The sequence below is a fragment of the Dermacentor variabilis genome, chromosome 6, assembly GCF_050947875.1.
Source record: "Dermacentor variabilis isolate Ectoservices chromosome 6, ASM5094787v1, whole genome shotgun sequence".
Lineage (NCBI taxonomy): Eukaryota > Metazoa > Arthropoda > Arachnida > Ixodida > Ixodidae > Dermacentor > Dermacentor variabilis.
Window position 1 is genome coordinate 106,086,985 of NC_134573.1, and position 144,179 is coordinate 106,231,163.

A 144,179-nucleotide genomic window follows, 5' to 3' on the forward strand; every position below is an offset into this window, starting at 1 on the left:
CAGCTGGAAGAAAGCTATATTGAAAAATAAAATATTGCCTTTTTGGGTAACATGGTATCCTTAAATGCTTTTTACCACACTTATCAAAAGACCCTCGTGAACATCATATTCGACAGTTTCCGACTAACTCGCTACATTATCCTTAGTGTTCTTTCCGCGTTTCAAAGTTGTGGAGCAAAACGCGAAACAGAATGCCAAGCAAAGGCGGGTTCGCGCATTCCATGCACTTCACAGCAGCACTCTCAAAAGCCGTTTCACAGAATCAATGCTACTAAATGGCTGACTTGACGACCGCGAACAAGTACAAGGCAATGTTGTAGCTCTTAGGTTACGGCTTCTATAGAGGCATCCGCGGCTTAATATTTAAGGCGAAAATCGTAGATGGTTCATGGGTCGAAAAATTGACCGTTATGGCACCAAAATTCAAGCGCATGCGCCAGTATTTCTTTGTCAATAAAAAAAGAGCTCGATTATCTTTGTTTGAAATGAACGGACACCCTTCTAAATGTCATCAAGTTAATGGAGCGAATGGTCTTGTTTTGCTTAGATATCAGGCTAGAGGAGCTGAATTTTTCCCCTGATGTCATGAGTGGCTTTCGTCGCCGCCGTTCAGCTCAGGACACCATATCAGACCTTGTCTCAGCACACGAATTTGCTAACGGAAACAAACATTCCGCCTACATGCTCTTGCTAGACATACAGCAAGCTTTCGATTCAGTTCCGCATAAGGCGATTATTTTCGCTCTTGCAACCGCGGGAATTTCGGGTCGTCTGCTCCCACTTTGTGCGTAATTTTCTATCGGAGCGCCGGATGAAAGTGCGTGTCGGAGGAGTAAATGGTTAATACCGAAAGGTGAAGTGCGGTGTTCCACAGGGCAGTGAATTATCACCGATTTTGTTTAGCATCGTACTCGCCGCGCTTCCAAGTCGTTTTCCTAGGGACAGTGACTTCCCTGTGAGCATAGCTGTCTACGCAGATGACATTGCTCTGTGGATAAGCGGCCCTTCGCACCTTGGTCCACGGCTTCGTGCAAGCTTGCAAAGAGCTCTAAACGCTACTTCGGAGAACTTGGGAGAAATTGGCCTGCTCATATCACCTGCTAAGTCGGCTACAATAGCATATTACCCTAAACAACGCACTCGTCGAACAATGAGCCGACTGTATGTTGACGAAACGCCTATAAACTGGGTGCGACAACACCGCTATTTGGGGTTAATTGTGGATGATCGCATCTCTTGGCGTCCTGCCATTAAATATGTACGACGCAAATCGCACTCCCTTCTTAAGTATGTGGCCGCCTTGACTGCTAGGGATGCTGGCTGCGACCAAACAACGGCTCTTCAGGTGTACCAGTCATCTGTACTCTCAGTCATGCTGTACGCATTACCAATTTTGAACATACCACCTAGTTTGATGACCCAACTGGAGCGAGATCATCGCGTTGCCCTTCGACTAATTCTTGGATTACCTCGTGAGGCGCAATCTATTGCATTGCTTACTGAAGCGCATCAGTTACCCCTGAGGCTGCAAGCAGATCAGAGAGCTCTGTATCATATTGAGCTTCTGCACCGCGCATCGAATGGTCAATCGCTCCTTGATCGTCTGATTCACCGCCCATTATCTCGCATGGGAAAAATGGCGGCATTATTTATGGATATCACTACCATTTCTGAACATGCTGCTTCAGATACGTTTCCGCCTCCAAAAGGTATCACGAAACACGTATTCCCCGTTTTCCTCACAATCCCTGACATGCACAAAAAGTCTGATATGGCTGTTTCGGCAATATTTCAATTGGCTCGGTCTCACTTGTTCGAAAAGTTTCCAGATTATTTTCAAGTTTTCACAGATGCATCTGTACACAACGACGATCAAGGCGCCTCTGCAGCTTTTTACTGCCCTTCAACTCAAGTACGACGTATCTTTAAAATACCTCATCCAACTTCGTCAACAACTGCGGAACTGGCAGCGATTAATGTTGCAATGAAATACGTGCAAGAGGTAATTACATCGAAGGTTGTCATCTTTACGGACTCCCGTGCTGCCCTTAGCAGGTTAAAACGCAGTGAGCTTGAGTGTCCACTTGTGCGCAGCATTATTGACTCTGCGAGCAAAATTACATCCCGTGGGGTATCTCTCGCTGCTCAGTGGTTACCTTCCCACGTAGGAATCGCCGGAAATGAAGAGGCTGATCGGCTCGCTTCAAGTTGCGTTCATAACAACTGTGACTGCCCAGAAATTATGTGCAAGCTTGGTGACGCTCGTCTGCTGATTCGTCGCCACCTACTCAAGCAGCATCCATATCGGCGCGTCGCAAATGGAACGTTGCCGCCCCGTGTTCGTGGTCGAGGCTTGCCTCGTCGCGCTAGAGCACGACTACTCAAGCTGAGGTTTAGCTGCGTGAACGTGCACGAACGTTTATACAGACAAAGGCGTGTGGAAAGTCCATTGTGTACGTTTTGTGACTGCTGCGACACACTTCAGCACCTTATATTTGAGTGTCCCACTTTCAGTGCGCAGCGCATGTCGCTAGTGAGAAACTATCTTCTCCTTGGCCTGCGGTGTGCGACAATCGAGGAATGTTTATATCCTAGTGGTTGTGCGTCTAAACGTGATCAGGCCCATCGCGCCCTAGTTACTTTTCTAGAGTTAACTAACTTAGGTTCACGTTTGTAGCGTCGACACTATTCTATTCAACATTCTGTAGTAGCGTGACCTTCAGTGACCGGCCCTACTGTGTGTGATCTGTACTGTGTTCTACTTTATTCTTTAGATTTGCCCTGTTGCACTTCCTTCTCTCTTTCCTCCCCTCCTTCCTATCTTCCATATCTCTGTTGCTGTCACCTCCCTTCTGAAGAGCAGGCAGGCGTTGTGCCCCTTCCGGTGGCAGTTGCCAGCCTGCTCCTCGCTTTCCCTTTCCTGTTAATGTGTATAAGTGTTCAGAACAAATAATAATAATAATAATAATAATAAATTATCAGTGTGACTGACCACAAAAGCTTCGGTGTGTAGCTTTCCCGGTTTCGTTCTTTGCCGAGCAATGTATACATGTCTTATGACGTTTCGAGGAGCATAAGTACACCTGCGAGAAATGTAAATAAATCTGTCGTTAAAAGTTAGCGCTGCGCGTTTGTCTAATTTGCCTTTCCATGTCCGTCCCATTCTGCCAGCGTTACAAGAAAGTAGAATGCACCATTTACACAGTGCCCAAACTATCATGCACCAAGATATAGAAACATGCAAATGCCACGTAGCTGGACCGAACCAAGGCAATATTCAATAGCCTGACAATAGTCTGAGTATCTGCGTCGCTCGGAGATGCTCAGAGTTTTTTTTTTTTTGAATTCGCCTAATTACATGATTATTCTTGATTAATTAATCAACTGCTAAAATATTATATTTGGATCAAAAGTGTCAATGAGAAAATTGTAGAGCAAGGTAAAAAGACTCCCGATACAGCTTTCTGTTTTCAATAAGTGCTGCATAAAAGTGCTTTTCCGAGCATGAAAGAAGCTCGCGAATACAGGCTAAATTGCCGCCCGACTAGCCGCAGCGGGCACTTCTACTAACCGTTTCATGTATTACCTCAGATCCTCACAAATAGTTATGCGTAATCTTTTTTTACTACGTCTGTCTACAGAAATAACATATAAGAAAGGTAGTTGGCGCTGAAGAGCTTAGCGGCGATAATGTAAGGATTCCTGCCTTAATACCTTCCGTCCCCTTTCCTCTTTTCGAAGTATGAAATAAAGCTTCATTCATTTATTATTTTTATTCCGATGCTATTGGTTTCCGCACTTGGTCATTAGTACCAGCGGCGCTTCGATTAAGTTATCACCCAGATCGGCCAGCCGGGAACGGTGTGTCATGAAAACGGACAAATTCGACCGAAAGGAATCCATACGTTCGTGCCTGCTCTTCTGTACAACGCTTACGGGCGCCGTGTGTGATAGCATTTCATTTTTTTTGCGTGACAGACACTAAGATTTTCGGGGAACGAGAACCTTAGTGACTTTCTTTCGCAATGTCCAGTTGAGCACTACCGAAAAAGTCCAATGAATTCCCAGCACGCAGGGAGGACGCACGACGCGTCGGCTTACCAAGGCGCTTGCAGCGTCCATAGCTGATTTGCACATGAGGAGAACAGCGTCGGCTTTGGTCATGCCATTGAACATGTTGAATGTCTTTTGGGCAGATATGCGGAACTGGAAAACGAGCCGAAAGAGAAGATTCTCTAAATATATCCAGCGAAATATTCATGAATGCAGAAGATAGGCTCGCAGCCCACACAGAAACAAAAACAAGCGTACATCTCTCTTAATATTCGCATAAATGATACATCAGCGTCACAACGTCCTTTCTCAACACGTAACGTGTCCATTCGTCTCTATTTTGATCGTCAGCAAGGATGGCTAGCTGGTACTAAAGTGTATATTAGGCGCCGAGGGACAGATTTTGATAACTCCCCCTGATGAACTAAGCAGGAGATGACATATAATGAATTCTACGACAAACTTTAGTGGTTAAAAGCCCGAACATGCTTCATTAAAAGCAGAAATAAAATTTTATTACTAAAAACAGGAAGCAGGGTTGAGTCGTGAAAAGGGCAGCAGACATTCTACTGTCAATTTTTATTAATGATATGTTTATCTTCATCAAACACGTGTTATCTCGCATCTGTGGGCCCCACAGTCTCCCAGAAGCCCCAGCTGTTCTAACACTGATTACAACATTCCGACTAGTGATTACATCAGTTTTTATGATTATCTAACACTGGCAAGTCTTAAATTTCACACAAACAAATGTTAAAATTAAACTCTTAAGTTGGCCTTGGCATGCACAATGCGCATGCTCAAAAAAAAGTTCTGAAGATTGAGTTTGAAGTTTATGGGAGCAAAGTTTTCAGCCGTACTGGCTCCTTTCTAAATGATTTCGCGAGCGTGACCCTTTAGGCTATATATCGGTGGTTAAAAGCAACCCTACACGCAATAGTAAAATCTTCTAGGCTATTGCAGCCGACACCCTAATTTGTCAGGAACGCCCTCCGTCCAATAGGCAAAATGACTTTTCTTTTTTTAATTCTAAAGTTCGCCTTGGTGGCATAAAATATCTGAACCAAGGATGTTATATGCACAAGTATATAATATTACGTTCGATTAATTCCGACAGACCTAATCGGTGCGGATTTGTGAAATCTTTTGAAAGGATAACTTGTCCATTTCACAAGCCTTGCTAAGGAAGCCGCATTGTAGTGAGCAAGCCAATGTTCTGTGTGACGCAGAATGTTGGCAAAAGAAAGCTGTCTCAGTTGCTCGAACGAAATTTAGCATTACTTGGAAAGGCTGGCCGAACACGCTATAGCAATTTGAAAGGTCCGACCCTTGTTTGCAAAGATATGCAGGACACCACTATCATCATCATCAGCTTATTTTATGTCCACTGCAGGACGAAGGCCTCTCCCTGCGATCTCCAATTACCCCTGTCAAGCGCCAACCAATTCCAACTTGTGCCTGCGGATTTTCTGATCTCATCACCGCACCTAGTTTTCTGCCGTCCTCGACTGCGCTTCCCTTCTCTTGGCACCCATTCTGTAACTCTAATGGCCCACCGGTCATCCATCCTGCGCATTACACGGCCTGGCTAGCTTCAATCTTTTGTCTTAATGTCAATTAGAATATAGATAATCCCCGTTTGCTCTCAGATCCACACCGCTCTCTTCCTGTCTCAACGTGACGCCTAACATATTTTGTTCCATCGCTCTTTGCACAGTTATCAACTTGTTCTCGGGCTTCCTTGTCAATCTACAACTTTCTGCCCCATATGTTAGCACCGGTAGATGCATTGATTGTACACCTTTATTTTCAATTATAGTGGCAAGCTCCTAGTCAGGATTTGCCAGTGCCTGCCGTATGCACTCCAACCCATTTTTATTCTTCTGTAAATTTCCTTCACACAATCAGGGTCCCTTGCGACTAAGTAACCTAGATAAGCGTACACCTTCGTGGACTCGAGAGGCTGACTGGCGATCTTGGATTGTTGTTCCCTTGTCAGGCTATTGGACATCTTTGTATTCTGCATAATAATCATTAACCCCACTCTTACACCTTCTCTGTTAAAGTACGATATGATACATTCATTTTGTATCTTAAGATAGCTCGATACATTCACAGATTTCTTATTATAGATCTATATAATGTAGCAGCAGACGCGTATGCACAAAGAATGTTTGCTTGGAACTTTATTAATTTTTGTCTTTCTTGCTCAAAGTATAATATTTTCATTCCTAAACATTTTATTGGGGTTGCTATAGCTGCTTAACATGAAAGCTCTTTATACGGTGTGCTGTCAGCGGTTTTTGTTTGTCGCTTTTTGTATTTGGTGAGGGCGGCTGCTCTGCTTGCTGACGAGCTAGCTGGTGGCCATCTAATTACAAGAACGTCATTAAGAAATTTCTGCGTGATGACGCAAATACCGCTGTGGAGTTTTAGTTTGTCTGTAAACGTATTACCGTTTACACAACACCGGATCACCGGACAGGTGTACAGTAGCTGCAACGCTGGTAGCGACATCTTTTTTTAGCTTTCCTGTATATAGAGAGCACATAACGCTGTAATCAATTTTCATATTCTGCTTATCTTCTGGCGTATACCGTTAGTTAGCGACATATTCATTAATGTGCAATCCTTTCATAATCTTTCTTCTACGAAAAAGCTTGTGCAGCCCAAAAACGTTTCATACGTATTACCGCCGCTGTTCCCACTACTACCTCTTATAGCGCATATTACCTGGTGACAGTAAGAATTTTAAGGGCGAGCTAAAAAAATAAAAATCTATCTAAGTAAAATAGAAAGGTGGTTCCGTACCCCAGAATTTCAGTGAATATGTATAAACAAGATACAGTCGGCACCATTAATAGATATGACATTTAAGCATGGAGTATTGTCAACTTACCTGTTAACGTCAGACAATGGAAAATTCAATGCCTGTGGAAATTTAGGTGGCTTAGAGGCAGCTGTATCAGCTTGAGAAACGCAGTTCAGCCAACGTTTATAGTCTCCCACCGTGATGTTACGAAAGCGGTATCTTGTATCCTGAGATACGCAATTCCTTGATCAAGCATCGGAAATGTAGATACTGATACACGTCTTGCTATACGTACCATGATACATATACAAGATACCCAAAGAGCATCTTAGATGCTATCTAAGATAACATCTTATCTGTTAGTATTTTCGATGTTTTCCAGCACTGGATAGGTAGAATACATACGACAATTAATACACATGTCGCACTAATTACAGAAATAAAGTCCCTTGATATGCTAAGGCGAAGCTGCTTGCTGCCTTTTGCGCGATACCTTGTACCTGGGGGGTGAATTTGCTGAGGGATTAAACGCTGATCGCCTAATCATGGATGCGAGAGCAGCATTACAGTGTCAGCATCATTTAAAAGAAAGGTGTACAATCAATGCATTCTACCGGTGCTCACATAGGAGGCAGACAATTGGAGGTTGATAAAGAAGCTCGAGAACAAGTTGAGAACCGCGCAAAAAGCGATGGAACGAAAAATGTTAGGCATATCTGTTAGTATCATTGATATTGTCCAGCACTGAATAGGCAGAACACATACGACAATTAATACACACATTGCACTAATTACAGAAATAAAATCCCTTGATATGCTAAAGCGGAACTACTTGCTTCCTTTTGCACAATACCTTTTACCCGAGGAGTGAATTTGCTCAGGAATTAAGTGCTGATCGATTCATCGCGGTTACGAGAGCAGCATCACAGTGTCGACATCAGTATTGCTTGTCGCTACACACGCTTCTATACTGAAAATAATTCATGCATATACGTATACATGTACCCATACCCTAGTGTGTGCAGTTCCAGTTATCAGTGATCTCTGTCCATCATCAGGAATGCAGAAAAGGGGCATTAAGTAGACGGCATTCTTAAGGTAATGCAAGAGACAAACATTTTGTAGAGGTTATAACGGGGATTTCATTCGTAGTGCTCGGCGATTAAGGAGCGGGCAGTAACACCATCAATCAGCACCAACATCTCAATCCCTAGCCTCGCGTACCAGTGACAGGGGATGGTAGTCCCCCTGAGCGTTTGTTCGTCTGCTTCACTACTATGGCCCCGGCGGCGAAGGGGGGCCATTCTGGTAACTCAGGGCGAGGATAGGTCGAGGGAGTCGATGCAGGGTTTGAGGCGGCTCCCGTGAACTGCCTCGCGACCACGAACACGCTAATCAGATAGCGACCCAGCCTCGTCGATATAGTTCCCTGCTGAAGAGCGTTCAACTAAGCTGCAAGGCCCTTCGAACTTGACCGGAATCTTGGAGGCAGATGGTACCCACAACCAGACGACGGTGTCGTCACCAAACATGGGATTGGATTTGGCGACCTCATGCAGCTCTTTTTGTCTGGCTTGGTAGTAAGCTGTGGAAGATCGCACAAGCTTACAGCGCTCTACAGTAAGCTGGGAGTCGGAAAGTGGAGTGGCCAATCCTCCATAGTGGGCATGAGCCACTGTTCGAGACAAACAAACGATCAGAGTCCGCCATGGACAGTTTCAAATAACTGTATAACTTTTTTATATAATGCAAATACAATGCTAGTACCACCGTAACTACCGCGGCCTTTTATTCTACAGCCAGCATGTCGTCGAGAGTACGACTGAAGCGCTCCGTGAGGTCATTTGTCTGAGGATGATACGCAATAGAGAGTACGGTGGACAGTACAACACGCAGCTAAAAGTTCTCGCACTACGGAAAGAAAGACGAAACTGCGGTCGCTGAGCAGTTTTCATGGTACACCATGATGGAGGGCAAAATTATACAAGACGAAATAAGTGACGTCACGAATGATGGCACCGGGTAGCGCTGTAGTTTCAGCGTACCGGGTAAAGCTGGATTCACACGACGGACTGAATTTTGTGGAGAAGCATGACGTGGCTGAGCCGAAACAAATTGCGCAGCCAGCAGCTTATCTCCTTCCTCCTCGTGTGCGGTGTGATTGGCCGGCACTGAGCCAAGTAAGGGTCGTCCGCGAAAAAGGGTCTGTCGTATGAATACAGCTTTAGATCATCCATGGAGACAATGATCCATCCATTGCAGTCCGCAATACATGGCAACGTACCGTAAGATCCATTCTGCAGAAGAGGAAACCTAATGACAGGGAACAATTGTCGTCCATTCAAAAATCGCACAAAGCCACACGGGAAAACCAATAGGAGTAAAAAGAAAGAAAGAAGTCGCAGTTTCGCCCGAAAGGCGAAGCATTTATTGCGAGAGCAAATTATTAGACAGCTATTCAAAGTAAAGTTAGTAGTTTTCTCGGCTGCATGTTTATGCAGCCGAGAAAACTGCCGAGAAGTTGTAAGCTGTTTATGCAGCCGAGAAGCTGTAAGCATTCGCATAATAATTAAATTTGTAAACATGGTGCCACACGTACAAAGACAAATATGAACACATCTCACTCGATGATCGTGCACACTTGCTATCAGAACGCAGGCGCGGTGAAGTGCGACAGTAGCAGCGACCGAATTCCCCTTCATGCTGCCTCTCTCTTCAACGCGAACTAGGCACGCCAGAACACAGCGCCCACGAATCCATCAGATATATCGATTTGCTTAATCTTTGCATCCAGATTACCTCCAAGATAAGGCGCGCGCGGCCACGCTCAGCGGCGCCACGCGCAGCCGTGGCTGGAGCAGAAGAGGAGGAGCAACTTAATCGGTCCCCTACCTCCTGCGCCGTCCTCTCACTGCGCGCGCGAGAAGACGGTGCGCTTACCTCACGCCCTCCTTCTTTCGCCGCGCGAGATCAAGCCACCATCCTTCTCAGTTCACCCTCAGACGCTTTCACTCGCACCCACAGCATACAGAACGCGGCCGCCATCTTTCGCACTTGCACTTTGCACGGAACCTCACGGCGACGGCGGCGACGGCGGCGACGACGACAATTCGTCCGGAGTGTCCATATAGTTGAATAAAATGCCCCGGCAGAACAAATTTTTTTTGACCGCGAAGCTTCCTTTCGGAGAAAGGGTGTTGCCTTGTGGTTTTGTGTTACTCTCGGGTGGATGACATCTATCTTTCATCGTAAAAGAGGGAGGTCATCCAGACAAATTACGGCAGAACTCATCTCACGATGACTGTCGATGGTATTTCCATTAGCATTCGAGAAATGTAGCGAGACACCGTGCTTCTGAAGTCACCTTTATAAGCACCTGTAGTGGTAGATCTGAGACTTTTATTGCTTCTGCTATATGCCATATAATTCGGTATTGTCCCATTTTTCGATGGCGTGGGCATGGTGGCTTGGTGACGGCTGTATGATGCCGATGTAGTGACGAGGATGGAATGATAAAGAAGCAACGACGTCCACGGAACAAAAAAGGTGGTATGACTACAATGGCAAGAAGACAAGACGATTCCTCAATGGAAACAACATGACGGCACGATGACAATGGTATAAGGATAGTGTATGACGACAATGGCATGACGACGACGGTATGACGACAACAGAATGACAAACAGAATGACGACGATGGCGCGACCACGACGACATGACGACAACGGTATCACAATGGAGGCATGACGGCGGCTGTCTGATTACGAGACAACGACGATCATGGCATGACAACGAGAGCATAATCCCAATTGAATGAGGATAGTATGATTACAATATAATTGTAAAGAAGGATTGGTGTAGGTGGATCGACGAAGGCGATCTAACGATGACAGTATGACGACACTGGCTACTGAGCGCGGGGCGAGATAGCCGCATTGCTGTCCACGATTCTCTGTACAAAAGAGGATACGTAAGAACTCGCTGGTTAGTGCGATATCGTCTCAGGTGTGTACCCACATAACAGACAGCTCGAGTTTAGTTGTGCACGTGCCTGCGCAGCATGCGTACTCGTCTGGTGATATTCATCCACTCAGATCGTTGACTCGTAAGTTGCAGGGGTGTGGTTATGGAGACGCGCGACCACTGTAGGCGACGGCAGGCGAACGACGATCTGCGTCACGGTCGTGCCGTAAACGCTGTCGCGCTAGCAGTCTTTTTTATGACGAAGTCCGACGCCACCGACTGCACCAAGCGTGAAGAGCGCGTGCATGGCACATTCTACACCACAGAGCGCGGGAAGGGTCTTTGTTATTCCCTGAGACTGTGGAAGCCAGCGTTGAGCACGGGGATCCGCTTGCAGTGGCAAGATGCAGCTGTGCCAACACCAGTAGGCACTGGGTGAAGGGACCGCTTCGCGACGCTGGAGTCGAGGCGTGGGCAGGAAGGTTTACACCAATTGGTTTTCTTTAACGTCCTTGGGCATGGGCGCGTGCCGCCTGGAACACGGTTCACGGGCGGTTGAGCACAGGAGCATGGCGCTAGGTGCGGCGAAGTCGCCGCCAAAGTGTCGCGTATGGTGGACGAGTTGCGGGGCGTTGAGTCGTTGCTGCGGACGTGACCGCCAGTGCTGCTGTGTGCAAGCTTGCCTGGCAGTGGTTCTCATGCACTGAGGGCTCGAGCAGGCGCACAGTGTAGACCCCAAGGGGGGTTCTCCGCTCTACAGGAGAAAGTGACACCACGTGTGTGGTCGTCAGATGCTGCAGCAGGAGAACGCGCTTCAAGAGCTGCATTCAAATTACCTGGGTGTATAGGCAGCGTGTCCTGGATGCTGGAGACTGTCGGTATATAAGGGGAGGTCGAGAAGATTACTTCCGATGCTGGTGGTATGCTGTGGCATCAGTGGATGCTGTAAGGCACGTCGCTGGGAAGCGCGCGACAGGCTAAAAAATGGGTGCTGCTGGAAAGCCGGGTGGTGGATTGCGGGCGGGAGCCGATGTCGGTTGCAGGGACCGAACAAGAGGTGCAATCGCCGTTGGAGGAGGAAAACTCGACGTGGCTGGCTATGTGGCGAATGAAAGTTCCCGGAGTTGTGGCTTGACGGCAATGAGAATGTGTCGCGGTACTACCTGCTCTGGTAGGGCCAGCAAGAAAGACCGCAGCGTGTGGTAAGCGTGTGACCCTGCAGGCAGGGTATCACGGCAAAGAGCGGGAGGTACAATAGCTACCGTTATTTAGTACTTGTCTTTTTCCGGTAGGTAGTGGCTTCCTCCTTTAGTTTGAGTACGCACACTGTCGTGCTTTCCGGACAGAACTCCGGGAATGGCGATGGCTTGAGGGTGCTGCTCACCGCTGTGTGTTCAGGCTGGAGCGCCATGCGACGGTCGTCCATGGTCACCCTTGTGGAGACGGTGAGGTAGGTCAGGCCGTCCTCAGTTTATTGAAGCGTTCTCTTGCAGGAGAAATGGGAGAAAAGATGGTGCCTCGAGTGCGGCAGCAGGGTTCCGGAGCTGGCTTCGTTTTATGCCGCGTGCCTCGCGATCTCACTCACCTGATGACAGTGGCGTCGCCACAAGTCTCCTTTACGTGAACTTGGGTCATTTCGCATCTGCCTTTCTTAAATGACAAAAATAAAGCCTCAAAGTTTATCTGATGCTGGGTGGAATCAAATCCGCGTCTTATATATTCAGACACGCGCAATGCACGGACTTCGCTGCGGCGCCACTAGATGGGGCAGCGTGTCCAGGAGGGCGAGTGAGGAGCCCGGTTCAAGTACATGCCTCGTATAGATACGCGTTTCAGCGTTGGCAATGGTGTGTATCGCTAAATTGGTATGTTGTGATTTAACGCTATACACATAACATCCCGAGTCATACTGAGATTGTTCAGGCCCTAATTTTGTATGATTATTTTTATTATTATTAACGCATATACATTAGACAGAGAGATATATAAGGGACGTAGAAGCTATGAAGGGTAGAGACTCGGACATGTTGGTAGTTCATGTTAAAATAATAATCAAATTTTTGGGACTAAGGAAATCGTGGGGTATTACGTGCCAGAACCACGCTCTGATTATGAGGCACACCGCAGCGGGGACTCCGGAATAATTTGGACCGCCTGGGGTTCCTTAACGTGCACCTAAATCTAAGTACACGGGTGCTTTCGCATTTCACCCCCATCGAAATTGGGTCGCCGTGACAGAGATTCGATCACGCGACATTGTGCTTAGCAGCCCAACCACATAGCCAGTAAATAAACCCGGCGAGTTTAGTTAAGAGTCAGCGCTGTGTGTGTTTTTCTTCGTTTATCCCTGTCTGTCGCACTTGCTTATTTTAAACAGACATAGAAAGCTGGAAACTGCCACCGGGAGGGTCACAACGCTTGTATACTGTTTAGGAAGAAGGGGATAGACAAATAAGTTGAAGATAGTAAAAAAAGTCGTAGAGCAGAAAGAAAGAAGGTGATGTTTCACAAAAACTAAAATTAAACAGCCGCAAGGATAGAGTACGGCAGTATGAACAGAAGAAAGAAATAGCCCTAGCGTTGAATTCTTTAGTAACTGTAGGGCTGTAAAGCTTGTACACTAAATAATAAGTAACGCCGAACGTTATGAATAAACAAGGATGTGCTGCGCAGTACGCACTTTTTCTGGTATTGAAACCATGATGCAGTCGAGGAATTTCGTCAGGGTTTCCTTCTCAACGTCTGCAGAAAAAAAATAAGAAGAAATAAATGTCGCAGTTAAGTCAGAAAGTCAAAGGATTGATAGCGTAGGCAAAGTTTCAGGCGTCAGGCATTTTCACATATTAAGGTTGGTAGTTTTATCAGCCTTTCTAAACAGCAGTAAACATTCCCTCGCCAACAAAACACTCATAATGTCAAGGCGCCCAGACAAACGTACGGATCTCGCTCGATGACCGCGAGCACTCGCAGTCCCAACGCTGGCGTGATGAGCGAGAAGCGAACCCTTCGTGCTACTGCTTGCTTCCGTACGCCTCCAACGCTTACATTATACGAACTCCGTTACTAAGTGCACGTGGGAAGACAGCGCGCATGAAGCCGCCGACCATCTCGGCTTGCCCTTACTCCCGACATGCTCCGCAATGAACTCCAACTTACGGAACACGTGCAGAGTATGCGCTCGGCCAAGCGGGCAGCTATACGCAGCCAGGCCCGCCTGGGCTGCGACTTTACAATTGCTAGTAAGTACAGCAGGGCGTGACATTTCCAGAGGCGCCGGACGTTTGTGCGCATGCGCGAGTAAGAGCGGGTGCTTGTGGGAGCTTTTTGTCCTTGAATACCTGACTCTGCCTAGGCACTATGGAGGAGAAGATTATTTGCTTGCGTTGTATGCGTTTGTCCCCTAGGCGTTCATCGCGCCGTGTTGTGCATTATATATGCATGCCGAGGGAGGTCCTAGAGTCACGAATCTGTAAGGTGACCCTCCCGCTAGTATTGTCCAGAAAGTCTAGATATACAGTAGGTATACGTAATTACAACAGCATACTTCTGGAGCCAGTAGCTACTAGAAAAATAGTGTTTGAATAGGAGAAAATAAATTATGGTCTAATACAATAACTAGTGTAATGATTAGATCAAGGTAAAAACTTATAAAAGGTTTACTTAAATGTCCAAAAGTCAGGCGATACATTAGCTTGAGATGGTAGCGAATTATATAGTAAGTAGGCAGAAAACATTAAAGAAAAGTTGCCACAAGTTCCAGCCTAGGCATTGGTAATGTGTCGTTGTTAAAAGATAATCGGGTGGAACTTTAGTAAAGAAACTGCCTGTTAATGATTAATGTTAATGTTAATGTTAATGAGCTGCCAAATTTATTGCGAGTTAGCACTTCTTCCGTATATTTCGTTATTATCTTCGCGCTCATATCGTGTCCAGCCTCAGCGAGGTGTCGGTACAACGAGCATGTGTACTACGCGGCGCAGCTTCTTAAGCCTCTTAAGGCCAGTGACATAACATTTCCTACTTTTCATTTTTTTGCGTTAACTGGGGGTCCCTTACACACACATTCGCCACCTTGGAAACAAAACCGAAACTACTTAGTGGAAAAGCTATCGGAGTAAATTATTTAAGGCGCTCTGAGGCTTGCCTGTATACTACTTCATGATGTCGAAGTACAGGACCTTCAGTTAGAGGAAAAAAAAGAAAGTAGAACAAATATGCAGGTCCAATGCACATTTTGGAATCTATATAACGCGAAGCCTTTGTGAAGTGCCGAATTACATGGTATAAATTTGCTAATTTCATTACTGGGTGTCTCATTCCTACCTGGCACGCGCTCATATGCTCTCGCGCACCTGCAGTACGCAATGTGACAAGGTTCGATCCCGGCACAGAGCACGAAATTGACTTCTTTTTTTAATTAAGAGCTATTCGGCAGGACAACAGTAGCAGCAGCCCCCAGCAAACAGCCACAGGCAAGAAATTCTGGGAGGGATCGCAAAGAAAACTTAGCTATAAAATTGTATATAGGCACAACTTCGAATTGAGGTCGGTCTTAAGCTTTTTGTGAAGCGTATTTCCGCAAACCGGCACATGCGCCATTGCGTGCTGCCTGTTGGCGGTAGTTGTTGCGTGGACAGTTAAATGGTGATGGTCATGTTTAACCTCTGTTTGGTTGGCGGTGACGGACACCGTACCTTATCTGAAAACCAGTGCAAGACATCACGTTTCTCGTCTTCTTAAATGAAGCCACGCTCGATTACTGAGGTAAAGGAAACAATTAAACTAATTAGCTCTACGAAGCTCCCACATTGTACATTGCTTTGTTTATCCAGTTTTCAAAGCTAGAGCACATTGCGTGATGGCATGCAAACTTCAGTTTCCTGGCATAACATTTCTGTAACAGTACTGCAGCTGATCCTACTTTTCGGAAAGATCAGTACCCACGTAGAGCGCCAAAGTAATCCGCTGCTAAGTATTTCTCCTCTCTAACTCAAAAAAAAATTATTTTCACACCCAGAGAGAGAAAGAGAGAGAAAGAGACTATACTGGAAATGTATAGCGGTGCATACTTACAGCACAACTCTGCTACGGCTTCTTCAAAAGTTAGCCCTATTACGGTCCCTCTACACATGATAATTGCCAACAGCAATCGGCTTAGTTTCATGATCAAAAGTTGAAAGATCGTAGCTCCGTTGCTGCCGAAGGCCCTGTGTCAATGAAAGTGCGAGGGTGGTCGGATCTCACTTAAATAAATTCACAGACAGCTGTGTTTGCCCTCCGCAAATACGCGAGGAAACTGGCAATGACAGAAGGGGTTCGCGATGGCCAGGCTGCATTAGCTAGAAATAAGGCATCTGAATTATTTTTTTTAATTGGCAGTTTCACCCGAACGCGAAGCCTTAGAAGCGACAGTATCATTGCGCTTGAGCTCCTCAGACGGGGTTGCGACAATGCGTGGAAGCGTCAGGGCGTGACGCAGCCCGTGAGACCACTTCTGCTGTGCAGCAGGAATAGTGCCCTGCAGGAACCAAGCGTGTCACAACGCTGGCGCGACAAGGAACGTCGGCAGTAGCATTACCAGCATTGCATTATATCGATGGTTTAGAAGATGGGAACGACGGAACACCGTCCGTGTTTGTTAGCGCCAAACGCAATGATTGGATATATTTAGCTTGAGGCTTATAGTGTGAAGCCCCTCAGGCCAGCGTGAGTCTACCGCAGTGCGGTATGCGCACAGCACCTTAGCAGGAATGTGAATGTGTGCGCGCACTAAGTTCATGGCAGTAGCGAAATGCAGAACGCTGCCCTGGCGCCAACACGGCCGATTGAGTCGAGCGGGAAAGTGAGCTCACTTGGCTCCGTCTGGAGAGCCTCCATTGGCACGCGTACGCACCGTTTCAACGTGGTTTTAAATTTTGAAACGGTGCTTGCCACCACCCGCTGAATACTGGGCTGCACATTCCGCTACATATGTGTAGCAGTTTTTCACACTCAAAATATTGGTCCGCCAAAAGGCCATCAAGACCATGACCCAGATAAGCAACGGTACCCGCGATCGTTTGCCCGTGCAGGTATAGTCATATTTCTTGAATAAGGTATGAACCCCCACCAAAAATATATGCCGTATATGAGTTGTACGCGTGACATGTCTCCCGTATAGTTAAACCGTCTAATAAGACGTTCCTTATTACCGAACACTTCAAAAAACACATTTGTATTTTATTGCGATAGCAATTATGGGGTCACTTCAGGTGCATTTTCGCCGTCGGCGTCGCCGTGATGTTCCGTAGTCCAAGTACGCTAACATCGTGGCCACGCGCCATATGCCGTGGGGGCGAGTGAAAAGCGTGTGAGGGTGAGTCGAGAATGGTGACTTGATCTTGTGCACGCAAGTGAGGAAGGCGGGGTGGAAGCACGCCGTCTTCCATGGCGCGCAGGGCACCAGGAGGGGGTATGGGCGATTTCTTCGCGGGCGGCGGCTGCGTATGGCGCGCCTGAGCGCGGATTGAAAGCGATCTGCGATGCGTACGGACTCTAGGCTTCCCGAGAGCTGGCTGATAGCTTCATGTGCGCTGTGTTCTCACCGCGTAGTTCGTGTTAAAGCGAGAGGCAGCACAAAGGTCGATTCGCTCGCTGCTGATGCCGCTCTTCCTCGCACCAGCGTTTAGCCAGCGAGAATCCGCAGTCAATGAGGGAGATGTGTTCATGTTTTCCTTTGCGCATGTTACACCGTGCTTATTAAATTAGTTATTAAGCAAATGTTTACCAGTTTATACGACCTATAAAACTACTATATGATCACTTACTATAGCTGTCTAATAGTTTGATATCGCCTGGTTAAGCTCCTTGCCATTCTCTTATGATTTCTCTTTATCTCTGTTATCGTTATCGTTGCTTCGCTTTTCTGGCGAAACTGCGACATTTTTACGTGCAAGTACGACAGAAAAAAGAGGGCATAATGCAGTTCACGTTTCTGATGTGAGGTAAAGCTATATAGCAAATCCGTGCCATCATGCTGCAGAACTTGTTCCTTTACCCCCCGTGGTTTCTTAGTGGCTATGGTGTTGGGCTGCTATGCACGAGGTCGCGGGATCGAATCCCGGCCACGGCGGTCGCATTTCGATGGGAGAAAAATACAAAAAACCCGTGTACTTGGATTTAGGTGCACGTTAAAGAACCCCAGGCGGTCCAAATTTCCTGAGTCCCCCATACCGCGTGCCTCATAATCAGAAAATGGTTTTGGCACATATAACCCCAAAATTTTAACTTGTTTCTTGCTTTGTTTCGTGCGGCATGCAAAATTCAAGAAATAAATTCCAGGTGTTAAAATAAAAGGCAAAGTCAACATACATATTGAAGGTGTATGTAACTTTCCTGCGCGTAATGCAACCTAATTAAAATAGACAAATTTTATTAATCGCACGTCAATATCGCCTGATCTTTGCGTGTAACGAAACAGGTGGCATTGCGACGCGCCTTCAAGATGAATTCACCCAAAAGGCGAAGCATCGCTTGCGATATGGCTTTTATAGATTGTGAAATGGCATTTGATTCAGTAGAGATACCAGCACTCAAAGAGGTATTGCGTTATCAAGGTGTGCAGAAAGCTTACGTGAATATCTTGAGAAACATCTAGAAAGATTCCACAGCTATACCTTGGTTGTCCATAAGAAATGTAGAAAGTTGCCTATCAAGAAAGGGGTCAGGCAAGGAGGCGCTATCTCTCCCATGCTATTCGCTCCATCCTTATAAGAGGTACTCAAGCTATTATACTGTATATACGTATGCGGATAGACATGTAAAATATATTTTTGCTAGCCATAAATTAATGTCAAAAAAAGTTTATGTACCGACTTAAGGTGCCCCTCACTATTTCATTTCCACGGTTTTTCCTTCGCGTTCGCCTGCGCATTACGCATCGATCCATTTGCGCACCTGTTCCGCCGTGTAATCCAGCTGTTGACAATCCCTTAGCAAATTAGCAGTACTTCTTTCTCTCGTTAATTTAGTGCGGCACTAGCGCTTTAATTACCTCCTCCTGACTTGGACCGCCACATTGCCAGGACACTATTTGAAGTGGAATAAGTTTGGAATAAGTAGTGACGCGCGACGTTAGTTGACGGAGAGAACTATTAGGCAGGTTAAGACACTGAACAATGTATGACCAACTGCATAAATAAAGCAAACGAAATGAAACATCACAGTACGAACTATCGCTAGAGGTTATGCACGTGGTTAAACGTTAGTCTAAATGGGGATAGAAACGTTCAAACACGGAGCTACTTAACGCCTTACAGCAAGGCTTCTTAGCGCTGTCCCTTTCCTCGTCTGACGTGTCCTGGTTAATTATCTAATTATTCTTCGCAGTCGGTCGCGCTTGGGTTTCCATGCTGGTTTTCTTTTCCTGTTCCCGTGCGCGTCGTTTCTTTCATTGTCCATCATCTTGTCGAGCAATTATTTAATTTGCCGATGCCGAGCTTCAACGGTACTTACATGTGTTGTAATGGTTTGTTTATTAGAGAGACGCTTTCGTTGCCCATCCTAGGCGATATGGCGGTGGCGCGCCGGCACCGCCGTCATAGTCGCGTAGTCGTCGCAGTCGTCGTCTCCGTCCACTGTCCGTTGCTTCGTCGGTCCGTATCTCGGCAGATATACTTATGGATACATGGTTATGTACGAAGGAGCACGATAAAACTCTGTATACGGATTTCATATAATACGAAAAGTCATTTGATACAGTACAGATACCAGCAATCATGGAGGCATTGCGAAGTCAAGAAACACAGGAAGCGTACGTGAATATCATAGCAAATGTTTATAAAGACTATACTAAAGACCATAATTTCCTAGAAATTTCAGATTTAAAAATGGATCTGGCAAGGCAATGCAATCAGTTTTTTGCTATTTACTGCATGCTTAGAACTATTCAAGCTATTAGACTTGGAAGGATTAGGAGTACGGAATTAATTTCGAATGTCTCAGCAGCCTCTCGTTTTCAGATGTCAGTGTCCTGATCAGCAACGCTAAAGATGACTTGCAACAGATGGTAGAGGACCTTAGCTGACAAAGTGTAAGAGCAGAATTGAAATTATTGTACCGAAGACGAAGGCATAATGTTCAGTAGCCCGGCAAAAATAGCGAGAAATAATGATAGCCAGCGTCAAGAACCTGTGCAAGAGTACGTTCATTTAAGCCAATTCCTGAGAATTAAAATTTACAGTGCCTTAATAGGATTGAATGGGAACGGGAACGTGAATGGGAAAGGGAACAAATTAAGGACTGCCCAACGTTAAAGAACGATTGAAACAAAAATGTTAGACACAACGGTAAGAGACAAAAAGACGGCCTTGTTGATTCGAGAGAAAAGGGGTTAGCCGACATTTAGTTGATATTGGGATTTTAAAAATTCGGCAAAGCAACTTGAGACTGCTTACGTGCGGGAATGCGAAAGCGTTACAGTCCTTTTGGGGAAGGCTTGCATGGGAGAGAGCGGACGCGTGTCGTGTCGAAATACTTTTGCAGCGAAAATCACTGGATACCCACAAGAATTTGGTGTACGCAGATTCAGCGCGTCACCAGAAGTCACCCGACACCAAGTTCAAGGTGGGGGCTCGATTTGTGACAACTTTACTGTCGTTTCCAAGTTGGACACACCAGCGGGAAAGCTAGGCCTAATACCTGCACGGCGTAGTTAGGCCCACCTGTGCGGAAACCAAGGAACGGCAGTCGGCGCGGTCCATACGCCCAACTTTCTGACAAGAATTGAGGCTTCTGTGGACGAATAACTCGTTTTTCACGAAGAAATTGAAGAAAGCGCAGGATGGAGAACCGTAGGATCAAGGAAGTTAGCCCGCGAGCAACCACTCGTCCTCGGCGTGGAGCCCCAATGAGGCAAGAGCAGCAAGAAACTACGTGAGCAACGCCTGCGAGAAATAGCAAGATCAAGCCGCGTGCCTCAACTGGCCCGAAGCGATTATAATATCACCATTCGACCAAGAGGCAGCCTCCGAGTCGCCGACCACGGGGCCGCCCGACTGGCGACTAACATTTACCACGCCGCCGAAATCCCAAGAGAAGTCCAAGACGAGGACACGATATGTCCCAATTTTCAACAGAACAACATCGTAGTGAGCACATCTACGGAGGCGCATGCCGATAAATACCAGAAGATGTCCCGCAGCCCTACCGCCAACCAAGCGTTCGAGACCAGCGCCTACGAAGCCAAAGGAGTAATCCGCGACACTGCCCGAGATATCACAGCTAACGTCAGTACGCCAAGCAATCCATTGGCCATCGTTGCAAAACGCCTCAGGAACACAATGACGGTTATCGTCCTGTTCGCCGGATTCTGAATACCAACACACGTCCGATACTGTGGAGCCCTGCTGCGGTGCTCCCTCTACCACGAGCAGACCGACACGTGTTATCAGTGCGGTCGCCTAGGGCACCGCGCATACGTATGCCCAAACCTGAACGACCACCTGTGCTGCGGCTGCGGATCGGCCAACCCTCCTCAAGATCACCAATGCATGCCCAAGTGGCAGCTTTGCGGCGGCAACCACCAGACGGCCGGAAAGGCGTGCAGAGGATGCTACAAGACGGAGTACTTGTGAAACGCCGCCAATGGGAGGGACTACAACAACCAGATGACTAGCCGACGAAGCCAACGCTCGTCAACAACGACCTAGAGCAGCGGCACCCTCCTGACACGTGTACCACGTGACACTCCTCTCTCCCAGGAAACTGGAGGAAGATGCCGGTCGAGGTCCCACAACCATTCCAAAGGAAGAGGCTGGTCGAGGTCTTGCTCCCGATCCCGGTCAAGATCCCGGAGCCGCCCGTCTGGACCTACTGGACCCTTCAAGGTGAGCTGGGCAGGCGCAGTCAAGGGGGGCGCTCGAGGTCCGTGGAGGCCCAAGGGAAATGGAATAAGTTAGAGGCCAAAATATTGCAGCTAAAATAGATGTTAACTCAATGCAACCAGAAAATTACAGCTTTATCCGAGCAAAACAGGACCCTGAAAGAGGAATTACACCGTTACAAACAAATGGAACAGGTTACAGCCGTAGCGCCACCCCCCTTAGCTGTTACACCCACGGACTAAATAGAGGAAGGGACTACACCCCCATCACTAAAATGCAGAGCCGAAACCCAGGCCAATGAAGATAAATTCACACGCACAACAACCGAGACCTAAACAGTCCTAACAGAAATTCAGTAATCAATAGAAGAATTAAACTCTTGCATGAGAAACTAATCCTATTGATCTCAGCCTTTGGTGAACACGTAGAGTATGCAGCCAAAATGATCCAACAACAAAATGAACACCTTCAACAGCGACACCTTGCAATGGATTCGTGGATAACTCCCCCGCCTCCTAGCGGACTGGAACCCACGTCGATAGTACAACAGCCTACCTCGTCGCCCTTCAGCGTGATACAGCTGGCGACATTCCTACTTCCCTCACCTCATCATAGCTAGAAATCCTACCTACATGATTTGGCAATGGAATTGTAGAAGCTACGCAAACAAGAACGCAACTTTACAGCAATACCTTACGGAGAAAGATAAACCCGATATCATTCTATTGCAAGAGGCGAACGGTCTCGCTCAATTGGCAGGCTATCACTCGATCGGTCATGTCGAAGGGGAGCCCACCTTAGGCGAAACGTCACATTCAAGCAACACGACACCAAAATTACAAATATAGACAATATCTTTATTGAACTCGTTCCGGAACGCAAGACACGAAAGTCTCTTTATACTCAACGTATACAGCAAGCCCAAACACAACAAGCACAGATTTCTCACACTCTTAAACTCGCCATGGACATCGCGACAGATATCTCATCATAGTCGGAGGGGACTTCGATGCGCCACACGCTGTCTAGATGTTTTTACGTGTTTCCCAAAGGCCCAGAACTGCGGCACGACTAGTAGCACGAGGGCTTAACTGTCATCACCAATCCTAGCACACCCACACGCGCGAGCACTAGCTCCAGTAAAAGCTCCACATCCGATCTAACGTTCACTAGAAACACATCCGCAGGCACCTGGCAGAACACATTAGAGGACCTAGGCAGCGATCCCTACATCATTCAGGTCAACCCACGTAAACAGACGGGAAAACAGCTCAAGCTAGTAGATTGGACCAAGTTACGCAAACCATGTGAGAACCACGTCCAACACTTCAACGACATAAGACACCGGACTCACACGCTTAAACAGGATATTAACAACGCCAGACAAATTGTACCTCCTGAGGCACACCTCGAAGAGATCGACAGCCGGCTCCTCCACCTGTGGAAGGTAAAGCAATCGCTCAAGATGAGGTGGATGACACAGAAACACAACAGAAACTTCAGGAAATAATATTTGGGAGCAAAAAGTTGTGTTTTCCGGTCACAAGAAATATGTACACACGGGATGTCCTGCCCTTGTGCAGTGAAAAGGCCAAGCTAGATGTGACGCTTCCCAGCGAGGAGAAGGACTTCGTGATCCGGGTGGCCGTCAAGCGGGTCACCCAATTTGTTCAGCTGCGAGTAGGCAAGGTCTCTTTAGAATTTAACTCGTCACTTGTCGTACCTTTAATTGCTCGTCATTGACGATTCAATATTTATTCAGCCGTCGCATTCCGCCTCTGCGAAATGAAAATTGGACTATCCGACCTATTTGCTCAAGCTTTCGTCAGCTACACTGGATTCCATGAAGCTGTAGCGTCCCTGCCCACTACTTACCGAGAAGCGTTCTAAATGGCTCAAGCCGCCGGAAGCACTGTGTTCTTAAGCAAACACCTAGAGGGTGCACAGCTAATGTAGTAGCAATCCATCCAGGGAATTGTCCCTCTACGACGCCTGTTTCGGCATAATGCTCCAGTGGTCCAAAGGCTAGAGCGAGTGTCTGAAGCGCTGTTACTGATCCCACCTTCTTTATATAAATTCAACAGAAACGAGGACAATTCGTGCAAGTGGAGCGCGCTGCCTTAAGTAATTCCCCAGAAATTTAATGAAACCAACCAAAGTCTTCCGAAAAAACATATATAGTAGACAACAGCTGCCGAGATAAAGCTACCTCCTAATGAGACTGAATAGCTTTCAGGGTGTCAAACCGAAAAGGTATTTAGTTTGGTTCAGGTTCAAGTTCAGGCTTGCGCTTCTGGTTCGGTTTAGGTCGAGCTCCCGAGCAAAAATATGACACCGGGAAACAGTTTTAATCGGTTCATACGGGTACGTTACGACTGGGGATATAAAAAGAATGAAAAGTTCTGGAAAACAACGTTTTACAGCCCCACCGACGAACCTAATCAAGCAAAAGATAAATTATTTCTACCCTTACGTGACTCGTACCGATGTATCTCTAGCGTCTCGTTATTACGCAAGCAATTGAAAACTTTCGGACCAGAGGCGTGCAGGCGTACTGTGATTTATTTTGGAAGGCTACAGTTCCCATCGTACCGATGTATCTCTGGTGTCTCATTATTACGCAAGCAATTGAAAACTTTCGGACAAGAGGCGTGCAGGCGTACTATGATTTATTTTGGAAGGCTACAGTTCCCAATGCGCTCCATTTAGCTGCGTCTGTAAACTGTCTTATAGTTGCCTGCCCCTCGCTCGTTGACGTTGAGGAACCAGTGTGGAAATAATATATTAAGGTTTGTCAGCGACACAGGCGTACTGTATAACAAGCGCTACCCTTACAAAGGATGTTCTTTTCTGTACAACCTGCCACCAAGTTCAAACGATGCACCCACGCATGTTCCGCTGTTTCAAAGGTTTAGAACTGAAACAGTGTCATATGCTTTTTACGTAAGTGTTTGAACTACACACCTACCACGTTCCGGGCTTCTGTGCCTTTTTGTAGATGGCTATATAATTTATAAAGATAAAGCATTTTATGGCTATGCGATACTGTACCCAAAAACCAGTCACCGAGGTTGTGTTTCTCCTAATTTTCTTATTTGGTAAAGTTACATCAAACTACAGCAAAGAACTGGTATCACTCCAAGTACCTGTACCAAGCAAAGAAAACCTACGTAACACTGAATATTCCTCGTAATTCTGTACAAATATATGTATTTCATGCATATATCATGACTTATATTTCAAATATATCATGTACGTACCTACATAGTGTGTAGATTTATTTCACCGTCATTGTCATATGGAGCATTGTCACGTCACAGGTGACACCAAGCAGAACCAGGAACAACGTTAGGAGTTTCAACGCTGTAAAATTCTGGAGAGTAGTTGAACTACTACTGCAGCCCAGCCGACTTTGTAGAGCATTAAAACACAACTAGGAGTTCACCAGAATTATTCCGGCCGCTTTCCTTCAGCAACATGCTCAAGCGCGCCGAGAAGGCCCTAAATATTTATTGCATAGAGTCTCTGTCATGTAAAAATTAACGACATAAAGAGCATCAGAGCTGAGTTGAGGGTACTTAAAGTTATACGAGCCTTGACTAGCATGGGAATCGTTGTAGATTACGCAAGGCTTCGAGCCTTCTTCCAACACTTTCCCTCTGACGTGCCCTATAATAAAGGTGTTTTAATCCTGGTTCGCGGTTTCAAATATTCGCAATAAAATTGTAGAGTATAATTCGAAATGGCACTTTTCCTCACCTCCAGCTACCCGCCTCCCCAGAACTTGTGGTGGGAGGTCCGAGGAGGTCCACTGGGACCTTCTGATTGAGAACCACGTTATGCAACTCTACTGCGCCAACGACAAGCAGTAAATATATATTTGGTACATGCAAAACATGAAGAATCGCCGGCCTATTTAATGACATTACATAAAGCCCAGGCGTCCGACAGCTCTGCTGCAGTAAGCAGTTTGTTTGTTTTTGTTTTTTCGTTGTAAACATCTGCCGCATAATGAAGGCTGAAATTACACGATTCTGTCAGTCATTCCCAGCAAAAGCCATCCGTTATACTAAAGAGCAATCATTGTCCACTCTCTATGCCAGAACGAACAGGAGAACGAAAAAATTATACCTGAGGTAATAAACTTTCGATAGCTTTGTTGGGAAAAGTAGGCGCCATTAGCATTTTGGAAAGTTTCCTTGACTTTTCAAGACACGGTTTTTCTTTTTTTTTTCTTGACAATGTGTACTACTCATACTTAATTAGTTGGTCGCCCGGCCTTGAGTGGTGTAGTTCTGCCGGTATAGGCCACAACAATGACTCTCGATGTTTTTAAAACAATGAAATGCCTAAGCATGGCCATCAGGAAAAATTATTTTTCATCACTTAGGAAGAGTAATAGAAGAAAGCAATGAAGTGTTGTTCCAGCTGGAAACATTGCGTTCATCAAAGTCCCTACTGCAAACTACAAATCCGGGCTATCGACGCTTGGAAAGACATCTCTCACAATGGAAGTTTTTTATCTATTTATGGTGCAGAACAGGCAGACCGGTCTTGTGCATGCTAGGTTATATATATTGTATTATGAAAGACCAGCTCCAAGCTATTTTAAGTGGGAGGTTGTGTTGCCAATCCATCGTTATTATGCACCAGAGGAAGTCTTAAAACCGTGCCCGCGTTATCCTTGTTCGCTCTTTTAGCAAGGTATAAGAATGCGGGGATAGACAAAAGTGCTGTTTCTTGAGCGGGTGGCCGCCAATTACAATACACGTGGCCAACAAAGGAAGTGTGACAGAAATGGTGGCAAGACCAAACAAAAAAATAAATGTATATAACAGAAAATTACATGCCACACTATGCCAAGGAATGACGCTGTAGCAGTGTTTGTTCATGTCTCGAGCTTTGTTTTCTTTTTTCCTTCTTTGTGAATTCACAAGTGCACCTTTACCGAAGCTTGATGCTGTTCGCAGGCACTTCAAAAAAACTTCGACAGCATGTTACACTCCTGTAACACGTGAAGGTGAAAGCCTGCTGCACACTTGGTAACGCGCCGTTTCACATCGTCGCGTTGCTGCTTTCGCAGTTCGGCTTCTTCGGCTCGTTTTCGAGGCTCGCGAAAACGAGCCTCGAAAAGGTCAGATTCACGCCAACGACGTTTCCCTTCGGCTTTACGTTGCATCATCTCAGCAAGGGGTTGAAACGTATCCTGTTCTGTGTCTTGTATGGGTAATTTCGATTAATGTATGCACTGTTCGCTTCACGTTGCTGAGCGCTTGTAGCCTCAGCCTTAAGAAAGTATGAGCCATTGCTTACAGGGCTATGAACCATTGAGAACGTCACGTGGTTTTTTTTCTTCTTTTTGTACGACTCCACTAGACGCCGCGTTTCTGTACGTTGTATGCGTGATTCCAATGAAGGCATACGCTGTACACTTCACTGTCGTGATTGCTTGTAGCCTCTGCATTACGAGAAGGATGAGTCATTGCATTTTTTGCTTGCTTATGGAGGTATGAGACATTTCTGATGATTAAATATTTTGTACCACTGGACGGGTGATGTGTTTTTTTTTCAAAGCCATCGGGGTTATGAGTCACTTAACATTTTCGCCTTAATAAAGGAATTGAATTGAATGACAGTTCTTTTTGGAGGAACTGAAAGCTGGCTAATACCGCCATCCCTGGCTATGGTTGCTGCTTCTATAATACATCTGGTGCAATCATTGTTATCTTTGTCGATAACTCCGTTGTTGTATTGCATTTATTAACACTGTACTCACTCCCATCTTTAATTTCATAAGGGCACTGAGGGCAACTACCTAAATTATTCAAACTTTCTTATCTTCAAACTGCGCCACGTAATCTCGTTCAGTGCAATACTGGGCAAGAACTTTTAAAACAGGAACAATTAGTGTTATTAGGTTTCCGTCCGACGATGCTCTAGAGTATTATGCTGTCTAGATGACAAAAAAAACTAATTTGTTCCGGCGCCGAGCCAGGAGGCTCGTATTGTTGGGAGCAAAAGCTTCTTTGCGATGCACACTGCCTGCTCTTTGTCCACTGCGGTATTGTGTGTACTGTGGCCTTCGAAATACGAACACAGATTACGCCATTCTGAGAGTCTATGTGGGCGTAATGTCCCGCACGATCATCGAGTGCTAATGGCGGTTGTCCAGCCCCTCGCTGCACATTTTCGCATACGCACAAGTTCGAATCCCAATGGCACTGGTGGGCAAATTTCTGTTTTTTCTTCGCCCTATGACAAGAGAGACGCTCCCAATCGAGGAGCTGGCCGGACGGCTACAACAACAATAACTGCGACCACCGCCGCAATCGGTACGGTTACCAATTCGAGCTACATTTGTCGTTTCTCTTGCAGAAAGGCTCTGACCTCTGGCCTACGCAGGCAAAGAGGAATATGGCTAGAGGGGCCATACATAGGTTGGTCAGCGAAGAGCATGCGCCAGATATGTGCAGAATGTTCGGGATAAATTTAGCACTAGTCGGTCAAAAACAGTAAAGTGGCCATAACTTCGGTGGAACGAAATTAATTTCAAAGATGAAAAACGGGTACAAAGCTGAAAAGATGCCAAATAAAAATCACTCGATGAAGCCACCCTTAGCATCCACAACTGTCCTGAGGCGGCTCCGGAATCTGGCACATGCGATCTACACGGTGTCCGGAGAAAGATCCGCAAAAGCAGCTCCAATCTTCTCGATCAGCGGGGTCTTCGTGTTACTGGCATTGCGATTGGTTACTTGCTCAGCCTCGCCCCCCACATTCTAATTCATAGGATTGCAATCAGCGTAATCAGAGGGCCAGATGTTTGGCCCGTTGAAATTGCAAAAATTTTCGGAAAGCCACTTGTCCGTTTTCCCAGAGTTATGGCAGGGAACCGAGCCTTGCTGCCACGTGTAGTGTCATCCAGCAGCCGCCGTCTCCACCCAAGGCTTCACAACAGTGTACAACAGCTCCACATACCAATATGAATGTAGCCTAAGTCCCTGTGGAAAGACGTTTGGGTTATCTATCTCATCACCCTCACTGGACATAAATCCAAACCCCGTCACACTTAGGGAAAATTTGGTCTTGATGACACGCTGAACATAGGATATAACCTTCAGCCACGGCTTCATGGTCTCTATTGCACCTATGCATACTATGTCGTGATGCTTCTACGGTGTTCAAAGAGCACTGACAAGCTGCCTCTATTGCGGAATTCGTCTCTCCAAAACACGTCGTCATGATACAGGTAACTCTTTATTAATATTTCGGTGGCTTCCGCGCGTCCAGTGCAGTTAATTCCGTTTCATTTTGTGAATTTATCACTCACTAAAGATAAAAAAGCACATGTAAATTAAAGCAATGTGTGTTGACAACGAATATATATATCTAAATATACAAACTTTCACCGACCAGCGCCCGTGTGTTGGTCGATGACGAAAATGCACCGGCCGTAGATCTTGAACATAGAGCTTTCCGTGCAGTAACATTCTTTATAAGTATACAGACATGTGCTCAAAATACTCTAGGGTTGATTTTATGCAGTGACTTGGGTTCATCTTTCATGTTTAATTTCTTGTGTGTGTTAACATTTTTTGTTATTATCATTACTTCTTTCTCATTTTTTTATACCTTTTAGGGCAAATTCATTTTTATGCATGCAAGTGAAACAGAGTGGCCGGAGCGTGCTGCTTTCAACCTCTCCACTTAAAGCTAATTAACCCGACCTACATGCACTGACAATACTATACAGCAACTGAATAGGGGGCCATTTAGGCATCTATATTCTCTTGCACACAAATTCACAGTCGCGTTATTACGCAACTGTGAAATTAAAAATTATATTCTTGGGTTCCCGTGCCACGATCTGATTATGAGGCACAACGTAGTGCGGGACTCCGTACTCATTATGACCACCTGGATTTTCTTAAACTTGCACCCAATGCGCGTTACAGCAGCGTTTTTGCATCGGGGTCATAATTATACGGAGCCCCCAACTACGGCATGCCGACGGGGGGGGGGGGGGGGGACGAAATGCAGCAGCGCTGCAGGAGAGGATAATCTAAGGCGTACAATGCTGCACTGCAGAAGCGAGAGTGTACAGGAATCGAACCTGCCACCTTGTGCTTAGCAGCACAGACTCATAGCCGCTAAGCTATACCACGGCGGATGACGGCGAAATAACGCACCAATACTAGTTCGATTTATGCTCAGGACAGCGGCGCTCAGGTGGAGCAATCGCCGCAATGACTACCATGTTGTAAAGCCGCCTATAATAAACACTACCACCGCCGCCTTGGCTACTAAATATTGATGAGAAATCACAAATGGCCGTATGCGGCTCTAAACAAATAGATTGTGTTCAGAAGAAAAACTGAAGCCAGAGAAAGTAACTATGATTATACGCCGTTTGCTACCTTACAGCAGGGAAGGAGTAGGAATTGACATAAACATGAAGGTAAGAGAAAGCGACAGAATTTGAATTGAATTCTGCGTTTTTTTAATGCCGAAGCCACGATTTGATAATGAAGCACGCCGTAGTGGGAGACTCCGAATTAATTTTGACCGCCTGGGGATCTTTAATGTCCCCCCTCCCCCAATACACGTGACACGGGCTTTTTTTGCGTTTCACCCGTCATCAACATGCGGCCACCGCGGCCGGGATGCGATCCCGCGAGCTCGTTCTTAGCAGCGCAACACCATAGCCGCTAAGCCACCACAGTGGGTGAGGTAGTGACAGAGCGTGAACGTGCGAGTTATATACATTCCTTAACTAAAACTAGTAAGCAATTGACTGTCGGGCTTGCGTACCGATATCAAGCATATAGGACAGGAAATGCGTTTCAATATATAAGGACCACTCATACACTACTTCGAATGCCAGCCTAAAATGTTCGCTTCATTTAGCATACGCAATAAAGCACGCCTTCTTATTACGCACACGCGTTGTGCAGAGGTCGACTTTTCTATACCTAGAACCCCTTTCCCCCCTCCCCCTCTGTATAGAACCAATAAACATGTATTGTGAAAGAGCTCAAAAGACACAGCTGCGCCGTTGGCTGATGCACAATTGCGTCCTCCGAGCTTTAGCGGTTGCGCCGCGTGGCCAGATGTGTTTACATTGCGTCCGTGACGCTGCAGCCTGCGGCGTGCGGCGCCAGCAAGGACGTTACAGAAAGCAGTACTCTTGGCGCCTCATCGGCGATACTGCCAGCCACGAATGAACATGCTAGCGCTAATCGCCTTGGCAATGGTGTACGGCGCCACGGCGTTGCTCGCGTCACCGCGGCCACGCAGGGTCGCGACTGCGACAGGCGCGAGGCCGACGTCAAGTCCGTGTCCGACTTCCACGTCTCCGAGCTCGCTAGGGGACGCGAGCTGAGTCTATAGCGCAGTTCCGAGGCCACGTTCTACTACTGGTCAACGTGGCCACATACTGAAGGCTCACCTACACCTACAAGGAAGTGAATGCACTGCAGAAGAATTTCGGGGCCATGAACTTCACCGTGATTGGCTTTCCCTGCAACCAGTTTGGCGAGGTGAGTGGAGACTAGCAGTGCGCTGTCTTCACCCGTAAACGGCGAGGATAATTGCAGGCGTGCAATGCTGCAATGCAGAAGCGAGGCTGTACAGCGTTGTGGAAGTTATTGAGTTGGTTCGGACAAAGCGAGTCTGTGTTGCACCGTACACTTGCCAATCTCTCGTGGAGCGTAATTCGTGTTAGCGCGGTAGGAGTTCACAGTAGACGCTGAAAGTAGAAAAAGGTATAAACAGTCTGCTTACGTCTCTAGGCTAGACAGAGTAATTGTGCGTGTACATGGTTTCACGAGCCCGTTTCGCCATTTCGTCTGTGTGGTTATTCCTAGAAAAGCCAACACGACTGGGCGCCAAACGGAATACATGATGTCCACGAGGTGCTTGGCTGTATACAGGTTCCGCGACTGAAGCAATGATTGCTTTTCTGTGAAGCCTTGCATGAATGTTGCACAGAAGCTCTAGCGGCTGACCTTGAGTTTGGTTCCGGCCAGAGCACGCGTTTTCCCCGCATTTCCTTCGTGCACCAATGAACTTCGTTGCTTTCAGCATAGCACCTATCGCTGCTGTAAAGCTCATGGTTTTGATCGAGATATGTCGCACAGACGTTATCCACTTAAGGCTGGAACAACAATGCCGCACCGCTGCGCTATCTTGAAAGAAGTAACTGAACCATCTGCGAAAATTTGTTTTTTGCCGCCATGATTAAGTAGTCATAATAACTTACGGAAACACCCTAGCACTTTCAGCAAAGACTGCACTATCCACGCCTGGTGGGCATTTACCCCCTGTTTTGTTTTGTATTTTGCTTCTTTTAGTTACATTTTTTTTCATGTCGCCTGTGAAAGAAAGGAACACCCCATCTTTAAAGGTTTATCTATTTATTGATTTCAGGTATATTTCTGAATATGAAATCAGAATGTCCAGGTAACTAACTCAAAAAGATTCATTCATTATCTTTTTTAATTATTCACTTTGGTGCACGTGTTGCAAATGCGAGATTGAAGCCGAGCAGTAGTGAAGTCTCATCAACTTAGCGCAAATGCTAAACTAGCACAGCTTTCGAGATACCCGGCCTTAAAGTGTGCTACGAAATACATTAGCGTTCCAGCTAGCAGTTTCGCAAAAGCTTGCATGAAGCAGTGCGGATCGATCCTAACTGTAACGCAAATGCATTCTTCAGTACATTTCAGGGAGAGATATCTTCCAAGTGGCGCTAGCCATAGGATTGTTGCTAAGCAGACGAAACTTTACTTCTGTTTGGCTACAATATTGCATTTGGAACATATGTTATAAAGTTAATCGTCAGAAAGTCATATAGTGAATATTTTTACTCAGCCAGCTGAACTTTGCAATTTGTTGCGCAAGTGACTCGCTTCTTCAGATGTATAATATGTATAATTCACTTGAACAGGCCGAATTGTGCTATACTCCTAGAGATATTAAACAAATTTAAATCGATTTAAGTAAAACACGGTAAATTGATTCTCCAAGAAATGTTCTTGTTACCATGACGCAGGAAGAGCTGGGAAAGAATTCAGAGATTCTGAACGGCATACGTTATGCGCGGCCGGGTAATAACTTCACCCCTAATTTTCCTATGATGGAGAAGGTGGCAGTGAACGGAATCACAGAACATCCGCTGTTCACATTCCTGAAGGCAAGTATACGTGACCTATTCGGGTCAAAAATGTTTACCCTCCACTAACAATAAATGGTGCCTTATTTCACGTTGATTATTTATTTATTTATTTATTTATTTATTTATTTATTTATTTATTTATTTATTTATTTATTTATTTTTGTGTTTATGGCGCCCCTAGGACATTTTAGGGGGACGGGAGGGGTAGAATTTAACGGATTTCTATAGACATATGAGGAAAGCATACAAAGACAAGTGCGTCAGTAACTTCTCTCCTCAGCGGCAACTCACCAACAACAGGGAAATCACACACACACACACGCATACACACGCATACACACGCATGCACACAAAAAGAAATCTAGACAGTGTCAATTAACCTTGCACTCCAGTCACACCTGAAATATCGTCAGAATCAGAATCGGTTTTTATTGAGATGATTAGAAAGATTACAAAATGTCAGTATGCAGAAGGATGTCCCGAAGTCAAACACTACAATGGGGACCTGCTATACAAAGTAAACGTAATAAAACATCATCATCATCTATTATATGTAGGAGGAAGTTTCGCAAAGCAATAGAAAAAGAGAGGTGAAAGACGCGAAAACATTGTGCGGCAGGCTCTTCCAATAGTGTATAATGGGCGGGGAAAAAAATGCCATGTTTGAAAAAAAAATGAAAAAATATTAAACTCTGGTGTTTATGCGCCGAAAGAACGATTACTACTGAATAATTTTGACTACCTGGAATTCTTTAAAGTGCGTCTAAAAATGAGCACACGAACACTTTTCGCATATCTTCACCATCGAAAAGCGGCCGTTGACGCCGGGGTCAAACTCGCCACCTCGTTCTCAGCAGCGCAATGCCTATAGCCACTAAGCTACCGCTGTGATTGCATGCTTTAAAACGTTGACTGTAGGAGCATATTGGCGCACATTTAAGGGTCGTTCTTTGCGAGGAGACACGCAACTGGGTTATCTTATCGCGTGTTTTTGGCACCATTGCCACACTGTTATGTATGTTATGTTTAAACAAGGTGGACGGTTTGCTGGGCAAGCCGATATTCTATTCTTGAGGCGAGCAGCGCGAGAAGACTCAATACTAAGGCAATAAATCGCCGGCGTGGTTCAGTAGCTATAAGACGTTCTGCTGCTGAACACGAGGTCGCGGGTACGATTCCCGACTGCGACTGCCACATTACAGCGGCTAGCGCGCGGATTGCAAAGAAGCTCTTACACTTCATGTTGGTGCACATTAAAGAACCCCGAGGGATCAAAAATTATTCCGGAGCCCTGTGTTGCGATTTCTCTTTATTGTATTCGTGTGAGCTGTCCTTACATTGTTATGTGTGACCCGTTTTGCGAGTTGTATTTTCTACATGAATGTAAAATGACTTCACGTTTCAATGTGTTTTGTGTGATTCTTGTGGCCAATTGCCTTAGTGCATTTGCGTCACCTTACTCGGACTTTGTTGTTGCTGTTGTCTTTCTTTTTTTCAGCCGGCAATTTGTTTATTTCAATTTTTCGCATGTATTTGTTCTACGTAAAAAGGTGTAGACGGCGCCGCCAAAAAGGCGTCAACATCTACTAAACATCCTGTATAAACAAAATCCTAAACCCTCCTCTACGGCGAACCTCGTAGCCCCAGTGATGCTTTCGGATGCCAATCTCGTGAAGCAGCCAATTAACTACCAGTTAACAAGTTTCTGCACAGTGGAAGAGTGCGAAACAGAAATAAAAATAATAACTGCAACACCAATAGAATTTACGGAATATTTTGAGTAGGCATTTTTCGAAACTGGTGCTGGGTAAGAAGTTTCTAGCCGTTGCCATATGACCTCTGGAGTCAATAAATAAAAGGCAATTAGATGATTTTGGTCAAATATTTATCGTACTAGGGAGAAATACTCAGATGTTGTGTTATTTCCTATTATAAATCTAGGCCTGCAAAAATATGCACATAATGGTTAAAAAATAAGTCCGAATCTTAACTTTATAATTACTAGTGTGAGGCACTGGCCCCGGCAACACGCGGCATCTGGAATACCGAGTTTTTTTCTACATTCTCTCTCTCTCTTTCTTTCTTTCACGTACAATTAGAGCATGCTTTCTGTTTTTACCCTGAAGGGAATATGTTGTAGACGCACCAATAGCGTAATGCGTTAATTAACTTGCACTTGTCCTCCTAGTAATAAATTACCATGGTTATATGCCCTAAAAAGAAAACCTTACAAGCATCACTTTTTTCAAGAATGGTGGCGTTTTCAGCTTTCCAATGTGCATTTCTGGAAAATAGATTGTGTATGTTTACGCATCATTGTAACGGGTGATAAGAAAGCCTCGTAGTCGTTCTACAAAAGACCCACCGTCAAATAGAGATTAAATTGGTTAGTCAGCGCCATGTATGTGCAGACGTGGACCCGTCTCCACACCGTTGTGGATCCCGGCAAGTCATTGTTAAACTAGCCCGACAATTTATTTTTTTTGTTGTTGTTGTGCCAAACATCGATGATGGCGCAAAAAGAAGCCTAATTTGTGCTAGCGAATTCGGCATGTTGTCGTCGCCATTTCGTGTTGAACGGCTTCAACGAAGAAACCTGAACGCAACAAAAAAAAAACAAGGAAGACCTTTTTGAATGTTCTTTTTCTATCTCTGTATTTACGCAGAGTCGCTGCCCGTCACCAGTCTCTGGGTTTCAGCCGAAGGAGATGCTCTTCTACGCACCCCAGGACAGCAGTGATATCCGCTGGAACTTCGAGAAATTCCTAATCGGTCGCAACGGAACTCCACTTCGCCGACATGAGTCGGACTTCCTGCCCCTCAGCATGGCCCCTGACATTGCCGAAGTAATCGCGCGCAAAAACGTACCACCGACGCCGCAGCAATCTCAGCACTAACGCATTCGTGCATGCCAGGAATACGCTTTGCATAAATGCTAACAACGTGCAAACGCACCGATCAAGTGTAACGAGAAAGAAAAAAAAATAAACTATAGGCGAGCAAGATTAACGAACAGGTATCACCTGCCATATTGCGGCAAGAAGATAGCTCTTACGACGTATGCATCAGGGAGCGAAAATGGTGTAGGAACCGAGGGTTCCACGGAGAACCCAAATATCTTCGCAGTTTAAAGCACGTTGCCTGTAACTGAGTAGTTTGCTAGGGTTGTGGCGTGGGTTATATAGCTGGATCATGGTGCAAAAGGGGGGAACAGAGCAAAATTTACGGAACACAAGATGACGAAAGGACGATTCTGGATGACCTCGATGTGCACCTCCAGATTAAACGGCATCCTCAGTCTTCTCCTTCCCTTTACTCTTTTTACCTCTTGACTCCCTTTTCCCTGTGTAGGGTAGCAAACCGGACGCGCGTATGGCTGACCTCCCTGCATCGTCTTTCTACCTTTTCTGTTTCTCTCTCTCTCTCTCTCTCTCTCTCTCTCTCAGTATGGATTGATAACGGGGTAATAGGCAGTTTTCGAATAGGCAACCCGAACGTTTTGCGGCCTCAAAGAAATAGCGTCAGCGCCGCTGCGCCTGTGCGAGACGCAAAGAGAGTTTAGCGCTTGTGTCGGCGATGCTATTTCACGAAAATAGCTCCCCGATCTAAACGCAACGCAAAAGCTTTACGTCAACGAACGTGGCGGCATCCACCGAAGCGACGGCTCTCGCCTTCTACCACGTTCGACCCCAGCCTTCGTTAACCTGCAGCCATCAAAAGCAATGGACGATGTCGTAGGGACTCGCTTTCACTAATTTCATGCAAAAGACCAAAGGTTAAGCGAGATGTCATTGTTATTCTTTAGATCGGTAGCCCAACTTGAAGGCCATCAGGCCTGACACGTACAAATCTCGTTGCTTGGGGGAGACCCGCCTCGTTTCTAGGTAGGCCAGACCATACCTCCTTAGGACAAAACGAATCCATTATTGTACACTGTAAGTTACAAGGAGTGTATAGTAGCACTCACACTTGTTATTATTGATGAAACACATATCGTATCGAAAGCGAAATTGGCTTCCTGTGCTTTATAATATTTTGTGTTAAAGCTCCCGCTTTGGCTCGTGGATGCGCTGCAAGCGCATGACGCAAAGAGCGACCGCTAATCCCAATTCGGAAACTCTCTAATGGGGAATAAAATTCCTTGTGCAAGCGACATGACCTCCAGCGTGGATTAATAAAACGAGCACACGAGAACAACGTATTGCTGTAGTTTCGCTAGACCAATTCGGGCAACGCGTACAGACAATTGAATTTAGAGATCGCTACGAGCACCTAAAGAAACATCTAGGTGTTGTTCTTATTAGGTGTGCTTTCACCGCCACGCCTGAAACGGCATGGCGGACCTTTGCTAGAAACCATACATTTGGCTCAATTCTGCGAAGCATAAACATATTCACTAGTGAGGGCGAGTCTGCAGTGGCACTGCGTTTCGCTTATGCAAAATCCGGGTTTTCCCGCCTAAATTATTCCAAACTCCAGTCGAATTACTTCCGGCGTGAGTGGCTTTAATCGACGCAGAACGTCTTTCAAGAACCTTCGAATTCCGAGGCAAGCAAAATGTTGTGAAAATGTTACGAGTTAAATCGAGAACACTGAAGTCAACATAATCGCTAGTGTTTACCAGCATTTCGACCCTGTTTGCTATATATTCAAAAAAATAAGTTTAATGAAACTGATTCATAGAAATGACAGTTAATAATTGAAGACTACCACTGTCATACTAAAAGAAATATTTCCAATCACTAGTGACTCAACCTTACTATCTCTTAGTTGTGATATTTGAATTACAATTTTGATGACTTTTCTTTTGATATCCATTACGCTCACATAGCGTAAAATACGAGAACATCATACTGAGCGTATCACTAGTTATCACTCATAACCGGGCGGGTTCGGTCAGCAGCGGTAACCAAAGAAATAGGAAGTTAATGACTTTTGGAGTGATATAAATTGCGTCGTATGTGAATAAATGCTACCACTGTCATATTAAACAAAGTTATTCGTGGTCACTAGTAACTCAGTGCTACCACTCCTAGATATCATAAATGAGTCACTGCTGGAATGTCTTGTCATTTGATATCCATGACGCAATGGTGTATGAAAACTAGACTCAGCGTTATCACTTAGGAATGATACTTTAAAAAGCTCATTTATTGACAGTGCGAGCGACACCAGTGACGGCATGCACGAACCAAAAGTACCATTGTATCTGTTAAATCAATGATTCATTATAGCTATTGGCTTCTTCATGACAGTTCCCAGCGGTTCTCATTGTTAAATCACTGCTTTTATGACATTTCATTTTATATGCGCGAAATTAATGGTGTGTAAAACCAAGGGAATTTAGCATGGTATGTTAGTGACTAGTTATCACTAATGAATATATAACTATTAGTTAGCTCTAGTGTAAAACTCCATACTTAATTGCTCATTAATACGGAGTAACTACTGATTGGTGTTTATGAGTTAAGCTGGAACATAATGCTTACCTTTCAGAATATCAAATAAAACACTTTACCATGCGCAGAAACTTAAGAAATAAGATGACGCACGCTGCTGGCTTTAATGCATCGATGTCACTCTATAAAGCCATTTGGTCCGCTGTTTGTTGCAGAATCTGACAGTGTCACCTTTTCTTGCCTGTCACGCATGGCGCTATTGGGCATCAAAGCCGCGCATTCGCGTTTATGAGTTTTAACACGATCTACGAGCCCTTTTCTATCAATTCAATGACGGTCGAATCTTTTGCCCGTGTAATGCTCTTTCGCCGCATAGTACCTGAACAAAAACGCCCCAGGAAAAAATATCAGCCAACGGAATAAAACCAAACTGTATCTACATATAGACGGAGCCATATAGTATATGCCACTAGAATGCAATTAGCGGATGAGTTATCGCTGCGCTGCAATCTGCGTTTTAAATATCACCCGTGCATTTCACATGGGTCTAGAAAAGCGCCCCAGGGAAAAAATGCCGGCGGCCGAATTAAACTAGACGCGACATGTAGCGTGAGACCGTTGTCGAGATTAAGTGCCTAAAGTGCAATTTGCGAAAAACAACGCATTGTTCAGCGATCAATTTTGAAATAGGCGCTTCCCATAGAGTTTCGCGGACGGCATCGCCCCAGGGCCTAATTCGCCGCAGAAGTGAATGTCCCGGTTTCTTGGACTTAGGCTAAAATATATAAATATTACAATCAAAATTATTTAAGCACGATAAGTGAAAAGAAAAACAATTTTAGCATGCTATTTTTTTTTCTCGCGCCGAAAGTTGCAGAGTGCATGCTCAGGCGTCATTTCGTTCCCTCCGCTTCTTTCTCCACACGAGGCTGCTTCATTTGCCGACTTCTTCACTTCTCCGCAACCAAACTCTTCAATTTTCTATTGCCGAGATCTTTACTCCTTGCCTCTTGTTCTGCTTGCCTATTCAGGCACGCACTGAGTGGCAAACACCCTTTCCGGAAAATTGGCCAAGAATGTTCCAATACGCAGTAGCACACGCCCAGGTGCACATACGCAGCGACCCAGGTTGCCAATTCGGGCATATACCTACCGGTATATGCCAAAGTACCTAAATTGCATACTCCGCAACACATCAGCCGCAAGACACGGGGGGGGGGGGGGGGGGGGGGGGTAAAGAATGGTTTGCTCAAAAATAAGCAAGCAAGTGTTTGTGCTACAAAGATTTCTTGAACGCCTCAATACACTCAGTGGCGAAGAACTAGTGCGAAAAACATAGCAGGCGGCCCAAGCTTTTCCGCTGACAGGTTTTTCAAAGCTGCTCATGCAGTAACGCTATTCCAGTCACCTGTTCAGACGTGGTGCCTCATGCAAGCCGTTTTCCATGTGAGCACCATGTAAGCAGTTTTCACACAAAAAGTGCAAAAGAATCTGCGTATCCGAGCTTCAACAGGCACCTGGCCCTGCCCGTTAAGGTTGCACGTGTAGCTGCTTCCAAAAAATACGCCGTAACTGGTAGACAGCAACAATAAATAGAAAGAGCATCAAGCAACATTGCGAGTTTCCTGAACGATATATTGCAATAAATGATGTTCTTCTGCGAAAAGCCGAGGCATTTCACGAAAAATGATGCTTTCTTTGAGTTGACCGTGCAAAACAGACTTTGAACAATCTTGACCAAACATAAGCCTAGGTGACTATAGAGTATCATGTCCAAGAGCCAATAGTGCGCTACTTTAATCTACAGAGAAAAAAAAATAACAGCGTTCTCAAAGTTGTGCATGTTCATTAGATATCGCTGTTGCTTGGGCAGAAGCAATATTACTAGAGTGTGTGAAAACATTACATATATTACACCTTGGTCCTAAGCAAACATACGAAATTGAGTCACAAAACAACTCGAGTTGCAATTTTAGAACGATAGTTATTAATAATACTAGGTATACTCATCGCTGTTGAGAGCGAGCAAAGCGCACTAACAACCATGTAAAAGGTGCATCATGATGCACCACCCTGAGGACGGGCCTTCCTATAGGTCTAATGCATCTCTCTCTTCACTGAGAAATCATTTTAACGGGTGTCAACTACGTCAAGTGTTTTATGCAATTGACTTGTTGGCATCTCGCAATGTACTGTATTGACGCTAACTGTGCCTTACGATAAACTTGAAGAACTTAAAGTTGGCATCTGCTGCAATAGCTGCGAAAAGTGCATGGCAACACAAAAAACTAGTGCATAGAGAGAAGAAATTTAAGAAGCTTTTCAATAAGCGTAAAATGTGAACTGCACCAGAATATAGCAAAGAACATTCAGCAGAAGCGACGGTGTGTAATAGAGCGTCATGAACATTTTCTTTTTCTTCCGCTTGCACAATTCGTTTAAAAGGAGAAGCTGCACGCTATCCAGGTGGGGAGCAGACGCCGCCTCAACATAAGGTAGGTACCCACTTGATCACCACCGTCGTCAACCTCTTCATCGCTACAAATTGTGCCGGCTGCTTATACATTCACGCTGCGACAGAAATCGCGCTGCCGCGAACGCATGTGAAAGCTGTCAGCGAAAATCGCTCTGCGACGTGCGTGGCAGAACAATTTTTTTTCGTACCAGTCGCACCATGTGAATCTATACCACTAAGACTTTAGGTAAGCGTTGTAGGTGCCCCCATTTAGTGAAAGCTTGGAGAAACAGTTCGTCGTGACGGCCCGTGGTCGGTGATCTGGCAGCTCGCGATTTCCTTCTTCTTGAGATAGCTAGAGCACGTCGGAGAGACACTATTAAAACGTGTGGTTACGTGACTCCTTGTCTGGCCGTCTCGCTATTCTCTCCTGGCTACAACATGGTGTCAGAGGAACAGGCACTACCAGCGGACAGCGGCTTCTAGTCATGCTCCGTGTGAAGAAACACGCCAGCAAGGAAACGCGATGGGGCAAGGTCTCGAGACCAAAAAGAAATTACGCGTCTTCCTTCTCTTCCCCCGCTCCTTCTCCTCTTCGTGTGTACAGACGCGCGGTTACAATAGTCATTAATACTCGTTCTATTCTCCGTTAAAGGCGGTACAAAAGCGCGTATTCGTGGCTTGGTGACTTGTGAGAACTACTATAAACCTTGTAGGTTAATTACAGTCATTGCAGAAAAATATTTATACACGCATTCCAGAGCATTAGAAGGGTGTTTTACGGGAACAAGCAGTATGTTTGCTCGTTTTTCTGAAAGAAGCGACCATGTTAAACTTTTATTTGGAGAAAATCAGGCGCATGTGTTTGGCGATGTTCGGACAAAATTTGAACAGTGTCAGTTAATTGCACGTCTTACAAAAATTACATTTAAGTGCAATGCAGCCATTATACGAAATGTTTCTTGTGCCCATGGCTGAAGTGAGTGCTGCACCGAATCCACATTTGGCAGTAAGAGAAGAATTGTTAGGGATGATGTGCCGCCCAAGTCTAAAGCTCATTAGTTAATTACTACTCATTAAATACCGATTCTCTCTGTATCTTTAAGCGTTACAAGAAGCGTCTAGAAATATTTATTGGGGTACTCGATGAACCGAATGTGACTCCTAGTTCACGTTGGGTGAAAATTGAGCATGTCTTCAGAACGATGTACGGACAAAGTTTAATGCGTGAGGGTTAATTACAGCTTTAACACCAAATTACTTGTACCAACGCTGAAAAGCGCTAAACGCGTGTTTCGCGAACCGCGTGCAACGTTTGCGCGCTGTCCTGGCAGAAGCCAGTGCGGCGCCTGGCTCACATTTGGTGGCAACAAGGGCCACATGCTGGTGTCCACGAAATTTCTAAAGTGTTTAGGTCAATTACGGGGTATGCAATAATTTTTTGAAGCATTCGAAGAGTTACGTGCGCGTTTTCCTAGTGTCTTTTGCCAGCCAAACCAGGCCACAAAGGTAAATATTCGGGGAAAGGGGGGGGGGGCATATTATTGTGTGCTGGTGAACTTTACATTTGTTCGTTTAATTACGAACATTAGAAGTGACTGCTATAACTGCTCGAATAAAACGGAGTTTCTGAAACTTCGGTTGCACTATTATAAAAGGTCGCACTATTGTAGCGTTTACCTTTTTCTTTTATTCTTTTTTTTTCTTTCTGCCTGGAGATTACCGGGTAATGCTTTCCCATAATCTGGTTGGATAAGCCGTGATAAATGGCACTGCCACCCAGTGAAGAAAAAGCGGAAGCGCACAGCTCCGCGAAGCAGTGGTGACCTTTCCCGTGAAGGGCCGGTCTGGTCGCCGCCCCTACCTGACCCACCCCGCTATGTCCCCGGCACAGCCTCCGATAGTGGGCGAGCTGCGAACCAACATTCGCGAGTGTCGCGGGCGTCGTTTTCCCAGGCGAGGCCGCTTCCTCGAGTTACACAAGGTAAGAAGACGCTGCAAAGATACGCATAGCGTCATGCCCTGTGCCAGGGGCTGTGTAAGGCGCGTGTTCGTGTACAAGGCAGGACCTGTGTCGAGTGACAGTCTGAACAACATTTTGCGATGCGGTGAAAGCGGTGAAAGAGGTGCGACGTAATGTAAACTGTCTTATTGCGTCCCATCCACCCTTTCGACTCCCCTAGTCGAGTTCAATTGCGACAGCCAAATGGCGATTCCGTCTTATGTGAAAACGCAATACAAAAGAAAAGAAAAGCAGAAGCATCTTTTAAAGTGAACGTATAGGGCTGAATTTCTTGCGAAAATAAAAATATGAAACAGTTACCTGAGGTCGAATTCACGAACCTTTTAGTTTGTGACAGCTGTTCGTCATAGTACGGCAGCCTTTGCTAATATACTTCGTATTTTCCCAATGACTATCCCGATTATTAAATATAATAAATTCGAAGCATAACGATCCTTTTGATGACATTAGCACTCTGACGATACTTCACGCGCTTCTCGCTATCTATCTATGCCTGGACCGAACCGTCTTATTGCGATAGCAATTATATGCACACTCCAGCCACATTTTCGCCGCCGCCGCGATGTTCCGTGTCAAGTCCAAGGGCGATAACAACCTCGCCACGCGTCGTATGCTGTATGTGCGAGTGAGAACACGCGAGGGAAGTTGACGATCGCGGTTTACTCTGGCGGGCGCTAAGAAAGAAAGCGGAGAGCAAACGCGCCGTCTTCGTCGCGCGCACGGCCGTGGGGCAATGGAAGATTGGGGGGGGGGGGGGGGGAGAAGGGGGGCAGGCGAGGGCGTTGTGCTACGGCAGCAACTCGCATCTCGCGACCGGGCGCAAGGGTATGCTAGCCACCAAGCAAGGGGAACCGACGATAGCGGCTCAATCTCGCGCGCCACATATGAAGGAAAGCGGGCAGGCAGCGCGGGAGGGGAGGGGCGGCTTTGACTCCGCCAAGTGCGTACTTTGCACGGTCGCGCGCGTCGTATGTGGAAAGGGATCTCCAGACGGTTCATACGTTTGTGAACGCTGCGTTCTTGACGCTCTGGCGTTGACGCGATAGACCGCAGGAAGGCCACTTCGTTCGCTGCTGCTGCTGCCGCGCTTGCTCACACTAGCGTATGGACAGCGAGTGCCCGTGATCATCGAGTTAGATGTGTGCATGTCTGCTTGTGCGCGCTGACGCCATTCTTGTTCATCCAGTTAGTAAGCGAATGTTTCCCAGTTTACACGGCCGATAAAACTACTGTCCTTGCTTCGTGTAACTATGTACTAATTTGAATCGATGCTTCGCCTTTCGGGCGAAACTGCGGCTTTTTTTTTTTCTTTCCGCGAACGTGGATCCCTGTATATGTGCCACTGGGTATGTGCTGCTCTTCATCATAATCATCATAACATATGGGTGTGTGTGTCAATCATCTCGAAACGATAGATGAGTGATGAACCGCGATTTTTTTTTTACTCTCCCAGCTGATGTTCGCCGATCTCCGTCGCTCAAATCCCGGAAGGTATCGCCAGAATTTTGTAAAAGAAAGAAGTAAGCCATTGTGCCCCGACAGGAGTACGACCCACAGATTTGAAATCGAAGATTCTACGACTCAGTCGTTGCCTTTTTTTTTCATTCATACTTTCTTTCTCTTTTTTTCTTTCTTTCTTGCATTTATCGCAGCGATTCTAGCATCATATGCGAGCATTACACATGGCATTAGAAGCACTAAAAGAAAGATTGGTACCCTCTCTTGCTTAGTTGTCCATTGTTGTCTCCCTTTTATGTGCAAATATCTATGTTTTCTTTATCCGTTGCCATTGTTATACAAATCATGCCCTCACCCGTTCCACTGATGCGATAGCACAGAATACTGCGTCTGGGCAACACTTTGTCTGTCCTCTTGAGCGCTTTTTATAGCCATTGTATGAAGTCATGCTCTCCTACACATCCATGAACGTGGAAGGAGGAAAGAGAAAAGCAGAAGACAAGGAGGTTAACCAGAATAACGTCCGGTTGGCTACCGGGGGAATGGGAAAGGGGAAAACAAAGATGACAGGGAGGGAGAGGAATGAAGGAAAGAAGAAAATTAGCGGTGAGTGCGCTGACGCGTGTGGGCTAATAGAAATTGCATAATAGTCACAGACGTTCATACAAGCCCGTCGTCCGCAAGAAGCAAGAAAGTGCCTTCACCGCTTTATGGGCCAACGAGCGATGGAGGCCATGTTCAAGCAGCACACAGAAGGCGGCCGATTGTCCAGTTTTTGGAGAGCGTTAGCAAGGTCTTGTCATTCTGCTGCATATCATGGGCAATGGCACAGCAGGTGGTCGATGTATTCTTCGGTGCCGCAGACCTCGCATGCTGCCCTGTCGGTCACTCCAATTAATGTAGAGCATGCCTTTGTGAAGGCAACTCCTAACCAAAGGCGACAGAGAAGCGTAGCTTCACGTCGAGGAAGTCCGGGTGGAAGTCGGAGTTGCAGTGAGGGGTTTAATCGATGCAGTCGTGTAAGTCTTAAGTTTGGAGCTCCGTGCATGGTGAACGAGTATAAACAATACTAGTGGCAAGCAACCTAAGGTTTGATAAAAAGAAGGAGGAAGAAAGATTGAAGTCTACTTATCCACCACTAGAGAGCGCCAAGGCCGCTTTTCTACCAGAAAGCCCGCCTCCGTGCATAGCGTTGACGGCTAGCGTTTCCCAATGAACATTACAGTTACATACTCTCCAGTTACCGGGAAGCGTGAGAAGCATTCTTTGAATAATTTCGCGTTCCACTCTTAAAGGGACACTAAAAGTAAATATTAAGTCTAGCTAAAGTGATAGATTTGGGCTTGAAAATCTTTAAGACGTCAATATTATTGCGAACTGGGCCTTAATAATCAAGAAACTGAGGTAAATGCAGGACATGATTAGAAACTCCCCCGGGACATTCAAGCAGTTGTCCGATGACGAAAGCACTCCTCAGTTAAATTCTGTCACTAGCACTCAACCACTCGTTGCAAAAGGCATTATTTTATTGTATTATAAGACGAAATAAAATGCTCCTTAATTGGTGAGTACTATTTCATTTTTAGAAAAGAGAACTCATTGAAACTACCCTAGACAACGACGCGGGCGGTTGAAAGCTTTCGTTTTCGCTCAACTCTGCGCGCCGCCCACGCTTTCACGTTTCAGCAGTTTCGTTATCGCGTAGTGCTGTACTGGTTTTGGTGACTCGCCAAACTCGCACAAACTGCAAGTAGCAGAGATTTAAACTTCCATGTTATGTCGCGGGATGGTCGAACGGTCTACGCCACTTGACCAAAAAGCAGTTGCAACAGCGAATCCACTGCTCTGCCTCTGTCTTGGCTCGGCGCCGTCGTCTGTCGGGCGCCATTTTACTCACCGAAGGCAGCAAATCATGGTGATGACGTATGCAACGTCACCACTCCCCCAATTGGGTGGCGGGAGATTTGAATTTAGAAAAGGGTATTTGGACCTTTCAGATGCTATTTTCTTGTAAAATAAGTTTTTTTTCTTGGCAGGAAACACGCATTGCGAGGTTTCTGGAATGATATTTAAACAGTCCACATCGACTTGTTATTTCCCTCTAGTGTCCCTTTAAAGGCGGAGCTATACCGTCCTCGGAATTGGTTTAACCTTCTTTTCTTTCCTGTGTTTTGTTTGAGTAAGTGCAAGGAGTAGCATGCATCACTTAAGATGTCACCATCTTCCATACACACATGTCATTCAGAAATATAAGAGGTTCCAGTCCATTCATGATATATAATCAAAGCACATATTATTAGTGATGGCGTTCAGCCGGGAGCCACTCAATTCTTACGAACAAAACGCTTTGTGAATTCAGGCCAAGAAGAGGATAGTTGATAGAGGGGGGAAATGCAAGAACTTTGATGTATGCTGTAATGTAATTGTACTTTGCAGAATCAGGGATGATCAAATTTAATCCGGAGACCTCCGTTACGGTTGACCTTATCAAAGCCGAGCCACAGCACAGCTTTTCGTGAATTCCAACAATACTTGTAACCACAAATCGCGTACTACAACTTCATTCTATACGCTCCTCTAAAGACACCTTGTCTCCTGGAAACTAGGACCCGAATTAACAAAGTTTTTCATACGTAAGGGCTCTTTACCATCGCCTGGCCGCCTTTGTTAATGATATATCCGCCATCAGGATTGGCAAGATTTTTTTCGCTTCTAGACATTTCTACCGTGAGTGTCTTTCGTGAACTTGAACCCAGATCTCCCCACGAAAAAGAAAAATAATGGAGTCAATGTTCTGTTTCCAAAGGTTATGACACCGCAGTTCTGCAGCACCATGGCATTCGTACTGTGGAACATTCGTTACGCTGGTAGCAGGATTTATCTCGACCCGGATTCGTCGCGAAACGTGGTGAGTGAATGCCGCTTACACAGCGTGCATTCGATGCCAGCGAGCCACAACGTGCAATACGTACAAGCGACGGCCCCTGTAATGGTCTTTCACACTTAGCGTTTCGTGTTACTAAGCTTAGTGATAGTTTAGATTTAAAAAAAGAGCTAAGCCCGGGAGCTTAGCCAAAACAAAAATCCTGTTTGCAACATTACACTGTAGGTTGGCGGCGCGGGACATAAAAAGATAAGGCGGAAATGGAAAGCGAGAAACAGCGCACAAGCCCTCAATCCCGGCTTTTCACGGCACACGACAACAGTTTACGCTTTTCCGTGCTAAAGTTGCTTGTGCAGGTTTGAAGCCCATAGGAATTGCAACAATGCATTCGTGTCACTGCACTGCGATGTCTTGTGAGGACATTATTTGGAAATGATTGAAACGAAATTATGGGGTTTTACGTGCCAAAATCACTTTCTGATTATGAGGCACGCCGCAGTAGAGGACTCCGAAAATTTTGATCACTTGGGGTTCTTTAACATGCACCTAAATGTAAGCACACAGGTGTTTTCGCATTTCGCCCCCATCTATTTGGAAATTGTCTGTTCTGATAATGGTCTGTTATGGGTCCGTCGTCAATACGAGCTAGCGTAGTCGCGAGCGATTGTCTCTGTACGGTGTAGTGAGGACAGCCGCACAAAAGTGTCCTCGCGACCACAGTCATCCCAAGCAACTTTGTCGGACATTCCAATACAACAGGAAAAATATTTTCTAAGAGAGAGAGAGAGAGACTGTCATGAGAGAATGGCAGAAAGGTTAACCAGGCTGATCTCAATAGGCTACCTTACAATGGAAAACGAGATTGAAACGTGAAAAAGAAGAGAGAAGTTCACACTTTGCACTGGTACACACACAATAAGATTTTGTAAATGTTACTCCTAGCCATAGCCGACAATGCAGAGTAGCATGGCGTCGCTTGAGTTCTGGTGGAATACAAAGGCGCAGTAAGGAGTCCAGGCTATGCAGTGGGTTCCTTTGGAAACTTACTGTGTTCCACACAGAGAGCGTGATGTCTCGTGCCAGCCCGCTAAATATTCTAGCTGCATCTGAGTGTGACAATGGAGTGGATTATTTTGCGCTGTGTTCAAGAACTGAACTAACAGAGTTATTGGCAGGCTCGTTACCCGCGATGCCACAGTGACTTCGAAGCTATTCAAACCTGATCTGGTATCCTTCTCGGTGAAGGTATACGAATGATATCTCGGACCTCGAGCACCAGTTGTTCGTGTGGCCCACGGCGCAGGGCTGGCCGCAAATACTGCAGCGCCGTTTTCAAATCGCGGAATACAGGTCATTTTCTCGGTTCGTCTTGGCTGACGAGACATAGTGCAGCGCGAAGAGCTGCCACTTCCGCAGCCATAGATGTCACCAGGCAGCACGTCTTGAAGCTGAATGTGGTGTCTCATTGGGAAAGCGACGGTTCAGACCGAACTCTTAAGAGCGGCCGACCCATAAGTATATATGTGGCCGTGTCGATGTATGTACCTATCATAATAAAGGAGCTATACTTAGAGCTTCTCAAGAGCAGAAAATTAGAGAAATCAGAATTTTGTCTGATTACTAGTATGATGAGGTGCACTCCGGGTCGAACCGAACCCGAAACAGGAATTGATGGCTTAAGTGCCGCATTGAAGTTTGATGGAGCATTCGTGGAATGAGAAGGATTTTAGCACAGAATCACGTCGATGGCCTTTCTAAGCGTAGTGAAGCAAGAAGGTGGGAACGGACTCGGACAAGGTACCTAATGTGCATTCTCAGAACTTCCACCACAAATGTGTGTCTTTGTTGGGCGGTTCCTGGCGATTGCAGTAGTTGCCACTGTTGATGCCCGTCTTGGAAAACCGAGACAAACCCCGAGTGCCCGAGCTTGTAGTGGAGGAAGCTTCGTCCTGAAAAAGCGGTATCTCAGAAAGCCCAGAGTGTCTTGTAAAATTCCAAAGTTGCATGTACTGACATACCCCAAGTATTTCTGCCTGGAACATTTACCAGATGGAATTGCTGCCCGGTGCTCTTTCATGCGAGGGCTCCAGGAGAGGTCTCTATCAGTGATTATACAAAAAGATTTTGAGTCCTTGCATGGTAAATCTGCCCGTTGATGGAGATGGCGCGCTCAGGTTGTCATTACATTGCAAATGAACTCCACCAGTGCAACTTTTTTCATTTAAATAGGCTTAGTGGTAACTAATCTCAGCGCATATGTTCCCAAAAATATAGTACTCCTTACTACAATTAATATTCCTTGTGTGAGCAACAGAAAACAGGTGGTTTTTGTATACATACATAAGATCAACCTATTTACATCACATCATTTCTGTAGCATGTCGTAAAATGTCCTAACTCTAACCGTTACATATATGTCACCCATGCCACTTACGTCTGTTAAGTTGATTAGTCGCAAGCACACATTATATATTTGCACCTTCTTTATAGTTTAACGATATCTTGTATATTAAGTTGGAATGAAATTGGTCCCAAAATACTTATTTGGGTGACAACAGATGTTAGATAACTCACCCGAGGTCATCACTTGTTCAATTCAACGTATTGGCATGGAGTGTAAACTTAACTTTGAATCAGCGAAATGACGTTTCCGTAAATTTCATATTCTAAGTTATCTAGCAACATTCTACCTAAAATATACCTAATGTTAACATTTTATAAAAGAAAGTAGCTCAAAACAAACACAAACACCATGAAATTGTACAAAGAATAAACGCTCGTTTCTTCGTACTTGTTCAGGTGATTGTGTTTATCTTGAGCTAATTTCCGTTACAAGCATGTACACACTAGGTCATCAAAATGTTTTATGGTAGAGTAAATATCTTATTTTCAGTGTGTTGTAATATGGCTTCCTTAGGAAAACGCGGTATAAAAGACCGTTTTGCGGAATCATCTACAGTGGTAGCTTCAGCACCTTCGAACATGTTACTCAGGTATAAGCGAAATCCTGCAAATAACCTCACGAAATCGATTGCAATTGTCTTAACTAAACATTTTTCAAATGTTGCAGGATTTTTCCAGTGCGACGCGTTAAGTCTAATTGTGTTTCGTACCATACAGCAGGGGAAACCCTCCAGCCTGCGTCCCATTTCGTTGCGATACCAATTATATACGAACACTCCAGGAGCATTTTTTTTTTTTTTTGCCATCGCGTCGGCACCACCGTGCTGCCCCAGGTGTACGGCGCATGCATGGTCTGCTTAAGGTTGGTAATATCAATTATTGATTAATCGATTAAATGTATCCCACAAAACGATTAATCTTCATCGATGTTCACCTTTCATTTATTCGACTTAATCGATGAGACCTGTTCGATTAATCGTTGTTGAGAGTTTGACAATTGTGGCGCGAAAATTTTCAAATCATTCTGCAATAGCGGCGCACGAGCAGTGTCTGTTGCACGGCTGTGGTAGAGCGACTGTTTTACCGAGCCCCTGGTGATGCCGAGCCGAGCGCTTCCCCCCTCTACCCCCACACGCACCGCGCCGCCCGAAGCCGGAGGACTGAAACGCCTTCGCAATACAAGGCATACTATAGCAATCCAGTCGTTGATCGTCGTGCCTCTCCCAGTTTGGAGAATGCATGTTGACACAGCGATGGAATTCATGTCGATTCCAGCAAATCTATAGCGTCCGAGCATCTGTTCTCGCACGCTGGTTATGCGGCCATTCAAAGAACGTGTCGGTTTCCCCCAAACTTCCCAGCCAAATGACCTTCCTGCTCTCTGTAGAAAAGAGCATGTTGTTTAAAATCCTAAACCAGTAATTTTCTTTTCCCCTGTGCATATTGTAATTTCTTCCATGTTTCAGTTGAGCTTCACCCTACCCTTTTGCCATTTTTCTTATTTCTGGTTTAACGGTACTGTACGGGGATTCACTAGGGCCGTGTATCTTACTTACTTCGGCATTAAGTGCCATTCTATAACATATATTGCTTATTGATTGCGAAATCCACTAGTGCCAACTATAGTTAGTCTTTAAAAAGTTAAAGATTATGTTTTATCAAACTTTTGTACGCTTGTGTTTTCAGCTTTGGTTCAACCTCTCGAACATAATATAGGATCCTAAATAACTGCGTTTCAACCTTTCTAAAGTGCGCGAAAACAATTTCGATTGATCAATTATTCAATGAAAAACCCTGCATTGAAAGTGATTAACCGATTAAAAGCTATAATGATCAATGATTAACCGTTAATCATTGATCATTATAGCCTTTATACAAAAATAGTCGAGCATCCCTAGGTCTGCTCAGCTAAGGCTGCCAAGCTCTCTCAGTCCGCGAGTCGTGTATTGGCGGTCACGTGATCTGCTTCGGGGGCGAAGGCAAGCTGAGAAGGCTGGCGGCCTGATGCGCGCCGTCTACCTGCGCGCACAGTGTTGAAGGCCGCGTGAGAAAGCCCAAGCAGCGGGGTCGGCGCGCCGTGAAGGGCACGTGACTTGCTGCAGACGCTTGGGTGAAGGGCAAGCAGACATAGGCGAACTCGGCATGCTGGCGACTTCATGCACGCTGTCTCCTCGAGCGCACAATGTTGGCGATCACGCGTTATGCTAAGTTTTCGGCAAGCGACACAGTTGAAAAAGTGAAGGGAGCGGCAGCACCGAATGTTCGCTTTGGGACGAGCACGCGCTCTCCACGTTGTCAGCGCTCCTCAACACGCCAGCGTTGCGACCGCAGCAAGTGCTTGTGGTGGTCAAGTGAAAGCTGTTGATGTGTGTCTTTGGGTGCGTGAAACAACCACGCTTGTGTAGGTAACAAGGGCATGTTTACTGCAACTTATAGTGTCCATATTACTACGAGCCTTACTTCGTGCTATTGTCTAATACTGTGCGATCACTATCAATGCGCTGCCTTTCGGGCGAAACTGAGTTTTCTTTTTCCTTCTTTTTTTGTCGCTGCAAGTCTGAACTTATCACCAGCAAGGGCTATCCCGTGGAAGAGTACACGGTGACCACTGATGACGGCTACTTGCTGCGTGTGCAACGGATACCCCACGAAAGAAACGACAGCACGCAACACAGTAACTACAAAACCGCCAGCGAAGGCAAGACACCAGTACTCGTCCTTCACGGAACGGCCATGTCGTCCGCTGACTTTGTTCTCAACTTTCCACATCAAAGTTTGGGTGAGTTTGATTCTTGTCGTTTAACTTCCCAAACCTGTTTCTTGCTGCGAGGAGAGAGGCCGTAGTGGAGGGCTGCGGGTCACTTTAACCACCCGACGTCTTTTTTTCTTTTTTGACGTGCATGTGCGCATAAGCTCATAAGTACACGGGTGTTCTCGCATTCTACTAACATTGAAATGCGATCGCCGCCGTCGGCAAACGAGCCCACGACCTCAAGTTTGTTGTTGTTGTTGTTGTTGTTGTTGTTGCTGCTGTTGTTGTTGTTGTTGTTGTTGTTGTTGTTGTTGTTGTTGTTGTTGTTGTTGTTGTTGTTGTTGTTGCTGTTGTTGTTGTTGTTGTTGTTGTTGTTGTTGTTGTTGTTGTTGTTGTTGTTGTTGTTGTTGTTGTTGTTGTTGTTGTTGTTGTTGTTGTTGTTGTTGTTGTTGTTGTTGTTGTTGTTGTTGTTGTTGTTGTTGTTTCAATACATGTTCGAAAATGTTATGGCCCCAGAAGCAGCACATGAGACACACGTGGTACATTTTAATCCTTCGATGATGACGAAACATTGACGGCAACGATTACAAAGATGACGATGAAAGGACGACGACGGCCGCGTGGCGACGACGCTAAGGTAACAACCACAACGGCAGCACGACAAAGGTATTTTGGTGGCTGACGTTAGAACGAAGCGTTGTCTTTGTGAGAGACACTCACAATGACTGCTCCGCTGATAGCCGCACTGCGAACGACCGTGTGTCGGTTGGCCTTGAATTATCCCATCTTTTAGCTCAATCTTGTGACTTCGATAATCGCTCCACGTCCTGGAATCTCTCACCTCCGGCTTTTGGACTTTCCTTATATTGGATTTTATTCCCATCTCTCCTATGATTACGATTTGAAATATGTACTTTGAATATTACAATTCAGCATGAAATTACAGAAGGTCATATTTAAACTATTATTTGTGAACATGTTAATTGCTCCAAAATCTTGAAATCTTGCAACTGTCACCATCAGTTCGGCCATCAGTCTGGTTTCGTCAAATCTTATTCCAGCCTATTTGTTGGTTTGCCAACGAGGATTTTAAAATGTGTCCGGTGCTTGAGCGCGATGTTAAGGAATGCTTTAAGCTCGCTTTCCTAGAACATTATAGCATTGCGCAGTAAAACGTCCGTGTACTGATATTTCAGTGCGCTTTAAATCCATACCCCTACACTTCGGCATCCTGCATAGCTAATATGCAAGTTTGATGCTTGAAACTTCATCAAAGCCTATTATTTTGACGAGTGTGACGAAACTGGCCAAAAGCACCATTTGGAAACGAAACCAAAACGCATCAGGTAGATGCTTCTGACATGCGCTTTTTTTTTTAATACGGCCGGCTGCCAGCGCGCTGTATAGCATTCACGACGATCAATCACATTCTCGTCATTCTGTATGAACAAAGTTCGCACATGAAGGCAGATGTGCTTACGCCTGCTGTGAGTTACGACTGTGATTTCAGCATAGGAGGAGTGTATAATTGTGTCGGGCTGTGGAATATTCAAAACGGACGGATGTTCCTAGTTGCATGTGTTTCAGGTCCTGATAATAATAAAATAAATTTTGATGCGGCATATATTCACTGTGTAACCTTTTTTTTTCCTTTGTGTGTAATTGTGTAAATATGAACATGTGTCTCATGCAGCTGTTTTTCTGTTCTCCAAACGAGGTCTCCAGGTGACTTTCCGGCCAACCATATCGCAAGTTAATATTTTTTTTTCATCTTCGCAGGATTTCTACTCGCTGACGCTGGCTACGACGTTTGGCTCGGCAACTTTCGAGGCAACATCTACTCTAGTCACGCTAGATACTCTAGAATTAACCCCATCTTCTGGAACTTCAGGTCAGTCCCATCTCACCAGCAAAGCAAAAAAAAAACAATAAAATAAAATCATTTCTCCTGAAGCATGGGCTTATATATAGGCACTTGAGCCTCCTCTTTGGAGGACTTCGATTCAGGCATACAGTAACCATGGCAGAAAGTTAGATATTCTCCAACATAAGGCCTCCCTCAGTAATCATCCGTGAGGCAGGCTAGAAAACGTGTAAACCAACTAAGTTTGAGTAGGCACTTCACCGTGCATCCTGACATGATGGACATATAAAAAACTGAACTTCAATAAACGCCGCCAACTAGAGAAGGCAAAAAACAGGTGAGGCAGCTAGGGCTATTGTTCGTGTCCGTGTCGTTTATTTACCCTGTCGACCGACTACCTCAAAAGATGCCAGTATAGCCATGAACATTTAGCATCCATGGTGGATGACCATTGATGCGTACCTACGCTGCGCCTTTTGCAGTCGATAACATGTGTACAGCGTACTTGTAGCGCGTTGAACTTTGTCCTTGTATGCGTGCATAGCTCTTTAAGAAGTGCACGTTCGTCAAAGGTGGCTTCTTTCTCCATGACAAGGTGCACTGTGTGGAGAAGTTCGTTACATTTCTTTCTTTTGACAGATGATGGTCTGTACATCTTTCTTAGCTTTGACTTGCCCGAAGTCTTTGCGGCTGTGCTGGACGCGCTACTTGATATGCGAGTAACCATTTGAAACGCCGCGTGTGTCGGCGCCACCGTAAGTGCCGCTGAGGTTGACGTCGGCGTACGTAACCGAGCACGCTACCATGGAAATGGTAAACGTCGTTATAGATGAGTAGGCAAAAGCGCGTTAGCTGCAATAAAACCTGGACCCCCTTTATTCTGAGAGCAGCGCTCAACAAACTGCACCGTCAGGTACGAGATGCCTGTTACTTATATGAGCCAAAGTGCAATGAATGCGTCACACGCTGAGCATTGGCAATGATTGCAGCGCTCGGTAGCGTGCTAATTGTATGACAACCTGAACGCTCGCGGCAGCTGTAATATAAGGCACACAACGAAAGATGCTCAATTATTACATCAATTTTCTCTGGAACTTTTTACGCGTGATGTGCTCAATTTGGTATGTTATGCGAAGTTTCGAACCTGGAGTCCACAATCCACTGAAATGCATTGAGAACTGAATGAGAATTTAAAGATAGCTTTCTCAATCCCCAAAAAAATTTTCTAAACTACCTGGGTTCTACGTGCCAAACCACGATCTGATTATGAGGCCCGCCATAGGGGGAAAACTCCGAATTATTAGTTTCATCTGGAGTTCTTGAACGTGCGCTTCAATCTAAGTACTCCAGCGTTTTTGGATTTCACCCACATAGAGATGCAGCCGCTGCAGTCGGGACCCAACCCGCGACCTCGAGCTCAACAGCACAACGTCATAGCCACAGGGCTATCGCGGTAACTTCTATCTATGCAAAGGTACGTCGATAAGGTCCAGTCAACAGGATCCAAGAAGGAAAGTAGAAAAATATGCATACATACATATCTTCATACATATCGTGCATCAACTGGGCCCATTGGCGGTCCGCTGCATCGAACTCGCACCACTTCAGCCAAAAAGCATTCCATGCTTACATTTCCGTGTGCAGTGTGATCTTTACGCACAAGCCCCGTCTGTGAAATCGGCAAGATTGGAGGCCACCGAGGTGGGAGAAGGGAGCGAGCGCCGGAGGATGAGGGCATGAGGGCGCGTGGAGGTGGAGAGGGGGAGCTCGCGGCGGATAGGGAGAGGTGGAAGGAGGTGGAGGCGCGCTGGGCTCACCTCTGGCACTTGCTACGGGCTATGTGCGCTATGGATGTATCGGGTTCTTCTGGCGATTGAAATACCGACCGCCGAGCTATAAGAACAGAGCACCAACGCAAGCGGCAGTGGTCGCGCGCGAGTCGACCGACCTCTATGTCGTCGGCAAGCGCTGGGCACGAGCTGAACAAGGCCGGCAAAAGGCGTGAGCTAGGCGTCCCCGGAAGACTCCCGAAGAACGTGTTGGGCGGCTTGCGACCATACGGGTGCGTCAGGAAAGACGGCATAGCTTGGAAACACCGGGCCAGCACTCATACGCTTGTGCGTAACCTGCTTTCACAAAGTGAAACGTCACTATAATTTTTTTAGGTATGTTACGTACTTAACGTTTCGGTTTTGTTTGCAAATAAAATCGATGAAGGGTGACTTTCATCGCTCCCTACGTAGCAGCGGCCGCTCTGGTGCGACAGGCGTGCACAAAGAATTCCGTATTATTGAAAAGCAGAAAGGCACGAAAAAATGTTCTAGCCTCTTTGAAAACTGTTTTGTCCCAAGCCTGCGAAATTGTTAATCAGCACCATTTTGTTTTAGTTTTGATGAAATGGTCAAGCACGACCTGCCGGCTACGATAGACACTGTGCTGAACCAGACACAGCAAGAACGGCTACAGTACATCGGCTGGTCTCAAGGAGCTCAGGTTTTGTTCGGTTTGCTCTCCGAGAGACCTGAGTACAACCGTAAGGTGAGCCTCCGAGAATTCTTAGATAGGCCTTGTGATCTTTTCTTTTGGTAATTACGTATTTCGACAGCCCCTTGTTGTCACTTCTAGAAATCCCATTATTTTCGGGAGTGATGTTTACATGAGATTAACACGGCGTGACGCATTTCTAGATCGCACTTTTCACCGCCATGGCTCCGGTTGCTTACCTGGGACGAATGAGGACCCCTTTGCTGGCATTCGAGCCGTACGCTGACGTCATAGCGGTAAGTTAAAGCTACTGCAGCCCACGACACGCATTCCGTGAACAAAACGGGACTGATTGCTTCTTGTTCATGTTGTTGGCTCTATAGTATCATTAGGACGTTACGCCCAGACAAGTCCGACGGTATGGTATGGTATGGAGAACTTTATTGGGTCCTGAAGGTCAACCATACGTTGACGCGGGCCGCTCCCACGTTGGGACTGTCAGGCCGAGCCCTTCAGCCACATCGCGGGCCTTCTGGACTGCCCGTAATTGGTCAGAGAGTGATTCACTGTGTAGCATTTGCCGCCACCATTCTTGTTCCTTGTCACGGTCTGTGAAGACCGCGGAGCACTGCCAAAGCATGTGGTCAAGAGTAATGATGCCATTGCACTTATTACAGTTGGTTTGAATTTCCCTCTCCGGATAGATCCTGTTAATAAAATATGGACTTGGGTATGTTCTTGTTTGTAGCAAACGTAATGTGACCGCTTGGGCTCTGCAAAGCTTACCGTGTGGCAATGGGTATTCCCTTCTGCTTAAATAATAATGCTTCGTGATTTCGTTATATGTTAATAATCGATCCCTGTGTTCCCCGGGTGAAGTGTAAGTTGCTCGGTCTTGAAGAGCACGGCTAGAAAGTCCTCGTGCTGCTTCATTTGCCACCTCATTGAGGTTTCTCCGAGCTCCGTCCACCACCCCCAGATGTGCAGGAAACCAGCGGATTTCGATCCTCTCACTCTTGACCTTCTCTAATAATTTTGTTGCTATCCGTGTCACATATCCTTTGGTAAAGTTGCGTATGGCTGTTCTAGAGTCGCTGTAAATATGTGTCCACCGATTAGCCCGGATGGCTAAGGCGATTGCTACTTGTTCTGCTACTGTGGGGTCCTTGGTATAGACGGTGATGGCATCCTGTATGTTACCTTGAGTGTGTACGACAACGGAGGTATACGCATCCTTATTTTTAACCCAGGCAGCGTCAACGAACACCGCCTGCTGCTTATGTTGATCTATGTCTTGAAGGAGTGCCTTCGCCCTTGCCTTCCGTCTCTCGAGGTTATGTGTCGGGTGCATGTTCCTAGGGAACGGGGTCGTCTTTATTGTTTCTCGTAGTCCCGCTTGCAATTGTGTTAATAATTCTCCTTCGTTGGTGTGGTTGTTAATTTCTACGCCAATTTCTTCAAGTAGCGCCCTCCCAGGGCGTGTCCCCATTAGTCTCTCCTGGTGGGCCACCTGTTGAGCCTCAGCTATCTCCTCTAGTGTGTTATGCAGCCCTAGGCGCAATAAGCTATCATTGGCCGTGCTGATGGGAAGTCCTAGTGCAGTCTTTATAAGTCGTCTGATTAAAGCGTTTAGCTTGTTCTTATCAGCCTGTGTCCATTGTAGCATGCCAGCCACGTACGAGAAGTGGCAAAAGGCGAATGCATGTACCAATCTTATGGCACTGTCTTCTCCTAGCCCCTTATGCTTGTTGGTAACTCTACGCAGAAGCCTAATGACTTCTTCTGACTTGTTAGAGATGTATTCTATCATCCTGCAATTAGATCCGTTCGCTTGCAGGAGAAGTCCTAACACTCTAATAGTCTCCACCTGCCTGATTGGTTCTCCATTCTTGGCGCATATGTCAATGCGGGGTTCTTCCTCTGGGATATATCCGTTCGGCCTGCGCCCACGCTTACTGCTCCGTAATACCAATAGTTCTGATTTTTTAGCAGAGCAGTTCAGTCCCATACCCTCAAGTGTTGTTTCTACCACATAAATGCTTTCCTGTAGTTTGATCTCTGTTTGTCCCATATTACCTTCGGCACTCCAGATTGTTACATCATCTGCATATATAGCAAAGTGGATACCCTCAATCTGCGCGAGACCTCGAGCCACTTTTGACATTGCCAAATTAAATAACATGGGAGATAGGACAGACCCATGTGGTGTCCCACGATTCCCAAGTTCCAGGGTTGTCGATTGGAGTTCGCCTAACCTGAGACAAGCAGAACGGCCACCGAGAAAGGCTTTGACTATATTGTGCAATCGCTTACCCAATCCCATCTCCGAGAGGATATCCAATATGGCCGTGTGCTTGATGCGATCAAAGGCCTTTTCTACATCTAGGCCTAGAAGAGCTCTCGTATGTAGCGGGCTAGCAAGAATAAGGTGATGCTTGATTAAAAGCATTGCATCTTGAGTCGAAAGTCCAGGACGGAAACCGATCAGGTTATGCGGAAGAACATTTCTGTTTTCTACATACTTAGTCAGTCTATTGAGTATGACATGCTCCATGGTTTTGCCCAGACAAGATGTTAATGATATGGGTCTTAGGTTATCTAGATTGAGTTGCTTGCCTGGTTTGGGAATAAGAATTGTGTTAGCAATTCTCCATTCCTTCGGATAATCACCGTTTTTCCAGAGTTCGTTGAAATACTCTGTTAAATATTTTATGGAATGATCGTCCAAATTTTTCAACAGCCTATTGGAAATGCCATCTGGACCGGCAGCAGATCTACTGTTGAGGTCGTACAGGGCTGCACGAACTTCGCTTTCTGTGAAGTCTTGATCCATAGGCTCACAGTCTTCCCCTGTATATTCAGGCAGGTCTGTACTCTCATCGCTATCCTTAAGTGCTAAATACTTAGCTGCGAGCCGATCCAGAATGGCCTCCTCCATTGTGTCCTGACTCTCACGATGGACGAGTCGTGCTACTGCTGTTCTCCTATTAGATTTCGTGTCGTTCTCATGAAGCAAATGTCTAAGTAAGTTCCAATTCCCACCACGTCTGATTCGACCATCTATGGAATTACAAAGCTCATCCCATTGTTGTTTCTGTAAATTTCTGGAGTGTTCTTCAATCTCCCTATTCAACAATGCTATGCGCTTCATGAGTCTCCTGTTCAGCCGTTGCGTTTTCCATCTATTTAACATAGATTGTTTCGCTTCAATCAAGTGCGCCAGCCTACTGTCCATGATTTCGATATCCTCCTCTGTGGTAATATCCTTCGTTGCCGCCTTTACATCTTCCCTGAGCTGAGTGGTCCAAGTTTGGAGTGTTTTCTTTGGTCCTTCCTCTGTCTCAGCTCTGCTTTTCCTTGCTTTCCGAAAAAGATCCCAGTCAATGTAGTTAAAGTGCTTTATCTCATTACTTGGTGTTTCCAATAGTATTTGTAATATGTAATGATCACTACCCAGGTCAATATTGGAGTTATTCCAGCCAGCGTTCGCTAAGTTTGATACAAAAGTAAGGTCTGGGGTGGAGTCCCTGCATGTAGATGTACCACACCTAGTGGGATAAGCTGGGTCTGTGATGAGGGAGAGATTAAGATCTGTAGCTAGGTGCCAGAGTCTATCCCCTTTCTTAGTATTCCAGCGATATCCCCAAGTTTGATGTGGGGCGTTGAAATCCCCTCCAATAAAGAGTGGAGCGTGCTTAGTAACAGCCATAGTCTTATTAAGAAGTGCCCTGAAACTCTGTTTCATGTCGCTAGGGCTGCTATAAACATTAAGACAAAAGAGGCTTTGCGGTTTGCTTCTATTCCTTTTCAAAATTATTTCCACTAGTAAGTATTCTAATTTGTTTAGTCCAAGGCGCAAATCATGTTCTATGTAAGGTATTTTCTTATCTACGAGCGTGTGACACTTGGTTTAAATAAGCAAAACCCGAGAGCAAAAGACGCTTTCGTGCAGCAACCATGACGTGTTCCCTGCAGCGCTACCATCATTTGTGGCATGCAGTCGACTAACTGGGCCTATTGGCTGCGTGAAATTTACGTTAAAAAACGACATTTTTCTGTCTCAAACGTGAAGGCTGCTGACGGACAGCTTAGATTGCGTTGCGATCGAGGACAAGTAAACGCAGTGAAACCCCAAAATACAAACTACGCATATTCCTACCCAGTCCAAGATTTCTTGACTAGGCTGCAGCTTCTTACTTTACTTCTTTCAAAAGAAACCTGAAGCTGAATATATGTTCCCAAGACGACTGCATACCAATTAAGCCAGTGGCAACAACTTGTTGGCGAGTTCATCTCGAAAGTATATTGAAGCAGGATGAATGGGACAATGACAAAAAGGCATACACAACGCTACTTATGTTGCGTATATTTTTTGTCATCATGTCCGTCGAAGTGCTTCAAATAACTAACCCAGATTTCGATTCCCTTGTGCGTTGCCCTTGTGCCTTGTGCGTTGCCCGAAGGTTGGGGGACGGAGCACCACAGAATGGACATCTTGTAGCTGTTTCTAGTGAATAAAATATTTCCGCTAGTATTACAAAGGCCTGCAAGAAAATCTTCAACACTACTTCGTTCCCGCTTATCCAGCGTTTACCAGATTTTACATTTTCTCGTTCAGAAAAATGACAGCCGCCGTACCAAAAAAATAAATCTGATGACCAGGAAAATAAAGCACGACTCAAGGGCGAAACTGGACTGTACGCCTATAAAGCAGGCTGTTGGACACTTATAAAATATATTGACAACTCGGGGCCAGATTCACAAAGATATTCACCCGAAAGAGTCTCGATCGCAACAGGGATATAGATAAAAGACAAGTCCTAATAAAAGCGAGCCTATTAAAATGGTGTTTGCTAAACGACTGCCCTTACTATAGGAAAGCTCTTCACAAATGTGACCACAGTTTTTGCCTACATACACCGCGAAGATTAGCCGCAGTCGTACGGTGGAGTGATCGTTCGGAAAGTGAAGTAGCATAGATGGGGTTAATGCTGTTCAGGGAATGAAGAAATTGTTACGGCAGAATATTAACATCCAAAATTTTCAAAATATGACAGTGCCCTCTTTTAAGCCATTCCCTGTGCTCAACATGTGTCCTACTATACAAACCTAGCGTGGTCGTGAACGCAGTCCCTGTTAACGCTGTCCAACGCTACTAGGCTGCATCTGTACGTGTCCGGTCCTGACCTTCTGAGTCAGTATCGAACCGGGATATATATATATATATATATATATATATATATATATATATATATATATATATATAATCCCTACAATACCAGTTTTGGTCCGCTTATTGGGCTGAAGTTTCTGGCTCGTGTAAAGTGCTGGCTGGCCAAGCTTGGCGAAGTTTGAGTCCGGCTGAGGGAATCCACCTGCGCGAAGTAGGCGGACTCAGCTCGAGCCGCCGTGCAAGTGCATGTAAATGCAGTCGAATTAGATTGCTGGCATGAAGCGAGCAACCACGATTCAGAAGTTCTGTTCATATGGCGTGTTGAGTCGCCAAAAGGCCGGTTGGTGCTGTGATCTCAGCCTGACTTGGGTGGCCAAGCACCCTAGGACTGACAGAAACGATTTAGAGTAAACGAGGTCAAGTCAGGCTTCGTCTACCTGACTAGTGTAAGCTGCCAGCTCTTTTAAACAGACACACCTCTTGTTACCAACCATCGTCAAGTTATGAAGCTGTATACCGTAGGTCAAATAAGTGGCTCTGAAAATATTTGAAAGACAAGTTTATCCCCATGATGAAAAGATAAAAAAAAAGCTACATGACTGAATATGTAAGCCCGATAATGAATCGGGAACAGCTCAAGATTAGTGAGTTATGCAGTTATGCGGTTGGGGAAAGGTGGCAAGAAAATATACACGTCCTCCTTGTTCATAAAAAGCAATGCTAGGCAATATGTAGGAATTGTTATGTGTCAGACAGTGGAACAATGCAGAAGATCGAATTATGCGGCGTAAGCGAGCAAGAATAACTTGTAATTATGTTATTAATATGTTATTAATTATTATGTTATTAATAATGGCGACAACAGTTAATTTCTCTAATCACATATGATGGCAGGCTGTGAACATCGGTCATTGAGGTGCATGTTTTTGAAGCACAAAACCTGCAAACAATTTCGCTAATGTGGTACAGACCCCTGCTTTACATTAACTTTTTGTAGCACTTAGTTGTTCATCTGTCTACCTGCAACCAATGCAGCACTTTGGAAGCCTTCGACCACAGATTTTGGGTGTCTCGCTCTCTTTCTCTCTTTCTCCATGCGTGTTTGCGTGCGTGTGCGTGTGTGTGTGGGCGCGCACGCGCGTGTTTATATTTGTTTAGTTTCGCAAGAAAAGCGTGATTACAGCCCTTCCAACTCGACCTTGCGCAGACATTTCTCAGCCTTACCGGAAGTGGAGGACTCATGGTAAACACAGCGCTGACGAAGCTCGGGGCCAGACTGATATGCGGAAGTGACTTCACAATAGACATGTGCATCGTAGCGGTAGCCGTACTGAACGGCATCAACTGGAAGCAGCTCAACATCGTAAGTGGCACGTAGAGTTTACATCCTTCGAAACTCGCATCGGTCAGCGTACGGCAAACAAGACAGCGTTTCCGCATTCCGTCCCCACCGGAATTTGGCCGGAAATCCCACTCGTGACCTCCTTCTCAGAACCGAACGCCGTAGCCATGGAGCCATGTAACGCCCGCTATAGATGATTCACACACACACCGACCATGCCGAGCGCGCAAGGTCGCGTTTTTCGCGTTAAAAAGTGGAAGTATAGCAGAGGCATCCGATAGGAGAGGAGCCGAAAGGCGGGCAAGCGCCTCCGATTTTCGTCCAGCCCTTCTTAACCATCGCTTCTGTGTCGTTGAAAGAGAATGCTTCCGTTTTTATATTTTCTTTTCAGCCTTTCTCTGAGTCTCGGCCTATCTCAAACGACTTATTCCTGTATCCTAAACAATAAACGCTGCTATTACTATTGGATTTGGTATCGAAGACATCTAACTTCTCGCTTTCTTTCAAAATATTGTTTTCTTATTTTTTTATTTTATTTTATTTTTTTGCATTTACTGCCATGACTCAAAATGAAATAGTATACTTTCTTGCCGTGAAGTTCTTCAATTTTCGCCAAGAGAAGCTATGATAAGAATGCAAAAAAGGTTATCACACTACTGCATCATTGCTTTCACACACACACACACAAAAGCCCCTACACCGATCGTAGGCCGTCACTAAGAGATACCGAAAGAGATTGAAAATTTAGTTTAGTGGATATTTCTGAAGTATTTTGAAAAGGTATTAGAACAACGTGTTTTTATACTATTTCCTGTAATTCTAGGGCAAAAAAATTTCTTAGCACAACTTTATTAGCATCAAGTGCGATAAAAATAATACTTTCTGTTTCGTTTACTCCCAAGCAGAGCCGGCTGTCAGTGTACCTGAGTCACGACCCATCGGGCACGTCAGTGCGTAATGTTTACCATCTTACCCAGGTAAACTTTCTTTTTCATTATTTGAACAGGCCTTATACCCAAAGGCTTGTAGAAAAACAAACTCAAATCTAACACTGCGTTCGTAAAACAAGAAAAATTCGTTTAGTTGGCACGGCAATGCATCGTTTTGAAAACCATTAAACCACTTTCGCAAGTTCATGACAGTGTCCCCAAATTGAATCACCTATATTCTGGTTTTATGCCTTAAAGGGGGCGCTGAAACATCAATCGTAGAATCGCCTTACTATTGACGTGCGGCATCCCCCGAATCTCACTGCGCAAAAAAAAAAAAAAATTCCAATCCTTCAGCAAGTCGTAGGTGATTTCATTTGGGACACTGAGAAACTTGCGAAAGTGTAGCTTTAGGCGCGCTAGCGTGGACGGAAAGAAAGAGAAAGCCGGGTATCGGTGCGGTCCCTGGGTAACGGTGCGGTAGCTCCACTTATAGTTGAAGAATTTAAAAAATGTTTGCGCAATGAGATTCATCGGATGACGCACTTTAATAGTAAGGCCTTTCTACGATTAGTGTTCCAGGGCCCGCTTCATGACATAAAACCCTAATATAGGTGATTCCACATGAGACACTGTAATAAACTTGCGAAAGTATTGCTTCCATCGCGCTAGGGGGGACAAAAAGAGAGAGAAAGCCGGGTATCGGCGCGGTGACTCACTTATACAACGGCGAATCAGAAAGTCTCTGCTCCTACTTTTAGTAGCCAAAATAAGGAATATAGTGGTTTTATGTCATAAAGGGGACCCTGAAACAATAATCGTAGAAATATGCCTGAGCATTAAAATGCGTCGTCCCACGAATCCCATTGTGCAATTTTTTTTCGAATACTTCCACTATAAGTGTAGTTACCGCACGGACAGCCGGCTTTCTCTTTTCGTCCACGCTAGCCCGCTGGAAGCTGCGCAGCTGAGAAGCCAAGAGGGGAAATCCCCGCGCAAACGTCGAGCGTCGCGGCGGTGAAAACGTTTGTCGCGGCACCCCGTGGCTGCCGCGGTAGACTACGCTACGCTAAAGGACCTTAATGATTTGAAAGTTGACGTTCCAACCAACCACACCACCATGACTTCGACGAGGTGGAATGCGCAGCATTCCTTCACGAGGCAGTGGTTCCGGTGTGCCCTTACGGTGCACAAGGCAATCCCAAAAGCATAATAAGAACGACAGCGCAATACAAGACGAGTACAAAGGCGGAAGCAGGACGGGCGTGCCCTCACAGCTGTATATCCAGCTACATCCATGCAACGCAGCTGAAGCCACACAATGTGCATGCGCGCATGAGGAGCTGAAAATTAGAAAAGGAAAAGATGCGATCCATACCAGCTAGCCCAGCAGTCAGTTCTAAAATCATAAACCAGCACTAAGGTGAAATGAGTCAAACACTTCCAGTGGCCAGTAATAATAGAGATGTGAAATAAGGGGAAGCGATAGCCGTGGTTCATAAAAGATAATGTTCCTGCGCTACTGCGAATGTTTTTCTCAAACCGATACTGCACCACACAGCGTGAAGACCGCTCTCAGTGCCTCACAGTTTGGGCAGAGCTGAAACTTGTTAAAGACGCTATAAAAAGTGTTCGTGACTAAGCAGTGACGATGGCATGCATTGTACGAAGCAATAACGGTCGCTCGCAAAAAGCACGACCTGATGTTATTCTAACTAAATGAGCACGGATAGAACGTAAAACAGTCACTGCAGTCGCAGTTTGCTTCTTGCGACTCAGCCATTTACCATGAATTTCTCAGTCTGCATAATGGAAATCTTATGTTTAGTCAGGGCACACGCTACAAAGTGTCCACCATAACGGCGGACCCTTCGCCAGTTGTGTGCACTGCAAAAATACAAGCTCGGTGCGTATTTAACGTAGTTCATAAAGTGATCGCACATGTCAAATAATAAACCTCTACATATGTACGCCGCATAAACAGTGGGAAATTCAAACGAGAGCCCACGCGCCTCCATTCTCAGAACGTCCAGCGTTGTCGCCAGCAAGGACGCCTTCACAAGTCATGCCCGCCACGTCACAGGTCGAGCATGCAGCGCACAAAGAGACAGCAACTCGGCGTACGCCAAGCCGTGCCGTCAAACAGGGAGAAAAGTAATAGAAGGGAAAAAGGAAAGCGCTTTTGGCGTAAACATGGTCTTAGTTATCAAGTCCGGTGTGGAAAAACACAGGGGAGAAATGTCGCTTGCGTATACGCCGGTTAATACTGTGAGAGCAGCGCCCTCCCCCCCCCCCCCCCCTTTTTTTTTTCTGTAAGGGTAGCTGGCCTCCTGACATCATCGCCTGGTCATATTTTATTACTTCCTCTCTCCGGTATTACTTATCGCTTCCTAAATTTCGTTACGGTAGGACGATCGAGGGGACGGCGCTTTAAACCTCCAGTGTATAAAAAACGGTCTTGTACACGTTCCAGAAAAAAAAGTAGCCGATTACAATGGCAATTACTTCGTTCAAAAATCTTGTTGATTACTGTTGCCAATCGCTGCCGCACGAAAGTAATAGATTACTTCTACGTTACTTCGAAGCTTTAATGACACTGCAGAGACACCGCAAGCAAAACGAGCTGGCCTGGCACATTCAGTGCGTCCTCTGCAGACCTTTATACACTGATTATCTTTGCAAACAATTTGCTTCAAATAATTTCACTGTTCACCTTTCTTCGTATTTGCACCCGCCGTGGTTGCTCAGTGGCTATGGTGTTGGGCTGCTGAGCACGAGGTCGCGGGATCGAATCCCGGCCACGGCGGCCACATTTCGATGTGGGCGAAATGTGAAAACACCCGTGTACTTAGATTTAGGTGCACGTTAAAGAACCCCAGGTGTTCTAAATTTCCGGAGTCCCCCACTACGGCGTGCCTCATAATCAGAAAGTGGTTTTGGCACGTAAAACCCCATAATTTATTTTTTTTTTCTTATTTGTCGTGAAGACATCAACAGCGACACCGAAAATTCGCTCGATATGTGGGCTGAGAGACGGGACGTGTTAGAACGTACGGACATAGATCTCGCGCAAGATTGTCGTTGCCCAGCATCTGGTTCCTCTGTGACGCGCAGTGCCTCATTGTCGCTGCGACTTCAAGAAGACACTCCCGCGGTCAGGCCGATGAAAAGCTGTAAAAATCATCCAGAGATGATATCTTGGAAATAACGTCTTAAATGACCTTCGCTATGAAGAACATCACAGCATCGGTTCAATTGTTCGGCCAACATCTGGTGCAGCCGTTAACATGGAGAAAGAAATACTGAGCTCCCGAGTCAATAACGTAACTAATTACACGTAATTGGTTACTGAAAGAAGTAACTGAACTACAGTGAGCGTTACCGACTAAAAAATGTAATCGTTGAATTAGAAAATGGCCAAGAAATGTAATTGATTACAAGTAATTATTTGCATGTAGTTAATTACGTACAAGACTGATAAAAATTCGCGTTGGGACCCTTTGGTGCACCAATGCTGATTTTGACAGCATTGTTTGGCACACGTCTGTGATCAACGCGCCATGCATGCAGTGCCAATCCGTGTCGCTTAGCAACAACAAATTAAACGTAAATGAATGCTGAACGTGCACACGATACTTGAAGTTTTACGCAGAAGTCCACAACCGTGAGTCGCATCGAAACAAGTTTGCCGTAACTGCGAAAATATGACAGCCGAGAATACCTGTGTTGCATCCATGACCAACACGTTTTTCTACACTCTGTTTTTAAGCAATGTGATGTCGGAGCAGTGGGAACTGTAGCAGGCGCTGCAGCAACGAGATGCTCGGTTAGGCAAGTGCACGAGTTCCTACACCGCATGTCCATCCACGTCACAGCATCGTCTCGTTGGCTCGGTCATGAGTGCAGTTCACAGTCTAAGATTACGCTTTGTACCTTACACTCCAGCGTCACCATTATCTTGAAGGGACCGTGAAACGATTTTGGCGACTTTGTACAAACGTACCGAGTCGTTAGAGTAGGTCCTTCTGATCATTAATTGATGTATCAATGTGCTCCGCGTAAGCGTGTAATTGATTATAAGGTTATAAAAATGTACATCGCTGCCGATCACAGCACATCGCTCGGCTGAATTTTAAGCCACCGCTGCCCATTTGACGTCATTTGCCCCAATGACGTTAGTAGGGCAAGCTATCCGATTGGCTGCCCAGGGCGCGTCATCAATAATTTTTCCAACTTTATGGTGAACAATTGTTTTTGTAATAGTTGGAATGTTAGTTCATTTGTTGCTATAAAAAGAAACAGAAAGATAATTCACAAGAACAATTTCTCACTACACTTAAGCACTTCCGGCACACAGCAAGCGTCGTCTGCTTGTGTTACAACGTGCTCCTTTTTAACGAGAGCTCCGTGGTCAAAGTCGGTCTCAGTCTTTTCGCGAGCACCGTGATTCGACTTTGTTGCGTTGTGGGCTGCAAACGTAGCTACTGGCAATAGAGGCTTTTCGCGTGTCCGCTATTCCGGCAAACCGGGGCGGTTTGGGCGGATTACCGTATGGTCAGGGGCGTAAACGTGAGCTGCCAGATTGGTGGCGCCAGCTGGCGGTGCAAAGCTCAACCACCTAAACACAGAGCCAATTACTATATTCTTCTTCGCTGGGGTGTAAGTTTTCGACAGAGGCGTAATTGTGAACACAATTACGCCGCTGCCGAAAATTTGCACCATCAGCGAACCAGAATAAAGTAGGTTACCTGCTGTGCCACAGTTCACGATATGCCCCAGAAAGACAAGAACTTGCCAACGCTTTCCAAAAACTGGACTATCGGCCCCTTTCTGTGCAGGTGCTGCTGGAACACCGCCGCCATCGCTCGTCGGCCCTTAAACCGGTGAAGGAGCTTTTGTGCTTCTTAAGGACGACGGGCTTGTGCGACCATAATTATATGACTATTAATGCAATTTCTGTAGGACCACACGCGTCAGCGAACTCACCGCAATTTCCTTCCGTCCTCTCTCACCCTGTCATCTTTGTTTTCCCCTTTTCCATTTCCCGGTGTAGGGTAGCCAACCGGACGTTATTCTGGTTAACCTCCCTGCCTTCTGCTTTTCTCTTTCCCTCCTTCCTTAGCTCTGTGTTTGTCTGGTTGAGCGCTAGAACACCAGGCGGCTGCACCGCTCCGGCCACTCACGTTTACGCCCCCGACCATCCGGTAATCCGCCCAAATCGCCCCGGTTTGCTGGAATATCGGACACGCTAAAAGTCTCTAATATGTCAAGCTGCGATATCGTGTCCCTCTGCAAGGCAGCACCCGAGCAGACTGGCTGATGCGCATCGGAATGCCGCTATCCGATCGGCGCCAGGATTTGGCGTTTGCGACCGTCATTTTACACCGGAGGATTACTACCGCAATAGCGTTTCGCTATTCGGGTAAACGCAAGCGCAAGGGGACAGGACCTGGCCGTTTGACCGTGCTGTTTCACGGGATGAGCAGAAGCGCAAATGTGAATGGTCTGCACGGTGCAGCCACCTGGTGGCACAGAGCCCAACCACACATAGTAGCAGCAACGAAATGTATTCTTTGCTGCTGGTGTAAATTTTTCGCAGGAATGTAATCGTTAACACGTTGTTTTCGTATATGTTTAAAATGTTTTACACTTGGTTAGAGCAATATTAGCGCTTTAATTGTTTGGCTGGTTAAGCTCTGTGCCAACAAGTGACTGGACTGTGCAGACCGATCATGCCGCTCACGTACGTCTACGCTATAGTTCCATCGTCAGCTTGAGTTTATGGCTCCAGCCATCCGTTGAAACGCCCAGCTCGTCTGTGGTTACCGGAATACTAGACACGTTCGGCGCTACGACAGAATGCTCGCAACGCACGCTGCTTCGACAACTCTCGCTTGAGGTCGACTGCCAAGCAGCTGGCGGAGAGATTGGAGAGGCTTCGCGCGCGCGCTCCTAGAGAACTGGAAGTCGACGACACGACGTGCCATCATGACGCAGAGCCATTGAAGGCGGAGCTTAGCCTCGATCACTCGGCGAACGAGTTGAGGAGAAAATGCATGACTATGGAGGGTGGTAACTTGTAATCGTCCGTAGCGCTCTTAATATGAGACGCTTCACACTAATGGTGGTGCGAATGATTAACTTCAGCTGTACCCTACGCGTCTACAAAATTTGTCCGAACCGTTTCAGGGGCCCTTTAAAAGCTCGGCATGAGAAAGTTACCACGCTAGCGCGACTATAACGTGTCCTAGACAAATGGAAAAACATTGTTTATTGCGAAAGCAATTATATGGACACACCAGGCGCGTTTCTGCAGTCGCCGTCGTCGTCGTGACAGCATCGTCACACTATCGCCGCGTGCCGTATGCTGTATGTGCGAGCGAAAGCGCGCGAGGGGAGCCTATGATCGGTTGTTCAATCTGGCGCGCGCAAGGACGGAAAGCGGGCAGGGAACGCGCCGTCTTCCGTCGCCCGAAAGGCCCGTGGGGAGGGGAGGATAGGGAGGGTGGCGGCATTGTACTTCGGCAGCAACTGCGGAATGCGCGGCCGCGCCCGAGGTGAGCCGACGATCGCGCTCAATCGCGCGCGCTCTAGGTAGGAAAGTGGGGTGGCCGCGCGCTGTCTTCCGCCGCACGGATGGTCCCAGGGGGTACGTTGTACTCGGGTAACAACAGCGTATTTTGCGGCCGCGCGCGGTCTCTCGCGCGCCCTGCCTTGAAAGGGATCTGCATCGTGTAGGTGTGCCGCCGGCTCATACTTTTGGGCGTGCTGTGTTCTCGCCGCTCAATTTGCGTTGCAGCGATATACAGCACGCAGGTCACATCGCTCGCTGTTGCTGCCGCGCTTCCTCACGCCAGCGTTTTTACAGCGAATGTCCGTGAGCGCTGACACTATGCTTGGTAATTTAGTTAGTAAGTGAATGTTTCCGAGTTTATACGCCGATAAAACTACTGTCTTTACTTCGTATAGCTGTTTCCTAATTTGCTATCACAGTCGATGCTTCGCCTTTGGGGCAAAACTTGCGACCTTATTTCTTTTGTTTTGCTTTCCAGCTTATACGTTGCAACTGCTTCCGAAAATACGACTACGGGATGCTACTCAACATACTGAATTACCGAACGGTAAGTTACCTTAACAACCATGGGCTCTCAGATGTTCTTCGAACCACTTTCAGTGTTGTGTCGACGGAATTGACGAAGTCGTCATAGACAGTCACACAAATCAGCAGCGGCTGCCCATAACTGCATTTTTAGCTTTGTATTCATCTGTTCGCACATTCGAGGCCACTCGAATGGTATATGGATGAAGGACACTCTGTTCGAGGCCATCTCATCACTCTACCCTTGTGTACATTGATGGGGCTGAACGGTCAGATACTCCGATTACCACGCCCGTCATTTAAAGGTACACTAAAGAGTAAAAAAAATTTAGCTACTACTAAAAAACTACTAGTAAAAATTGAGGTTACTACTTATAAAGAAATGACCCCCTTACTATGAGTGGAGGCGTGATAAGCCAGAAAAGACGAAAGACAGGCGGCAACGCCCCTTGAAGTTCGAATCCCGCACCACGCAGCCGTGACATAATGGAGTTTGACGGCGTCAGCTCCATGCCCAGTTAACTTTATGTCGGTGAAGATGGGCTAAATTTTTTTTCCGAAAAAGAAGCCAGACGATGCATTTGCAAGTTTCCATAACCATTGCTGGGCCACAACGGCCCAAATGCTAAAAAAAAAATTACTTGAAGTCCGTGACGTCACAATAGCGTACTGGCGCTGAGGTTTCGACGCAAGCTTTTTTTTTTTCTTTCGAGTGAAACTTTCACGTTAATTTCTTCTTGTAAAAACCTACTGCCGCGAAATTAACGAAAATATAGTCTTGAAAAAGCACTTTATCAGCCTAAACTGATTTAGTGTTTCCCTTAAAGGAATATTGACGCAAAAATTTTCTATCTTGTTTTTTCTGCGGCAATAAGTAGCTATGGACCCAGTAATCACGGCACGAAACATCATTGGCTTCAGAGCGCGACAGGTGATTATTTGGAGTCTTGTTTGTAAATGCCAGTCCAAGTTTCGGTTTCAGAGAGCAACGATATGGGCCAAAGACGGAATGTAAATGCACCTGGACACGTGATAACGCAAAACTGGCGTGCGCACGCCAGCACGCTCGCCGGCGTGCGGTAACGTTGCCTGCACGTGCTTTACGATGTCCTCGCCATCATCGTCTTCTTCGTTTTCGTCGTCCAGAGACGACTATTTCCTGCTTGCGGGAGTTGCCGCCTCATTAGACTTGGCCAATGACTTTTGATTGAATCCACTACAAATAATAATAATAATATTTGGGGTTTTACGTGCCAAAACCACTTTCTGATTATGAGGCACGCCGTAGTCGAGGACTCCGGAAATTTTGACCACCTGGGGTTCCTTAACGTGCACCTAAATCTAAGTACACGGGTGCTTTCGCATTTCGCCCCCATTGAAATGCGGCCGCCGTGGCCGGGATTCGATCCCACGACCTCGTGCTCAGCAGCCCAACACCATAGCCACTTGGCAACCACGGCGGGTTCCACTACAAAGCAGCGACGCGGAAAGTGCGGCCACAACCATTCGTTGAGGGAGCTTTCAGAATGAAGCATATTCCGGAGCAGGACACAAGGCAGGGTAAAAGTCGGCACACCATCAGGCTTGGACTGCTCTAAGCTCGGCGGGTCTTAACGCGACAGCGTTAAGGGCCTCGTGTCGCAGAAAATCCGGCGTCGGCGTCGGGCGTCGCTTCGGCAAAAGTAATTTCGTATCTAATTCCGAACCACGCATACCCAACCACTCTTCTACCACCAAAGTTGATCATATCTTGTCTTTCATTCTTTGCAAAGTTACTCCTCGGTGTTTTGAGAACGGCAGCCCACAAACAAATGTAATGAGAAAAGAAAAACACCGACAGGGCATATCTTTTATGTTAGCTTTTCTCAGACCGAAATATTAAAAGTGCGAAACAATAACAGGATATCAAGCCACACAAAAGGCTGCGTTTCTAACGGAAAGCTTGCCTCCGTTCGCCGCCAGTGTTTCCCGGTAAACATTATGGTTACATAAGCTGCAGTTGTCGGGAAGCGTGAAATGGAGGGGGGTGTGATTTCACAAAATCGCACCCCTGGGATGCAGCCGCGTCCCACCCTTAAAGGCGAAGTCCCCTTAAGCGTCCTACATTTTTTTTTTTTTTTAATTCAGACACGCTCGAAATGGAACGAGCAAATTTGGCTGCTCTTCAACGAGGTCCAACCTAAGCGTCCAGAGTTGCGCACGGACGGATAGATGTTATAAGCGTCCCTTTTGGAACGGGACGGTGGGTTGCGCCACCAAGCGCTTGCCATATTGCCTAATGTCCTAACTATGTTGAAAAAAAATTTTTTTAATTACAAAAAAAAAAAAACGATGAATTACCATGACCAAATTTTCTAACCCCCTATTGTGAACTTTGTTTTTGTACGTCTCAGTTTTTGTCCTTTCCCTACTTTTCTTCCACCAATCTTCCTATCGCCTCTAGATGGATGGATGGGATGGATGTTTTGAGCGTCCCCTTTGGAACCGGGCGGTGGGTTGCACCACCAAGCTCTTGCTATTATACTGCCTAATACCTAGGTCAGAAAAGAAAAAAGAAAGAAAAAGAAACGCATGATCAATTCCCATAGCCGAATTTTCTGATCCCTATTGTGAACTTTGTTTTTGCACGTCTCCGTTTTTTGTCGTTGCCCTATATTTCTTCCACCAATCTTCTAATCACCTCTTACTAATCTCTATTGTGGTCATGTTTACTTTCCCCGCGCTCTCGCTGAACCCAATTAAGGACTTCAAGGAGTCCAGTAATACCTCAATTGACCGCTGGGCAGATATCTTCACATTCTAATAAAACATGCTCCATCGTTTCCCTAGCATTACCGCAGCAAGCACATGCTTCTTCATTCTTATATCTTGCTTTATAGGTGCGTGTTGTAAGGCATCTCGATCTCGCTTAGAAAAGTAACGAGCTTCCCTTTGACTTATAAATTGTTTCCCGATTTTGTTTTTTCCTCTTAAGTAGTTACTGATGGCAGGTTTCTTTTCCAATGCCACCACCCAGGAGATTATTTCAGCCTCTCCGACTTTCCACTTGACGTTCTTTGTTTCTAACCCTACAGGCTGCATACTTGCTGGTAAGCTTCCTAGTTCTTTTTGTCCATTATGAATCAATGTTTTTTTTCTGTACAAATACCTCAAAACTCTCCCAGCCCATTTACTTTCTTCCATATCCCTCAGTCGTTCTTCATTATCAATCTGCGAGCTTCCCTCACTTCAAAACTTGTCCAGCCCATATCACCCTGCACAGCTTCAATCGTAGTCTTCCAGTGAGCGCCTAATGAGAGGCACCCCGCTGACCTTTGGTTCCATCGAGTGCCGATTCTACCCCTGATTTCAAGCAAACAGCCGCATTTCCAAAAGGAAGTCCTGGAACCATTGCACGTTTCCACATACCCCGGCGCACCTCGTACCTATTGTATCCCCATAGCTCTCTGTGCTTCATTATTTATTTATTTATTTGTTTATTTCCTCAAAGGTCTCTTCTTGAGACATTACATGCGGGAGTAGGGGTTAGTGACAAAGAAAGATACTACAGATAACAAAGGGATATTTTAGATGAGTCGCATGAATGCAAATGGGTCGATGATAGTGGCAACTTCGGTGGGCAGGCCATTCCCGTCTCGTGTTGTGCGCAGGAAAAATGATTGCTGAAAAGTTGTGGTATGGGCTTGTGGGGGATATATGTGTTAGAGTGACTGGTGAAGGCAATGCAATGTTCTCTTTTTATGTACGGATTGTCAAAAAGCAAAGAATGGAAAAACTTATGAAAAAGGTTAAGACGTGCTATTGTACGGCGTGAGGCTATGGCTGACATTATGGCTGCATTTCACTTCTCCTTTACTGTTATTGCTTTTTCCTGTGTTTCCATATATCTATTGCCTTCATTTATCCATATACCAAGATATTTATATTCTTTTATCCAAGGTATTTCCTGGCCCTGCATCTCCACTGTCTGTTCACTGTTTTCATTGAATACCATAACACCTGATATTCTAGTGCTAAATTTCAAACCTAAATTCTTGTCTTCCTGTCCACAGATATTAGCCAGGCATTGCAAATCACTTTGCTTCTTAGCTAGCAATACAATAGCGTCCGCATAAAATAAACCTGGAAGCTGCTGCTCTACTACTGTGCCCGCCTGTTTGTATGAGAGATTAAGCCCGATATTAAAGTGAAGCTTTCTTTGCCTCTTCCTTCAACTTTCCCACTGCTGCTGCTGCTGCTGTGGCTGCTGCTGTCGTTTCCACCGCGTCGGGGGATGGTTCAGAGCATGTATATATATGAGGCACGAGTAAGAGAGGAAAGGCGACGACGGGAGAAACTCATTTTCACCCTACCGCATCGAATGTGCACAATGCCCTCTGGAGATCCCTGGCCATCACCACAACGCTTGACAGCTGTAATTACCCATGACTCCCCTCAGAAGCATTGCAGAAACTGCAGCGCTTCCCTTTCTATTAACATGCCATGCCAGAGCGGACGCAGATAGAAATGTAGAAAGGAGGAGAGGGAGAAGAGGCAGTTCACATATAACAGAGGGGGGAGGAGATGTGAAAAGGCATGGAAACCCCACTACTATACGACAGCGGTGGCGGGGAAACTGGATAAGCTTAAGTTCAAGGTACAGTACGTTGCTGCTATTTCTGAAAAAATAAACACTATGCAAATATGTCAAGTGGACAAACTGCGCACGGCGTGCAGAAGCAGAGCCGCATTAATTAAAGCGCACCACAGGCTCCAGGAGACACTACGGAAGCGATCAACCATCACATCAACACTTCTGTGCCCGCCGCAATAGCTTTGCGGCTGTGCCACTGCTAGAGGCAGTGGATTTGATTCCGATCGCGGCAGCTGCATTTCGACGGGGGCGAAATAGAAAATGCACGTGCACTTAGATTTTGGGACACATTAAAGAACATCACAGTGTCAAAATTAATCCGGAGTCCGCCACTACAGAGTGCCTCATAATGCAGCCAGTACAGCCCGATAATAGAATTCAAGTTTAATACTTCTGCCACAATGGTACGTGCCATGTGAGGCAATGACTATGCTCAACCCTCTCAGAGGTTGTGAAATATGGCAGACAACAACGCCTCAAGCAAACACCTATCCCTGTGTGTTCCGTGTACTATGCAGACAAACAGCAGTGGTGCCCGCAAGGTAACATTTAACATCAACTTACCACTCCCGTGTTAGACTTAACGATGAAGAAATTAAGCTTTAGCCATCAACATCACCGCTAATTATCGTCAAAGCCTCCAGCACAGAATGCTTCGCTTGCATCGGTTCCCACAGTGTATAGGATCTTCATAATTTTTTCTTCAAATACAACCTCTTCGTTGCATTGGAGAGATTGAGTGTTATTTTTCGGATTTAGTTTAATGCTGCTTCCTCTTTCAGTTTGTTTCCACCTCCGTCAAGGATATGTTGTTGTATTGTTGTTGACTTCCTGGCTAATAACTTTATGTGGTTCCAAAATATTCTAGGTGCAGCCTTCTTTTTCTCACGTATTTCAGACAACCAACATTCACTTGCAAGTTTTATCTTTGCTTGCACCAGTATTTGAACCATAGACTTGTTCTCCCAGTATATTTCCCATTTACTGGCCACTTCACCTTGCGGCCACTGCGCCTTCTTTGTCTGCCTGAGCTCTTGGGATGCTTTCTGTCGTTCGGTGATCGCTTCTCGTGTCTCCCTGTTCCATGAAGCTTTTCGGTTTCTTTTTTCCTTTGTAACGAACATGTTGTTTCTCTTTCCATATTTCTGTCGTTATTAAACTTAGAAGGTCACTATATTCCCACTCTTGGCCATTTGCAAAGCTCTTCCTCGACTCTTGTGACAATATTTGTTATTTGTTTAGCATTCAAATTTGGCCTGGCCATTTTGCAATTCTTGCTCTCTTTCCCAACTACATATCCCATTTTTAATATGACGCATTTATGGTCACTCCCTGTGCTGCTATACCCTTCCTCGTCAATGACCATTTCTCTGAACTTATCATGAATTCCTTCTGTCATCAGACAGTAATCAATGGTCGATTGCTGGTTTCCCACTTCCCATGTGACCTGCCCTTCACACTTAGGCCCTGGAGTCTCAATAACAAGGTTATGTTGCTCACAAAAACGTAGCACTTATCTCGGACCACTTCTGCCGCCTATCGGAGAACGAGCAAGCCAGGCGAGCTGGCGATCACTGGCAAACGGCATATGTATAGGCCTAGCTCGCTGGCCGTCGGATCCGAAGTCGACGGTACTTGCGACCCGTCCGCAGCTCGTAGTGAAGCACCTATATTCGTCAACACAATCAACATCTGCACGTTTATGTCGCTCATAAGTGACATTATAATTAGTTATCCCGACGCCGTTGCCAGCGATTAGAAAACGTTAGCCAGGCGAGCCGCTTCACAGAGGCGATTGTTGCGGCGGCTGCGCTGACCGCTTGGGAGTCAAAATCAGGGCAACAATTCACTATATCTCGCAATGTTGTACGGCATGCTCACTTTCCAGGTCATTTTACGAGTTATTTCGTGTCCGAAACACATTTTAGCCAATTTTTGTGCTGCCCCTCAGCGGCGAAAGAGGTCAGCATCACGACCAGGGAGAAAAAGGAAAAAAAGACACTGGGACATTCGAAGAGGCGAGAAACTTGCTCACAGGGCCCACCTCGACAGCAGCACAAACTCGTGACATAGCATTTTCTCGGTCGTTTGCAATCCTTCCTTGATGTCGGTGTCGCCAGGTGCTCGCGTTTTGCAGTTGGCTGCGCACACATACTATACACCTATCTTAAAATGGACGACTTGCAGGATGGTGAGCGTCCTCTTCCATGCAGCAAGAGTACTATAAAATTTGGATGGAAAACGAGGCACAAGTTTGACCGCGTTTCGGCAAATTAAGTTCAAATGCTTGCACAGATAAAGTGCTTTTGCTTTATGTAAATACTAGGCTTCTTACAAAATAAAAGCTGCGTGTTCAAGACAAAAGCGTTATCTTTGGGTGAGCATTGATGATGTGAGCCACAATAAAATTCACTAAGACGTTAAGAGTTCATCCTAAAACCAGTAACACAAAGGCACACGTCAGCCATGTATCTGTGAGGCAAAATCAGCTGTCTTAAGCAACTTTGTTGGAAAATAGCTTTTTTGCTCATGCACAGTATATTTCTGCTAATTGCTTTGATTTTAAATATATTCTAAGCTGTATTTCCCGTTACTTTGCAGACGGTGTGTTTGTGCATTTCGATGGGGGCTAAATGTGAAAACGCTCATGCACACTTAGATTTAGGTGCACCTTAAAGAACCCCAGGTGGTAAAAATGATTTCTGAGCACCTCACTACAGCGCGTCTCATAATCATGTCATGGTTTTGATACGCCAAACCAAATTGTAGTTGTTTTTAGTGTTTCTCTAAGAACTGCTGACAACCTCTTGCACAACGGTGGCGTACCAAAATACTTTTGCTTAAATCTGACATCCTGTGCTGCCAACAACGCAGAGAGTGTGGCCTGCGCCCATCAGTAGGAGCTTTTCCTGCTCCTTTTCTTTAAACGTGCCATGGAAAAACAGACAGCTGGCATTCTGACAGTGCTAGAGCATTGGCTCGCGGCTTCGCACATCTTTTGTGCATCTGCCCACATTATAATACAAAGAGGCAGGTGTTGTGTACCACATTAGAGGCACTGGACAACTGGCCACTGCAGCCACTGTCACAATAAAAGATACTAGGACACTATTCACAATCTGTGTGTGCTAAAGACAGCCAGAGTGCTAGTTCGTTTTCTGTGGTCGACAGGCTGGCAAGATAGACTGTGATCCTGACACGTCCTTAACAGGTTAGCAAACCGGACTTTTTCGTTAACGTCACTGCATTTCCTTTACTTATTTCTCTCTTTCATGTCATATGGTCTGTCCGTGTCTTTGTTTTTGCAGTGGCGGCCGCCCAGGTACGAGCTGTCCCGTGTACGAGTTCCCGTGGCGCTCTACCATAGCACAGGTGACTGGTACGCCGACCCATGGGATGTGGCACGGTTGCAGAGGGAGCTGCCCAGTGTTGCCCGTCTCTACAGAGTGGCCGACCAGCGGTTCACACACTATGACTTCGTTGTGGGAACGGGCGACGAGGCAGCGCTCCTCTACGGCGAGATGATACACTTCATGGAACAGTATCGGAACGACGCCATGGCACCTCCCCTGTGACCACAGTGATGTCCAGTGATGTCCATTTCCTATAGACATCCACTGCCAGGACATGGATATCCAAGGGTTCTGTTGAATCCGTCCAGTGGACATCTCTCGCACAATCATTTGGCTACACTTTCTAGTGTACAGCGAACATCCCTAGCATTTGCCTGAAGGACGTCAGGAGGACAAGTTGAGTACATTGCACAGACATGTCAGGGTGTTTGCTATAATGAGTATTCTGTTGGCAGCAGATGCTGTGTGACAGATTGAACAGGTAGAACGCATGGAAAGGAAGATTAAAAACATCATGTGCACGCGTATGCGTACATGCACGCGCAAGCCACACTCATAATGCCAAGTGCTTACATTATGACGTCTCGGTTTTATGCAAACTAAACCGAGCCAAACCTTTCTCTAGGCTTAGCAAGTATGGCTCGTGGCACGCATTTACTTCGACCAATTAATGTACAAATGTGCTTAACTAGGCTGCCAGCGAACAAAGTAGCTGCAAAGCACGATGTTGTGCGCCCTTGCTCTTTACCAACATGATTCAGTTCAAGAAGGACTCCTTTGAACATTTTATCGCTGATCATTACTAGCACCTGGTGTAGCATATCGCTGTCTGGTGTAGCATATCGCTGTCTTAGTACACCGATACAGTGAATGTTCTGATATTGGATCTCAAGTAGCCATGCCTCTAATGCTACACAAAGTCAATTTAGCATTGCATGCAATTCGTCCGACAGCTTCAGAGTGAAGACCGAGAGTGTACTTGGTTGCTGACAGACAATTAAGTGGTCACCACCATTTATTGTTTAAAGTCTGCAGAGTTTGATGGCGTTTAATAAATCTTTTGGCTTAGATCCTGTCAGTCCTTATGCTGATCACCAGTTTCATGAGATAGCGCACTTATTTCAGTACGGGCTCGCATTGTGCACAATCAAGACCCCAGATGGTGCCTCATCTCTCCACTAACATACGCATTCTAAAGTATGCAATGAATCTCGGCATCGAAACATGCATACAGGAGCCCCTATTCTTGTACACCAGAATCAACTAGTTTTTGGGCTAGCATCTTGCTAGGCCACAGCTTGATCTCCGATGGTGACCACCTGTGTGGAACCCAAGAGAGATTTTGCGCAAGGAAAGAGCCCCGTGCGTCGAGTGCTTCGCATGAAGGCAACTCTCTTTCCACCTCTATTTTTGATGACATTAAGCGAACGTAATAAAGCTAACCCAAACCAAAGGAACACGGTGTAACAAAAAACAAAAACCTACTGTAACAAAAAATTCCAGCAGAACTCATCTCATGATGACTGTCGATGATAAGGCAAATAGCAATTGAGTACTATAGCAACAGACCATATTCCTGAAGTCGCATTTATTTCACACGCATAATGGTAATTCTGAGACTTTCGTTGCTTCAGCTATATGCCACATACTCAAATATCTTCCCACTTTGCTATAGTACCAGCTTGCTAAGATCGCCTATGAGCTTGCAGGCATGCCGACTGTGTGACGCCAACACAGTGACGATGGAATGGCGAAGGAGGAATGATATTGATGGTACAACAAAAGTGTATGACAATGATGGGATCACGAGAAGATACAGATTAATAACGACGATGGTACAATGATGACAATGTGGTGATGACAACATGGGGACAATGAGATGACTGCATGGCAACGGTATCGCAACAAACACACGCTAGCTTTTGTGTGACTATGACGCAATGACAATGATGGCATGACAATAGTGGCATTATCACGATTTAATGACGACAGCACCACTATGATAGAATGACGAACAAGGAATGATGTCGATGGATCAACGAAGGTGGTATGACGACAGCATGGCAATAGGATGACTATACTGAAGTGATCACAATGGCATCACAACAGTACGGTGATGGCATGATGAGAGTGTAATGTCAAAGCTACGATAATAATGATGGAACAACTCTGTTGGCATGACAATGGTATGAGGACAAAGGGATGATGACAAGTGTATGATGAAAATGGCATGACAATGAGTGTATTAGGAAACCTGTATGACGACGATGGCGTGACAACGATGGCATGACACGAGTCAGATAATGAAGTTAAAGTGATGATGATGGCACAAACATGACAGCATTACGACGGTTTGACAATGGAGGCATGATAGCTACTGTTTGACAATGGCGAGGTAATCACGATTCACTGACAGTATGATTGCAATACAAAGAAAAAATATTGACGACAATGGAACGACAAAGGCATGACAACAATGAGATGATGTTACTGAAGTAATGAGAATGATAAAACGACAGCGCGACGATCACAACGACTGTGTGATGATGGTGCCGTGACGATGATGGCATGACGAGAGTCGGATGACAAAACTGGAATGAACACAATGCATACCTAATGGACCAAGCTATTAGACATCTTGGACAACTTGGTCGGGGCAGAAGGCGTGATGACAACACCATGACGAGTCAAATCACAAAGCTGGAATGACGAAGACTGAACAACCATGACGGCATCGCTATGGCGGTGTGACAACAGATGCATGACAACTGTATGACAACGATGGTGTGACGACGATGGTGTGACGACGACGGCATGCGAAGTGTTGGATGACAAAGCTGGAATGATGGCGATGCTACAACCATGACATCACGACCACGAGCCTGTGCCTACTGGCCCAAGCTATTAGACAACTTGGACCACTGGGTTGGCATAAGAGAAGAAACAGACAGACGGACAGACAGATAAGCTCAAAATGGCTAAAGTAGGCATAGAACGCTATTTGCATTAATATTAAAAGCACATGATTTGCTATTTCCTTGCATTATTATGCAACAATAAGCAATGGAAGTGTAAACCTGCATTTTTTTTTTTTTATATAATAAACCAGCAACCTGCATATTAAAGCAACTGTAAAACCAGTGAAACATGATGAAAAGAAGTCTGGATAGAAATTTTCACAAGCAAGAAAAACGAATAAATGACCATCTGCAGTGTCCTTTATGTGCTCGGCACACTTGCAATGCAAATAACTAGCATTATACATAATCATAAATACATTTTTTAGAAATCTTTACCAAAAGGTCATCCTGCCTGCCACAGCACCTTGTTATGTTCATGTAAATATTGCAAAGTCAGATGGTAAATGATCTGAGGTTGACCAACGACTTCTTGTAGGAAGCTAGTAAAAAAATGTTTTTCTTTTTCTTTCTTTTTGGTGCAGTCATATGCTCGCCATTTATGCAGAAAGTACCTCTACCAGGATGATGTGCCTAGCTATCAGGGGTGGATCAGACAGATGAGTGGCCTAGAGGACCATCCTGCAGCCCTAGTTTCTTTCCTGGCTTTGCAAGAAAATTCGAACTACATTTATTTGAATCTAGCCCCCCTCGATTATAGGCTACCTGTCAAAATCGGCAAGGTAAAAAAAAGATTTCTCCAACGTAAAAGGCATTCGGGAGTGAAAAGAAGAAGTAAGAAGAAGAAAGCTAAGGCTTAAATTTTTTCATAACATATATTACGATAACATTGCTATTCCTATGGAGAAGTACATTTTTCATCCACACTACAGATCTGAGCGGGTTGATCATAACCATAAAGTGCGTGAATTCAGGTCAAGAACCGATATGTTCAAGATGTCGTTTTCTCCTCACACTGTTCGAGAATGGAATGCTTTATCTTCATTTCTTGTTAATATTACTGACAATGAAGTGTTTGCATCGTCATTGTGACTGCCCTTGTAATATTTTTTTTGTACAACCACCCCACTGTAATGCCACTGTGGCGCTGTGGGTAAATAAATAAATAAACCAAATAAAAAGAACACTAACCCCCATATTCAGAAATGCAACTTAAGTTGAAGCCCATGCTTGACTTCATCTAAGTGACGCCTATCGTGAACATGCCGAAGGAAACGCAGTGAGCATCTTTGAACATGTTAACGCCAGGCGTCATTTAAATCAAGTCAAGCATGGGCTTCGACTTAAGTTGCATTCCTGAATACGGGGATAACAACATATCAACGGTGTTGCACTTTTGGAACGCTTGCATTATCTGATTGGCTGGAATTTTATTCAATGTGGGCCACCACAATCCAGTTCACTACCTAAGCAGTAGACATGTCAAAAGCATGTCAATGCAGACAGGCATTTGAATTTGTTTCGAGCGATGTCCTGAATGTTTGCAAAAGTTTTCAGCCTCCGTCAATATGCTCTCCATCGTTGTATTCTGATAAAATCAGCAACGTCTTTTTCAGTCCCATGGCATCTACCTTTTTGCAGTTAGCAGTTTCGGCATCTGCCTTCTTGCAGTTAGCAGTTTCTAGCGGTTGTGCTCAAACCACATCCTTGAGCTTAAGCCGAACCCCCACTCTCGCACATTATTTTTTAAAAGTACTGGTCTACATTCAAATAAATAAAGTGCACCAGTTGCAGACCATGCTCCTTGCAGGGCACCCCCCACTTCAAACGCACTTTCTTGCCTTCCTCACTCCTCGTGTTAAGCCAGAGAGCCATCCCTTTAAAAATGAAACATTTCTTCACTCAATCAATTTTCACTAAGACATTGCACAAGGAGGGGCTACAAAGAAGGTCACAGAGCTAAAGTCGTAATGGGACGATGGCTTTAATGCAGCAGCTACACAAGGCTACCATCTGCGCTGTACAATGCAACATTTCATTTACAAGTTTTTTATAGGCTCTGCTCCATGTGGTTCCGTTGCAGTAGTGACACAAGCCATACTGCAAAGCCGCTCTTCCATGATGATGACATGACTGGTGCCAAGGTTATGGCCGGTAAAAAGAATGGATACCCTTGATCATGTTCCGGGCCCAAGCTACACCCCTCTTCACTCATCGACAGCCCTGAAAAAAACCAACATAATTTTCAAGAGAAATCTGAAGGAATGATGTAGATTTTGCATCACAAATTTCAAGCAGTACACAAAAAGACCACTGCCAGTCAATCGCAATCACTTGATTTGAACGTGCAATGGTAGCGATATCACAGCACTGTGGAGCACATTCATGTATGGTGACTGATTACATGCTGTAGTGTTTGCCTGCTTCTAATGTCAAATCTGAGCACCCAATTTTTATGTGTTTACAGTAAGAAATAATGTGTGCCCGAAAATTTAATCTGCACTAAATTTTACGACAAGAAAAAACTAGCATGCCAGCAATTTTTGCAATCAGGAAAGGAAGCAACCTGCAGAAATACAACCAGCCAATTCAACACACTACTGTTTTTTTATTCACACTTAACGACTGTCGCTGTCACTGTCAGATACAATTCTATCACTGTCTACGGACCACTACATGACATTTGTGCAGTAACAACTATGCCAGTTCACCCTGCGACGCACGCAAATCTTGGGAATGCTGGAAACATGTAACGTGGCTCAGTTGTTACTAGCTTAGCATATAAAAACTTGTCTCTTGAATAAGCTATCGTAATGGAAGTGGTGTGATCGCTTCAATGGGCCACTAAACCCCCCTAAGCTCAATAATTAGTTACAGTCAACGATTGATTTTTCGGATGCACAATTTTTCGAACACGCTTCATAACTCGGTTACCTTCGTGGCACCACCATTGTCTCTCAAAGCCAATGTATAAGGACGTCTGAAATTTCAGAAGCTGAAATCCTTCGCGGTCCTATATTCCCGACGTTTTGCCTGACCACAGGTCCGAAACGACAATAATCGAAGTCACCACTACCGCCACTTTCATTATATCGCAGTGTCAAACCAATGCTCCGGCACAGTGATCCACTAGCAGGCGTAGCCCACACGGCAATGCTAAGCCTAGCTGCTTTGACATTCACCGCCAAGCTTCCTGCTGTTGAGTGCCATGTTTTTCATTAAAAGAATTCGCCACTGTCACCTGCCTTTGTCTTCCTCGCTGATGGCTTAGAAGTGCAGAAAATACGCCAACAGTCAAATGTTGCATAATGCCGGTCCCTGAAGGTCAGCTTCGCCGCGATACCGTAACGTCACGTGGTAAAGCATGTGCAATGTATTGCAGTAAAGCTTACCATGAGAGGAATGCAGCCACTTTTACGGGATACTGTATGCGTTCTTTGATTACTGTGCATGTGTACACCAGCCATCTCCTGTCACAGTATGATCAATAACATGACTAATAAGTGTACTGGCAGGCCTTTCGAGCTGTTTCAGATGTGCCTGTGGCAATTTGAGCCCTTGGGGGCAGTAAAAGGCATGCATTCACTTTTTCGGACATTTCCGCGGTGACTATGGCTGCCAGTGGATCTGCGTGCAAGAGCGCCAGTTCGAGGCGGTGAAATAACAAAATTGCCGGCAGTGGTGGCTTCGATTATTGCCGTTTCCAATCTGCGGCCATGGTAAAAAGTACGGAAAATCAGACGGCGAAGGGGTTTTGCATCCAAAATTTCACACGTCCTTAAAGATTGACTCTGTGGTGTGGCAGTGCCGCTAAGGCATCCGAATTATCGGGCGTGTGGAAAACATTGGGCATTCAAAAAATCACTTCTTGACTGTACAGGTTATAGCAGCGATTTTGAACAGCCACAAAGAATCCCACATGAAGTTAGAAAACTTTGTGTCAAGTAAAGGAGTGTTGGCTGTAACAGAGCTCATGAAAAGCTGAAGTCCCACCTGCGGAACTTTTTTGCCGACTTTTTGACGCTCCCGGCGGATGAGGATGAGGGTGTTGCCATACCCCTCTGATGATGATGATGCTGGGAAGCCATGGAGGCTTGAGGCAGGCTTCCCTTGTGTGACCTGGCACCTGCATGTCATGTGAAAGAAGAAATGCCCACCTGGTTATACAGCAAGCTCTCGCACAGTTCCTCAAAAAGGTTAAGCCATAGAGAAAAAAAAATTCAACAAGAGGGGACACTCGACGAAAACTGGCAACAGGAAACACGTCACGGCTAGTGTTAATCCCATCCGTTAGGTGACGCAAGCATCGGGAAAAAAAAGGAATGTGAAATAACCTTACAGACAATACTTCATTTTTTTTATTCTTTCTTGCTAGAACTAAGAAGTTTTGCGTATAAATGAACTTATACTTTGCGACTTACATTTCTTGCGCTACCTAGAAACAAGCTAGTGGCATGCCAGGCACGACAGATGCATGTGTCATGCGCCAGACAGGCCACCGAAGCCAGCAAGGCCATTTGCACATGTGAAGTTCGCCTGTTCGGCAACCCGCCTCTTTTGGATGTAGCATGTTTGTTGGGCTTCCGGCGTATTCTTGTGTTCCCTCTGCACTTTGACATGGCACCACTGCACTATTAGATTACGGCAAGGTGAGAAATTTTGTTTGACAGTCTGTGATGCATTTTAAGCAATTTTGGCTTTCATGGCACGGACCGAGACTTGTGATGCAGATGGTGAAAAACAGCTCGGCTGTCCTGGCGTAGTTAATTTGAGTTAATGACTTGTACTGGGAGATGTTTGTGACACTTTCTACGAACCCTAATATCATTATTTCAGTAGTTTTTGGGCACACATGCTGCACCCGGCTTTGTGACGCAGTTAGCGAAAAGTACCTCGGCCGTGTGACGCAGTTTCGCATGTACTGAATCTTACTGGGACAAGTTTTGGCACTTTTTCTGACCCCGAAAATTATTGTAACTAATTTAGCTTTTCTGGGGGGTACTTTTCAAGCACACTGGCCGCACCAGGCATTCTGACGCAGTTAGCGAAAAGCAGCCCGGTTGTGTGCCGCAGTTAGTTTCGCGTGTACTAAATCTTACTGGGACAAGTTTGTGACGCATTCACTGACCCCAAAAATTATTCTAATTAATTTCGTAACATACTGGGATACTTTTGAGACATGCTCGCCGCACCTGGGGTTGTGAAGCAGTTAGCAAAAAGCAAGCCAGCCATGGTGAAGCCAGTTTGGCATGTATTGAATCTTAGTGAGACAAGTTTGTGACGATTTCTATGGCCCTGCAACAAACGTGAGTACCTTCATTCGGTACTCACGTCTCTCAAAGACATGACGAGCGATTGCCAAGGGTGATAACAGTGGAGTGTGTTGGGTGCACCGGCAGAACACATAAAAGATAATGCTGAGGAGCTCAAAAACCAAGAACTTGAAAATTCTGTCTGCTGAACGACTGAAAACAGGATTTGCACCCACACATTTCTCTTGAGTGTGAGTAGAAGGCATTCTGCGAGCGTCTAGCATGGTCTGGCTGAGGGCTAATTGCTTAATTATAATATTATTTTTGCCTAATTATATTTCAGAAGCTGATTAATTAATTACGACTAATTCTGTAATTAGGTGGAATGCAAAAGATAATCTGAGTATCTTTAAGTGACGACAAACAACATCACCATGGTTCTGTGAAGCTACGTGGCATATGCATGTTTTCAAAGTTTGGCTCGGGTGACATGGCACAACAGGTATACACCGTATTTCAACAATTCTATTGCACCACCAAATGTGATGCGCAGGTATATTACCGCCCAAATATAAGAAAAAAAAATTACTTGGTGCCAATTCTACCACACACATCAATTAACAAACCCGAGTCTATGCATACCATGTTGAAACAATATTACCGAACATACAAAGACACACAGACATACACACAGCTGAATCTCAGTGACTCTAGTGACTCTCGAAGTACGACGACATCTCCTTTTCGCTGTCTACCGACCACAGAAAGTTATCTTCAGTTCCATTTAATGCAGTGGAAATGCCACACTTCTGGAGGCTCCTGCAACCATCGTCTGCAGGAGGTCATCCCACTCACCATGGATCCACCTTGCATCGTCTCCGAGCGTCACTTTCTTCATATGACCCATTCAATGGCAGTGGGGCCAGCTACCTTGCATTGAGAGTAAGTTAGGATTTTAACGTGTATGCAAATTTGAATGCACCTTCTATTTTAACGAAGTGCACGTTAGAATTGCGCAAATGCGGTATGTATAGGCACATAACCTATGGCCATGGGTACGTGCATCTCTAGAGCATTCTGGGAGCCATCCAAGCTGAGCGGGCCAACATTCAAGTGGACCCTCACACTATGTTACAAGCGCAACCTCAAATGTAGAGAAAAAGTGCCCGATCTTTATTGCTGTCCTACATACCTTCCTTGGGGGCACAAGGCTTATTTATTTCAGGCAGAGCTCATCTACTATGATTTATTCCTTGCATCTGTTCTCCTTTTTACTGGCTGCTTTGCGAACAAGGCCAGATAGTTGATACACAACAAAAACGGAGATGACTCGGACAAGAATGCACCGGATTAAACGTGAAACGGCTGCTAGTGAGTGCTTTTCCCAGCAAAATGCAGTTGCTGGAAACAGTTTCCAGTCTGTTCTGGATGAAGAGAGAGGTGCAACATATAAATAAAGTCACATAGGATTACTATGATGCACTAGGAAATGTGATATCCTCCTGTTGCATTCATGTAAATGCGCCATGTGCTTTTCCCCGGCACAAAAAGTTAGCCTGATCAAACAAGCCGGGAAAAAGCCGCAACGCACCCGGGTTTGGCGACTGTGGCCCGCCAGGCCCACCGTTGACAGCGCCGCCAGAACTGCTGCTGGATGTGCTGCTGCTTGAACCTCCACCACTGCCGGCTACAGTGGAACCCCCCTGTGACGCCAAGAGGGAGGAGGACACAGGCCCATTCTCCTCGCTGCCACTCTGCTGGTTCTGTGACTCGGACTCACTGTTGGTGCGGTCTGGGGATGAAGAAGATGCCAGGGGCACCGGCGACTACATGACGTCACAGAATCCACGTCAACCAAACAGTTGGAAGAGGAAACACAGTTTCCATTTTACAGTAGAAAGCTATCTTTGGCACACTCAAAGCTGTCGACTTTCTGTGCGTGTGCCTCAAGACCTTTCATCTTCCTTGTACCTTGCCGTTCTTGCGGAAGGTAAAGAATTGTGGAACAGCATTCACTTGTGCAACAGTGCTAACATCATCCTCATCATCATTTATTGCCCCTTAAAGGCCCCTGTTGGGGTATTACATAAGGGGGGAGCGTGTACAAGGTAGATAATAAAAACAAAGGTAATAAAAATATAACAATTCAACACAGAGACACTAAAAGAAGCAAAGAAAGCGATAGCTTGTCAATATCGCCTTTATGCTACAAGCACCACACACGTCAGCGAATGGTTAGGGCAGCAGGGCGAGTACGCAATGGTTACAGGGGAAGAAAACAAAAAACTCAATACAGGAAAAAGGATAAAGTTCATATGAACACAAATCGTAGCAAAAAGAACATGTCAACCCAGATGATTTAACATCATCACCTTAAACCTTGCCGCGTCGTGCTCATTAGTTAGCGAATCGGGCGTCAGGTTCCATTCTTCAATTGCGGTCAGGAAGAAGGACTTGTTAAAAGCATTAGTGGAGCCATGAAGTCGTTGGACGCTCTTTGTATTGAATAGGCTGCGCGATGTACGAATGGGAGGAGATATAAGGGAACCACGCAGATGGGGTAAATCGAAATATAACTTATGGAATAAACAAAGGCACGCGACTTTTCGTCTGAGAGCTAAGGAACTGAGGCCAAGTGATGATTTATAGGAGCTTACGCTGGAATGAAAGACGTACATCGACGATATGAAGCGTGCTGCACGGTTCTGGACGGATTCAAGCATGTTAATTAGGTAGGACTGATGAGGACTCCAGATTTCGGATGCATATTCAAGCCTACTGCAGACAAAAGCTTCATATGCCAGTTTTCGTATGTTAGCGGGGGAAGTGGGAAGTGATCTTCTGATAAAACCAAGTGTACGTGAAGCGTCGGCCATCATTTTTGTAATATGATCAACCAAGTTAATTTGCTATTGATTGTGATGCCAAGGTAACGATAAGATTCTACCTGCAATAGCTCCTCAGAATATAAAGAGTAAGGATAAGTTAAATTAGAGCACTTCCGAGAAATTTGCATAAAACTGCACTTCTTAGTATTTAGTTATATCACCACAATGTGCACCAATTTTCAATAAGCTTGAAATCATTCTGGAGGGCAGCTTGATCGTCTTTAGTATTTATACGCCGGTAGATAATGCAATCATCTGCGAAAAGGCGGATGGTGGATGAGATGTTGAGTGGGAGGTCATTATTAAAAATTAAGAGAAGCAGACCCAACACAGACCCCTGTGGTACGCCAGAGGTGACGCAAGTAGAATTTGAAAGAAGTCCACCTATTACGGTGAACTGAGAGTGAGCTGTGAGAAAGTTGTGAATCCAGTCTAAAACAAGTGGGTGAAGGTGAAGACCTGAAAGTTTGGACATAAGACGTTGATGTGGGACATGGTCGAATGCTTTGGAAAAATCTAGATGACATCGGTTTAGAACAAAGAATCAAGGTTTCTGTGAAGGTCCATGATAAATTCAAATAACTATGATTCACATGAATAGCCATGACGAAAGCCATGCTGATTTTTGAAGAAGAAGGAGTTGGAATTCAGATGGGATGCAATATGTGAGTATATAATATGCTCAAGAAATTTGCATGGTATGCAAGTTAATGAAATAGGACGATAATTCGACGGGTCGCTCCGGCTGCCAGCCTTGAACACAGGAACAACTTTGTTAATTTTCCAGTCACTAGGTATAGAACTGTTTGCAAGAGACTGATCAAAGATTATTTTTAGGAAAATGAGAAGATACATTTTTTGTAGGTTTTAATATCTTCACAGTGATGTTGTCTGGCCCGGCAGCACTGCACAAGTTTAGTTTGTCGATCAGAGCACAAATGCCAGCAGTAGTGATGTTGATAGGGGCCATCGCAGGAAAGTAACCCACAGTGCACATCAGTGGGTTACTGACTGTCACTACGCGCATCTGCCTTTGAGTGGACCTCTCATCATGGCACAAGCTAAAAGAGATACCGTATTTACACGATTGTAAGTCGACTCGAATGTAAGTCGACCCCCCCATATCGCTTGCCAGGAAAAAAAAAAGAGAGCATACCCGAGGGCACATTCGATAAAGAAAATTTATTAGTAGCTGACATCGTCACTGGACTACTCGTCTTCACTAGCGCGGCCATCGTCATCGTTGCTACGGTCGCACAGCGCATCGTCGTCCAGCGAAATTTCACATTTGGCAAACGACCGCACCAAGACATCTTGTGGAGCAGCAGCCCACGCCGTATGCACCCAAGCACATGCAGCCGTCAGGGAGGCTCTTTTGACAGGTCCGGTTGGCGTAATTTCGTGGTTTTCTGCTGCCAGCCACTCGTTGTATTCACGGCGGAGCAGGTCCTTAAAAAGCGAAGATCCGAGCTTGTTTCATGACCATGTCGCACTTCATTGGCAGGGACCGATCACGCATTTCAGCGACGTACGCCGCAAGCTTAGCCTACAGCTCCGGAAGGCGTCCAGACTTCGGCACGTGGGAAATTTCTCACATGCCGTCACAGGTGAATATTTCGCTTCGCTGCAGTCGCCACTCTCGCACCAACCGTTCAGAAACATCGAACTTGCGGCCCGCTGCGCAGCGATTTGTTTCTTCGGCCTAACAGATGGCAGCCCTCTTGAACGCTGCTGTGAACGAGTGCCGAATGATTAGTGGGCCTGGACTGGAGCATTCATGACGACTGAGGAAGCATAGAAGTAGCACGTAGCCGGCATTCAAGTGGAACATGTCAAACCAATGCGTTTCGTCAAACTATAGAGAAAGCCAAGCGCAACAGGCAAAGAGAAACCCGCGAGTGGTTAAAACCCCTTAAACTTCGTAAAGTAGTGCCACGCTTTGAAGAATGTCGCCTCCTCCTTAGGCGCTCTGGCCGACGCCGACACCGCGTCACCATTGGCCTAACGGCATCACGTGGCCCCTTGCGCCGGCTTCGTTTGTTTACAGTCACGCTCCAGTGTCATTTTTGCTCGAGAAGCGGCGCTTGTTGGCGCCATTCCTTCCATTACTATTCTGTGTTGTTTTGATTTTGTGAACGCCTTGAAGGATGTTTTGTGGCAACTGCGACGTCGCTTCACGTCATTTTCTGTGACCATGACCTGCTGCACATTCGGATGCCAATATAGTTTTAGCAAAGGCAAAAATCTGTTCACGATACCGTCCGGTAAGTGCGACTGGTTAAGAAGAAAGACATGGCTTCACCGAATCGGGAGGGAGAACTTCCGACCAACTTCCTCCGCGCAACTATGCGAGGTAAGTTGTGAGTCTCTCGGAGTATAGTATGTGCCAGGCTTGCGTATTCACTCTAAGAACAGTTTATGTACACCCTTTGGAGTGACCCTTCTGCCACACAACGATAATCGTCATCTGCCTTCATGTGTTTCCTTTCTTTAACGCTGCGAGCCCGGTACTTTCCAGTAACGAACGGCATGCGCGTTATCAGCATGATAGCATTACCAATGGCACGCGCATTATCAGCATGATAGCATTGCCGACAGGAAATGCTGTTTTGGTGTTTGTTCGCCATGGTGTTCGCACATGTCAAGTGGAAAAACACTTTACTGAATAATGAATAACACCCATATATAGTATCTTTAGAGCATTTGGTTTAATTTATTCTTTCTAACCGTGAGTACGAGCACACTGTGAACGAGAGGGCATGTTCGCGCTGTTTCCGCTTCCGCTGCTCAAAGGCCATCGAGATTTTGATAGAGTTGTAAGGTGCTCCATTGACTCGATAGACTACTGACTCGGCGGCCTTCGAAACCGCCCGTGTAGCAGCTCGAACTTGACCTTTGAGTCAACTAACTATCGGTTGGAAGGCCTTCCAAACGCCCGTGTGACATGGGCATTAGGCTGGTGCGTTTATTTACGCAATGAGACAATAACTGGTGCACACGGACTTGTGACTGCAAAGGCAAATCTGTAATGCATCTATGGTGAAAATAAACTGTAACTTGCAACTCGAATGCCATTTCATATCATTTTGACCTATAGATAAAACATCATTTCACTTGCCGCAATTTCGGCCGCGTCATGGCAGGGGGATTCTTTGCACGATCATGACTTCACTAAAAAAGTCATGTCTCGCAAATGTTACTTCGGAGGGAGTGCAACCGTCCTCAATGCATGCACCTCAGTGCAACTCGGTTCGCGACAAGTACGTCACTTAGTAAATGGACGAAGCAACGCACGATGAAGTGTTATTCATGATAAATCATTAACCTGAAAAAAATTACTGAAGCCCACAGTGGTCTTGTTTGAGATTGAGCCAAACATTGTTATCGCGCTCCAGCTTCGCGCACGAATGCTAAAAACTTATTTTATTTTCTTGTGTATGCAGAGACCCGACTCGATGATCGGCCGCGGTATTTCTGTCGACGTTGAGACACGAGAAACATAATAGCACCAGCGTCCACCTCTGAGCCTTTGCGCGCTTAGATTGGCAAGCATGCACCTTGGCAGCACTATAGCTTGCAATACACTTTCGAAACTCCAGAGCAGTGATCTCCGTTAGCCTTTGTACGTCATAGCTGATACGCGCCGCGAATTTACATGGTAAGGTCGGCACGGATTCTTTAGGCTGAGGGCTTGCTGGAAATCAAGATGTCATTCGTTCGTAAACGTGTTATTTACAACCATTCGCAACAAAATCTTGCGACACGCCCTTGACAAATGTTGCGTACCTAATTGTAGGGCATGCGATACATTCGCAGTCGTCAACACACAGCATTAACACTCCTTCAGATACTTTTTTAAGAAATAGTTATCAAAAAATGAAACAAAAGCTGCCGTTACTGAATTTCTATAACCATCCACTAGAAATTCTATGCTGTACACAAAGTTACGTGGAGCAGGAAAGCCAACGTGAACGCCTAAAAAGCACTGCCTTGCTGTGCGTGCATTCACTCGGCGAAAGGACGTCTGCTGCGCTCGAGCATCGTAGGCGGCGCCGCGGTCGAGGAGGGAATGTGAAAGAGAGGAGAAACGAGAAGGAGTGAAGGCGGAGGAGGAGAGTGTCACTACTTTACGAAGTTTGAGGGGTTTCACGTGCGGCATGGAGGAAGGAAACTAAGGAGAGACCCTACCCCCTCCGAGCGCTAGGAGAAAAGTGTGGAGGAAATGACGTAGTAGGTTCTCCTCTTTTTTTGCTCATTTTTTATTTCTTTGCCGTAGCGGCCACGCCTTTCGGGCCACAATGGTGGCTTCGTTTTGGTTCTGTGCACTCACACGTGTTGCTCCGTAGGTTTCGTACCGTGGCAAAGGCACCGCGCGGGCAGGTTTGCGTTGGTCTCCGTGTTTTGTTGCCCTGCGTTATCTACACCGTGCTCTCCCAGATGTTGCTGCGGCCAGGTGGGACAGGAGGAACTAAAATTCGCGAAATGAACACGCACGCAACGCTGTGCGCAATGTACCGTGCGACGGCAAATGGCAACGGACGAAGGAATATCCGCGGGAAATATTCCTCTTTTGGAGGAATCATGCTAATGTGCCATCGCACACCGAAACCGATGCGTTTCAGAATCTGTAAAATGAACGCCTTGCAGGTCAGTGATTCCTGCTTTTGACAGCGCATAGGGTGCATTTGCGGCACGTAGACGTACATTATGAATACATAGTTCGTGTTCAGTAGCTACTTGTTTTTGTGAATATTAAAACACATGTTGCTTAACTGTTGCTTGTTCGTCGCAGTACTCGCGACAGCACGAAGTCTTTTAAGCTAAGCGCGTTCGAGGTTCATGCACACCGGCACAGGTGTACCTCAATACATGTGCTGAGAGCATTACGCCGAATATGTGCATTTTGCTGCCCTCGGCACCGTGTGCCTGCCAGCCGACGCGTCATCCTGGAAGATGGGAAACAAGCGGCTGCTTTGACTTAAGGAATGAATCCTCCATACCGTGGGCATATCTTATCTGTGCGCGCGAGAAGCGCAGGGAAGCGAAGGTTAGCGGATGCGCTGCAAAGCCGGCAAGGCTCCACAGAACGTACGCCTGCGAACACATCAAACGGCTGTTCCATGGTCGCACGTCGGCCGGTTCTACGCGCGTACCGTTCTGCACCTTGCGCCGGCTATACTTTGGTTCCATGATGCTTCACTTACCGTGTTAAGAAGGCACCTCAGGCCGCAGTCAAACAATTTAAACGCGAAGTCAGAAATGACGTTTTGCCTCCTTGCCGGCGCGCTGTCGTAGTAATGTGTGGCCACCCGAACTTTGTTCAATAAAGCGCGACGATTCCTCAAGCGAGAATGTTTGTGCTCATAAACTCTGAATGGATTGCAAATGGGTCGATGTGTCGTACGTGTCTCCAGTGCGTTCTTGCAATGCAGTGAGAATACGTACATTTTTTTCGTATCGCCAGACGTCTAGTTCGCAAGATCGTCTGAGCGCCCCAGGAAGTCTAAGCAGAGAAAAGCAAGTGGAAGTCAACGATAAAGGTGACCTTTTTTAAAATCGCGCAAGAACTGGGCAGGGCCTGTACCCGCGGTTGATGAGAATAGCTCATTTGGCTGGCCTGATAAAGCATGTTTATTTTCATAAAAGCCAGTAAAAGCATCCAATTCGACCTCACGGCCCAATTTGCGAAGTTCATTATTAACTTCTTTCAACACGATTTCGGCAACGGTAATGCATTGAGACATCGCTATTGTTTCGTGTTGCTGCGGAGCGCGCGCGCCCGAGCAGCCCGGTTGCGTGTAGAGCGGCGTGGTTTCGCGAGAAATGTAAACAAGAGAGGAGAGCTGGCCCGATAGGCGGAGCAATGCCACGAGCAACGGCAACTTCCGGCTTCACTTTAGCTTCACAAAGAGTGACGTCAGGGCCTCTCCTGAGTTTCCTTCCTCCGTGACGTGGGGTATCTGCTCTTCCATGAACTACCGATACACCCCGCAAGCGCATGAGCACATCACAAATGGATTTCTCCGCTCTTTCTGCGCATGCGCGAGGAGCAGTGGTTGTGAGAGAGAAATATGGGGACTTTTGGTCCGTAAGATTTCTCTTCGCCTAAGTACTACCGGGAAGAAAGTTGTTAGCTCCGTTCGTCCCTAACCGAGCTGGCAACACAATCGACAGAATGCGTGGCCGGCAAGGCAAAGAAGCCGTGTCCAAGGTAAGGATGTTGCTATTTTGATGCGACGGTAGCATATTAATTTTTTATAGTCGCAGGGGGATACGTTTGGAAGTCAGGTGTCTTCTCGGTTGACTTTAGTGGCAAAGTATTACATCGTACCGATGCATTGTTGATTAGTGTCGTTTAGCAAGGTCGGCATACCGTACACTTCAGGAGATTCGCAGGAACGGAAACAGTTTATGAATTCGGCTGCCATGCCGATGCGAGTTCGTTGCCGTTTTTGTTTTTTGGCGGCAGTTTCATATTAAATTCTGATAGCAGGGGGATACGTTTGGACGTGAGGCGTTTTCTCGGATGACTTTAATGGCAAAACATTACGTCGTGCTGATGCATAGTTCATTAGTGTCGTTGAGCATACCACACAATTCAGGGGAATCGCGGTAACGGAAACAGTTTGTGCATTCAACTGCCGTGCCGATGAATTAGTTCTTAATGTAACTGAGCATACAACACACTTGGAGATTCGTGGGAATGGAACATTTTGTACTCTGTATGTGAAAGTACTAAAACTTATGTTGCCATGCAATGTGAGCCGTAAATCGTTGTGAAAGCTGTACAGCCACACTGGCAAAACACGACGTCCTGCGGATGAATACGGAGCAAATGTATGCTAAAGAAAAATGGTCGTCATGCAATTTCATAGCAGTAGACCCTTGTGAAAGCTGTACACAGTAACACTGATATTGGCTACGTGGTGCAGATTCGTAGTGATTCTGAGGTGCTTGTGTGCAAGGGTAATTAATGAAGGAGAGCGTATTACTAATCCCGGCTGTTACGATGTCTAGCTCATATACGGGGAGCTCTGTGTGGGCGAAACAAGGGCTCAGATTGCTACAAACGCATGCGAAATAGCTCTGAAGGCCTGCCAGTACACTTGTTCAGCGTCTCCGTGCTTTTACTGAGACAGGAGACGTGATGGCAGGTGCGCATGTATATCACAGTATATCCTCTGACAGTGGCCGCTTTCCACTCTTGGTATACTTCACCGCAATGCACTGCGCATGCTTGATTGCACGACACTAGTGCTTTACGGCGAAGCTCACTTTAGGCAAACGACATTGTGCAACGCTCGTGCCATATTGTTCGTCACTGCGGATAGAAAACGCATACACGTTCAAGCTATTTGAGCTGCATCATTTTGGCGATGTTTACCCCTCTTCACTAAATGAAGAGGACAACGTACGCCTGTGTGGGTGATTTAAAAGATTGATAAAAAGCCTGGTAACCTATGTGCAGTCAGTCAAAAAACACTATTTATGCTGGTGTCCACGCTCCTGTAAAAAAAAAATGCAATTAAGTGATGACCCTCTGGAGGTGGATCCGCACCTAGGTAAGCACAGCCGACTCATCAGTCGCAAAGTAGGAGCTGAAGAGAACTTTTTAATGCTCATTATACGACATTGATAGAGATTCATTTGTGGTCAGCCAGTGTCAAACGCATTGCACTAAACAGTGAGACTTCGCCTTAACCCGTAATGCTTATGTGGCGAACAGGAGAGCAAAAGGTGAAAGCAATGTTTTCATACAAGGCAAGTCATCCATGTAGTCGAACTGTGTTTATCGTCGGTGTAATGTTGACACACTTACTTTCTGAAGTCCAACTTTTACTGCAACTTAGTTTCCGTTGGTGCAGATGCTTCTACTGTAAACATCCAAACTATGATTTATCAAATCAGGTTGCCGTCTTGTAGTTTTAGAAATTTTCCTCCGGTCTTATGTCTTTTCTGAATCTGGAAGAGCTGGCTGATTGCACAAACCATGTAGCCAATATCAGTGTTACTACATGTACAGCTTTCACAAGGATCTACTGCTATGAAATTGCATGACGACCATTTTTCTTTAGCATACATTTGTTCCGTATTCATCCGCAGGACACAGTGTGGCTGTACAGCTCTCACAACGATCTACTGCTCAAATTGCATGGCGACGCAAGTTTTAGTACTTTCACATAGAGAGTACAAAATGTTCCATTCGCACGAATCTCCAAGTGTGTTGTATGCTCAGTTACATTCAGAACTAATGCATCGGCACGGCAGTTGAATTCATAAACTGTTTCCATTCCCGCGATTCCCATGAAGTGTATGGTATATGCTCAACGACACTAATGAGTAATGTATCGGCGCGACGTAATGCTTTGCAATTAAAGCCATCCGAGAAAATGCCTCACGTCCAAACGTATCCCCCTGCGACTATCAGAATTTAATATGAAACCGCCGCAAAAAAAAAGCAACGAACTCGCATCAGCACGGCAGTCGAATTCATGAACTGTTTCCGTTCCCGCGAATCTCCTGAAGTGTGCGTTATGCTGACCTTGCTTAACGACACTAATGAACAATGCATCGCACGATGTAATGCTTTGCCACTAAAGTCATCCGAGAAAACACCTCACTTCCAAATGTATGCCCCTGCGACTATAAAAATTTAATATGCTACCGTCCCAACAAAATAGCAACAAACTCATCTTGGCCATGCCACGCATTCTGTTGATTGCATTGCCAGCTCGGCTAGGGACGAACGCAGCCAAGAACTTTCTTCTCCGTAGTACTTAGGCGAAGAGAAATCTCAAGGACCGAAAGTCCCGACATTTCCCTCTCGCAACCACTGCTTTCTCGCGCATGTGCAGAAAGAGCGGAAAAATCCAATTATGATGTGCTCGTGTCGCAAGCGCTGCCGTTCTGAGTGTGCCGCCACGAATGGAACAGCGGCGCTTCCATCAACTATTGACACCCCCCCCCCCCATGAGTGTGTGTGGCGTGCGCTGTAAAACTCTAAAAAATGTTGAAAAACCCTTCCAGAAAGCGAACAAACACACGGAATAGCGAAAAGATACGGGTAGGGCCACAGAGCAAACATAAAATTGTAACTACGTTGTAGCTCTCGTTGGTCTCGCTTTTTTTGGCAGTGCCATGTTTTGGTTTCGATTGTAAGTCGACCCCCCAACTTCAGATTTTCAAATTTAAAAAAAGTGGTCAACTTACAATCGTGTAAATACAGTACGCTGTAATGATGAACATTGAATCGTTCAGAGCTTCAGAAGGGTGGTTTGCGAGGTTTCGGGAAAGACACGAACTTGTCTTCAGAAGTGTGTGTGGCGAAAAGGCCAGCATAGAGGAAAGCGTTACCACCCAGTGGAAAAATGTGAATCTGCTTGAGCGCATCGCCGCATATGAATGAAGCGACTTGTTCAAAGCAGACCAAACTTCTCTATTTTTCACAGCTCTGCCCGACAAGATGGTGACTTTCAAGGGGACCCGTGCATTGGTGGCAAGAAGTGCAAGCAAAGAATAACTGTGCTTCTTGCCGCCAATATGACTGGCACGGAGCACTTGTCACTTGTTGTCATCGGGAAGGCGCATAACCACGTTGTTTTAAAAACATCAAAAGCCTTCCTGTCGAGTACAAAGCAAACAGGAAGGCTTGGATGACCTCGGGTATTTTTTGAGGCTGGCTGCAGCAGTTAGACCAGCACTTCACATCTAAGGACCGCAAGGTAATTATGGTTGTTGACAACTGCAGTGCACCATAACTGTACAGTTGAACTGAAGAGCGTCAAGGTAGTTTTTTTGCCGCCCAACACTACATGTGCCCTTCAGCCAATGGACCAGGGTATCATTCACTACATGAAGTTGAAGTACCGAAAGCACCTGCTACAGCGAATGATCTTATGCTCAGAAGTTGGAAAGCTGTATGAAGTGGACTTCCTCGGCACAGTGCACATCATTGCCCATGTGTGGAAAAATACACCTCCGCAAGTCATCACCAACTGTTCTCGGCACAGCAGTTTTGTGAGGTCCGAGCATGTGGCAGTAGCCAACAAGGTGTCAGTCGAGTCCATTGATGATGACTGCCCGACCTTCGATGCTGTCCTTCCCACAGATGTGACCCTTCAGCACTACATCGAAATTGACAATTATGTCACCACGACTGGTTTGCTGGCCGATTACGAAATTATTAATGATGTCACGGGCGCCCGGGAAGGCCATGATTCAGACAAAGAGTCATACGAGGAGGTGCAGCCACGACCTCATCGCACCTCACGAGAAGTCACGGAGGCGCTCTTGATATTGGAGGAGGTCTGCCTGAGCACTTCTGACAGTTTGCAGAATGTTGGCCACTTGGAACAGTTAAGAAAAATTGTGATGTCAGCTGGAATCTGTGCAAGAAAGCAGACGACTATTGCAAAATACTTCAATAAATAAAGGTATGCTCCTCCAACTTGATTTTAATGTTGTTTTTCCTGTACATTCGTTAATTCGGCCTTCGGATATTTCTCCCGGTCCCGTGAGATCCGAATTAACGAGCTTTTACTGTAAATGTTTTAGTACACCATCGAGAATTGCAGACCAGCATTTATAACTGTGCTACAACCCTAGAAGAAATGGTCTTGAAAGATATTCACACTGAATACACACACATAAACACGTAGTGTCTAGCAGACGACGTGCAGCGCAATCCACACCATCTGTGGTTTGCGCTAAAGCCCTTCTTGGAGTTGCGCTGCGGGAACTTCCGCTTTGACTGCTGTTAGACGAAGGTGAGATGCCCGCGCGTGCTTAGCAGAGCTGTGGCAGTCACCATAAGAAGAATGCAAAGGGGACAAGCTGTTGTATTCCGCTGAAGTAGTAGTTCGCGGTCACTGTTTTCTAAATGTACGAAAAACGGCAGTGGTCTCCAAGCGCCCAGGCACTACATTCCACTGTACGTTGTCGCTCGTGCCACAACCGGTCGCAGGTTGACACGAAGCAGCGAACATGAGCAGATCGCTGGTTACAATAGGCGGTGGTTCTTGGATGGAATTGCATTCACAGTTCAACTGCAGCTGGTGCAATTAAAGCCTCTCCAGCGACGCGAAAGTAAACAACGCTAAAAAACAAAACGTCACTTCCACTCGGAACAGGAAGCTGCAGCTACGCAAGTTCCGTTTGGCGCCGGAAGCTAAGGGGGTGAGTGGGAGAGGAGCGTGGAGGAGGAGGGCAAGTTGGCGGTACTTAACCTGGTCGGCGGAAACGTGTATGAAGGGGCTTTTGTTTGCGCCAGTGCTGCAACACTGCTTGATCTCACGGCCAATCACAGGCGCTATATAAGTACAAAGCTCGAACATAGTGAAGCGCTTGCAAAAGTCTCAGGTAGATTGCTGGCAGTGGCAACCAGACCCCCTAAGACTTCTGAAGGTTGTGAGATCTCCCTTACACAGCTATGCTGTCCTTGATGTATCAGCTGATTGAATTTTCATACATCTGCGACAACTTTTCCTTTTTTTTTATGTGCATGCATGTGGCATATGCAGTTTATAAGCACCATAGAAACAGAGAAAATATTATTACAAATCCCGACTCTCTCAACAACAGTACAAAGTAATCATGCAAATAAATCTCGTAAATGCTTCCAATGAAAGAATTTCCCACAATAATACATGTGTTAATTATACATTTGCATTGAACAGGCCTATCTGTGCGAATCGCAGTTTGGGTGGAACTTTCGCCTTCTGCTGTCAAGTATATGCATGAACATTACATATTATCAATATGTTACTTCTGCAAAGAAAACATTGGAAGAAACAAAAGATATTCCGAATCAAATGACATTGCTGTCAGATCATGTGCTGTATCTCCAATGTTACTTGCAACAACCGGTCAACATCCAAGTTTTATGACTCCCAAGGGACCACAAGAACTTATAAAAAATCAGGCAGTCAGAAAAATCGAATGCATGCAGAAAACGCCCAATTTATAGGTATTTCTCGAATGGAGAGAGTCAAGGACAGAGCATCGCACTTGTGCAACTCTGCCAATGCATCACTGAGGTGGCTCTAAAAAAAGCCGTTATTAAAAATTAAAAATAAAAATCCGACAGCGGATGCCGTCAATGTCGCTGCACTATCTTGAGCTGGGTCAACACTGCCTGTTACTGCCTCATCAGTTCAAAAATAATCATTGATCCTCTTTTGCATGGTGTTCCACTAGCATACGATTATGTTTGCTTTAATTTAAGCCAGGGTCACACCATTCGCTGTACACTGATGGCAGCATCATAAGTGCTCGAGTCAACTCGGAGCTCGTCGCCTGTACAGGCGCTGGCTCTTCATTCTCGGTGCCAGAGTCATCCCAATCCACCGTCACTCGATGGACGATTTCATCATCATTTAACTCCACACAACGTTCGAGGTTTTTGTCAGCGTCGGCGAATCCTTAAACAGTTATCAAAAGATCTTCAACTTGTTTTTCATGAAATCTGAAACTGTTTGCTTCGACATTCCGGACTCTTTGCCCACGTGAGCTTGTGACCGACCGCTTTCAACTTGCTTGGTGATGGTGGCTTTCCTTTCCATCGTCAGCCTACGGTAGAGATTTGAATGCTTCGAAGCCGTGAGCAAAGATGACGAAGACGTAGTCGGCACCATCACCGTCAGCGGCAAATCCGCTCGATGAAAAGCAGAGCGCCAAACAGCAAGAGCTTCAAAGTAAACGTTGAAGAGAGTGCACAGCAGCACAACATGATCCACCTATCACAAAGCCAATCAAAAAGGCATGTGGATAAACACAACAGGTTATGGCCAGAGCTACGGCTGGCTACAGCTGTGAATGGATTGGTGTGCAAGAGTACTGGCTTGAGGTTTTAATACGATATGGTGGCTGCGGTGCTGTGGCTGGCTATGGCTAGCAGACCGGCAAGCGAGAGTGGGGGTTTGAGACTGCGAGATAATCAAAATGGCAGCGATGGATGCCATCTGGGACCTGCAGTTGGCGGTAAAAAGTCCGAAAAATCAGATGGCAAAGGGTTTGAGCGTCCAAAATTTATGACGTTTTTATACATTGGCTCTATGAGGCACCTGACGGTGCCACAAAGGAGTCCGAATTATTGGGCATGTCTGAATAATCGGGCATCTGAAAAATCAGACATTAACTGTATAGGCATGCACAGCTTGTCACAGGATATAAATGCTGAGCTTATAAAGATGAAAAAATGTAGAACTACTGCTAAACGTTATGGGATAAAAATATAGGATGAGAAAACAAAAATTACAGCTGAAGTCATGTCACGATGGCTGTTGATGGTAATGCAATAGCATTTGAGCAATCCAGCAACAGGCCTTATTCCTGAAGTCACGTTTATATATAACATGTGTAGTGGTAATTCTGACACTTTCGTAGCTTTGGCTACACGCTACATACCCCAATATGGTCACACTTTGCTATGACACTCGCTTGCCAATGGCGCGATAGAGCATGGCGACATGACAATGGCTGTGTGACGCCGACGCACTGTCAATGGAAGGAAAAGGCGGTATAACGACGGCATGACCACAATGTGATGTCGATTCTTATGACGATGGTGCAATGCCGACAGTTGTAACAACTACATGAGGGCAATGCGAGAACTGTAAGACGACACTGGCATGGTGACGACCATTTGACGACAACTGGATGGGGAAGGTAGAATAACGCTCATGGCACAACCATGGCAGCACGACGACACAATGACAACAATGGCATAATCATGATTTAATGATGGCAGCATGATTACAACAGATTGACGAATAATAGAACAATGTCAATAGATCGACAAACATGGTATGACAATGACAGGATGATAACAATTGGAGGACATTACTTAAAGGGCCCCTCACCAGGTCTGGCCATATTGAGTTAACAGAGTACATACAATGCGCGTCTACTAAGTATTACATCGCTACGTGCTATGGAAAGAGCTTAAATTTCAAACCAAATGCCGTTTGTCCTTCTCCTTGCAGGCGGAGGAGAAGTGCATATACGTCACCTCTCCGACATCCCAGCCGGAGAGGTGACATACATGTGCAAGTGCGCCTATGTACATGTCTTTGCTGTGACGTCCCTCATAGAGACACGCGACTTCAAGAACTATTCAAAGTAACGTCTGTTATTTATGCAATATGTTGCTTCAATAGATGAAATAAAGTTTAGAGAAATAATAAAACACCAAAGCGATTCTCTGCGTGTTTTTGATTTACTTTGTACCGCAGCAAGAGAGATATACTTTCATTTTGTCTGCTTGTAGCCCCGTTGTTCAGTTGCGCACGCAGACGATAAAACCATGTCATTTTCTACCATGTCCCAACATGCGATCATGCTGTTTGATCCACCTGCATCTGCGTCAAGGTTCGTGTAGCACTGACTTATGCCGCTAATCAGGTGTTCTCGTGCACAGTGCGCAAAATCGTGCACAGCAGGAAGCAAGACAAAGACAACTCGATGTGAGACCATTACAGGAAGCGTGCCACGCAGCACGAAAGCAAGGGAAAAAAGAAATAAGGTGCAGCCTATGATGTATGCGTCATGCGATCCTCGAGCTCCAGTATAGGAGAATGCAGAGAGGGAACTTTGCCTGCGGAGGTTAGACGGGTAAGCGGAGAGAGTGTCTATCTTCGCAGCGAAGCTCGCTTCCTGAAATCATGGGTTCACAGCATCGAAATATTTCCATCTCAGTTATTACTGAACCAATTTGAAAAATTCTTGCGGTATAGCGCTTCCTAACGTTCCCTCGTAACAACTTCCAGCATATAACCGAATTTTTCTATGTGGCTTGGTGAGGGGACATTTAAGTGAGTGATAGTGAAACGACTGCATGACTAAGATGATGACAACCGTATGACAACGATGGCTCATGACAACAGCACGATGAGAGCGAAGTTACATTGACAATGATGTAATGACCTCAACGGCATCATAATGATGGCATGGAAACAAATACATGACGATGAATTGATGAAAACCATGACGTGACAACGTCAAAAGGATGATGAGTTAACATCGAATTGAAAATGACAATGATGTAGCTATGTCTGTATCATGAAAAATGTATGATGACGATGGCATGGTGACAACGGCACGGCCAGTGTCATGATGATGGCATGACCTCGATGGCATGACGATGACGGTCTAACAAAAGATGCATGATAGTGACTGTCTGACGATCGTAGTATGACAAGGGAAGCATAATCCCGATTGAGTGACAAAAGTGCGATTATAATGAAATGACTAAGAAAGACTAACGTCAATGAAATGACGAAGGCGGCATGACGTCCCAAATAATAAGCCTATTTGAAGCTCACTATAAAGATCTTTTCGCTGCAGTTAAGCCTCAGAATGGATACGAAGAAAACGCTGATCAGTTTATTTCGCTTATGCCACACTTAGAAGAAGATGATCGACTCAGCGTTGATGGGCCAATAACTCGAGAAGAAATTCATTTTGCCGTCGAAACGCTGCAGAAGAACAAGACGCCTGGTCCTGATGGCCTTAGTGCTGAATTTTATATAAAATTTCAGGAATTCCTGTGTCCTTTTCTGCAGCAGCTTTTCGAGGCAGCCTATCAATATGGTGAGCTTCCTCCATCTTTCTATCAGGGCAACACAACCTTAATACCAAAAAGCACTGATGATGAAACAATAAAGAGAGTAAACGGATATAGGCCGATATCATTATGTAACGTGGATTACAAAATATTTGCAAAAATACTGACAAATAGATTGCAGACAGTCATTACTAAATTAGTAGGTGATCATCAAACATGCGGAATTCAAGGCCGCTCTATACAGACAAATGTTCATATCGCACGTTCAGTCCTTGAGTGCATAGAGGGTAGTACGGATCAAGTAGCTCTTCTCCAGATTGACCTCGCCAAAGCCTTTGATAAGGTTCAACACTATTTTTATTCCAACTACTGCGACATCTTCAGTTAGGGGATGTATTATACAATGGTATAACACTTTGTTATAAACACTGCACTACAAAGTTAATTGTGAACCGTACCCTCTCAGATATAATACAGGTACAGTCATCCGTTCGTCAAGGTTGTCCGCTCTCGCCTTTACTCTTCGCCATATACTTAGAACCGCTTTGCTTAAGCGTGCTTTGCGACTCGAGCATTAAAGGATATATGTATGCCGATGAGGAAATTAAAGTGCTAGCTTATGCAGATGACATTGCCTTCTTTTGCGTCGATAAGCCAAGCATTACCAAGGCAATAAACGCTACCCTGCGTTTCTGTGAGACTGCAGGAGCTACTGTAAATTTTGATAAAAGTAGCGGCTTTTGGCTAGGCATGTGGGCGCTCACTCCCTCTGTATTCGCGAATATTCATTGGAATCAGTCTCCGTTGCGATATCTTGGAGTACCTCTCGATAACTTCCGTAATAGTGGACCTCATTGGGCGTCCACGATAACCACTATCCGTCGAAAGGTGACAACCTGGCAAGGACGTGATCTCTCCATTTTTGCGAGAGCTAAGGCATGCAATACATTTCTCGCTTCTAAGCTTCTTTATGTTCTGCAGGTCTTGCACTGCTCACGTGTCCATGTCCAGGCATTTCATAGAATATTTGCATGTTTTGTTTGGCATTCATCATGGGAAGCCATGAGAAGGGACAACCTTTTTCTCCCGCTTGAAAAGGGAGGCCTGGGTCTTGTGCATTTGTTTGTGCGACAATTGGTCATGCGCTTCTTTTACCTTAAAAATGTCCGTCATCCATTCCTTCTCGCAGTTAATCGAGCACGTCTTGCGTCACACGTCCCTTTTCTTTTTGTCACGACAAACTTTGCTCAAGAACTACCGTTATGGGGCTTCTTAAAGGAACTTGTCGACACTATTTCATTCTTAAAAGCCAGATTCAACCTTGAATATTTGTTTACCGTTAATCGCACGTCGCTAAATGCAGCACTTATAGATAACCTTTTCCCTGAACCTCTGTACCGAAAGCCGTATCTGTCTCTATTTGGTCAAGATGTTCTTTGCCGTGTCCGTAGAATGTGCATTGCACCAGCAGCGAAACCGTTTTTCTTTAAGCTGCACACCTCCACACTGCCAGTTAACACGTGGCTTCAGGAAAAAGGACTGTATGTACCCTGGACTACAAATTGTAGGCTTTGCAATCAACCTGAGACAATAGAACATTGCTTTATACTTTGTCGTGACGCATTTCTTTTTTGGGACATTTTACAAAGAACTATCAAAAAAGACTTTCCTCTCACATGTTATGGTATCCGGTTCCTTCCTTTCAAAAAGACAGCCAGTAATACACCATATGATTTGTTTATGTTATTAGGACTTTCTTCATTATGGAGAAGTCGAATGATCGATAGACATGCCGAGCCACCTCGCTCGACAAGGTCTATCTTCCGAGAAGAGACTGCTCAAGTCCGGAGTGTAGTGGCTACATATGATCCCGTCCATGAATGGATTTCGCGTCTGGACGCTTGTGTTTGTTTACCAGCATTTTGAACTGTCATTGGACTGTATACTTTCTGTGAATTTGTTTCTGTTGTATGATCATATGTAATGTAACTGCATCGGTTTAACAGTAACGATAATTCCATGCAATAAAGAAAACAAAAAAGCAACGACGTGATGACGATGACAGGATGGGTCGAATGACAAAGCTGGAATGCCAACACTGCATCAACCCAATGACATCGCGACCACAAACACATCCCTCTTGGCCCAAGTTATTAGACTACAGTGGAACACCGATTATCTGACTTTCTTGGGACTCCGAAAAAGCGTCGTAAAATGCAGGCGTCACAAAATCTGAACATAAATTATGCCTATAAAGATACTACTTATTTTATGCGACGCATTTACGAGAAACTTCAATGTAAGCTACTAACATACTCTGCAGGGCTTGGAAACCCAAATTACCAAAAAAGTAAATGCGATAAGAATTAATGCTGCAGTACAGGTACCAATCATGCTTTATTCAAACGAACCTTTACGGCACTCCACTGCCCACTGCCGTGATTTCCGCCAGCCGGCGCGAACTTTAAAAAAAAGTTTCTTTTGGACTTTGTTTGATCCGTGAACCAAGAGCTTTCGCTCCAGTTGGGCAACGTCCAAAAGGAGGTCCTCTGCGGCATCAAGTGAACAGATGAAGTCCCGAATGCCATCTATGTGCCGTAGCGCCTCGGCGAACGTGGTAGGCACAGACACGGCATCTGTGGCGCCGTCATTATCCTCGTCTGATGTTACAGCGGTGTCAGCACTAGGCAAAGCCTCCTCGATGGCGTCATCCAGCGACACCTTGCCGCAGATCGCAACATCGTTGCCGGCCTCCACAAACTCGGCGAAGGTTGTGGTGAGGTTTAAACCCTTGAAATCATCGTCGGCGAAGCCTGCATCGGCCTCGAGCGGCATCGAGGTTGTTGCACCCCCAGCAAAGGAGGCAGTCTCTCGCTTAAAGCCACAGTGGTTGAATGAGTTAGCAATTGTGCTTCGCAACACTGCGTTCCACGAACTGGCAATAAACTGCATGGCGTCGAGCACAGTGATCTTTTTTTCCAACTTGCTGCGCTCTATAGCCGCAAGCCGACGCTGCACTAACCGCTTCTGGTACTCTTGCTTGACGCACTTAATGATGCCGGCATCCAGCGGCTGCAGCCGGCTTGTGCAGTTGGGCAGAAAAAAAACAACCTTCATGTTTCTCAGGCTGGCCGTATCGGGTAGGTGGCACGGTGCGCTGTCCACGAAAAGCAACATTTTCCTCGCCTTAGCACCCATTTCGTTATCCAGTTGCTGGAAAAAATTGCTGAAGAGCGAAGACGTCAACCATGCCTTTTTGTTGAAGTTGTAGCTGCATGGCAGCGCCTTCAAGTTCTTAAAGCACCGTGCCTTTGCAATCTTTCCAACAACGAGCACGGGCAGCCTCTCGCAACCGTCCTTGTTAGCCCAGAATAGTGCCATCACGTGCTCTTTATTACACTTGCCACCTTGACAGCTGTCACCCTTAAACGCAAAGGTTTGCTTAGCCTGCATATGGTAAAAAATAACACTCATCGGTGTTGAAAATGTCGCAGAGCTTGTATGCACCAATCATCTCTGGCAGCGACTCCATCCACTCATTCACTGTCAAAACATCCACAGAAGTGCTTTCTCTGCAGGAGTGGCTGTACACAATGCTGTTTCGTTTTTTAAAGCGATCTAGCCACCCGTTCAATGCCTGAAAGTCGTTGATGCCCAGACGCAATACCACAAGGTCTGCCTTTTCTTTTAGAATGGTGCCATCAACGTTGATCGCAGAGTTCCGTGCTTGATGCAGCCACTTAACGAGAACGTTTTCTAACTGCTCATGCTGTCCTTCTTTTGCCACTTTCCGCTTGAGCCCGAACTTGTTGGCATTCTGCAATATCACAGCTTTGTTTGCCAGGATCGTCTTCAGCAAAGATTCGGGTATCTTAAGGTCCCAGGCAATGCTGGCTTTCGTGGCTCCATGCCGCTTTTCCGCTTCCTCGATAATATTCAGCTTATCGCTGAGCGACATAACTGTCCGCTTTCGGGACATCGTGCGTCGCATTGCTCCACACAACTCAAAACCTCCGCTGAACCTAGGCCTCTGCGCTACATAGTCACCAATCTGCTGCTGGGAAACTGAAAGGAGAGAAACGCTTCCCCAACGCAACGAGAGGCGACGCCACTGAGGAGAGGGAGAAACTGATTGTGGAGAAGAAAAGGCGCTATTTCAGCACAGCGAGCATTGCGGGCAGCTGCTAGTGGGGGAGAGAGAAACGAACGATGAGACGAGGCAGGGACGAAAGCTGTGCCGGAGCGAACCGGTCGAGTGGTGTCAAGCACTCCGCATGTGGAGAGACGGAGCAAGGAAAGAGACCTGTGGCACTTTTCTTTCGTGCGCCGTTTTGTCCCACGCTTCGCGAGGGTTGTCGTATAACGCGGGTCAGGCATAAAATTTCGTCAGATAACCGGTGTTTTTAATGCATTGCTTCTATGGGGACTTTGCCGGGACTGCACTAATCCATCGTAAAACTCGGGTCGTCGCAAAACCGGGGGACGTATAACCGGGGTTCCACTGTACTTGGGCCACTAAGTCGCAGTAGAAGGCACGCCAACGACAGCATGACGCGTCAGATCAAGAAGCTGGAATGACAACGATTGAACGACTACAATCGCATCACGATGGCGATGTGACAAGGAATGCATGACAACTGTATGACGACGATGGCGTGACAATGATGACATGACAAGTCAGCTGACAAAGTTGGAATGACGACAATCCACGATGGCACCACGATAACTAATCCATACCTAGAGACCCAAGCTATTAGATAAATTGGGCCACTGAGTCATAGATAGATAGGCTCAAAATGTTTGAATTAGGCAACGAATGCTATTCGCATTAAAGAAGGGCTGCAGCCTTAGCCTTAGCCAGATACCTTAGCCAAATGCTAAGGTATCAGATTGAGTGAGACTGACTATACTGCTAACACTACCATATTTCAACCCCTTTAGGCAATAGTTCAAATCCACTTAATTCTCCTAAAGTGATCCATTTGGTTACAAGAGTATGAAGGTTGTTGACCATAGACCAAAATCCTCTCAAGGACATGGCCTCGTGATCATGATATTGGTTATGGACAGACTTAGGTGCACGTGATAACACCAGGTTATCTAAACTCTTCCGGAATCCCCCATAAGCGGAGTGCCTCATAACGAGATCACAGTTTTGGCCCAGAATTTAATGTTATGCAGGGTAATTCGTGAAAAGCACTGTTGACATATTACCACAAAGTAAAGGACAAAACAAAAATTCAAATTTGACAGTGCACACAAGGTTCCACAATATTGAAATCATCGCCATCAATGAAAGAAGCTAACACATAATATGCTTGCACTTGCACCATTTTCTCATGCTCAATATGTGGAAATGTTTGCACGCACTACCTCATGGTTAAATGTTGCATTTTGCCTATGATACCATAATTTTTTGACATGAGGGTGTACTGCATTCTTCACTATTTACTTTGTCTTCACCAAATTATTCTTTTACAACCAGGTATACGATGGTGTCAAACAGCAATAAAGTTATTGCCTGTAAGAAGCATTCTACTTTATACCTTCGTGTTTGCACTTTGTTTCCCTACATTAGTACACTACAGAAGCAACATTTCCAGATTGAAAACAAACAAAGCTTGATTACTCAATCCAAAGCATGACTTACCTCTCTCATCCTTCTCTATAATGCCGCTCACAGCCTGTAAGGACAAGGACAAAAACAATAAGCAAAGCGATAAGGTCAAGCCAGTTAAAATAGGCTGCCACAAGAGGGCACCCAATAGCACTTGTTCACCCAAATGTATGTAGACATGATTCCAAGTGCAGGGAGTGTTGCAGCACAGTGAAGACATACAAATGAGCACATACTTGCATACTGAAGAACACTGATTGGAACAACAGCTGGCATTGCTTTCACAATAAAAAAGAACATAGTTTAGACAGCCCATAGATGTTCTTTAGCAAAGCCTATGGGCTCTCTGCAGAAAGCCTGTGGACTAGTAATGATCTGGCACTTTTTGTCAGTGAAGTCCAATCACTTTCTGGAAACAACCCATCAAACGTCTGCAGACCGCAAAAGAACAAGGAAAATACACTTGTTGACTTTACACATATACAAGGCACTTGAGCCAATGCATTTCTCAAGTGAACATTTATTGTCACTTTAATAGAGCCAAAAAGGCATGTTTTAAGAACGCAAGCATACATATACAATTAAAGGCTTGAGATGCCATTATTAAAGGTGCAGTGATACCCAATTTTCGAGCTTCATTAATGCATTGCATGTTAAGCCGTATGCGTCCCACAGCCAGCCGGCAAAATTTGAGTGCATTTGTTGTCGTTTAAAATCTGTATTTAAATTGTTTTATATCGCAGTTCAACTGTACTGCAGTCTGGCAACAATGATAGGTGACAGAATGAAGCGTCATTTGTGTGGTCAATGTCAGCAGTATATGCGAGGTTTCGTCTAAGCACGTGCACTTCGGCAGTCAGCCTGAGACACACTCAGACCGAGGTGGGCCTGTACCCTTTCGGCAAGGCTTGCACATGTGGTTTACCGCTTTTCGGAGCATATGACACAGTGGTGGCCCGACACTTTTTGATGTCACCCAAGCCATGCCAAAATGGCAGTAGTTGTTGGTGCGAGGGGCTTAGAGGCTGCGACACGAAATAAAATTTCTGGTTAAAACGTGCACCGAGAGCCCACTGTTTGCGTGTGTGTAGCAGTGAACTTCCGTTAATGCAGCACTGACAGGACCAACAAAATTGATCAAATTATTCTGTGAATTGAAGGAAAAGAAGGCACCGAAAATATGCCAGACACACAGCTGATTCATTTCGCAGTATTTACCCAATTCTAACCCGCCCAAAAATCAGATGCGTGCCAACTTTCTATGCTAACATAGAAATGACGTTAAAGCTCCTAAACAAAGTAGAACTCTAAAGCGCGCCCGATTTTTTAGCAAGAAAAATAGGCAAGGGTTTAATATGTGTTGCACAATGGTAGCCGGCTTCCTAAAGCAAGGATTGCCGCACGGTTATTCAACATAAGCTTTGCTGCAATACATCATGTTGTGCACTAAAGCATAAGAATGCCACTAAAGTGGTTTTGGTTTCATATCCAATTGCTCCACACATGCGATTCTTGGCCCAATTATCTTGAAATAAATAGAAATATGCACATTGATGTAGGGTGAATACTGTAATCAGACATTGTGAGCTACGGTTATTGCTCGAAAATAGGCATTTCTGACAGATGATATGTGCTCAACACATTCACTGTCGCTTCAGCTCTGTTGAGATAGATGCTGCCACTAAATAGATAGATGCTGCCACAGGCCTATTGGGATCACCATAGGGGTCAGGCGCATGCACGCTGCCTGGTAAAACTCGAATTCTCCAGCAAAGGCCAATTTTAGGATCAAGATAACGAAAGTTCGGGCACATAGAAAGGCATCGGCGCCTGCCAGGACTTTCGGTAGAGATGGAAATAGCCAAAAAATCAAATAACCATATTGCCTCCCCTTTTTCTCTCAATTACAATGATAAACTAAGAATAGCTGGACAATAAAGTCACGGAACCTTCTACGAAATTGCAAAGAAGAGTCAATACAATGAGAAACTATCATTGACTTATCTGGTTGGAATGAATGTTTCAGTAGTGATGCAATTATCGTAAAGGTGTTCCCGACTCTTGCTTTCTTTAATGTGCAGATCCCGTGCACAGTGAGAATTGATCATATGCAAAGCATATTGTAGGCACCTGGCCACCCAGAATTATTTTGCATTCCGAAAACCGTTACCAGATGAACCAACGTGTTTATGTAAATCGAGTAGTTGTGCTTGTGGGGGTTGGGAGCATAAGTGTGTGTGACGACAGCACCACGATGATGACCACATTAATGCTGATTGAATGGCAGCAAAGGCATGATTTCTGTGCCGGCCATTCGAATGCAGCTTTCAACAAGACAAATGTTTGTTTTTACATGGGTAGTGGACGACCGTAAGAAAGAGAAACACGGAGTGGAACATCAGCAGCAATGTGTTGTCTAATCATGTGTACCTGTGACTACATCATATGGCATATGTTAAAACAGAAATGGGATTTGTACTTCAGCAAAGGAATGCTAAAACGTGATTAAGTTGGGCAATCATGAAGTTAGTACGTCACACAGTTTCTACGTAGTGTAAACTTACTATGAGGAAAGTATGAGGGAAAGTGGGCCAGTCCTGGAGATAGTGCAATCTAACACAGCACCGCAAAGCCCAAGCTGTCACAGGGAAAGAAGTTGAGAAAGTGGCACGTGGCGAGCATGCAGAGTGTTTCAAACAACTGTCTGCCTTTGGCATGAGAGAAGTATGTGTGCGATAGTGGCTTAGTGGTCAGAGCACCGGGCTGCTGCGCTCAATGACATCCGGAGCTTCTACTCCACCATCAGTCACACATTATCTTTATTAAAGCAAAGCGAGACAGGAACCTACCTGCTTACCACAATGTGCCAAGAATGACGTAAAGAATGCTTCACACTAAAAAACGAGAAGGGGGTTAACCGAGGGGCCCAATTTTTATTGGTAGCATCATAAGAAGCCAACAAACACTGATACCAAGGACAACACGGGGCAATTACTTGTGCTTTATCAGTGAAATAAGGAAATGGTAAATTAATAGTAATGCAAGTGGATGAAAAGACAACTTGCCGCAGGTGGGGAATGATCCCACAACGCATTTCATGTGCGATGCTCTACCAATTGAGCTACTGCGGTGCAGTTTCCCCTTCCACTTTCTTGGGTATTTATGTTTCCTTGTAGAACCCTGGGAGTGTTAGCCAGCGGCACCACTCACAGACCTTGGCGACGGACGTGGAACATCCTTTCTGCCGCAGGCGTCACGAGAACACGATCTTTTTGGGTGAAGGCAACCAGTCAATAAACCCACTTTTCATCCACTTTCATTACCATTATCATTTCTTTATTTCATTTATAAAGCACAAGTGATTTCCTCTACGTTGTCCTTGGTATCAGTGTTTGTTGGCTTGTTATATCACACTAAAAAGTGTCATGCAACATAAGGATTCTGGTTTACTACTGTAAAAACAATCATAACATGTGACCACAAGCATGTTGTCCCAATCTTTGTGGACAACTACATTGGTATGTGACATCTAGTGGACAATGGTGGCAATATGTGATAGCATATATTCTGGTATGTGACATCTACTCTGAATAATGTACTATGCTATGCAAAAACAAGCTATTTACTATGCACACCTAAAGGGTCCCTAAGCCACTTCTGACATTTTGAACACATTTTAAATGAACACACGCCGGAGAAAGCAAAGATTTCCCTCCTATAGTTCTCGCTCAATGACTTGGCATTGAGAGACACCATAGGGCAGTGCTCCAGATCTCAAGAGGTTGCAGAATTGAGCACCGGACATAGTGGCCGCATTTTCGATGGTAGCAGAATGAAAAAAACACTCATGTCCTTGCTCAGGAACGCGTAAAGAAGCCAGAGTGGATGCGTGCTAGTCAATGCAAGCCTACTACCTTCAATATAGCGCCAGCACTTTCTGCATCTGCTAAGGCTGCCACTCAGCAGGCATGCACTCAAAAGCACAAGCAGCGGCAACGCACAAGCAACCCATGACAAAAGGACAAAAGGTACGGCAGAATGAATGAGAACACAAGGTCAAACAAAGGCTATAAGAACAGGAAACGGGTGATCTGCAGAAGATGCAGCAATGACTTACGATGGACTCCCTTTCGAGCAAAGAGTCTGGAAAAAACTGCAGCAACAAACGACTCATGGGTAACACGTATGTTATTCACTGCAAACCATGCACTGTGTGCTACAGTCTACTTGAGCACCAAGTAAAGCACTTCTGCGTTATTTCAAGGAAAGCGATAGTAATAAAACTAATCTGGCTCACCCAGTGCTTCATATACCTAAACATCATAAGAGGCAATACCAGTGAGTTTGGGTCAACTTCTAACCAAGCAGACTAGCTGTAGCAGAATAAGCAATCTTGCAAACATAACAGGTGTGATAGCATAATGATGTAATCACATTCATCCTCTCACTGTGTGTCATAGAGCGTTGCTGTTATTTCACGTAACCACAATTATGTTCAAGCGTGCAGATGTAGATGCCTGTAAAGTAATGGAGGCATCGTAAATTTTAAAAAAGTGCAAGATTTGTGAGAGGTACCTCAGCACTACTTTGCTGGAGAAAGGCAGTTCTTCGTGACACGACATCCTATAATTCCCATGCATTGTGAATGTCGACACCAATATGAAATTCGGAAGGATGTGGCAATTGTAAACAACAGAATAGTTTGGGGCAATACAATGAACACTACAATGCAAATTTATCCCTTCAAGGTGGCATTACTTAAAAAAGGCTGGAAATGCAATCACTGACCACATCACATAGCGTTAGACATGAAATACGATATTCAACATTAAATCCAAAATTCCAGCACGCTATATGTTTGCATCCTTGTGTGCATCTATTCCATCCACTATGTTGAAGTTAAAGGGCTTAAAAATTTCATTCTAGCTACTCATAAGGTTATGAAATAGAGCCAGTGTTTCCTGAGGACAAGTAAATAGATAATTATTCGAAAATGATCACACTGCATCCTCAAAGGGTCAAAGACTCAAGCTAATGAATTTTGATGTTTTCGGAAAAACAGACTAAATATGCAAACATACTTTGATATACATAAGTCATACTAATATATTAGTAGCACAGTTAAGGCTCAGAATTCAATACAGAAGCCTTTTTTGTTAATTTTCTCCATTAATACCAACCTTTTCCCACCAAATAAACGCCAGATCAAGCCTCGAAAAATCTGCTTCATCACACTAAAATATTTCAGAGTTTGTCTTTAGCGTCCATTTAACCCATTCACCACCACGGCCAGAAGGGTTCAAAGTGCAAGTGGTTGGTCGCTGTGCCGGCCCATTTTATAGCAGGCGTTTTGACAAGTTTTTCACAGATGGCAGGCTACCTCCTAGTTTTAGGTTTCGCAGACTAGATGGGCATACTTGTCTACACTTTCAGCAGAAGTTGATAGTAAAACAATGACAAGTTTGACGCTCAGCGGACTTCCCTCTGTTGCCTTAGCCGCTGAAACCAGAGAAACAGGCTTGAAAAAAGTGTACAGGCTTCAGAGTGCGAGCTCATTCTCTTTAGCACATACCACCAAACAGTGCGTAGCAGAATCTTCGAGGCTGTGCTTAGTTCTCAAGAGCGAAGTCATAGACTCGTAAGAGGCCAATTTGAGAGCAAAAAACACAAAGCTTCACTCTGCTGTTCCTGCACATTTTAACCTTATTTATGCTCACTTTATATTCTTTTTTTACTGCTTCTGCTGTGAAGTCTCTTGCCAACAATATAAATCAGACATTTTGTAAGTATGACGTGTGTAGCAGAAATCAGAGTGATTTTCTAGCAGCGCAGAACGCACTGAGCAGGAAAATGAGGTGAGCAGGAAAACGTGCTCTGGAACACCAGACATGGGGGAGCGTCACACAGACAGAAGTGAAGGTGTTAAATAAATTGGCGATGCTGAGGAAAGGATGAATGAATACTGTGTTTATTAGCACAAAGCTGGCTCTATGGCTTAAATTGGAAGAGGTTGGTATGGAAGCAAAGGAGAGAGGAGGAACACCACGGGATCAGCAGTCAATCCCAAGGATGTCAACCAGAGCTCCTCTAAAGGAGGCGGATGGTGCCTGTTTTGCGGAAGAATGCATACTGTGCTAGGAGGGTGCCTTTCACATTCACTTGTGGTTGGATCTAAACCTCGAGGTACCGCTGCCAAACCCGAGGTGCTTGGAACGTTGGTTCAGTGAATTCACTGCACGCTCACAGTAGGTGATAAATGCTTGTGTGAGCGTCCGTTTTGCATGCTGAGCAGGTAAGGTCAGGTGAAGATGTGTTCAGAAAACATTGAAGTAGGATATAATGCCCAGAAAATGTCACGCAACAATAAAATTTGTAACGGGAGTTGACAGATTAAGCATCACAGAAGACACAACCTCACAGGCAATAAACGAGACCACACTTACAGCCATAGAAGTGATGGAAGACTTTGAGAAGAGACGTTCAGCTTCCTTGAACTTGCGGTTCCTTTTGTCTGCCTTGCTGTTTGTGTTCCTGTTCAGAGCAAATACAAATGCAATAAGAAATAGCCGGGAGGAGGAGCCCTTTCTTGAGGCAATGTGTTGGGTCATAAAACCAGGTAGAAAACAAAATGAAAACGCAACAAATGCTTGCAAGGCAACCTAATAAGGGCATGTTATCTGGCTGTCAGTATGCAACAACCTTGAATTTGGACTGCCAAATATTATACTTATCGATATCATTAACACCATATAAAGCAATCACTGCCAGATTATGCTGCTTCAACTGGTTGACTGACTGCTTAACGGAGCTTAACTAGCCAGAAATGCATAGTGGAACACAAGGGCTGCCATAACAGGAGGCTCTGGAATAATTTCAACAACACAGGGCTCTTTAGCATGCATCTAAACCAACTGTGTAGTCATCAAAGTAATAACTTCTCCTACACAGTTGAACCCATTTATAACAATATTCAAGTGAGAAAAAAAATCCCATTGTAATATTCAATATATTGTTAAAACCAGTATCATTACAAGTGAGTTCAACAGTAGGTGAAAGGAACCTAAATCCTCAGTTTGCTTCTTGTGATATTATTTTCTGCAAGGGGTACCGATGTGGAACTTCAGAATCTCTAAGAAGAGTATTTTATGTGTGTGGAATGATAAGCATTACCTTTAGCAAGCAAAGCGAGCAAAGAAGAATAGGAAAACTAAACATTTCAACAGATTTTGTCGCAAGTGCGGTGGGCATGTGTGAGCATAATCGGAACTGGTTCCCAATTCTTTGTTGTTAAGCAAGAGAAGAGGCAGCATCCATGTCAGCACTTGCCTGATTTTGTTCATGTGAGCTTAACCAATTAATCGCAATAAAAAAATAATTATTACAAGTAAAGCTTTAATCAATTAATCGATCAATCGCCCAGCCCTAAAGGAAATCTTGGTAACTTCGTGCTCCTGTCAGGTGGATAAGTTCTCCCTTTCTTGAAGTAGATGGGCTCATGAGCAATGATCAGTGCACTGCACAAGAAGCACATACTGCCGTTGCTTCTCACGAGAAGCTTTGCTAGCACAAATGGCACCAGACCTTTCCTTGACCAGTTGTGTGCCTCCTAATGACCAAATGCGACCAAAGAAGAAGTAAATGTGGTTAAAGCCAAATTAAAGAAGACACATGTTTGGGCCATTAATGCAGCTCAAGCTACTGCTGTGAAGGTACAGAAGATTGCACAGGACTGCCAATATTTTGCTACATGTCATAACTCCCAACACTACAAACTAATACACTTCTGCGCACCAGTTCTTGCGAAGTTTCTTACAGCCACTGGAAGTTCATTCACAGCCGAATAAAAGCAAGCAGCAGATAATGTCAATAGTGCGACACAGGTGGGCGGCTAGCTCATTGAGTAGGCACCAGCACGAGCAAAGGTGAACAGGTAGTTGAAATTTATATTCTTTTTTTTGCACCCACCTTATTGCCAGCTGTTCAACACTGAAACAAAGCTGTACTGACAACTTAAACACAGCCTACACCTTTACAGTGCCAATAGGAACATATTCTACAACATAAAAAATGATGCAAGCAGCATCAGTCCAACAAGCGCAGCTTCAATCTGGAGCCAACATATTGACAAGAAGATTTGTCGTCGGGACATTATGTTAACCTGATGAAGACAATTGACTTGTTGCATCACTGCAGATCACTCCCGAGTCTCTGCCTTCCTGTGAACTGTGTCTTTTGTTAAACTTCAGTTTGAAGAAAACTGATATGCCACACGTACATTGCTTTAACTGCTATGTATTTTTTTTACCACAGATCTTATTTAGCCAGACTAAAGAGACTCGTACACTACTAAGAAGAATTATGACCTGTATGCTAGGACCAGTAGGACTTATTGCACAATCTGACTCTCATGTGGCCATTAAGTGGCTCCTGATTTTCTCCTGTACAATGAGCACGACAATAATGAAATGAAAGAGGAAGCACTTGTGTAAAAACAAAACAACCCTGCAGTATGCTGCTCTTGAGCAAGGTGAAAAATTGCGGCGCGCAACACTCACGTCATCCTTACTTTTCTAGTCCACACCTCTTTGTGCTGCAACACAACGAAAACATTTCAATGTGGTCCACAGCTGCTCAACTTGTAGTGTGTAAGCTAAACTAGCTGAAACTTTGAGTAGGCATGTGCATGGCAGGGAGAAACTATGATCGCACAACGGTGAGGAGACCCCCTTAGTTCTTTTTTGTCAGCGATAATAGCTCACTGCACTTGGCAGCAAAGTACTGCCAACTGCACACACACACTAGTGCTGGAAACGCACTGAACTGAATAACCTAGCGAACTACATTTGCTTTGTTAAGGTCTCAGTGAGACACTTGTTTTATCCCAAAAGGTTTACTACCACATTCGATCTGCAAAGCTGAGTGGCCAATCAGACCACAAGAAGTTCACTTTGTGTAAAAGAATTTTGAAGCTGTGCATACGCTATTGCTTGCACCTTCAAACACAAGCTTTCCCGCGCTGCTCGGGCTAAATGCATTGCAGATCCAATGTTGGGACACCTGTGAAGTAAAGCGTTCATGAAGCAGTCAGTTACATGCTGTACAACTAAGTGGAACACACACAATTGTCTTTGTTTCATTTTACACAATGTCTATGCACCGCACAGGTCCCAAATCTAATGTCATGCAATATTTACGTAGAACACCGTTGTAGACATTATGATGTTGACGAAGCAATGTCACGAGGTCGAAGGCAATATTTGACGATTGTCGAGGCATTATTCGTGATGTGCACGCACAGAGAAGTATGACACATATCTAAACACATTTCACCATTCTACACCCCTTGTGTCACAGCTCGAATTAGTTGCGCGAGCAGTGAATTGACAGAAGCATGCCGGGCTTCGTCGCAACGTGAACGTAACCAAATTAGAAAATGGAAGCATCAAACTGTTTCACTTCTAGGGCATGGCACAAAAAACAGCAGGAAGCGCCGATTATAAAAGTCCAACTCTGGTATGCATATCACAGCCACAATTGCAGGCTAAATCACAAAGACAAATGGCAGGTCAACGTTCGTGGGCTGCGACTACAACGCAGCTCACAATCGCCAACCAATACGGCCGTTTGGGGCTCAAAACAGAAGCGCGAGAAACGAAACTACTTACTTGTTCGGCGCCAAGTACCGATCCCAGCCTCGTATAATGTTTCCATACAGCTGTGTGTCCTCCAGGTAACTGCCTTCGAATGCATAGATCTGTCGCTCGAGGTTTGCGAGTGTGTCCTGCACATTAAGAGCACGCGCGAATGAAGGAGGTATAGCGCGCCAAAGTGCGGCGCGCGCTTTAAAATGCAGATTTCAAATTAGCGCAGCCAGTACTGCGGCAGCATAGCCAGGTGAAAGGTTAGGCTCACACCTAAACGCATTCAGGTAGCGATCCGTCGCCTGAGAGCTGCCGCTCCTAAAACGTAAACAAAAACACGTGCGGTCTGGTACACGCAAAACGGCCCCATGTTGCACCAGTGCTAGCGCCATTTTGAAAGAGATGAAAGATAAGGCGGTTATTTCATAACCGAAAGGCTTTGGGTGGAGTATGCGCGTCGAGACGACTGGCTAGCATTTTTTGCTGAAATTGTGAGACTTACGTACCGCTATTTCGGCCTTGCGCTTTACGAGCTCGGCGAGTTCAGCTCTCGTATCCATAAAGCTGCTGCTTTTGGACGCCATTTTTGTTGTTTGTGTAGCGCCGCACCAAATAACTGTTCCGCACTAAACTGTTATTTCAAACTTTTTATTCATATTATGAGCTCAACCATTATAAAATTTATATTTTAAATAAAATTTATTTATTGTTTATTTTAATATAAATAGAAGTTTATTAATATTAAATAACCTAAAATTTTTCAGTTCCGGTTTTGATTTTAATTTTGAAAGAATCTTACGTTCATAACTAACTTTTGCCAGTGTCTAAATATATGTGCGTGTGCTGTAACAGAGCGTGACATGCCACAAATAAAGCAAATTTAGCATTTTTATTTACATAACAGAGGAGGACGCCACAAAATGAGTGTTGTATTTCAGTCTATAAGCAAATGAAACAATTTTTGCATTCTTAGTCAATTTAGAAAAATACTTTCAATGCAGAAGTTATACAGCGTTCTAGGAAACACCCCTTTAGCAAAATTTTAGCGTTGTTTCAGCGTCATGAAAAACCCGCGAAATATGAAAATTGCCGCATGGCTACATGTTTGAGCGCCGCGATCGCAGTGTTGATACAGAACTACAGAAAGATTAGTCGACAAATGGGCCACTTACGCGAATTTTAAAGCGCAGTGCTACTACCATGGATATTTGTTTTACCTACACTACGTGCTGGCTCGCGCAGACGAGTGTAGTGCCTGGCAGAGGCTATGACGTCTTATGCTGAACTTGGCTGAGAGGACTGTAGCCAATTAGAGCAGACATGCGCGTCCTCCTCTCCATGAGCAGATGAAACGCGGCTGATTCCGCACTTCGCCTGACTTCCCACTTACTGGCTGCGTATATGCCCTTGCCTGAAACTAAACGCCAACGTACGAGCTTCCTTTCAGCAACAAATGTAGACAAACTGCAGCTAATTGCATCTCGAATGCGCAACGCACATATTAATACAGCGCGGAGCCTGAATCAGCCTGCACCATTCGTGAGTAGGATGATTTTATCTTCTTGTAAGATTCGCTCACCTTCCTCTGTGACACGCGATCATGCTAGCACTTCTCTGCTGTCCTTGCAGCGAACATTCGCTATCGTCCTGTCAGCGCCGACAGCCGCATGCATAGTGGGGCTACGCGTTTGCAACGCCGGCCTGTTTGTCTGTCGTCTGCTGTGTCCACTCATCCGAAACCGCACTGCGAAAAGTGTAGTATTCATGCTACACTGCTGATGTAAAATATATGGCTCTGTTTAAGGGGCGGCACTACACTTCTCCTACATGAACTAAAAAAAAAAAAGGCTATTTCCTACTCCACTGGTGTTCGGTGTGAACTATTTGTGCATGCGCAGCGGTCGTAGTGTAGCTATAGCGTTTATCACTACATTAGCTCGCGGTAAGTGTACTCTTTTCGGTGTCACTTTCAGTTTCGGTTTTAGGGCGCATTGACGCATGTTCTGTGGTGAGGCGCCTACTGCATATTGAAATTTAATCTTTCTTTGGATCGAGTAGCTGCTCGCAATGCTATGCTACGCTAAAGAATTTTTTTATAAGTAATTCTTTCTTGACTCCTGTTTGTATTAACGTAAATATGTTCGACGCGTTTAGCAAGTATGGGATACAGGCATATCACGCGTGCAATCTTACATTTTTCATAAACTAAGTGTGGCTTAAAGAAATATATTTACTATACAGCGCCATGCAACCCCAGAAGTGGTGCACAAGGAAGTTGTATTTTAAATAGTTATTTGCGTGATCTGTGTAATTACAGAAACAATGTCCAGCTATGTGGACATTTGATATCAGGTTTTATTTACACATTTATTTTAAAAAAGCAGTGAATACACAAAAACACTGAAATAGTAACTATTGTTGCGTTTCATGCAACGTTCGGAACAAATCCAATTGACTATGGATCAAGTAAACTCCCTTAAGCGGAAATGTCGGATAAACTGAACGGAATAAGTATTAGCTTTGGTTGGCCGTCCATAGGCTCAATGTTGGCAAACTTTGGTTAAATGGAACTCGTCGATTGGTGATCTCCGGCTAAACGGAACTTTAACCAAAACCATCACGCAGAGCATCGGCGCATGGAACAGTAAAAGTCCGCCAAACATGTCAAGTGATGATGCTATAAATAACAAGCAATCCATCCAGGCAGTTCGCAAAAGTTTACGGCATTTAAGAATGCCGAAGTTGCAACGGTGTTTACATCATGACGATTTCGTTATGATCGGCCGCGGCGGTCGCATTTCGCCTCCATCGAAATGCGATAACGCCCGCGTCCCCGACATTGGGGGTACGTCAAAGATCTGCAGGTGCTCAGAATTAATCCGGAATCCACTAATACGGCGTGCCTCATAATCAATAAAACACGTTGTAGGGCTAGTTGGTGCATAACTTGCAATAGCTTATTCTATTGTAAGTTATGCACCAACTAGCCCTACAACGTGTTTTACTGCAGTACCTTTCTTCTACAGTGGGCCCCTTTCTATGTGTGCCTTCCAGTGCGCCGAATCCTTCGGTGGTGGTAGCGCCTTGTCCTGTCCGTATTCCTTCTAGTGTGTCGTCAATTTTGGCGCTTATTCTATTGTAAGTTATGCACCAACTAGCCCTACAACGTGTTTTACTGCAGTACCTTTCTTCTACAGTGGGCCCCTTTCTATGTGTGCCTTCCAGTGCGCCGAATCCTTCGGTGGTGGTAGCGCCTTGTCCTGTCCGTATTCCTTCTTGTGTGTCGTCAATTTTGGCGCTTATTCTATTGTAAGTTATGCACCAACTAGCCCTACAACGTGTTTTACTGCAGTACCTTTCTTCTACAGTGGGCCCCTTTCTATGTGTGCCTTCCAGTGCGCCGAATCCTTCGGTGGTGGTAGCGCCTTGTCCTGTCCGTATTCCTTCTAGTGTGTCGTCAATTTTGGCGCTTATTCTATTGTAAGTTATGCACCAACTAGCCCTACAACGTGTTTTACTGCAGTACCTTTCTTCTACAGTGGGCCCCTTTCTATGTGTGCCTTCCAGTGCGCCGAATCCTTCGGTGGTGGTAGCGCCTTGTCCTGTCCGTATTCCTTCTTGTGTGTCGTCAATTTTGGCACTTATTCTATTGTAAGTTATGCACCAACTAGCCCTACAACGCGTTTTACTGCAGTACCTTTCTTCTACAGTGGGCCCTTTCTATGTGTGCCTTCCAGTGCGCCGAATCCTTCGGTGGTGGTAGCGCCTTGTCCTGTCCGTATTCCTTCTTGTGTGTCGTCAATTTTGGCACTTATTCTATTGTAAGTTATGCACCAACTAGCCCTACAACGTGTTTTACTGCAGTACCTTTCTTCTACAGTGGGCCCTTTCTATGTGTGCCTTCCAGTGCGCCGAATCCTTCGGTGGTGGTAGCGCCTTGTCCTGTCCGTATTCCTTCTTGTGTGTCGTCAATTTTGGCGCTTATTCTATTGTAACTCATAATCAAGTCGTGGCTTTGGCACGTAAAGCACCAGAATTCGATTAAATTCACTTCGTTATAATGATGCTCGAACAGGAAGATGACGGTGATGGCGGTGACTTCTAAATCTGGAGCAGTTAGGATCTTGCATTAAGGCTGCCACTATACCGGTTTGTTCGAACCGCCAGGAATAATGAAGAGATTTCAGATGCCGCCCTTGTTGCCTACCTTTGATAATCGGTGAATCGGTGAAGTTCGTGGCGAAGGCTATGACTGTATAAACGATGCTATATATATATATATATATATATATATATATATATATATATATATATATATATATATATATATATATATATATTAGTGCGCGCGAATGTTTCGGACCTGACGACAAGATATGCATAGTTAAAAGGCTGCAGCGCTATTTTGAACGTGAGGCGAGCGCATAGTTATTGGGATGTTTTTCGTCTAGAACACGAACCTGCGCAGTAGAAGCTGCATACAATACTAGAAGCTGAGCGCAGTAAAGTGTCCATTTTTCCCCACAAATCGAAACACTCGGACGCTTTTCGAACACAACCAGTGTGCGTGTGTGTGTGTGTGTGTGTGTGTGTGTGTGTGTGTGTGTGTGTGTGTGTGTGTGTGTGTGTGTGTGTGCGTGTGTGTGTGTGTGTTTGTGTGTGTGCGCGCTAAAATCAAACTTCGAATAAAAGGGACACATTTTTTGTGTATGTTGTTTTTTACTATGTTACGAATGACACGTAACAAGAGCCGACAATCTAACCAGCGCGTGGCAATATCGAAACAAATTAATTACTGTACTGTATTGTACACTGAACTAGCATCTGCGCGTCTTTTGACATCAGTGCTTTTTTTTTTTTGCATGTTGATCTCTGCCTTGATGTGCGATCGGTAGCGATCTTGCCTTGCGGTCACTGTGTTGGCGAGACTGTTTACCCTTCCGTACACAGTTAAGACAGACATGATTTCCTTCGTTAACTGTAAACTTTGTCCGAGTCATTAGCGTCTCAGGATTGCTTGTTGACGCTCAGCACGGCCTATTTTAAATGCAGCAGCGGCGTAGTCATATTGACGGACACCACAGTGCAGCTACACAATGGTACAATACAGCCGGCGAAACTCAAGCTTCGAACCATCAACGTTTTCTCCTACGTAGAGAATGTATTTCCCTGCAGTAGAGATGTTCCCGGGATTCAGTCACGTGTGCAGCGGCTGCAGCTTTTGTTTCGCATGCGTTCTCGTGTAAAGCGCTATACGCACAATAAGTGCCCGCTATCTGAGGCGGCGACGATTTCAGGGTCTTGTCATGTTGCTGTCAGCAGTGCAACCGGCACCAACTGCTGGCGTTAATTTCGAAACCAAAGCCCGCGTCGCACTCCTTCAGCGGCGGCATGCACGTTACGTTGAAACCGCTTTTCGTTGATGCCTTGGTCATTGCGCGACCCACTTGAGAGCACTGTGATCGCGGCCCACTAACGCGTTTGGTTATGCGGGTATTTTCATATTTCGCGCGCTTCCTTCCTGGCACGCGCAAAAAAAAAAAAAAAAAAAAAAGACGATTGCGTACACAAATGTAATACTGCCGAACCGGACGTTTCCCAGAATCCGCTGCAATTTCTCCATCGAATATTTGTCTCTAAATATAATACTGACGGAGCTCATTATTTAACGTTGATTACTTACATAACTAAATGGTACGCATAAAAATTCTACAATTTGCTCCGTAATGTGGCCGACAAGATGCTTTTTATCTCGGATTCCGACAGCACACCAAAATATTTAAAGACATTGGCTAGAAACAGCTGGGACATCCTACCCTGTCTGTCCGGACAGGCCGCCATTGGAATATGAACCTGGCAACGTTTAACGCTAGAACGTTATCTAGTGAGGCGAGTCTAGCAGTGCTATTGGAGGAATTAGAGGGAAGTAAATGGGATATAATAGGGCTCAGTGAAGTTAGGAGGCCAAAAGAAGCATATACAGTGCTAAAAAGCGGGCATGGCCTGTGCTACCGGGGCATAGCGGAGAGACGAGAACTAGGAGTCGGATTCGTGATTAATAAGAATATAGCTGGTAACATACAGGAATTCTATAGCATCAACGAGAGGGTGGCCGGTCTTGTTGTGAAACTTAATAAGAGGTACAAAATGAAGGTTGTACAGGTCTACGCCCCTACATCCAGTCATGATGACCAGGAAGTCGAAAGCTTCTATGAAGACGTCGAATCGGCGATGGGTAGAGTGAAAACAAAATACACTATACTAATGGGCGACTTTAATGTCAAGGTAGGCAAGAAGCAGGCTGGAGACAAGGCAGTGGGGGAATATGGCATAGGCACTAGGAATAGCAGGGGAGAGTTATTAGTAGAGTTTGCGGAACAGAATAATATGCAGATAATGAATACCTTCTTCCGCAAGCGGGATAGCCGAAAGTGGACGTGGAGGAGCCCGAACGGCGACACTAGAAATGAAATAGACTTCATACTCTGCGCTAACCCTGGCATCATACAAGATGTGGACGTGCTCGGCAAGGTGCGCTGCAGTGACCACAGGATGGTAAGAACTCGAATTAGCCTAGACCTGAGGAGGGAAAGGAAAAAACTGGTACATAAGAAGCCGATCAATGAGTTAGCGGTAAGAGGGAAAATAGAGGAATTTCAGATCAAGCTACAGAACAGGTATTCGGCTTTAACTCAGGAAGAGGACCTTAGTGTTGAAGCAATGAACGACAATCTTGTGGGCATCATTAAGAAGTGTGCAATGGAAGTCGGTGGTAACTCCGTCAGGCAGGATACCAGTAAACTATCGCAGGAGACGAAAGATCTGATAAAGAAACGCCAATGTATGAAAGCCTCTAACCCTACAGCTAGAATAGAACTGGCAGAACTTTCGAAGTTAATCAACAAGCGTAAGACAGCTGACATAAGGAAGTATAATATGGACAGAATTGAACATCTTCTCAGGAATGGAGGAAGCCTAAAAGCAGTGAAGAAGAAACTAGGAATTGGCAAGAATCAGATGTATGCGTTAAGAGACAAAGCCGGCAATATCATTACTGATATGGATGAGATAGTTCAAGTGGCTGAGGAATTCTATAGAGATTTATACAGTACCAGTGGCACCCATGACGATAATGGAAGAGAAAATAGTCTAGAGGAATTCGAAATCCCACAGGTAACGCCGGAAGAAGTAAAGAAAGCCTTGGGAGATATGCAAAGGGGGAAGGCAGCTGGGGAGGATCAGGTAACAGCAGATCTGTTGAAGGATGGGGGACAGATTGTTCTAAAGAAACTGTCCACCCTGTATACGCAATGCCTCATGACCTCGAGCGTACCGGAATCTTGGAAGAACGCTAGCATAATCCTAATCCATAATGAAGGGGACGCCAAAGACATGAAAAATTATAGACCGATCAACTTACTGTCAGTTGCCTACAAACTATTTACTAAGGTAATCGCAAATAGAATCAGGAACACCTTAGACTTCTGTCAAGCAAAGGACCAGGCAGGATTCCGTAAAGGCTACTCAACAATAGACCATATTCACAGTATCAATAAGGTGATACAGAAGTGTGCGGAATGTAACAACCCCTATATATAGCTTTCATTGATTACGAGAAAGCGTTTGATTCTGTCGAAACCTCAGCATTCATGGAGGCATTACGGAACCAGGGTGTAAACGAGCCATATGTAAAAATACTGAAAGATATCTATAGCGGCTCCACAGCCACTGTAGTCCTCCATAAAGAAAGCAACAAAATCCCAATAAAGAAAGGCGTCAGGCAGGGACCTACGATCTCTCCAATGCTATTCACAGCGTGTTTACAGGATGTATTTAGAGACCTGGATTGGGAAGAATTGGGGATAAAAATGAATGGAGAATACCTTAGTAACTTGCGATTCGCTGATGATATTGCCTTGCTTAGTAACTCAGGGGACCAATTGCAATGCATGCTCACTGTCCTGGAGAGGCAAAGCAGAAGAGTGGGTCTAAAAATTAATCTGCAGAAAACTAAAGTAATGTTTAACAGTCAGGGGAGGGAACAGCAATTTACAATAGGTAGCGAGGCACTAGAAGCAGTAAGGGAATACATCTACTTAGGGCAGGTAGTGACAGCGGATCCAGATCATGAGACGGAAATAATCAGAAGAATAAGAATGGGCTGGGGTGAGTTTGGCAGGCATTCTCAGATCATGAACAGTAGGTTGTCGTTATCCCTCAAGAGAAAAGTGTATAACAGCTGTGCCTTACCAGTACTCACCTACGGGGCAGAAACCTGGAGGCTTACGAAAAGGGTTCTACTCAAATTGAGGACGACGCAACGAGCTATGGAAAGAAAAATGATAGGTTTAACGTTAAGGGATAAGAAAAGAGCAGATTGGGTGAAAGAACAAAGGCGAGTTAATCAAGAAAAAGAAATGGGGGGGGGGGGGCATGGGCAGGACATGTAATGAGGACGGAAGATAACCGATGGTCATTAAGGGTTACGGACTGGATTCCAAGGGAAGGGAAGCGTAGCAGGGGGCGGCAGAAAGTTAGGTGGGCGGATGAGATTAAGAAGTTTGGAGGGACGACATGGCCACAATTAGTACATGACCGGGGTTGTTGGAGAAGTATGGGAGAGGCCTTTGCCCTGCAGTGGGCGTAACCAGGCTGATGATGATTACCCTGTCTAGACTTTGCCGAGTTGCTACACTATAATATTAAGAATACTAGCATCAGTCAAAAATAATATTTTAATGCAGGTTGCCGGGGTACAATAATCAGGAGTGCGTGTGCAAATATTCAAGAGCGGCGACGTCGGGCGCGTACGTTACATATTGTAACGCACAGTTGAGTGACGCTACTTTAATAACTTTACGTTGGGCGAACTTGTGCCCGACAAGCAGCTAAGCGAGAGCGTCGCTAAAACGTCCACAGTCTCTTTCGCCGAAGAGGCAGCCGTGGCTCTAGCGGCAGCGGAGGGCTACCGATCCAACAGGTCCTTAACCATACTCACAGACTCACAAGCAGCATGCCGCAACTACCTAAACGGCAGAATCAGCCACAGCGCACTCCGCATCCTCCGCTCAAATGGCAAAACCGTCAACAACCAGGCCAAACACATGATAGTTTGGGTGCCGGGACATACCGACATTACGGGAAATCAGGAGGCCGATAGGATAGCTCGAGGGCACGCAACAAACCGAGCATCCAACAATCCCGACCCCGCTGAGGAACCCGAGCCGGTAGCCCAAAGCTATTCAGAGATACTAAACTACAGTCTGGTTAACCTCCCTGCCTTTCCGTCTTCCCTTCTTCTCTAAACTACTACAGAGGCATCAGACGAAAATACCCGCCCCCTCACAAACAACTAAATAGAGAAAATGCCGTAGAATGGCGACAGATACAAACGGGAACATTCCCGTGCCTAAACATGCTAAGCAAGATCTACCCCACGCAGTACGACAGCAAGTGCCCATGGTGTGGAGACAAACCAACCCTATACCATACAACATGGGCTTGCCAGAAAACAGAAGGGCTAGCCATAATAAAAAACCCGAGTGCGGAACAGTAGGAGAGGATGCTATCTCAGCGACATCCTGAAAGTCCAACAAGGACTAGTAAGGCGGGCACGCAGGGCAGCTACCCTCAGCGGAGCCCTGGACTAGGGGAACCGACCCTGGAGAAAAGATGGAAGACTCCATCTGAAGCTGCAAAAATCACTGCAAAATAGAGCAAATAAACGTTTTTCATCATCATCATCTCTTTCGCCGCAGTCCCGCACTTCTCCTTCCCTCGTGTCCCGCGCTCATAGCACGTTGCTCCGATTGCGCGTGCCTTGCGAGCCCGTGTTGTCCGCTTCGCTGCCGCTATGTTTCGCAGGTAGCAGTAAACAGCTGGACGGACGCAGGAAGCGGCTGGCGCGCGTAATTTGAAATCATCTTGTGTCAATATAGTATAAGGAGACGGCCGCGCATAAGCATGCAGATGTGTACCATAATTAGGCGTTGCGCCTTTTATGCGTAATTGCCGTTGTGCTTCTGTGAGGCGAGACCATATATACGCGTGCGGTGTCGAAGACCACTGCACATTGTCTGAGATGTGGCATTGGCGTCGCCACAAACAAGTTATTTTCCATGCTTCGGACTCGCGCAACGGTCCCACTCTATACTTAGCCCACCTTTTGAGGAGACGCTGCGCATCGATGAAAACCAGGAATCTGAGAGGTTCGGCGGTGATGTCCATCCGTTACGGAGGAGTACTTTTTTCTTTTCAGCTTCGTTTTCCTAATACTTTTCACCCGTTTGTACATTCCCAGTGATGCCCTCTTGCGTCACGACACGATAGGACGCGACAGACCTAATCTCCAACGCCCGTTCTCCTCTGTTCACTCCACCGTGCACGAGTTATATGCAGCCAGCGGAAACGCAAAGCACGCACACGCAGGCTACTAGTATAGCGTGCTCACGCTATAGGCGTAGGAGGACTCACGCACGCGCGCTTACTCTCACGCACGCGTTGCACGAGTGCGAAGCACACGCTGACAGACACACGCTCACACACGAACACACACACACGCACACACATAAGAGCACACACACGCGCACACGGCACATAAAGATATACGGATTAATTACGCACGCAGTATACGCATCTACAAACACACACACGCACCCCGCCAAGTCACGACTCTGCATTCGTCTTGTTCGGTGTCCCGAGTCACGGCAGGGAGTCATCAGGGCCGGAGCGAAATTACCAAATCCAATGGCTAAGCGCTGGCGCGTGGGTCGCGCTGTCTCCCCCTCGTCTCTCTTCCGAGCCACGCGGCTCTGACATTCGCGTGCATCGAGATCCGCATAAGGCACTGGCGGCGAGACCTTCGGTTTAGTTTAGTCAGGCAGAGCGCAGTGACTGCAGGACTGCGAAAGACGCCACGCAAGGCGGTCGGCCGACCATTTATTTGCGGTTTGTTTACTGAACAGGGAACTGGTCGAGCAACATCAGGCCGTCTGGCCCCTGCGGCATCGTTCATGATGGCAGAAGGTGAATAGGAGAAGGGATAGAACCACGGGAGGATCTGAGTGTAAATGGTAGAGTGCACTATGATATCATAGTACGCTCTACTCCAGCGCACGGTTCACCCACTGTGAAACTTGGAAATACGTATGGCTTGAGAACTGTGCATTCATTCGGAAGTTTGGTGTTTGAACATCCAGCAACAACGCACATATGCGTTCGGGCCTGTTGGTATTACATAGCGACTATACATTTAGGACTCATGTCGAGTCGCTGTCCCGATTATTTCGGCGCAAGGAATGGGAGTTCCAGAGTGTCCCGTACATGCATTTTTGTCGAAGAGCTAATTCGGTACCCTCCACTATGTGACGCCTCGCATAGGAAGCAGGGTTATTTTGTATTTAAAGTTGACCGGAGAGAGAGAGGCATTGGACGTCGTACCGACTACAGATACAAAACAGCTGCTCGATCAATGATTTCCACGCGCCTATATACAGGAGTCGCATGTTGGGCTATCGGCCATTTCAATTAATGCAGTAGGAGCAAGCGTTCGCATAAATCCAGCTCCCACACGTAAGCATAAGAGAGAAGGTACAACAACGTAGCTTCGCAGCGGGAGAGGTTAGATGGCATTTGCAGCCGTAGCGAGGGATCCAGGTTACCCAGCCGATAATTGGAGACGCTCGGAGAACTCCAGAAAACTTTTGTCTTTCTGCGGCCAAGCGGATGAAGTCGCCCGGCAGCGATCGTCCTCGTCAAAGGAATCGGAAGCGTCTACAAGGGTCTTCGGGTGTGAGCATGCAGACCAGGCAGCCTTTTCAGCAAAGTCGTTGCCGAAGATGCCACAATTAACGGGAAACCACGTTGACGTCGAAACTTGCGCATAAAACTACTAGCGGAAAGCGCAACATGGACCTGTCACATATAATAGGCAGGCATATAATAGGTTCCCGTACTCTAAGAAATCGCGAAGGGCGACAAAGGTCAAACCGAAAGGTTTAGACAGCTCTTGCCACGTTTGAACGGCAGGAAAGATGCGAGAGTGCACGAAAAAAGTGAAGGACGAAAATATTTTGTTACATATTTCCCACAGTGAAATTAGAAGCTTCACGTGGATGATGCAGATGTGCGATAAACATTCCGACGCATGAAGTGCACTGACATCGTCTAAGACAGCCAACTCATTAATAAAGAGGTCAACAAAGCCTTAAATGCATACGGTTTCTCCCCAGATACGGCACTACACTACACCTGCCCTATTCAACACATTTCGACGTGCAGAATCCGCTCGATGAGCTTCCATACGTATATCGGATGTTTTTTTTTTTTAGCTGCATCAAATTTTTAAAAATTGCTTGTGGCAGATAGTACAATTCTAACCCTTGATCTAAGTTATTGGATGAGGCGGCCATTATACTAGAAGTCAATATGCTTAATTGAATAATCAGTATAATCACTCAAATTAACTTTTTTAATTAATTACCTTAGGGCACATATTTTAAACTACGAATTATAGTCGGTGATATTCCGCAAGGCGTAACTCACTGGGAACAAATTCTCGCGGCGGCACCAGTTTCCACATACTAATTTTCGAAGGGTCCGATGGCGTTCCAGCTACCTTTTCTTTATTAAAATGCTGTATTACGCACCGAAGCACAAGAGTTATACCGCCTTCAGCTGCGCCAGTGAGTGCTTCGAAAGCCGGCAAGCCCTCGAGAATCGCAGAGGAGCGCCGTAGTTTAAACCAGGACGCCATAAAGCATCCCTTACTCTGAAATGTGATGGAGGAAGTGGGCCTTCCAACCCCCAACCGATTCAGCGAGCCCAAGATCGGGAGCGAGAGCGCCAATGCCTTATGATTACGCATTAATTCTAAGATTTATGATTATAACTATAGAAGATCATCAAGGCAAAGTCGGTATAGCAACAAGGTAGGTCACTACAATCGGCACAACAAGTAACGCTACCACGTTTCTGCAAGAGAACCAATGCCTATCTAAGACGGCAGATTAAGATTTCATTTCATTTTGGTTTGGAAAGCATTAGAACACCTACAGTTGCCGCAACGCTCGGCGCAAAAAGAAAGCGGACCACTACAGGTATAGCAACAAGTAATTAATTAGGCACAATCAATATTAATTAATGGTAGTTACGATTAATTAAGTATCGTTTTGATTGATTAAGATTAAAACATATAATGTCAATCACAATTAATTAACGCCAAATAAATTGGCGGATAATTGGGGTAAATCAATGGTGATGCAAAATTAATTTAAGCTAAATTTAAGCCTAACCAACAATAAATAAGCGTACTTAAGAATAATTAAGCCTAACTTAGATTGCACAAAGCTAAGTTGAATAACATTAATCCAGATGAATTAGGGGAATTAATGTGAATCAAGCCAAACTAAGCTTAAATGACAACGAAAGAAATCGAGAAAACGTCGCCGTCAAACAGCCCGACGCCTTCTCAGACACGTCAGATACTCACGGGCGCAAGTTAAGCGACTGGAAAGAATACTTATGCGCTGCTTGACAAGTCCCATTTCCTCGAGCAATTGCTTGCGCGCATGTACGCTGCATGTTTATCTGGAACCCATACGCAAAGTACATAGTGCACTGTTCAACCGCCAAGTCTGCTCAAAACATGTTTTACGTTCTCGACTAAATTATTCCTCAGAGTTCTTCAAAAATTGCAGCGTGCAAATAAAAGTAATAAAACACTTTGTTTCATTCAAAGCGCGTTCGTCTTATACATCAGTCATTCTCAGAATATTAAATAACGAAGTGCAAAACAATGTTAGTGCTCAGTATCTGAAAGTGGTGCAGTTTCATTGGTGCTGCTCTTTACCGGCAGCGCGGTGGCGCTTGAGCGATGCAATTACCAAGTATTGCTTAGGGCTAACTTCACTTTGGCACGCAAGAAAGAAAGAAAGAAAGAAAGAAAGAAAGAAAGAAAGAAAGAAAGAAAGAAAGAAAGAAAGAAAGAAAGGAACAAAGAAACAGGCTGTGCACAGGGCGTTAAAACTTTTCTTAGCACGCCATCGGAAGAGTCCAAGCGCAACACTAAAGCTGGCCATCGCTGACAGCGGTATCGCCCTTTTCTGCGAAACCGCGAATTTTTCGCCGAGTATTATCGCAGAAAAATGCTTGGGTAGAAACAAGGAGCTGTTGTATTAGCAGCCTTGACGAGGCACGTTCCGCATCTTTCTTTACGCACAGGCGTCCGTTGGTAAAGTTACGGCAGGCCTGTTGCGAGTCGGTAACGACATGAACTTCCCTGCCTACCCTGTCTTGTTGCTTTATTACCAGCGCCATGGCTATGGTCTCAGCCGCAGCTGGGGCCTCTGTCCTGACGGAGGCCACGAGGGTCAAGGAGTTGTCTCTCCCGTTCACGGTAGCTACCGCGAAGATACAGGGTTCCGCTGCTGGCGGCTCAGATTCTAGGCCCGAGGCTGCAAGAATCCCATCAAATCACGTGGACGCCGGGCCACGCGGGACCGGAGGGGAACGAAAGGGCGAACGCCTTAGCTCGAGCGCTAGTCAACCGAGCGGGGCAAAACCAATCGTCTCATCAAACCGACCCTTTACCTTCGTGCCCCTGCCATCTAATGCGACCGACTCGAGATTCAGCGACTCAACCGCAGGATTTATCCTCCCCCTCGAAGAAAGCTCAGCACTGAAGAGGCAGTAGCTCTCAGACTTATTCAGACCAACAGATTTTCAAACCTACAGAGATACAGCAAAATGTACGTACCCACAAACATATCGCGGCATCTGCCCCTGGTGCGGGGACACACGCCCTACACTCTTTCACATCTCGTGGGGGTGCGGAGGCAAACCTCAACACTTAAAGACCCCTAGCACGTCATTTGAGCAGTGGGAGGTACAGCCGACCGGCGATACCCCGGCGGGACATGAAGCTCTCGTCCAGCAAGGGCGTCGAACAGCCATGTCTAGTGGAGTCCTGGAATGAGGACACCACCCACTCGACCTCAAGACCAACGACCACGATGGTCCAAAAATATTTTCTTTCTTTCTCTCTCTACGCACAAGCGTACACATTAGCCTAATGTAAAACCCGCGTGGAATAAGTGACATATTCGCTTGTCCAGGATCCCTTCCACGCGTTTCGCCTTTTTATTGTGCCAATATGTGTCAGGTTAACTATAAACAACAAATCCGGAAGCAAGCTATAATGAAGAGTTCGCCGTGACTTTAACTCTTATATCCCCTTGTCGTTTGCCTTCTGTGCTGCGTAGCGAACTGTTGTAAATAATAACAACGACAAGGAAGAGGCAGACGTAGTAGAGAGAACGCCTTTCGTATCAATTAATATTTTCCTGTTTTAAGAAGTGCCTGCGGACGACCGCTTCTAAACTGCGCACACGAAAAACCCGTTTCCGTTCCAAGGACTGAAGTAAATGCTTCCGCGTGGGCTCGGACGTGCATACGTCGCGCGTATATAGTATAATGTCCGTGACCCGAGGATGACTGAAGCCCTTCGTGCAACGCTGTATTATAACGACGCCGGCGGTGCGCTTGCGCAACCGGGGCCTGTCTTTCCGGGTGACATCGTCGCCACAAAAGGGGGGAGGGGGAGAGGGGGGAAGGCTCGCAATGGAATGCGGCACCGGTGCCATGCCTCTCGACGTCCGCAAGAATGACGTTGGCGTATGGTACAAGCTCGATTACGCTACGCAGTCTGTCGTCTCACGAGCCCTGCATATCCCCATACGATATGCTGAACAGCTGAACGTATCGCGTAAAGTGGATGCGTAACCGAAATCATTTAACGCTTAGAAAACATTGACGCGCGTTTTTACGCAATAAATTAATAAGCCTTGCAAACGGGGGCGCCGCTGTCCCCCGCTGCCAGAAGTGGAATAAAGTCATTTGCAGCACATCCCCCCCCCCCCCCCCCCCACTTTCACGTTTGAAAGCAGGCCATGTCGGCTACTCACTGGCAAATTCAAATAAGCTGAAACCGAGTTTTCTTTCAGAATAGTGGCCACGTTAATAGTGATAGGTAGAGCCTCGCGTGCAAGAGGACCGTGGTTCGAATCCCGGTGCTGCACAATTTTCCACATGATTAAAAAAAACAAAAAGATCCGCGTGTTGATAAAATTGCATAAACAGGCCTGGAGTGCGGCCTGATCCTGGTGACTAGAACCGGCAAAACGCACTCCCTCATCAGAGCAGGATTGGCCACCTCGTGTAGTACTTGGCCACAACCTACTATATGAATACAACAATCAAACCCACAGTCCCCAGAATTTGCGAAGCAACTGACCACAGCGGCGGTCAGACCTGCGACGCAGCAGAGGGTGCTAAGAATACCTGGCTCCGGGCAGGCAGCCATTGGAATCTGAACCTGGCAATGTCTGACCTTACAATGTTGTATAGTGAGGCGAGTCTAGCAGTGCTATTGGAAGAATTAGAGGGCAGTAAATGGGATATAATAGGGCTCAGTGAAGTTAGGAGGGCAAATGAAGCATATACAATGCTAACATACGTGCATGTCCTGTGCTACAGGGGCTTAGCAGAGAGACGAGAACTAGGAGCCAGATTCCAGATTAATAAGGATATCACTAGTAACGTACAGGAATTGTATAGCATTAACGAGAGGGTTGCTGTGAAACTTAATAAGAGGTACAAATTGAAGGTCGTACAGGTCTACGCCCCTACATCCAGTAATGATGACCAGGAAGTCGAAAGCCTCTATGAAGGCGTGGCATCGGCGATGGATAAAGTCAAAACAATATACACTATACTGATGGGCGACTTCAATGCCAGGGTAGGCAAGAAGCAGGCTGGAGACAAGTCAGTGGGGGAATATGGCATAGACTCTAGGAATAGCAGGTGAAAGTTATTGGTAGAGTTTGCAGAAGAGAATAATATGCGAATAATGAATACCTTCTTCCGCAAGCGGCATAGCCGAATGTGAATGTGGAGGAGCCCGAATGGCAAGACTAGAAATGAAATAGACCTTATACTCTGCGCTAACTCTGGCATCATACAAGATGGGGTGGACGTGCTTGGTAAGGTGCGCTGCAGTGACCATAGGATGGTAAGAACTCGAATTAGCCCAGACTTGAGGACGAAACGGAAGAAACTAGTACATAAGAAGCCGATCAATGAGTTAGCGGTAAGAGGGAAAATAGAGGAATTCCAGATCAAGCTACAGAACAGGTATTCTGCTTCAACTCAGGAAGACGACCTTTGTGTTGAAGCAATGAACGACAATCTTGTGGGCATCATTAAGGAGTGCGCAATAGAAGTCGGTGGTAACTCCGTTAGGCAGGATACCAGCAAAATATCGCAGCAGACGAAAGAGCTGATCAAGAAACGCCAATGTATGAACGCCTCTAACCCTACAGCTAGAATAGAACTGGCAGAACTTTCGAAGTTAATCAACAAGCGTAAGACAGCTGACATAAGGAAGTATAATATGGATAGAATTGAACATGCTCTCAGGAACGGAGGAAGCCTAAAAACAGTGAAGAAGAAATTAGGAATAGGCAAGAATCATATGTATGCTTTAAGAGACAAAGCCGGCAATATCATTACTAATATGGATGAAATAGTTCAAGTGGCTGAGGAGTTCTATAGAGATTTATAGAGTACCAGTGGCACCCACGACCATAATGGAAGAGAGGAATTCGAAATCCCACAAGTAACGCCGGAAGGAGCAAAGACAGCCTTGGGAGCTATGCAAAGGGAGAAGGCAGCTGGGGAGGATCAGCTAACAGCTGATTTGTTGAAGGATGTTGGGCAGATTGTTCTAGAAAAACTGGCCACCCTGTATACGCAATGCCTCATGACCTCGAGCGTACCGGAATCTTGGAAGAACGCAAGCATAATCCTAATCCATAAGAAAGGGGACGCCAAAAACTTGAAAAATGATAAACCGATCAGCTTGCTGTCCGTTACCTACAAGGTATTTACTAAGGTAATCGCCAATCAAATCAGGAACACCTTAGACTTCTGTCAACCAAAGGGCCATGATGTATTTCGTAAAGGCTACTCAACAATAGACCATATTCACACTATCAGTCAGGTGATAGAGAAATGTGCGGACCATAACCAACCCTTATATATAGCTTTCATTGATAACGAGAAAGCGTTTGATTCAGTCAAAACCTCAGCAGTCATGGAGGCATTACGGAATCAGGGTGTAGATGACCCGTATGTAAAAATACTGAAAGATACTATAGTGGTTGCACAGGCAGCGTAGTCCTCCATAAAGAAAGCAGCAAAATTCCAATAAAGAAAGGCGCCAGGCAGGGAGATACGATTTCTCCAATGATATTGACAGCGTGTTCACAGGAGGTATTCAGAGACCTGGCTTGGGAAGAATTGGGGATAAAAGATAATGGAGAACACCTTAGTAACTTGCCATTTGCTGATGATATTGCCTTGCTTAGCAACTCAAGGGACCAATTGCAATGCATGCTCACTGACCTGGAGAGGCAAAGCAGAAGGGTGGGTCTAAAAATTAATCTGCAGAAAACTAAAGTAATGTTTAACAGTCTCGGAAGAGAACAGCAGTTTACGATAGGTAGCGAGGCACTGAAAGTGGTAAGGGAATACATCTACTTAGGATAGGTAGTGACCGCGGATCCGGATCATGAGACTTAAATAATCAGGAGAATAAGAATGAGCTGAAGTGCGTTTGGCAGGCATTCTCAGATCATGAACAGCAAGTTACCACTATCGCTCAAGATAAAAGTGTATAACAGCTGCGTCTTACCACTACTCGCCTACGGGGCAGTAACCTGGAGGCTTACGAAAAGGGTTCGACTTAAATTGAGGACGACGCAACGAGCCATGGAAAGATAGATGATGGGTGTAACGTTAAGAGATAAGAAAAGAGCAGATTGGGTGAGAGAACAAACGCGAGTTAATCACATCTTAGTTGAAATCATGAAAAAAAGGGAATGGGCAGGACATGTAATGAGATGGGAAGATAACCTATGGTCAGTAAGGGTTGCGGACTGGATTCCAAGGGAAAGGAAGCGTGGCAGGGGGCGGCCGAAAGTTATACGGGCGGATTAGATTATGAAGTTTGCAGGGACAACATGGGCACAATTAGTACATTACTGGGGAAGTTGGAGAAGTATGGGAGAGGCCTTTGCCCTGCAGTGGGCGTAACCAGGCTGATGATGATGATCATCATCATCATCATCATCACGATCATCATCATCACGACAGCCGCTCTTCAACGTCGTTGTCGTCGGTTCCGTTGAAGATAGGAGGCTCCCGCTGGCGAACGGTGCCAGCGCAAGGGACGGGTGGCGATGGAAGAGTCTACTGGTCGGCGTCCGGCATGGCGGTGGGTAGCGTCCGAGAACGGAGTTCCAGGATGGCAGAACGGAACGTTACCCCGCACGGCTCCATCACTTATAAAGGAGATGTATTGGGGTTCGTAGCGACCGCCGGTTCTAGGATGCACCGAGCAGTCCCTGAGCTAGAGCCTCTGCTGCGCGCTTGATGCTGCCGATGCTGCTGACTCTGTGCGCACGTTCGTTATCTTCCTTACAATATATATATATATATATATATATATATATATATATATATATATATATATATATATATATATATATATATATATATATATATATATATATATATATATATAGAGAGAGAGAGAGAGAGAGAGAGAGAGAAAGGGATAATTATTGAGCTTGTGGCTTGTCCCTCCACTAGCGAACTAGGTCACTGTTGGGACCAGAACGGCTCAGTGGGTCACACGAGAGACGTCGTAGTGGAAGGGTGGCTCCGGAATAATTTTGGCCAACCGAGGTTCTTTAACGTGCCACCGAAAATGCTACACAAGCGTATTTCTTTCTTTTTTTTGCATTCCGCAGAAAAAAAGCACCAGTTCGCAGTGCATGCTGCATGCCTTGACCTTTTTGTATTGTGGGAACGGGGCCTATACGTGATATGTTATGTCTTTGAACAATTTTAATATTGATTTACTTGTAATGCATTAAATCAAATCAATTTTGCTTTGCGTTTTGTTAGATTCCTGTATGTTTCATGTATGCTCCTGTACTGCCTTGTAGAGGGGACCGTGGGCTCTAGTCAAGCTGTTCAGCAGCTTTTACCCACGACCCCTCCATCGCTTTGATGGAAATTATTATTATTATTATTATTATTATTATTAATATCAAAATTAAGCATGACTTCGAGTCAGATATAGTCTAAGATGAGGGCAATGAGTGCACCGGGTTTCCCTGCTTCTGTACATGGCTTTACTGTTGCTTTGATTGGTGATCATTTCTTTTAGTTCGTTCTGTTGTGCTCCTATATTGCGAGATTTGTACACGTAATTATTGTTCAGTTCCTTGCGTTGTTTCTTTGACCAATGACTGTAACCATTCTTGTCCTTCATTGTGTATTACCAAGCAAGAGGCATTAGTGTATAAAAAAGTTATTATGATAATGATAGCGACTACGAAAATGCGTGGAAGCCCTTATCGCGACATTTGTGCAGTACACGATAGCCACAACGCTAACATAAAAAAAACAATGGCCGTTGACCGCAATGAATGGACTTGTTTTCAATTCTTTTATTTTTTAGTAGGCCCTACCTGCTATAACATCTGTGACAAATGTTAATTTTTTACATTTTACTTAATGTTGTGTTTATTGATAGGGGACAGTGGCGCCCCGTGATTATCCACTCGGCACAATGCGCACGCGTACCTATGGAATCTTTCGTGACTGGTAATTAGAGAGTTTCAGATTACGGGACGCAAGCGGCTTGCGCCCGCAAGAACGGGGAGAACGGAGCAAACGCAAGAAGGAATTCGAGGAGTTGGTTTGTTGCATTTGCATGTTCTTCGGCGAAAATGAAGGTTGGTTATTAGCGGAAAAAATGAAGTCCCAAGCTGCCTGCTTTCTTAGTTTACACCCGAACCACGTTACCGATGACGTGAGGTTGGCCACACGGATGACGCGCTATTTTGATCACAATCATATGAAGCGAACAGACGATGAAACTGAGGAAAGCATGGGGTGAATTACTGGTTCTAACAGAAATGTATAAATGATAAAGGAAACAGAAATAAGCGTGAAAAAAAGAAGAAACACCTTGAGGCACGGGAACCCGAAGCAACGTCTTCGCATTACGCGTGCGAAGCTCTTATTCATTGAGCTACAGTGTCCTCCCATATACTTTCTTATGTGTACTAGGTCTAGGCTTTGGAGACTTAGCCAGCGCCACCACTCATGACCATGGAGGTGGATGTAGAACGCCCTCTTATACGACAAGCGTCACATAGCACGTGAACTTGGGAGGCAGCATCTGGCCAATAAGCCCTCGTATGCTACCCGAAGGCATCAAAGCTGCCGTACTCGATACCCACTGTATGTATTGAGCGAGATGAAGAAGGCGAACTGAGGGGCCTCGAATTTTAATGCGAAATCATTAAAGCAGAAAAGGCGGCGTTGTCAGCAACGAGTGGTAACAAAGATCATCATCATCAGTGAAGTCATCAGTGTCTTGTATGGCATCATTAGTAATGCACAATTAAAGTTAGAACAATTTATTGTAAGGTGACTCAACGTGCACTAAAGCGAATGAAGGTGAATTAAAATGGATTAAAGTGGGTTAAGGTGGATTAAGGTTGATACAAATTAGAGCAAGGTGGATTAAGGTGGATTAAAGTGCATTAGGGTGGATTAAAGTGTATTTAGATTGGTACAAATTAGACCAAGGTGGATTAGGGTATAGTTGTGAAGGACACGTGACAATGCACGTCGTCGCATGTCATGGAGTAACCATTTAATTAGAGAAGCATTGATGCTTTCGCATTCGAATCACGTAAGAATACTTAAGTGACTCTCAATGTTTTGTTAGTCACCATTCATATGCAGTCACAATCAGTTCATATGAAATGTGAATCATATACTTTATCATTGCTACCTTTCAATTGAAACATGTAATTTACATTATGCCTTTGTTGATTTTGTTGTCTCCTGGCGTCATGTGGTCGTGACCAACAAAAAACTAGGCCCCTCGCTTCCCCTACTTCTCGTACACTATTTCGGTGTAGTTTGGCCCCTTTTGTCGCGATAGCAACGATAGGGACTTTCGAGACGCGTTCGCGCTAAACGCTTTGTTTCTCGGCGGCGTTCTCGAGCATTATGTCGCTCACCTCTTCCATCCGGTTTCACGCCTCTAGCTAGCCCACCGCCTGCTTTGTGCCGCCCCTGGCAAACAGAACTGCGCCGGTCCATTCCAGGAGTGGCCCTGAAGCAAGGAGGTTCAGCATATTTTGCGCGACGGCCATACTTTAACCGCTGCACACTTACACGGACGACTTTTCCACTCTGACCAGCTCCACTTGTGCGGTAGTTATTTTGTCGCTGCCGACCTTAAGTACTAAGTGTAATACGTCTCACGTAATGGCAATCGACAGGTTCCGAAAGGCTGAAGAAGTATTAACAAGAAATGCTTGCCTCGCTTTTATTTGTGGCATGACGGTGGACTTGCTAATTACACTAAGAAACCTTGATCTCTCGAGAGTGCAACGAGCATTTAGTTACGTTACGTTAACCAGTTCAAATGCTCGCCAATCGCCGCGGTGATTCGGACTTGAAGCGGGATACTCTACACGTTCAGCGAAACCCGATGTGGCGGCGTGGTGTTTACAGACGTCACTAAGGTGTACACAAACCCTATGAACATTTTGCGGAAAACTGAGTCCATTTAGCACTCGACAGAATAAGAGGGGAGAGAGGATAGATTTGCGTTCCCAAGAGAAGCCAGGCCAATTTGGCCGCATTCAGCGACACGGCCATTGTATGACCTTCAACAACCACTGCACCGGGTTAGCTGCATGGAGTGGTGCAGTGATACCATGTGAACCCCACCTCCAGCTTCGGAGACTTGAATAGTCTATTGTTTCACGTCTGAAGCCACACTGCACTATGTAATTCAATTAATTATTTGTGGCACCTTAGGAGAATTGAGTCTTCATACCGCAATCATTATTACCGTGAAATACCCATAAAGAAAGGCTTCCACCAGGCAATGAGACCAATAATTCAAGTACTGTTCACTGCATTCTTATATGAAGTATTCAAACTATTAGATGGCAAAGGATTAGGAGTGAGGATCAACAACGAATGTCCCGATAACCTGCGATTCGCTGATGATATCGTTCGGTTCATCAACGCTGTAGATGGCTTGCAACACATGTTTGAGGCAGAGTGGGAGAGTTATGCTGATTA

The 144,179-nt window shown here is 45.5% G+C and overlaps 3 protein-coding genes across 4 annotated transcripts; 2 read left to right on the forward strand and 1 right to left on the reverse strand.

Annotated features, from left to right (window-relative positions):
- Positions 1 to 30,795: 30,795 nt before the first annotated feature.
- Positions 30,796 to 35,785, forward strand: LOC142586251 (glutathione peroxidase 1-like). Its single transcript, XM_075697500.1, has 3 exons — positions 30,796 to 31,229; positions 32,744 to 32,884; positions 35,533 to 35,785. Exons 1-3 carry the CDS (start codon positions 31,185 to 31,187, stop codon positions 35,761 to 35,763), a joined length of 417 nt encoding a protein of 138 aa, XP_075553615.1. The 5' UTR covers positions 30,796 to 31,184; the 3' UTR covers positions 35,764 to 35,785.
- Positions 35,786 to 42,599: 6,814 nt separating this feature from the next.
- Positions 42,600 to 79,942, forward strand: LOC142586252 (lipase 3-like). The gene is made up of 9 exons (XM_075697501.1): positions 42,600 to 42,704; positions 52,045 to 52,267; positions 54,020 to 54,131; positions 56,492 to 56,642; positions 56,792 to 56,884; positions 62,969 to 63,124; positions 64,009 to 64,080; positions 71,085 to 71,153; positions 79,073 to 79,942. Exons 1-9 carry the CDS (start codon positions 42,600 to 42,602, stop codon positions 79,337 to 79,339), a joined length of 1,248 nt encoding a protein of 415 aa, XP_075553616.1. The 3' UTR covers positions 79,340 to 79,942.
- Positions 79,943 to 83,943: 4,001 nt separating this feature from the next.
- On the reverse strand, positions 83,944 to 121,533 carry Eaf6 (chromatin modification-related protein EAF6/MEAF6). 2 transcript variants are annotated; one of them, XM_075695417.1, is made up of 8 exons: positions 121,442 to 121,533; positions 120,960 to 121,075; positions 117,738 to 117,825; positions 115,412 to 115,447; positions 111,328 to 111,361; positions 88,819 to 89,019; positions 85,969 to 86,101; positions 83,944 to 84,198 (listed from the first exon to the last, which is right to left on the reverse strand). In XM_075695417.1, exons 1-8 carry the CDS (start codon positions 121,517 to 121,519, stop codon positions 84,183 to 84,185), a joined length of 702 nt encoding a protein of 233 aa, XP_075551532.1. In that variant the 5' UTR covers positions 121,520 to 121,533; the 3' UTR covers positions 83,944 to 84,182. The 2 variants fall into 2 exon arrangements, with proteins under 2 accessions (XP_075551532.1, XP_075551533.1); XM_075695418.1 differs by lacking the exon at positions 115,412 to 115,447.
- Positions 121,534 to 144,179: the final 22,646 nt, after the last annotated feature.

Coding starts and splice junctions, on each gene's coding strand:
- LOC142586252 (XM_075697501.1), top strand. CDS start 42,600: ATGTCCCCGGCACAGCCTCCGATAGTGGGCGAGCTGCGAACCAACATT. Junction 42,705..52,044: donor GCTTCCTCGAGTTACACAAG/GTAAGAAGACGC, acceptor TGTCGCTGCAAG/TCTGAACTTATCACCAGCAA. Junction 63,125..64,008: donor ACTGGAAGCAGCTCAACATC/GTAAGTGGCACG, acceptor ACTCCCAAGCAG/AGCCGGCTGTCAGTGTACCT.
- LOC142586251 (XM_075697500.1), top strand. CDS start 31,185: ATGAACTTCACCGTGATTGGCTTTCCCTGCAACCAGTTTGGCGAG. Junction 31,230..32,743: donor CCTGCAACCAGTTTGGCGAG/GTGAGTGGAGAC, acceptor ACCATGACGCAG/GAAGAGCTGGGAAAGAATTC. Junction 32,885..35,532: donor CGCTGTTCACATTCCTGAAG/GCAAGTATACGT, acceptor GTATTTACGCAG/AGTCGCTGCCCGTCACCAGT.
- Eaf6 (XM_075695417.1), bottom strand. CDS start 121,519: ATGGCGTCCAAAAGCAGCAGCTTTATGGATACGAGAGCTGAACTCGCC. Junction 121,076..121,441: donor AGCGCAAGGCCGAAATAGCG/GTACGTAAGTCT, acceptor CTTAATGTGCAG/GACACACTCGCAAACCTCGA. Junction 89,020..111,327: donor TATAGAGAAGGATGAGAGAG/GTAAGTCATGCT, acceptor CTTCATCCCCAG/ACCGCACCAACAGTGAGTCC.